Here is a 144179-nt window from a genome sequence, read left to right on the forward strand (position 1 = left end):
AATTCAGATCCTTTGACTTCAAGTTTGCGCTCTTTACGTTGTATCACACTGTCCCACTTGGTAAAGCAACTAACCTCTCTGCTGTATAACTTTCCATGCTCACCAGCGAGGCTTCATCAGTACTTCCATATTTCAATCAATACTTTCAGTTTAAGAAGAGGAAGTTCTGAGGATAGAGTTGGATGGCTTCCAGCATTTTGGGGTTGGTCTGTGGCCACCCTCAAAAACTTTTATTAATCCAGGTGATCATCACTTCTACAAAAACGACTCCCTCTGAGTGATATAGCAACTATTGGGAAGTTAATTGGGACCTAGAACATCTAAGAGCTCTTTTTTTGGCTCCAAGCTGCTGCTGAAAGTGCTGGTTGGAGGGGGATAAAAGCTTTAGCCAGGAGAAATTAAAGAATCACAGAATTACTGAGTTGAAAGAGATCCCTGGGGCCATTTAGTTCAGGCCAAACCTGAAAAAGAATTCCTACTACAATATATCTCAAATGTGGACATCTATTTAGTATTTGCAAAATGGGGAAATCCCCTTTCACTTCTGGGTATCTTTCATTATTAGGAAAATTTTCTTTATTTCAAATCTAAATTTGTCTCATTCAACTCATTATTGCTTTTCTTAAAAAAAAAAAAACAAAACACAAACCCAACACTTTGTTTTAGTTTTTAAAATTTCATTTTTTTTCAGTTATCAAATACCTATCTCCCCCTGCCCCCACTCCCCCAGGGACAGGGTGGGGGGAAGAAAAAAACAAAACCCTTATAACAAATGGTCAAGCAAAAAACCCCCCAAAACCCAACACATATTGGCCATGTCCAAAACTGTATGTCTCATTTTGAATCACTTTTTTGTCTGGAGATGAGTAGCATTCTTCATTAACAGTCCTCTGGAATCATGACTGATCATTGTGTTGATCAGAATTCTTAAATCTTTCAAAATTGTTTGTTTGTATAGTGTTGACGTTAATAGTATAGATTATTCTTCTGGTTCTATTTATTTCATTTTGCATCAGCCCATAAGAGTCTTCCCAGGTTTTTCTGAACATCTTTGTTCATACAATAGTATTTCATTACATTCATATACCATAATTTGCTCATTCTTTCCCCAATAGATGTATATATATCCTAATAGTTGCTACTTCTATGACACCACAAAAAGAACTGCTATAAATATTTTTGTACATATAGGACTATTTCTCTTGTTAGATCTTCTTATAAGTATAGTTCTAGTTTTACTGGATCTACTAGTATTTTGCTAGTATTTTTATGAAGAAAAATTTTATAAAGTAGGTTTACTGGATCAAGGATATGCACAGCTGAGTAATTTTTTGGGCAATATTCTAAATCCTTTTACACCGTGGTTGTACCAATTCATAATATCAGCTCCTCCAATTTCTTTTTTGGGTCAATGTTGCCATTATAATGGGTGTGAAGTGAAACTTCAAAATTGCTTTAATTTGCATACACACACACATATATATTTTCATATGGTTAAAGACATCCTGGATTTCTTCCACTGCAAAGTGTCTGTTCATCTTTTGATCATTTCTCAAGTAGGGAATGATGCTTATTCTAATAAATGTGAATCAATTCCTTAAATATCTCAGAAATGAGACCTATGTCAGAGAAACTTGCCTTCTAAGCTAAGCTGCACTGGATTTGTGTAAACATTTTATTTTACGTAATCAAGATTACCTGTTTTATCCTTCTGTGATCCTCTCTATCTCCTGTTTGGTCGTGAACTCCACCTCTGTTCTTAGACCTGAAAGAGCCTTCCTTGTTCTTCTCCATACATTGTTTCTAATTTTGTCTTCTGAGACCAAACAAAATAGGTTCCATGTGTTTCACATGACAGTCTTCCAAATACTTAAACACTATTACTTCTATTCCCAGGCTAAGCCTTCTTAGTCTTTTCAACAGATTCTCATATGGCATAATCTTGAGGTCTTTTACTCTCTTTGCCACCCTCCTAAAATGTGGCACCAAGTACAGAACACAATATTCTATATGTGATCTGAATGGGACGGAATGCAGCAAGACTATCATCTGTATTGTCTGGATGTAATGTGTTTTTTTTTTTTAATTAAAAGGAGTTTATTAAGCATCTCAAGGAAACATTTTGGCACTGAGAGCTGCCAAACACCAAATTCAAACCACTAACTGTTTTCATAGACAAATTTCATAATACGGGAAAGGCAATCCTGATTGGTGGAAATTTTTTTTTTAATTTATTAACTAATTTTTAAAATTTATTTATTTAACTTTTAACATTCATTTTCACAAAATTTTGGATTCCAAATTTTCTCCCCATTTGTCCCCTCCCCCCACCCCAAAACACTGAGCATTCTAATTGCCCCTATCACCAATCTGCCCTGTTTTCGATCATCCCTCCCTTCCCTTGTCCCCATCTTCTCTTTTGTCCTGTAGGGCCAGATAATTTTCTATACCCTTTTACCTGTATTTCTTATTTCCTAGTAGCAAGAACAGTACTTGACAGTTGTTCCTAAAACTTTGAGTTCCACCTTCTCTTCATCCCTCCCTCCCCACCCATTCCCTTTGGGAAGGCAAGCAATTCAATACAGGCCATATCTGTGTAGTTTTGCAAATGACTTCCATAATAGTCGTGTTGTGTTAGACTAACTATATTTCCCTCCATCCTATCTTGCCCCCCATTGCTTCTTTTCTCTCTTTTGATCCTGTCCCTCCCCAAGAGTGTTAACTTCAAATTGCTCCCTCCTCCCATTGCCCTCCCTTCCATCATCCCCCCCACCCTGCTTATCCCCTTTTCCCCCACTTTCCTGTATTGTAAGATAGGCTTTATTACCAAAATGAGTGTGCATTTTATTCCTTCCTTTAGTCGAATGTGATGAGTAAACTTCATGTTTTTCTCTCACCTCCCCTCTTTTTCCCTCCACTAAAAAGTCTTGTGCTTGCCTCTTTTATGATAATTTGTCCCATTCCATTTCTCCCTTTCTCCTCCCAATATATTTCTCTCTCACCCCTTAATTTCATTTTTTTAAGATGTGATCCCATCCTATTCAATTCACTCTGTGCTCTCTGTCTCTGTATATGTGCATGTGTGTGTGCGTGTGTAATCCCACCAACTACCCAGATACTGAAAAGTTTCAAGAGTTACAAATATTGTCTTTCCATGTAGGAATGTAAACAGTTCAACTCTAGTAAGTCCCTTATGACTTCTCTTTGCTGTTTACCTTTTCATGCTTCTCTTCATTCTTGCGTTTGAAAGTCAAATTTTCTTTTCAGCTCTGGTCTTTTCATCAAGAATGCTTGAAAGTCCTCGATTTCATTGAAAGACCATTTTTTCCCCTGAAGTATTATACTCAGTTTTGCTGGGTAGGTGATTCTTGGTTTTAGTCCTAGTTCCTTTGACTTCAGGAATATCATATTCCATGCCCTTCTATCCCATAATGTAGAAGCTGCTAGATCTTGTGTTATCCTGATTGTATTTCCACAATACTTGAATTGTTTCTTTCTAGCTGCTTACAATATTTTCTCCTTGATCAGGGGACTCTGGAATTTGGCCACAACGTTCCTAGGAATTTCTCTTTTTGGATCTCTTTCAGGAGGTGATCAGTGGATTCCTTGAATACTTATTTTGCCCTCTGGTTCTAGAATATCAGGGCAGTTTTCCTTGATAATTTCATGAAAGATGATGTCTAAGGTCTTTTTTGATCATGGCTTTCAGCTAGTCCCATAATTTTTAAATTGTTTCACCTGGATCTATTTTTCAGGTCAGTTATTTTTCCAATGAGATATTTGACATTATCTTCCATTTTTTCATTCTTTTGGTTTTGTTTTGTGATTTCTTGGTTTCTCATAAAGTCATTAGCCTCCATCTGTTCCATTCTAATTTTGAAAGAACTATTTTCTTCAGTGAGCTTTTGAACCTCCTTTTCCATTTGGCTAATTCTTCTTTTGAAAACATTCTTCTCCTCATTGGCTTTTTGAACCTCTTTTGCCAATTGAGTTAGCCTATTTTTCAAGGTGTTATTTTCTTCAGCATTTTTTTGGGTCTCCTTTAGCAAGGTGTTGACCTGCTTTTCATGCTTTTTTTGCATCTCTCTCATTTCTCTTCCTAGTTTTCCTCCACCTCTCTCACTTGATTTTCAAAATCCTTTTTGAGCTCTTCCATGTCCTGAGCCCATTGAATATTTATTTTGGATGTTTGGGATACAGAATCCTTGACTTCTATGACTTTCCCTGATGGTAAGCATTGTTCTTCCTCATCTGAAAGGATGGGAGGAGATAGCTGTTCACCAAGAAAGTAACCTTCTATGGTCTTATTTTTTTTTTCCCTTTTCTGGGCATTTTTCCAGTCAGTTACTTGACTTCTGAGTTTCCTCTCCACACCCACCTAGCCTTCAGTTTTGCCCAGCCAGCGCTTGGGGTCTGAGATTCAAATGCTGCTTCCCAGTCTCAGGGCTTTGGTGGGACGGGGCTGCTATTCAGTGTGAGATTAAGTTCAGGTGCTCAGGTGGGGGCAGGGCAGCCACATGGGACTCACTTCCCTCAGGGTGTTTACAAGGAGACCTTCAACAATGGATCCAAGCTCTTGCCTGCTTTGGGAGCCCCTGTCTGCTGCTGCCTCCCGAGGGGGCCTGAGTTATGGGAACATCCCACTCCCCTCTTGGCCAGCTGAAAAGACCCTCTCACTGACCTTTGGTGCCTGTGGGTGGAGGGACCTGCGCTGCTGCTGGAGATTGTGTCCCTGAAGTCTGCTTGGATCTCCTCCTCTCGGTGCTGCACAGCCAAGGCAGGGCTGGGGTTTGCCCCGGGTCTGGTGTGTGATGGACATTTCGTGTCAGTTTTTCAGGTCTTTCTGGAACAGAAATCTCCACTCCATTGTTCTGTGGCTTCTGCTGCTCCAGAATTTGTTGGGAGTTCTTCTTTACAGGTATTTTATGGGCTGTGGGTTAGGAGCTAGCATATGTGTATCTTTCTACTCTGCCATCTTGGCTCCTCCCCCCTGGAAATGTAATGTGTCTCTTAATGCAACCTAAGACTACTAGCTTTTTGTTGTTATTGTTGTTTTGTTTCTTTCTTTGCGTCCTTTTTTTTTTTTTTTTTTTTGGTACAATATCAAATTTGCCCATGCAGTTCACTAAATAACTCAGGTCTTTTTTTCCAGGAGAACTGCTGTTTGTTCTTGAATGCCTTTTTCATCTTATGCTTGTGAAGTAGACTTAACAACATATTTTATTTAAATCAGCAAAAATATGCTTTCTCACTCTCCTAACTTCATCCCTCTCCCCCACTGAAAACAAAAGAAAAATAAAACCCATTACAAAGAGACATACTTAATCAAAACAAATACTTGCCATGTCCAAAACAAATTTGTCTCCCGCTACACTCTGAATCCTGTGTTTCTCTATCCAGAGGTTAAGAAGCATGTTTCATCACTAGTCCTTTGGGATCGTAATTGACTATTATCGTGATGCGAGGTCCTAATTCTTTTGAGTTGTTTGTCTTTACCACAGTGCTGTCATTGCATGAATTGTTCTCACTTTGTCCATTTGATTCTGCATCAGTTCATGCAAGTCTTCCTAGGTTTCTCTGAAACTCTTTTCTTTATAACTACTACAACAACTACCACTACCTCTACTACTGCTCCTCTTTCTCTTCCTCCTCCTCCTCTTCCTCCATATTACAAATTTATTTTCAATTCATGGAACAAAACAAGCATTTCCGTAACACAGTACAATAAAAAAATGATTATACATGAAACTGCAAATCTGCCATATACAACTTACTATTCCCTACAAATATACAACAAAGTTAGCACATAAATTTCTTTTTTTTCCCGTTTTTCTCTTTCCCTCTACCCTAGAGATGGCTACCATTAGACATAAATAGATACAGATGTAAAATTATTCTCTATAATACTTCTATTGATCAGTTCTTTTTCCGGATGCAGACTGCATCTTTCTTCACATGTACTTTATTTTTAATGTGTATTGATAGTGGCCAAAATGACTTAGTCGCTCAAAGTCATTCTTAAAACAATAATGTTGTTACCGTATACAGTGTTCTCTTGGTTTGACTCACTTTGCCCTTTCTCATTTCATGCAAGTCTTTCCATGCCCTTATAAGATCACTGAATTCATCATTTCTTATAGCACAATAACACTCCATCACAACCATACACCACACTTACTCAGTCATTCCCCACCTGATCAGGATCCCTATAATTTCTAGTTATTTGCTACCACAGAGAGCTGCCATTCACATTCAAAGTTGTAATAACTTTTTGTGAATTTCCCTCTTATTTTCACTACCTTTTTTCTCAGCTTTTTTTTCACCATTATCTTCTCCCCCCGACCCTTGCATCCCCCACTTCACCCACTCTTCCAAGAATCTCCCCCATCCTCTCCTTTCAACTCCCCCAGTCTTAATCCATACCCCTCCCATAACTTCCTACAGAACAATAATAATGCATCACATTTGTATATCACAATTTGTTCATCAATTTACAGGTACCCTTTCTGATTCCCATTCTTTGCCACATCAAAAAAAGCTATAAACATTTTTGTATATCCATAGAGTTTGTTTTTCTTAGAATTAATTCTTCCTTTAATCTTTCTTGAATTTTGCAGTAAGAAGTTCATCACTGAAGTCAGTTCCAGGTCTTGTTTTAACTGAGTATACAGTGCTTCCTCACTTTTGATGTGAAGTATATATAATCAATCTGATTTTTATATCGACCATCAGGTGATATCCATGTGTAGAGTTACCTTTTGGATTGCTGAGAAAGAGTGCTATGATCATGGAGTTATCTTGACAAAACTCTATTAGCCTCTACCCTACTTCATTTTGTAGTCCAAGGCCAAACTCTTCTGTTATTCTAATCATGTTTTGATTTTCCACTTCAGCATTCCAAGCCACTATGATGAATGTGACATTTTTTTTTAATGTAATTTCTAGATGTTGTAGGTTTTCATAAGACTGATCACCTTAGGCCTCTTCAGCATCATTGGTTAGACTTGCATTACTGTTATGTCAAATGGTTTGCCTTGAATTCAAATAGATGTCATTCTTCATTTTTGAGATTATATCCCAGTATTGCTTTTCTCATCCTTTTATTTACTATGAGGGCTATTTCATTTCTTTTAAGAGATTCTTGCCTATAGTAGTATATGTAGTGACCACCTAAATTAAATTCACCCATTCCTGCCCACCTAAGTTCACTGACATCCAAGATGTCGAGGTTCAATCTTTCCCTCTCCTGTCTGACCATAGATATTGCATTCCAGGTTCCTATACCACATGGATTATTACAGCATTGGACTTTCCTTTCCTCACCAGACACATCCAGGACTGAGCTTCCTTTCGCTTTGGTGCAGCTCCTTTATTAGTACTGGAGTTACTTGTGGTCATTTTCTGCTCTTCCCCAGTAGTGTACTGGATATCTTCTGACCTGTGGGGCTCATCTTCTGATGTCATCTTTTTTTTTTCATTTTAGTACTGTCCAAGGGATTTCTTGGCAAAGACACTGGAATGGTTTGCCATTTCCTTCTCCACTGGATCATCTTTTGTTAGAACTTTCCTCCATGACCTGTCCAGCATAGCTCATAGTTTCATGGAGCTATGCAAACCCCTCTACCACAACAAGGAAGTCAAGCTATGGTGAATATGGACAGCATAATAAAAAGCAGAGATATCACCTTGTTGATAAGGATCCCTATAGTCAAAACTATGGTTTTTCCAGGAGCAATATATGACTGTGAGAGTTGGACTGCAAGGAAAGCTGAGTGCTACAGAGTTGACACTTCCAAATTGTGGTCCTGGAGAAGTCTTTTTTTCATTTATCACCCAATACTACCCCCATGACTAACAGTTTCCTACTACCTGTTTCTCTTTCTTTCTTTGTATTAATCAGTTCTGAGCTGCGCAGAAGAAAACTATTCCCAGCCCCCACAGTATGTTCTCTCATCTCCATATTTCTCTGTCCTACCCTATCCATGTCCCACTCCTATCTACCCCTTCCATTACAAGTGAACAAACTTCCCTTTATCTAAGACACTTTCTTATATTTTCGTCAAGTCCTCACTGAGACTGGATCTCCACTCCTCCCCTTCCCCTTCTATAACACCACATAACTACATCCCTGTCTCTCTTCCCTATCACTGGCTCTATCTTCACATCTTACCCTTACTTCTCTCCTTTTTCTTCTCACCCCACTGATCCTGACAGGGAAATCAGAATTCTTCTTGTTCCTCATTCCTACTAGGAGACAACCCCATTTATCACTAGAACTCAACAACCTCTTCTCCTTTGAAATTCACAGTATAAACATTTTCTACCCAGTCCAGATTATGGTGGCTATTACATGATGTTCGTCAGTTCATTCACTCTTCTTTCTCAAAGAATTTAGTTCCTGGCTCATCATCTTATGCTCTTCCTCAAATCATGCCTTCTATTAAAGGACTTCAACATCCCTGTTGAGGTTTCCCTAATTTCTCAATTTTCTTAAATTTCATAATCTATCCAGCAGAGCAGTTTTTGAACATCAAATGAGATAATGTTCTCCTAAAATCTAGTTCCTTCTGTTCCACAAATACACACAGGCAGACGTAAGAAATATGTGTGACAAAGCTTTAACTCACAACACCTGTCCTGGAAGTCCTTCTCTCTGTGTGGAGACCTTATGTGGAATCCTTTGTCATTGTGGTTCATAGTTCATCTGGAAAAAGACCAATGACATCATGAGAGTTATGTCTTGACCTCTGAGTGAATTGGATGTAAGTGACATAGAGCTGCACAAAGTCATCGGCTTCACTTTCTCCTCCAGAATCATCAAAGTTCAGTGGCAAGATAAAAATCAAGACAACTTGAAATAGCAGTTGCCAAGACGCAGTAGGTGAACTTGGCATCTTCTATGTCTGACTGAGCTCTAAGCAGTGTGCGCTCCTGAGAAGCAACTTTGGTTTGAGGAAAGTGTTTTGTAAACTTTATTGAAGTTGAATTATTCTTAGAAACTAGAGAGATGAGAAAAATGACTTGAAAGGTGCCAGAAAATGGATATAATATTAGAGACCTACAGTTGGATTGAATCTTTGATATTGAGTCAAATTCCCAAATTTTACAGAGGAAGGAACTTGAAGACCCAAGAATTTAAGTGATTTTTTTACCAGTGATTTTTTTGTAGTGAGACACAATTTGAATTCTCATTCTCAGACTCCAAATCACCCTTTCCTCCTGCTATGCTGTTTCTCAAATGAGATTTTTTTTAATTTTAAGCATGGGGCTATACTGCTAGTAGGTCAGGCAGCAGCAACATGATGGACAGGAGAGCAGTGCACAGAAAGATGGAAATAGTGTTGCTGCTGACTGGAGGCCCTTTATAGTCCTCTTTCCTTAGATATAGCAGTGGTAGTAAATGTTAGGGGCACAGGCCCAAGTTGTTAGTAGGAGGATCCTGAGAAGTAGGCCTGCGACACCAGTAACATTAGATGGCTCTGCAAACAAAGAGTAGATCTGGGTAACACTATTGGTCAGTCAGCCACAAAATATGGCAGCTATCATGGGGAAAGTAAATATGTTTTCTAGTAGCCACACAGAACAAAGAAACTAAAGTTGGCCATGTTTGGAGACTTAGGGCTCCTACTACAAAGGCAGCACCAGTACCAGCAGGGCAAACAAATGGACCCCTGATAGAAAGAAGTAGGCTAATGCCAGGGGGAATGTTGTCCTTTGACTGACATCTTTGAGTTGGTGGTGTTGGGAGAGAGAAGGTCACCAAAAGGAAGCTACTTCTGTGGTCTTTTCCAGTTTATTACTGGAAAAATATTATTATTACAGTTTATCTTTAATAAAAGTGTTCTTTGCTCAATGTTTTTGTCAGCCATAGATCAAATGGAAAGTAAGAAGACTAGGTTAAATAATCTCCAAAGCTCCTTCTCATTCTAACATTCTGATTGATCAAGTCCAAGGAGTTACCTACTGCTGTTGGCTTAATGGAGGTTTATCAGTCAGTTAAGTAATACCAAATTGACTGAAAGTACAGGGAAGATGAGAGATAAATGAAAAGGAAAGGGTCAAAGAGGGAGAAGGGAGTGAGAACAGGGTTGCCAGGTGGCTGGAATTTGACCAAAGAAATTGCTTGTGTTGTACTTATGCTGGTGCCATGGCTTTTTTTTGTTTTGTTTTGATTAAAAAACAAGCAAACAAAAACTCTAGAAGAAGCATGATTGGTCACTCAGTTTTATGATCCCCTCCTTCAAGCCCCCAGTTCCTGATGTGAACAATCCTTAACTCTTCATACTGTTATGTAAAAGGATATTCTGTTAGATGAAAAGTATTATCAATGAAAGAACTGAGGTAAAGAAAAAAGAATAGACGTGGGGTTTGAGGGTGGGACTGCTATTACAGCAAGGTAGAACTACTCATTTACTTCTATTTTCTAATGGTTTCTGCATTATTACTTGTAGACAGACCTCAGAGTATATAATACCTTGCCGCTCCTTCCTTAGTCAGGAGACCTGGGGAACCTTGGGGAAATCCCTTCATCTTTCTGGGTCATTTCCTCACTGGTACCCTGAAAAAGCTATAACAGATTTGAATTAAGTTTTTCTCAGACCTCTAAAATTCTCTGATTATGGATCACTTGACCTCTAAGCTGTGAAACGGAGAGCTAGAAGTCATTTAGCCCAATCTCCTTTAAGTGAAAGTTTCTAATTTTCATAAAAAAACACGAAGTACAAACACAGATGGTAAGGAACAGGGACCATGATTTTAAACCAGATCTTCTGACTCCAAATCTATACCACAGCAAGTGATCTTAAAATCCACACTCCCACTCAACCCACAAAAGTTCAACAACAGAAACCTAGCATCAAAACAGTTTGAGGGATAATAAAGCATTCTAAAAAATACTTTAAAATTCAGTGTGATTTTGACATTTGAAAAATTCATTATAGCTTCAAAACAATAGTTGATTTGATTCCACAAAGAAAATATATTTTTGTTTCCTTTATGACCAATAGAAAAATAAAACACAATCTCAATGTTAATTTAAGATCTATACACTAAAAAAATAAAAGTAAAAATAACATTTTAACTCTAATATTCTTATTTTAAAATTTAAAATCTTAGGTACAACAGTATTTATTTTGTACAAGCAAATTAACAGATATATCTTATCAATTTACAATATTCAATTTACACTGTAAAAATAAAGAACTTTCTTTTAAAACCAATTTTGTCATTTAGAGTTCTCAGGCATTTCATATGTCTTCTTTCAGGCTTTTTCTTATTATTAAATTTTAACTCTTTGCAGATGGGCATCCGGACCTTATTTCCTGTTCCTTATAGGAAGGATATCTGTAATCCAGTAATGAAAAAGAGTTGCGATTTCTTTTGCATGGTCTGAAAAGAAAAAAAAAATTATACATTATGAATTATAATTCTAGTGTTTTGCCATACATGAACTCTTGAAAACCAAGTAAATTGTGAAGAATCTGCCAGAATGTAAACTTGACATTTAGGAATAGCAAGAAATTTGGTATAGTAGCATCTCATTTAAATTACACATAAATGTAACACATGTGACTTAGAGATGAGAAACTTCTAACAATGTACACGTTACCTTAGCTCTGACCCTTGTAGATTTACAGTTTTTAGAAAAGAATGTTGAAAAGCACAGTAAGCCAAATAATATTTAATTTATCCCTATAGAGATGTCCATTATGATCTCAAAATTTATCACCAGATGGTCAACTCTTTAGTGCTGGGCCTCTCTGAATTTTGCTAGACTGGGTAAAATAAAGACCCTGGGACATAGCTGGTTAAAAATCAAAGCTTTTCTAACTTAATGGAATTCTTTTGGAAGTCAGGTTTGCTTGGTGATAGCCTTTTTTTTTTTTTTTAAGGGCATGCAGCAAGCATTTATTAAGCTACTGTGTGCCAAGCACTGTGCTAAGTGCAGAGACTACAAATACAAACAGAAAGAAACAGTTCCTGCCCTTAAGGAGCTTACATTCTTTTTTTAAAAAAGTTTTTATCAATTTTTTTCTTATATCACCATAGTTATCCCAAGTATCTGTCCCTATTTCCTTCCTAGAAAGATATCCCATATAAAAATATTACTTTTTTAGAGTGTGTGTGGGGGAAATCAGCAGAACTGTTTTATATACAGTTATCCCTTCCACATCCTGACTTGCCCCATTGTGTTTTCGATATATCCTGAGTCAGCATAAGAAATTAAATGGAAATTTTTGGGAAGTTTTGCAGAAGTTATAGATGACACACAAAGGTCAGCAGATGACATAGAGCCTATGACCAAATACTTAACCCAAACTTTGCAATAAAGTACCGAAAAGAAAAAAAAATCATTTTTCTTCTCCAGTATAAAGGGAGGCCCAAAAACTTTTACATGGATTTTCCAGATCAAGGGGGCACTGCGCCTCTACCCCCCATGATATGGAAGGGATAACTGTTTTGAAAAAGTCTGAAAATATATGCAATGTGTAATGCCTATGGACCTCCCACTTCCATGAAAAGGGTGATTTGGGAGAATCTTCTCATCTCTCTTCACTTGGGTCCCATTTGATCTTTATAATTTGCTGTGTGTATTTTCTTGTCTCTGCTTACTTTACTCCGTACCAGATAATATAGATCTTTCCATGCTTCTCTGTATTCATCATACTTATTATTTCTTACAGCCCAGAAATATTCTATTATATTAACAATTTATTTAGTCATTCCCCAATTGATGGGCAGCTAGGTAGTGTAGTGCTGGGCCTGGAATAAGAAAGATTCACCTTCAGGAGTTCAAATCTAGTCAATATCTGTGAGAACCTGACCAGTCACTTAACTGTTTATTTCAGTTTCCTGTAAAATGAATTGGAGAGGGAAAGCAAACCATGCCGGTATCTTTGCCAAGAAAACTCCAAATTGGGTCATGAAGAGTTGGACACAACTGAAAAATGACTGAACAAACAGTAATTGATGGGTCTCTATTTTGTTTCCAGTTCTTTGCTATCACAAAAAGTGCTGCTATAAATATTATGGAGCATATGGGGAATTTCTTCTTATTGATGGCTTCCTTGGGTTATAAGCCCCATAAGGAAATCTTTGGCTCAAACAGTATGAGCATTTTTGCCACTTTATTTGTATAATTCTAAATTATTTTTCAAAAAGTTCATACCATTTCACAGACCCACCAACAATACACTACTGTGTCTCTCCTTCCACACCACCCCCAACATTGACTATTCCTATTTCTTGTCATTTTTTTCCAATTTGCAGGGTATGAAGTGAAATCTCAGGGTTATTTTTATTTGCATTTCTCTAATCATTGGTGATTTTGGGGCACTGTTATTTTTAAAAAATACATTCTTGGTTCATTACTGCTTTCTTTCTACTGTTAATATGGTTAAAGAACTGGCCTTGGTAGTAGGAAGACCTAAGTTCAAGTCCCTCCTCTAAGACATATACCGATTGTATAACACTGGGTAAGTCACTTAATGTTTCAATGCTCTAGGAATTTTGCAGAGACAGTGCTGACCTGCATTGGTAAAAGGGGTTTCCTCATATAGGAGTTTCTTATATCAATGATGTCACAAGTTTGCTCCCTAGCTCCACTATTTCTTATTAAAATGCTTTTAAAGATACTCATTGTTTCTATGTTATTCTTTGATCCACTTGTTATTTAGAAAAAGTGTTACTTAGTTTCTATTTAGGTTTGTTTCTTTTGCTTCTATCACCTTTATTGGTTGATATTTTTATTGCAGGATGTTCTGTAATGGATATCTTAATTTTCACATTTACTTATGATATCTTTGTGCTCTAGTACTTGATCATTTTGGGGGGAATGATCCCTATGATGGTCATAAATATGTATATTCTATAATCTCATTTAGAAATTACCAAAGGTCTTCCAATTCTAATACTTCTAACACTTTTTGGATCTACATGTAAATTCATTCATCTTTCTCTTAGATTTAGAAGATTATTAAAGCATATAGTTGTTATTTTGTTACTTTATGCAATATGTCTTAGTGTTTCCTTTAGGAACTTGGATGCTATCTCATTTAAAAATGCATACACACATATCTACATCTAATAAAACCATTTTACCTTCTTTGGTGCTTTTATTCATAATGCAATTTTTGTGTTTACCTCTCTCTTGACATGATCAATTTTATCTTTGCCTGAAGTGAAATCATGATTGCAATTCCTACCTTTTGAGGGTAATGAACTCAAACATAACACATTTTATTCTAGCTCCTAATTCTCAATCTATGGGGGCTGGTCTTAGAATCAAGGCATCTTTGGTTCAAATCCCACCTCTGACATATACTGCTATTGTGACTGTGGGCAAGTCATTTAACTTTTTAAACCCTGAGGAAACTCTATAAAACTATCACCAGTTGTTGATTTGGAGCTCTAGAAGGTGTTTCATACTTTACTGATGAAATCACATACCTACACCCCCCCAAAAAAGTATTTGTATCTTTTATTTTATTAACTGGCAAAAAATATTTCATTGATGACTTTTATCCTTATATCACAATCATCTGTGGAGGAAAAAACCCCTATCTTCATTCCAGATTGAATCTTCCCTTAAGTCAAAGAAAACTAAGTAGAAAACTAAGTACAACTAAGTACAAATATCTGATATAGTAACTATATCTGACAACATAAAGACCATTCTTCCCCAACATGACCCTGCATCTCAGGAGGGAGGGAGGTTTCATTATCTGTACCTTCATTAGTTTAAAAATTACTCAGAGTATAGCTTCAGTGATCTTTTTCATTTGCACTGCTGTAGTCACTGTATTTATGATTGATTCTCATAATTTCAACCTATATCAGTTCTTAGCCATTCCTGAACTGTTGGGCATACTCTCTGTTTCCAACCCTTTGCAATCACAAAGTATGCAGCTATAAATATTTAAATATGCTTTACAATTTGAGATAAGTATTTTGCAATAAGTAATTCAGTATTCCTTATAATTTGCAATAAATATTCCAAATGCAGCAAATTGTTGTGTTGGCTTTCTTACTCAGTCTTCTATTCCCTTTCATTTTACTGATGAGTTTAATACATTTATATTTAGAGTTATTATTAAGTTTATGTTTTGTTCAATTTACTTTTATTATTTTTCCTCCTAATTTAAATCTGCACTTAGTCCTTGAAATGTATTTTGACTTCCCTAGTCTGATCCATCTTCTCCTACAGCCTCTTTCTTATTCCCTTCCATTTTCCTGATCTTATTCCCTGAGTTCATATTCTCTCTCACTCCTTTTATGAAACTATAAAAAGAGTATAGTGCAGAAGACTACTTCTCTCACCTCCTTCCCCCTCTAATTTGAATAACATTTCATCTATAGTACTTCTATAGAAAAAAAAACAAAACCCTCCCCTTCTGTTACACTCCCAATATCTATCATCTCATTTGTGGGCTTTTTCTTTTTACATGTTCCTTCTGTTTTGTGTCCATAATTCAAGGTGGAGCATCTGGAAAACAAGGACAACATTCCTTTCTCTATCCAGCTTATCTGTTAGTTAGGGAATAACCATTCCCTCCTTATGGAGGAAATACGCATTTATATAGCAAGTACTATGTGCTAGGCACTGTGTAAAGTGTTTTTAAAATACTTCATTTGATCTCCACAATAATGCTATGAAATAGATGCTGTTATCATTCTCATCTTATAGTGAGGGAAGTGACGCAAGCAGAAGTGAGATGACTTGCCCAAGGCCACCCAGCTAGTATTTAAGCTACATCTGAACTCAGATCTTCCTAACTCCATGGTCTATCCACTGTGCCTCCTGTCTCAACAACTTAAATTCTTTCATTGTTCTTTTGACCTATTCTGGAGGTTTTTGTAGTTGTTCCAATGTCATATCTTAGGGCTCTGTAGAGTTTATAATAATCCTTTCCATTTCTTCAGGGATTTCTTTACCTGTGAATATGTTCCTTGTGTTGGAATATTTTCACATGTGTTTGATAATCTTTTCCCTTTCTTTATTAGTGTCTGTTTGCTTGTCTGTGACATACTTCCCATCATGAGTTCTTTCCTCTCCCCCTCCATGCCTTTTGTTATTTATTCCTTTACTCTAAATGGCATGTTACCTTCCCCCATATAATGAGGAAACTTAATGACTTTCTCATCTCAGCAATTTTGCTAGAGGTCATCTTCCTTTACTTCTTATAGCTGGGATATTTTCTTTCCTTTAGTTTTTTGCCTTTCAAGTTATTTTGGGGTTGTTGAGTGGGGGGAAGGTTTATATCCCATATATCATTTGACTTTTCACCAAAAAGTCACTTTTTGAGGGGTTCTAGATAACACTATGATCTGTCCTACACTGCTGACACTGTTTTTACTCTTTGGCAGCTTGTTCTCTCTAAATTACTGGGACAGGTCTCCAGGACAAAGGTAATATGGGAAAAGAGGAAAGTAATTTAGCTGAATCACTGCTAAGGGGAGACAACAAAAGGCTGTACTTGACAGACTATCTGATACCATTCAGCCATGCCATGCTCTCAGTGAGATTTAGAACCTGGGCCCAGTTTGTATAGGTAATGATGGGCACAATGTGGTGAGCTATATTATGGTCCTCTGTTATTTTTTTTTCTAGAGGACTTACCTTGAGGGGAATTGTTTCCTCTTTCCTTTTAGTGTTGTTTTCACTATTTATATGGCACATTTCTTGGGGCTTTGAGGAGGCCATAATGAGAGCAATATAATTCAGTCATCTTCCTGGCAGTTTTAATTGAAGTCTTTAGTCAGGTCAGAGCTATCAGAGTTTATGCTCTTAGGGTTACCACTATCATAAGATGAGTGGACTGGGAATTTAACAGGAGGTGCTTACTTCATTTCTTTTTCCTAACATTGGTATTACAAGAGAATCCTTTAAGTAGTGAGTTTCCATGCCTATTAAGAGAAGAACACACAAAGGCACTAATCTGCATACAATTGGTCAGGACACCCCTTCATTAAGGTTCTCCTCCAATGCCCCACTGGGGGTAGAGGTAACCCTAACTTCCTAAATCCTGCTAGGCCAAAAGCTCTAGCAGATCCTCCATGTTCAGGGTCAGCAATGGAATGTACGGTATAACTCTAGTACCATACAGCTCATGAAGATGGCCAGCCGTGGTGCTGGGGAAGGGAAAAACCATAATGAAAATACAGATCATTTTCAGTATTCTAGTACAATCATTTGATTGATATGAAGGTACTGAGAAATATATCTACTACATTAAGTGAGGCATAACTGTGGAAGCCATCTGAGAATTCAATATGCAAAGTCGGGTAAGGCACTTCTGCTCTACGGCAAATAAAACACCTGAATAAGCAAAACAAAACAAAACAAAACAAAACAGCCCTACAAAGTAAAAAATATCATCAAAGACTAAGTTTGTGTAAATATATAGCTACAGATACATACATGTGATAATATGATTAAAAAGTGATTCTTTTTCATCATTTAAAAAATCCATGCTATTTTATATCCAAAGTTTTCCTCAATTTGTACTTTGAAATATATACATATATATCACAAATTAACTTTCTGTATGATGCTTAAGATTAACCTGTATTCTTCTATTTCTACCTATTCTTCTTTTGCTGTGTACTTAAAATAGCAGGACAGGCAAAAGAAAAAAAAAGGGATTACGAATGGGATCGTAGATCTGAAGCTGAAAGACAGCTCAGGGGCCATGGAGTCCATCTCTTTATTTTATGGATGATGAAACTGAAGTCTTGGGAAGTTAAGTGACTTGCCCAAGGTTCTGTAAGTAGTTAAGTATCAGGTGTGGGATCCGAATCTAGGTTCAGTGACTAAAGAACCAATAATCTTTCCATTAGAGTGTTATTAGGTATTAGTCTTTATGTGTCTGATATTAATCCTAAAGTAAATGTACACTGACCTTAAATTTAATAGAAAGACTTTTTTTTTCTGAATTAGAATAAGAAAAGGACACAGGAAAATTAATTAAAAAAACTATCAGTTTCAAAAGTAGTATACAGTTATGTATGGGTTAAATCTGCTATAGATTCTCTCTTCTTTCAAAAAAATAAGAAAATCCTTTCTTTTTATAAATCTCACACCATATGTCAAACTCTGGCTCAACTGCCATTCTCTCCATGAAGTCATCCCTGATCAGTCGAAACCAGTGATCTCTCAATTCCTTAATTTCACAACACATATCACTTGTATCACTCATTTGATACTCAACTACATGGAAGTTTATGACATTGCTTGTATTGTTATATTGTCATTTATGTCTAGCATTACTAGTTTTAAAAATATTTTATTTTTATTTTCAGTTCCAAATTCTCTACTTCTTTTTACTCCTTCCCTATCCATTGAGGCAAGAAAGAAATGATACTCATTATGCATGTGAAATTATGAAAACATATTTCCATGTTAGCCATGTTCCAAAAAAAAGGAAAAAGGCAAGGAAAATCAAGAAAAGCAATAGAAATATGTTTCATTCTGTACGCAGACCATCAGCTGGAGGTGGATAGCATTTTACATGCTGAGTCCTTTGGATCAGAGTTACCAAGTCTTTCACAGTTGATTATCTTTACATCACTGATGCTAATGTGTAGATTATACTCTGGGTTCTGCCTGCCTCACTTTGCATCAGCTCATGTAAGCTTTCCTATGTCTTTCTAAACCTATGCCCCTCCATCATTTTTTACAGTATTTCATCATATTCATATACCATAACCTGTTCAGCCATTCCCTAATTGATGGGCATTCTTTCAATTTCCGACTCTTTGCCACCACAAAAAGAGCTAGCATTAGTATTGACCCTCTCCAACTAGACTTTATACTTCTCGAGGGCAGACTCTATGATGCACACTTCTTTGCTTCTTCCCTTGGGTGTTTACAATAATGCTGACATAGTAGGTACTTAATATCCTGGATGAAAGTTAAATACTGATTATCTTAATTTCCTCTTTTTGGCTTCCAGAATTGAAGGGTGTAGGAAATATACTAATTACTCCAGCAGAGAAGATAAAGGAAGAGGAAGAAGAGAGAAGTTCTACTCCAAATAAAACTATAGACTTCCCTTTGGGATTTAACAATTCTCTAAACTAACCATACGATGAAAAACTGGAGTGGTTGTAGTGGTCCCATAAACAAATCAAAGAAGCAATGAAAGTGTTTCTCTTTGAGACTATGTTATTCAACCAAACCACATGTATATCATTGCAGATGCTGCTTCATTATTATTTTCTTAAGTTTCTTTTTTAGTCAAACCTTGAAAAGATAATAAACACTATGATTAATAAATTGCAATACATACCAGGAGGCATCAGGCATTGTTCTTGAAACTGCTCCAAAGCACTTTTTAATCTCTCAGTATCTTGTAAAAGTACCAGAGTTTTCATCTGGTCCAAAAGCATAATATCTGAGGACGCTATGCGACGAAATTCAAGATGTTTAAAAACCTCCTGGATAGTTTCCAAACAGGCAGTTGAACCAGATTTAAAATTACCTAAAGAAAACAAGGTAAGACCACTTAACATTCTAATAAATGATAATTCAATTTTTATGGCATTTTTAAATTTATGATAATTTTAATATCACTCAAGAATAACTTTATACAGAAATACTATTGGTCAATGTTACAAAAGGAATGGTCACAACACTACCTGATATTATATATTATTTTATAGTGGTACTTTTATGTATATCATTTCATTTTCACAATAATTCTCTAAGACAGACAAAGTAAAGTAAGAACCTGTAATCTAGGGTTTGATCCAAAATCCACTAACTCTAACACTCTGTGTTACCTCCCGGAAGTATAGTCTGACAAATGATTTGGAGGACAGGGAATACATACTTGCATGCAAACACACATATACACTAACAGAAAAAGAACAAAAATCTAAATTGACTTTCATTACATAGGCATGTCTATCATGCTAAATGGAGTTATTAATGAGTATGTGCAAGTGTCTTCCCAACAGCAGTACATTGTATTTGAAAAACATGTGCAAAGACAAATCAAAGATAAAAGGTATTTCCATGTTTGTGAAATGTGTCAAAAACAAAGAACAAGTTAGTAGTTAAAAATAAAGCAACAACTACAGATAGTGAAGTTACTATAAAAATTTTTTGTATGCTTTTAATTGTAAATTATTTAAAAGTGGTTCCATAACAAATGATTATTTTTTTAAAAATCAGCACTCAAAAAAAATTTATATAGGGATAGTTCAACCTCATTTTATTAAAAAAAGGTTGGTTCACAAAATAAAATAATCGTCTCCCAAAGAGAAAGACTTTCCTCGTTTCTTTGATTTGTTTATGGGGCTGCTACAAATAATCATTTGTACTGGCTTTTAAAATGTGGCATCCTAGGAGCTATGCAACCAGTGACATAAAGAAAAGGTACAGCAAGTCTTTTGGGTAGAATCAAAAAAGCTATGAACTCACCTAACTATACTGTCATCTGGCCCACATTTTTCCATCTTGTCTACAAGACTCTTATGAATTTTAATATCAAATACTTAGATAAAATCAAGATGTACTGTCTATGGGATTTCTCTGATTTGCTAGTAAATAATCCTAACTAGAAAGGAAATTAGGTTAATTTAACATTAATTGTTCCTTGTGAATCTATATGGCTTGGTCTAGATTTCTGTTAAGATTCTTTCCTGCTCTAGACCTATGATCTTATGAAGAAGTGAGTCAAGATGGCAGAGATGGGAAGAAGGAATGCCAGGCGATTCTGGTGCTCAGGTGAGAGCTTGGGATTGGCCGTGTATACAGATCAGAACCAACTACATAGATGTGATAATGGAAGCCATAATAGTGAATGAGACTAGAGAGAAAAAAACACAGAGGAAGAGAGGAGAGAGACCAGGACACAGCTAATCTTGGGAGCAAGAGGAAGAAGAATCAGTGAAGGAATTTAAGCAGCACTTAGAGAGAAGAAACACAAGACAGCATGTCATGGAAATTAAGGAAAGAGTCTATTAAGAGGGAATGGACAGTGGATGGTAGCAAATGCTACAGAAAGATGAGGGAAGGGAAACACTGAGAAAAGGCTTTAGGGTTTAGTAAGGAAGAGTTATTTGCTAAATTCAACTCAAGAGACCTGAATATATTTGTTGTCAGAGTAAGGAAAGGAAATGGAGGTTATAAATAGTTATAACAATAACTATCTTTCCACAATCAAAATATCCTTTTTTTATGCAAACAACATATTCTTTACTTCATACATCTAAATACTACACTCCCCCAGTAATCACGAGGTAGGTGACTAGGAATGGCTTGCTTCAGTGGTAATCTATATAATAAAGATTCCTGGTTCATTCAGTCTTTTTTTATCCTATAAATCTACAATAACTCCCATCTGTCACTGGTCACCACACAGTCCTAAGATTCATTCCTTAGTTTCTTAGCCTTCTTCATTCCTGATTTGATTGACAGATAAGAAAGTCTACTATCAGAGTTGTCTTTAATTACTAACATGGAAGTTTCTGTAGTACATTTCATCATCCTATAAGATCCCATCAGCCTTGGTATTCCACCTAATCACTACCCTCTGTTAATGGAGACATGAATTTCAAAACCTCTAAGTAGGTAACCAATTCATCTCATTTCTTACTTGATTGTACTACTCTAGGATAACTCTGGGATATCTCTGATTTCACCATGTCCCTCTGCTTTTCAGCTTCATTTTGTGTATCCTCATCCCCTGGTAGATTGTAAACTCTTAGAAGGCTGGGACTGTCACACTTTCCCTGTATCTTCAGAGTTTAGCACAGGACTTGGCCACATGGTAGCTGCTTAATAAATGTTTACTGACTGCCTAAGTTGACTAGGAAAGGTGTGACAGGAATAGTGAATGTGGGAATATGTGAGAAACCATGAACCTATGCTGGTGAGAATATTTCAGTGTTGGTACACCACTAAATCAAAGTCTGTCTCTAAGAGGACAATTTAGGAAGGATCTTTGTATCCAGTTCCTGGATCCTAGAAACATCTCCTCTGAGATGCAAAGGACAGTATAGTTGGCATCACCCTGTTTCTTTATCACATCACAAGATGTTTTCCCCAAGAATTACTGAGCTCTATATAGTCTTGCATTCTAGTTCATGATTTTTGATGCTTTTCCTCATTTCTTCCATTCCCTGTCCTATCTATTTTGATCTGATTTTCTGGGCATCTCATTCAATGTTGGCTTTAATCAGTTAGTCTCGACTTTTGTTTGATCCCTCACCTTTGGAATTTCTTGAATATCAGTCAGTCACTGGGGTATCTTTTCATTAATGGTGCAGCTGAGCATTTGCTCTACCTTCTGGCCCTTAATTCTTCTCCAATCAAAAATAGAGAGTATTTGACAAAAAATTCCATCCAATTCTATGAATCTATGGTAGAGGGGGTAAGTTTATTCTGTGTTGTTTCAAAAGATAGAAATTAAAGGGAGATAAATTTTTACTACAGTTTAAGGAAGAGTTTTCTAATAATTAAGGTACTCAAAAACGGGCTCTGCTAGGTAATCAATGATTGCCAAAGTAACACTTAAACTCACTGTGCTAAAGTATTTAATGGTATTGTTTTATTTAAAAAAAGTTTTTTGCTGAATTGAGAACTAGAGAATTCTTTTTTGCAATGCGAATAGTTACCCTATATCTAATTTATAAGTTTTTATTTTCATATATTCACAGTTTTTAAAGCATGTTAAATTTGAAAAACAAGAATTGACACAGCCTATATACTATAGTTTGTTGAGGTAAACTACAAAAAAAGGATCTATGAACTGTTCTGATGTTAAGGGGAAGGAGACTTATGCCTCTGGAAACTAAACTCTCATCAGTAACTAAAGAATCTGAGAAATGTGTATGTATATCATTTCTCAGCAGAGCCAGAACTACTCACCTAAGAATAGATGAAATTCCCTCTGTTCCAGGTTGCTGCCTCAGAAAGGAGCTTGGCTATTCCCAGGCATGTGAGTCTAGCCATGGACTGAGAAAAAGACGCAGAACTTCAGGCACATGTGCCTTTTAGAACTGGCATGTGGTGGAAAGTTGGTTTTTCAAGCACATAGCTGGACCACCATGGACAAGCCATATCCCAAAGCTGAGATTTTCTCCTTTTTTTGGTGGTTTGCCAGCGGAATGCAACCATTACAGACAACTACATCTCACTAGGAAATGAGGAGAAAGTGTGCAGCTGCTAGGAATGTGGAGGAGGGTAGAAGTGAAAAGGCAAGGACATTTTATTTCAAAGCTTATTTTAAGATTTTTTTTATAGTTCAATCTAACAAACATTCTCTTATCAATTCTTGTAACATTTCTGGAAAGAAAAGAGGACAGTGTTGAAGCAGTTACCTTCATTTACAATGAAAGAATGTTGGCATTAGAGACTTAGGTTTCAATGCCAGCTCTGTGCTATCTGTGTTAGCTTAGGCATGACACTTGACCTTTCTTGGCTTCAAGTTTCCACATCATGTGATGTCTATCATAAGCTTCTTTACAGTTACTACATGTTTTGATAGCATAAAGCCACTGTAGGATGGGGAAGCTAAATTAATTTTTAAATGAATACTAAAAAAAAAAAAAAAATTAAAAAAAAATCTCCAAGTGTAACTTGAGTATTCTATCACAGTTTGTCTATGAGTTAGAGTATGAGGCTACCTTTCAGGTCGTCTAATTCAACTTTGATACCAATCCAGGATGCACGTCTGTTTCTTTTACAGATGACTCTCCAGATCTCAATTCAATACCTGTACTTCTGGGGTGCCCGTGATGAAGTAAATTTCTCCATCTTCCTTCTACTTCATCTGGTATGCCTTGTTCCTCTTCCATTTTTGTTTTAGTTGATCTTCACCAAATATTCTTCATATATGTCTTCTTAATATATAGTGTCACCAATACTTCTCCCTCACCTACTTTTATTTCTGTTCCTTCTGAATAAGATTTATTCTTCCAGATACGTGGTAACAGAATATACTGCTTTAAGAACAGATGAACTAAGACCATGAACATAAGACCATTCATGTTGTACATAGAAGACATACAACAGAGTCCATAACTAAGGTCTATTACTACCACTCTGCTTAACCAATAGTTTCAACACACCCCATACCAAGGACAGTACAATAAGATCGTATCTCTACTGTTCTGTGTTGCTATTCTAGAGACATGTTCCTTAAACACTGTAGTTTCAACTTCTGTTTTGCTATTCACATTTGTGCACGTACATGAATCTCATCTCATTTGCTATTCACTTCCCTTCTTTGAGTACATTCTTTGCTTGGTTATGTTTTCAGAAGTTGATTTAACAACGAAAACTTTTAAGAATACCTTTTGAAAAGCAGTTATCTGAATTAATTCTCATTTTTAACAAACAATGATTTGTATATTTGTCTCTCAGTTTTGTTTCCCAGATGTGATCATTTACATTTTAATTTTGCTCAATTAATAAATTTAGACTCCGATTTTCAAAGAAGTACCCATGTGAGTTGTTGGGTAAAATATGCCAAGTCACACTAGTGCCAAAACCAAAAAAAATTCAGTTCATGAGACTCCCAGAGCATGTGTACATGGAAAGCACAAATCCATTTATCAATTAACCTTAGGCACTATTCTCAGTTTTCTGGGATATACAAACTTGATAAACATGTATTCTATGTCAAGAAGACTAATACTGATAAAAATACTTATTCAAGATACTGATAAAAATGCTGAATCAGGATGAGTCACAGAATAGAATTTCTCCAGAATAGCAATTATTCATTGAAACACATTGAGTACATTGTTTAAATAGCTAAATCCATCTAATGACTATCATTTAGTCTCTGAATTTCCATTTTGTCCACAATGATATAATGAGACTAGTAAGACTGATCCTTGTCAATACAGCACACCCTCAGTCTCATGACTATCAAAAGAAGAAATGTAATTGATCTGGTATATCTTTCTAGCAAACCCATATGGGCTCATACAGATCACTTTTTTTTTTTAAAATCACCAAGGGCAGGGATTTAAATACCTATACAAATGTAAGGCATTATCATTAGTATTGATAAACAGTAATGATTTCACTAGCATATATTAGATACTCTTCTGCACACGGCAAGTGCTCAATAAAGGCATGCTAAAAGTAGGTAAGATGTAATATCAATAGAATAGGAAGATCTTCCCTGCCCATTGATAGGCCTAACACATAGAGCCTGTGATCACATGGAGCCTGTGGTCACATGAAGCCTGGATCACATGGAGCTCAGACTGGGAGGAACTTGCCCAAGGAGGAGAGAGAAAGTGAGAGCACTAGCAGAGGGTGAGAGCAGGTGGAGTAGAGAGAGAGGGAAGCAAACTGTGAGTGGGAGCAGTTGTCTCAAGGAGCAGAGAGAGAGAAGCAAGCTATGAGTGGGCAGAGGGAAGAATTTGTCCAGGGGAACTTGATTTTCTGGGGAGACCTGACAGAAAGAACGTTTAAGGTATCGGTGCTCTCTGTATTATTGAGAAGTACTCTGTTCAATCTTACCTCCTGGTATTCTAATGATGTCCCAAATAAATACTTTGGTTTTGCCTTTGAGGAAGGTAGTTTATTATATTTTGTGAATTTACCCTGGAAGCATGCATGCATATTCATAGTGGCTGCTATGGGTATCACATTGGCGTTACAGAAGAAAAGAGAGAAGAATAAATGATTAATACTTTTACTTCCAATGAACTTAGGAAAATAAAGTTGCAGAATTTTCCAAATTCTCATATTTGTATTTATTTTATATAGAAGCAGAGTTAATGCTGACCACCTATCTTAAAGTGGAACTATTCATTTGTTGTTTTTTGAACATCATCCTTCTTAAGAACTTTACTGAGACTCACTGCAATTTGCTCCATTAGGTATATCCTGAGCCAGCAACCAAGGCACAGATACATTTGTTTGGAAGAGTTAAAACATCCTAAATTTTTCTCTTCACTATTTATTTATTTTGAATATTCTATGGAGAAACATATGAATGACGCTGCCTATTTTCTGAATTTAAAACTAGTACCATTATTCTAAAGATGAAATAGGAGAGAACATACCGTCAGAGAAATAAATTTCTTGTGTCGCCTGCAAGAAGTCTAGGATGCCATCTGCCTTTTCATTGGTATCTTTAAAATCTTCAGCCTCACTGTTGCTCTCAGGCTGGTACGTAAAACTGATGCCAGTGGCTTTTGTTAGTAGGCCAGCTGCTCTCTTCCTTTCCTTTTGCTGTTTCTTTTTCAGTTTCCTTTTTTTATTTTTGCTTATTTGTGGACCATCTGTATGCTGTGGCTGTAATTTTTCTTGTAAATGGCTCTCATTCTTCTCAAATTCTGTTTGTTCTACATGGACATTATGGGGATTTTGCAACATATTCTTTGGTTTCCGCTTTCTTCTTCTTCTTCTCTTTGGTGGCTCTTGAGGATTCTCTTCTGTAAAAGTATTAAAATGAAACAGTAATCAGTATAACAAAACTGTAGCAAACATCTTGGCCCACATTAATTTAAATAATCTAATTTAGTTTCATAGCCAATACCTGGAGGCAGTACAGCATAATAGATAAACATTCAAAGAGTTAGTCTAAGAGTCAAGAAGACCTGGCTTCAAATCTTGCTTCTGACCCAAACTAGCTGCATGATTCTTAATTGTAGTGCCTTCTCTTTTTAAATTATTTCCTGTTTATCCTATTTATAGCCTGCTTGTTTGTTTGTTATCTCCAACATTAGATCATGAACTCCTTTAGGGAAGGGGATTTTTTTTTCCTCTTTGTGTTGCACTTACCACAGACTCTGGTACATAGTAAGTGCTTAATAATGTTTATCGCCTGAATGACTCTGGGCAAGTCACAATTAGTGTCCTAGGCAACTCTCTAAGACTCTTAAGCTGTAGAGCAAGTGCCAGTCTCCATTACTAGAGAGAATTTTCTCACCTGTCACTCCCTATACCAATGTAATTACAGGTCTGACCAAGAACAACAATGAATCAAATAATAAACTGTAGCTTGAAAATAACAAAGAAGCTTAAAATACTGGAGGAAAAAAGCATTTCATCACTACTGTGTTAAATAGAAGTTCTCACTTTCTCTAGCTATCCCTGATATCCCTTTGTATCAAATCACCTTATGATCTTTTGGGTCCAAAAACTCCCAAGGCCGTTTCATAAAAATATCTTGTAATACATAATTTATTTCAGAATAAGTATTTTATGTATTTGGTTCTTCGGAGGACGTTTCCATACTTCACTCTCAAATGTGGTGACTCAGGGATTCTCAAAGTCTAGCTTAGAATTTACTGATGGTCTACACAGGGGTCTCTCACTGGTTCATGGACTAATCTCCTCAAGTAGTAACACCATAAACATGATGGTGTCTATGCTTTCTTTTTCCTCCCAGCACAAGTGATTTACTTTAGGATAATTAGCTTAATAAACAACAACCAAAAAATGCATATACCGACAACTATCTCACTGGCAACTGTTTAAAAGGCCACTGTTCTCGCATTTTGGTGCTAAATAGGAATATAATGCTCAAATGGATCTCATTACTATGGGAATTCCAATTTTGCATGCAACTTGTCTATGCTTGCCTAGCCTGTAAGATGCTTTTCTACACATTTCTCTAAGTTTTCAACAGATAATTCATCCGCAATGTTCCAGCCCTCATTTATCTTGGCATCATAAAAATATCAATGATAGATATAAACAATTAGTTATCCTTCAGTCTCTTTTTTCCCAAATATTTCATCAATGACATTCTTTATTATTCGGCTTCTCTTTTGTAATCCCAAGTTTGTAATATGATACAGTTTGTACATGTCTACCACTCACTTCTCCATTGCAGGGTGGATAGTAATCAATTTCAGTTCTTTGAGGATTGTACTATTTCATGATTTGCAGTCACACAACCACACCAGAAGAATTCTGGCATTAAAAAGGTGCTCCTTTTGCTTCAGAGAAAAGCCAGGGGCTTTAAATGAACTTTACACTTTCTACAAATTATTTTTACAAACTTTTTTTTTTTTTTTTACAAACTATTCAATTCTGGATCCTATTCCATGATCGTTTTCAGTATCTGTCCAAAATATGGTTGTCCATCTAAAAGAAGACTTTTAAAAAAATCTACTTGGTGACAGAATCCTAACAGGCTGCAAACAAAGGGAGATTAATTCAAGGAAATAAGAGGCTTAGCTTGGAGAAGAGTGACATGATAGCTTTATTTAATTTAGCATAATATTCATAAAGTGCCTGGCACATAATAGGTTAGTAGGTGCTATATAAATCTTTGCTATCATTATTATTATTATTATTAGTGTTAGAATATGACATGGAAAAAGGACTTGCCCTGTTAGACTCTGAAGGAAAAACTAGGAGCAAGTGGTGGAATGTGTAAAGAGGCAAATTTTGGCTTGCTGTCAAGAAAAGCTTCCTAACAATTAGATTTATCTCAAAGAGGAATGGGCTGACTTGGCAGTTTGAAAGTTCTTTTCATTTGATGTCTTCAAGGAAGGACTGGATGACCACTTGTTTGGGTATGCCATAATGGGAATTCTTTATTGGTTATAGACTGGACCATATAGTTACCAAGTTCCCTTCAAACCTTAAATTTCTAAGATTCTGTGATACTGAGACTAGAGCTAAAAAGAAGAAAAGAAAAAGATTGGGCTGGATTGCATTGCAGAAACTGCACAGTGTTTTCAGTGATTCTGAACAATTCCGACACAAAACCCTGTATTTTGATGTATGCTTTTGATGATGCTAATATGACTGCAAAACATAGAATGTTATTATCTCTGGAGAATCAAATTTATATGATACACAAAGAGCTATGGAGATATGCATGCTAGGAATAAATAGACTGCAATATTATTTTCAATGGTAGTTTATATGTAAGAAATAGTTTAAAAGACATTGAAGGAAATGTATGATTGGGAAAGGAGATGGACTGGTCACATAGGAATATTAAGGTGGACAAATGGAGAAATGGACAGCAGCAATACTAAAAGATACTGAAAGTATCAGTACCCACAGTATACTAAAAGATTTCGTGAATGGTCTCCAGTGAATTAATTAGACATGCTGTACAAACTTTGATGGCAAGGCACATACGGGAATTAAACAGGTGGGGAAGGTGTGACTGAACTGTATTCTGCACCAGAGGGAAAATTCATATCAATGGATCAAGAATTTACTAGCAATGAAATATAGTAAAAAATAAACTTTTAAGAGAAAAAAAGGCAAGGATTAGATTAATAGGAAGAAGGATTGAAATGCTCTTCTAAACCTGGCATTTTCTTACTAAATTTAGGTATGGGGCAATCAACTAACTCTTCAGCTTCAGGTAAATTCTATTATAAACTGCTAAGGCCATATTTTATATAATTACAAAGAAATCTCTTTAGTCAGATATTTCAATTTCTCTTTATTGGCATTTTCATTACACTGTTCAGATTTTTATCAACTTAGAAAATATTTACTCAGTAATGATCATCACTGAAATTGGAGTAGTACCAAAAAGGTAGTTATCTTCCACTCAGTTACATTAAAAACTAAGAAAGGGTTGCTTGTGCACATTTGTACAATGGCAGTCTTCTTTTTTTAAATTAGTATTTAAACTAATATTTGTTTTTTTCCATTTTTTTAATTTTATTTTTTATCAATTACATGTAAATTTTTAAAATATTCTTTTTTTTAAATTTTGAGTTCCAGATTCTCTCCCTTCACACTTCTTAGGAAGGCAAACAATTTGATATAGTCTATACATGTGCAGACATGCAAAACATTTCCATATTAGCCATGCTGGAAAAGAAAATGCAGAGAAAAAAAAGAAAAATGAAGAAGTTTAAAAACTATGTTTCAATTTGCATTCAGACTCCACCAATTCTTCCATTGGAAATAGATAGCATTTTTCATCATAAGTCCTTGAGAAATGTTTTCCATCACTGTCTTGCTGAGAATAGCTAAGTCATCATTCACTGTTAATCATCCTACAATACTGCTGTTACTATGTACAATGTTCTGGTTCCATTCACTTCACTTCACATAAGTTCATGTAAGTCTTTCTAGGTTTTTCTGACAGCATCTCGCTCATCATTTCTTATAGCACAATACTATTCCATCAAAATCATATACCACAACTTGTTCTGCCATTCCCCAACTGATGGGCATCCCTTGAATTTCTGATTCTTTGCCATCACAAAAGGATTTGCTATAAATATTTTTGTACAAATAGGATCTTTTCCCTCTTCTTTGATCTCCATAGGTCTAGATCTACAGACCTAGTAGTGGTATTGCTGGGTCAAAGGGTATACACAGTTTTGTACTCTGGGAATAGTTCCAAATTGCTCTCCAGAATGTTAGATCAGTTCAAAATTTTTCCACATCACCTCTAACATTTGTCATTTTTCTTTTCTGTCATATTAGCCAATCTGATAGGTATGAGATAGTACCCTGAAGTTGTTTTAATTTACATTTCTCTAATTGACAGTGATTTAGAACATTTTTTCATATGACTATAGATAGCTTTGATTTGTTCATCTGAAAACTGACTGCTCACATTCTTTGATCATTTATCACCTGGGGAATAACTGATATTCTTATAAATTTGACCAAGTTCTCTACATATTTGAGAAATGAGACCTTATCAGAGAAACTTGCTGTAATCCTGCCTCCCCCTGCCCAGTTTCCTGCTTTCCTTCTAATCTTGGTTGCATTGGTATCTGTTTTATATCTTGGAATGCTTTCTTTCTCATTTGGTCATAACTTCTTCCCTTGTTCCCCCAACTTGCTTATGGTCTCAACCTTTATGTTTAAATTACGAACCTATTTTGATTGCATCTCAGTATATGGTGTGAGATGTTGGTGTATACCTAGTTTCTGCCAAAATGCTTTCTAGTTTTCCGAGCAATTTTTCTCAAAGAATGAATTCTTGTCCCAAAAGCTTGGACCTTCGGGTTTGTCAAACGCTAGATTACTATGGTTGTTTACTACTGTGTATCTAATCGATTCCACTGATCCATCATTCTATTTCTAAGCCTGTACCAGATGGTTTCATAATTATCATTTTGTAATAATAGTTTGAGATTTGGTACTGGTAGGCCACCTTCCTTCACATTCATTGATGTTGACCTTTTCTTTTTCTAGATGAATTCTGTTATTTTTTCTAACTCTGTAAAATAAATTTGGCATGGCACTGAGTAAATAAACTAATTTAGGTGGAATTGTCATTTTTATTATATTGGTTCAGTCTAACCACAAGTAATTAATATTTCTCCAATTGTTTAGATCTGACTTTTATTAGTATGAAAAGCAATTTGTAATTGTGTGTATGTATTCCTGATTTGTCTTGGCAGATATACTCCCAACTATTTTATATAGTCTACAGTTATTTTAAATGGAATTTCTCTTTTTTATCTCTTCCTATTCGTAACATAGAAAAATGTTGATGTTTTGTGTGTTTATTTTATATCCTGTAACTTTGCTGAAGTTGTTAATTGTTTCGACTAGTTTTTTAGTTGATTTTCTAAGTAGGCCATCACATCATCTACAAAGAATGACAGTTTGGTTTCCTCATTGCCTATTCAAATTCCTTCAATTGCTTTTTCTTTTATTACTATAGCTAGCATTTCTAATACAATACTGAATAAAAGTGGAGATACTAGGCATCCTAGCTTCACCCCGATCTTACTGGGAGTCGTCTTGCTTATCCCCATTACAGATAATGCTTGCTGATGGTTTTAGATAGATACTACTTATCATTTTAAGGAAGGTTCCATTTATCCCTATGCTCTCTAGTGTTTTTAATAGGAATGAAAGTATTGTATTCTGTCAAAGCTGCATCTACTTGAGATAATCATACAACCTTTGTTGTCTTTATTATAGATATGGTCAATCAGGATGAGAGTTTTCCTAATACTGAGCCAGCCCTGCATTCCTGATGAAAATCCCACCAGGTCAAAGTGTATAATCTTTGTGATACACTGTTGTAATATCCTTGCTAATAATTTATCTAAAATAACTGCATCAATACTTTTTAGGAAAATTGGCATATAGTTTTCTTTCTGTTTTTGTTCTTTCTGGTTTAAACGTTAGTACCATATTTGTGTCATAAAAGGAATTAGGCAGAACTCCTTTGTCTATTTGTCCCAATAGTTTATATAGTATTGGAATTACTTGTTCTTTAAATCTTTGATAGAATTGACTTGTGAATCCATCTGGTTCTGGGGATTTTTTTCAATGACAGCCCTTTTTGATGCTTACTGCCAGGACTGGGTTGTTGGTGTCTTCTGGTTACCAAAGGATTCCTAGAAAATCAGAAGCAAGAATTTGTACATAAGGAAATAGAGATTTGTCAAGTCTGAGAGTCACTTTTTCTGTCATAGACTCTCAATGCTTTAAAGGAAAAGTCTTACCCACCTATATTCTTCATGGCCATTGAAAATTAGTGATAGGATCAAACTTTAATTTGCTACATAAATGTGCTTGATCTTAAGAAGGAATACTTTTACCCTTTCCTTCTATTTTAATATTTTAACATCAATCTTTACATTCCTCATTTTGTAACTTTAGGTATTTAAAGTGCTTTACACTAACCTTTACCTGAGTTGTTTAGCTTGATTTCCCTAAACCATGATGGTATTAAAAACATGGATTTACTTGTTTTAATGTAGGTTAATTAGATCCATACAGAGAAAATAACAATAACAATATTCTAAAGCCACAAATTACAATCCCATATGTGTCATCCAGTTCTTTTCAGTCATGTCCAACTCCAAGACCCTATTTAAGGCTTTCTTGGCAAAGATTTTGAAGTGATTTGCCATCTTCTTCTCCAGTTCATTTTACAGATGAGGTAACTGAGACAGATAGGGGTAAGTAACTTGTCCAGGGTCACACAGCTACTAAGTATCTGAGGCCATAAACATAAGAAGATGAATCTTCCTGACTCCAGGACTGCATTCTATCCACTGTGCCACAATTCTATACAAAAGTTAGCTATTTCACAAATGTATGTCATTAGTCACATTGAGAACCAGGTCAAAGAATGAAGATAGCTCAACAAAAACTGCTTTCTGCTACTGGAAAAAACAACTCAAAGCACAATCTGTAACCAGTAACATGCTCTTTTAGATAATGTATTACAGTCAAAATTAGGTGTTCAATTCCTGAAAGGGCCAAACAGTTTTGTGCTGTTCAATGGTTATAGAACCCTAATTTTAGTGAGTCAATAAATGAAAAAATGTTCATGGTCATAAGTGGACCTGTTTAAAAGATGGATTGGTTACATATTTAAATGCAAGAGAAAGGATAATAATAATTTCAATTAATTATTTTCATCAGTGTCCTTTAGGTTGAATCATATAGTGTTGTACTTTTTTTTTAAAAAAAGGAATTTCAAAATGTAAATACTGACAATCTTTCCATTCTAATACATATTGCTGACACATGCTCAGCTAGTAGCTAAAGAGTAGTGATCAAATCTTGCTCTTTTGTATTTCCTAATATGCTTAGTAAAGTCCCCTGTAAGTATTTAACAAACTTTGGTGGCTAGTTCTACTGTAAATACAATCTATTTTAATATCACTATCAAGAATTATAAATTCTCAGGAGTTGGAAAAGACCTAAGTGGCTATTTCAAGTTCAACTGTATCCTGAAAACAATGAATCCTCCTGACAACACAAGCAAAAGTCTGGAAGAGCAAAGGCCTAAGTAAGGGCAGACCACCTAGCACCTGGGGCAGTCTAGTCTACTTCAGTATAGCTCTCATTGTTAACAGATTTTTCCTTATATCAATTCCAAATCTGAATCTTTCTGACTTCTTCCATTGCTCATTCTACGTTGTTTCTGAGGCCAAATTTAATTCCTCTTTCACATTAGCCTTTCAAATACTTGGACACAGCTCTAATGCCCTCTTCCATGTCCCCTTCCTCTAGGTCTTGTGAGCAGGGACCTGTCACATCTTAAGCTCAACATTATGAAAGCTGAACATATCACCCTTCCCCCAAAGTGCTCTTCTTCCTCATTATGCTATTTCTATTACTGGCACCATCATTTTTCCAGGTGCCCAGGCTCAAATGCGAAGTATAATCTTTGCCTTTACTCTCTACATGGGTCCTCACATGCCCTAATTTCCATAGGCTCCAATTTTACATTCATACTTTTAATTGCCAACATATTAGCACCATTGTTATGTCTCACCTGAACAAGTACACAGCAACTGTTCTTTCTGCTCCCTACAATCTGTTCTATACTGCTATCAGATTAACTTTTCTAAACGCCTTCAATAATTCCCAATCAAATATCAAACTATCATTCATCTCCTTACCCTGACATTCAAGGCCTTCTCCATAGCCTTTAAGTTACTTTTCCAGTCTTAGACAATTTTTCTCTCAGTCTTAAACTTCTCGTCTTTCTTTCCTCTTCTCTCTTTCATACTCTTCGTCTGATGGAACCCAACCAATCCTGAGAAGTTCAATTCAAATACTACTTCCTCCATCGTGCCCCTCTGACTCACTTTTATATATCACTTTAGTAGCTGACAAAGTGCCTTCCTCAAAACAACCTTGTTAGATGGGTAGTGTAAATATTATTACTGCCATTGTAACAGGTGAATAAACTGAGGCTCAGAGAAGTAAAGTGATCAAAATTGAAGCAGAGATACTCAGTTAATAAAGAAATAGTTACTAACCATTGTCTGTGAACATTATATTAGGTGCTAAGGGCATACAATAAACTCTGATGCTGCAACCTTGGCTATTAGATGGTTAATCTAGTCGAAAATCAGTTCTTTGCCTAGTAAATATTTATGAAGCTCTACCATGTGCCAAGCATGGAAATTAGAAAGAAAAAAATAAAATTGTCCCTCCCTTCAAAGAACTTGGATTCTATCACAGGATGTAATATGTACATACTTAAGTACACAGAAAATATATAAATACAAGTAAAAGTTTTAGGGGGGTGGGGACTTGCAGCTGGGGGGATTAGAAAAGTAAAATTTTTAGGGAGATAAGACAAACTAGACCTGAGCTTTGAAAGAAACATGAGGATGAAAAAAAACCTAACAAAACAGGGTAAGTAAATAAATACCACATGTAAATTACAGATAATAAATGACATAGAAGTTTAGACTTGACTTTTTACTGGATCTTAAAAAGATGGCTAGGGTTTTGATTAAATAAATACTTTTTACAGAATATTTTTCTTTAATGGGATCATGTTTGTATTTCATCTTTATGACTATATTTTTCCAATGCTTGCTAAAGATAAATTTTTATTTAAGAGATGTTGTAGCTAGGTTACTCATAAGTAGCTGTATGTCTATTTAACTTAAAAACTGAGACAGTGTGTTTTCTTTTAAACTTCATGTCAGCATAAAGAAAAATCTATGTAAAAATCTTTGCTATATTTAAAGGAAAGTGGGGTTTACAGATTTATCACAGATTTTCATATTTGACAATTGTCACAGTTTTGGTTGTAGATATTTTGTTTTTACTCTCTCTAGTTTAATCTAATTGTTTTGTAATTATAGTATGCATATGTTCATACTCAAGCCACAAGTTACATAATAACACTTTAGTTAAAAAAGATTTTCTCACAGAAATGCTCAACTTGCACACATAAAAACAGAAGCTAGTCTGTACTATTACATGGCAATTCAGTTGTCATTAACAAGTAATATCACTTTTCTTACAGGTAACGAAGTATATTTTACTTCTTTAAAGGCACAGTGATCAAAGCACATGCTTTGTACAAAAAGTGAGCAAGTGAATGAGAATGAATGGGAATGGGATTAAAGTATTTAATCAAATAAGTAAAGCCACATACAAAATGTTGAATAACAATAATAAATTTACAACAGTAAAATAAAGAATATAACTGGGTTTATCATATTGCTATTTTCAATTTTGATTTGTAAATTGGTAATGAAATTTCTGCTTAAAAGTGTTCTTAAGTGTTCTTTTCTTAAAAGTGTTTCTTAAGTGTTCATTCAGACTTCCTATTTATTAAATACTTACCCAACTCAGATTATGGGAAGAAGGACAAAAAGACAAAGTTACTTATAACATCACATTTTTACCCTTATAACAGTGGATTAAAAAGATGGTCTTAGTGGGTTAAAGATCTTTTAAGTGCCAACTTATTTTTCTAATTTAACCATCTGTTACAGTACTCTGGATATAGAAAAAAAGTAGAAGGATGGGAAAAAAGTCCTTGGAAGTGATAACTGAGAAAGGAGGAGGGAGGCAGTGAAGAGATCTTGTCTATCATATGCTGTTAAATCACTATGACCTGCTCTCCCCACTATTATTTTAAATAGTTCTGGAAATGCTAGTAATAGCAATAAGGCAGGAGAAAGGAATTAAAGGAATAAAGATAAGCAAGAAGAAGATAAAACTATCCCTGTTTGTTTATATGACTATTTACTTGGAAAAGCCCAGTGAATCAGTAAAGATACTGAGACAATTAATAACTTCATCAAAGTTGAAGGATACAAAATAAATCCTCAGAAATCAACAGCATTTCTTTAAAATAATAATAACAAAACACAAGAAGCAATAGTAAAAAGGGAAATACTATTCCAAATACCTACAAAATGCATAAAATATCTGGGGATCAATTTCCTTAAGCACACAAAAGACTTCTTAAAGAATTTAGAAACAACCTAATTAGCGGGAGAAACATTCAGTGCTCATGGTGAGGCTATGCCAATATTAAAAAGTGACAATACTATAAAAATTAATTTATACTTTTGATGCTGTACCAATCAAGTTACCAAGAGGATACTTTACAGAGCTTGATAAAATGATAACAGAATTTATTCAGAAGAACAAAAGGCCTAGAATTTCAAGGGAAATTATGAAAAACAGTAAAGATGAAGAGGGACTTGCACTTTCAGAACCTGGACTACATTATAAAGTAGCAGTGATAAAAAAAATCTGGTAATTCATATTGACTAAAAACTAGAGAGATAGTTTGATAGAACAGACTAGACATGGGAGTTTCAGAAAGAGCAGAACTCAATAACCCAGTGTTACCAAGTTATCTAGGGAAAAACTTTCTCACTTGGCAAGAGAGAAGTGAGCACGACTGCAACAATTTACACAATGACAACAACATTTCATATATACATGTATATGTATAACATGTACATATAGGAAAGACTTTAGATTTTTAATCAACACAATGATAAATGAGCCCAAAAGGATGAAAAAGAAACACTCACCTCCTGACAGAGAAAATATGAACTTCAAATACATACATACATAAATACATACATACACATATACATGTGTACACACACATGCACATAAATATGATAAGGTTGATGTGGGATTTGTTTCATCAAACTATGCAGCTATGAAGAAAACTTTATTTTATTTTTTAATTTGTTCAGGACAGGGAGTAGCAGGCCAGATTAATTAAAAAATACTTATTAATAGATAAAATTGAAATAAAAATGATCAAATTTTTTAAAAAGGACTAAGGCAGAACAAGGCAAGTAGAACAAGAAGAACAAGATACATAATTACTTAAGTAATGTAAATGAAAGCATTATAAACAGTAGAACTGATTAATTATAATGACCAATTTTGATCCTATTGAAATCATGATAAAAACTACTGATGATGACTTTAGACATATGACAGGCTGGTGATTTTGCTCAGTACTTATAGTCTGAGGCCTAGGGCTTTAGAGGAACTCTTCCTATAACTCAAAAAATGTTTGAGCCCTTCTATTGTCAACCTTGTTGGTGACACCTCAAATTTGGTACTATTCATTGTATGAACCCAAAGATTTATTAAAATGCAACTGGGTTTGTCACTCTTTTGCCTCTTTGATTAATAATTAGGCATAATTGGGATGAATCTGAATTACCATCTCACTATCAGATGCCAGACTGTCTAATTATACTATTGCAGTAGGTTGCTCCTGAGAATAGATTTCTGATGAAACTAATTAATTTTAAGAACATTTCATTACCTGAAGCACTTTTAAAAGACACTTGCTCTTTGACTCTCCACCACATTTCTTACTTTTCTTATTGTTGGGCAACTTAAGGTGTCACTTACTTCAACACACAACTAATTGTTTCAAGAATATTTAACTATGATAGATTTCTGCCACCCAAACTATCTTTTTTACATACATTACATTAGCTAGGTGTTTAGAGATTATTTCTTTGAAGGAAATTCAAAATTTGTTCTTGTATGAATTTCTTGTATGACTTTTCTCTTAGAAATGTAAAGTGTTATTTGTCTCTAATAAATGGATAATACTTTCTATACAAGTTTGTAGATTAAGTTTAAGAAACTAGAAGCCTCATAGTATCTATAAATCAATATAATTTATCTACATCTGTGGATTACTGTCAGGCTCCTGGACTCAAGGAGATGTTAATAGGCAAGGATAACACTTGAAAGTAAGAACATCTCCCTGTTTTTACCTGCCTGTGAGTCATTTTGACACGACACCAGAAGTCTTGTTCTTCTAATATCCTTTGATTTTACTCTCTGACTCCCTGAGTCCCACTTTAACTGTTTTCCCCACTTCTAGACTCCTGTTTTTTGGACTCATGTTCTTCAGATATTTCTATGCTGAGCTTGGGTCTAGGATCCCATCCCACTTCCTGTTGCAGCAAGACAAAAATCCCAAGTATGATATAGTCCCTAGAAAGACCTCCCCCCCCCCCCCCAAATCTGATGGAATGTGGATTCAGTAACTTTAAAAGCAATAAGTAAAGCACACGAACCAAGTCGAGAGAAATGGTACATCTGTCCTCTTGTTCTCAAACAAAAAATTACAGTATTGGTTTGTTCATTTTATGATGCTATGAAAGTAGGAGGTTCTACAATTTTTCAGGCAGGTTTTAAAAACCACTATCAATGTTCCCCAAATCAAAAGGCAGAATTGCTTTGCTTTTTCATGTTAAATTAAGTATATCTGATCCATTTTATATCTACTAATTATCATCACTGTTTTCCTGATGTCATTGAAAAGCTTGGAGGTAGAGCAAAGATGGCACAGAAAAGGTCCAAATTTCCCTCCAAAGAATTTTAAATCAAGCCTCACAAAGAATTCTGAAGTGGCAGAACCCACAAAAGGATAGGGTAAAACAATCTTCCAGTCCAAAATAACTTAGGAGTATAGTAAAGATCTCTCTCACTTGGGAGTGTAGTCCAGATAGACAATATCTGGGCAAGCCAATGGGAGGCCCCTAACCTCAGTTCAGTTCAGCAATCAAGGAGGCCTTAGCACCGTGGCACAGTGCGTGAGCTGTGAGGCTTTCAGTCCCCAGCACAATAGGTGAGCCGCCAGGCCCACAGACCCCAGTGTAGCAGTAGTAAGAAGCATGGGACAGTGCTCCCTGTACTCCAGGAGCAGAGGTCAATTTTAAAAGTCACAAAATAGCCTGAAAAATGAGCAAAAAAGAAAACAATTACAACAACAACAAAAAAACCCTGATCAGAGAAAGTTGCTATAGTGACAAGGAAGATCAAAATATAAACTTAGCAGTGGACAAAAATGTCAAAATGTCTACATGTGAAGCCTCAAAGAAAAATATGAGCTGGTCTCAGTGAGGGCCAAAAAGAACTCCTGGAAGAGCTCAAAAAGGATTTTAAAAATCAAATAGAAGATGTAAAAGAAAAATTGGGAAAAGAAATCAAAGTTATGCAAAAGAATCATGAAAAAAGAGTCAACAGCCTGGTAAAGGAACCACAAAAAAGGAAAGAGATGTACAAAAATTCACCAAAGAAAGCAACTCTTTAGAAAGTACAATTGGACAAATGGAAAAGGAGGTGCAAAAGCTAACTGAAGGAAATAATTCCTCAAAAATTAGAACTGGTAAAATGAAAGCTAATGACTCCATGAAACACCAAAAATCAATCAAAAAGGTGAAAAAAATAGAAGAAAATGTGAAATGTTTTATTGGAAAAACAACTGACATGGAAAACTGATCCAAGAGAGATAATTTAGGAATTACTGGACTACCTGAAAGCCATGATCAGTAAAAGGATCCTGGACAGTATCTTTCAAGAAATTAGCAAGGAAAACTGCCCTGATATCCGAGAACCAGAGGGTAAAATAGTAATTGAAAGAATCCATCAATCACTACCTGAAAGAGACCCCAAAATGAAATCTCCCAGGGTTAATATAGCCAAATTCCAGAACATTCAGGTCAAGGATATATGTGGGGTAGGAAATACAGAGAGAGAGAGACAGACACACAGAACAAGAGAGAGGACTATAAATAGGGGGGAAATAGGAACTAAGACTTAGTAATCATAACTGTGAATGTGAATGGGATGAACTCACCCATAAAATGGAAGTGAATAGGTGAATTAAAAACCTGAATCCTATAATATGTTGCTTACAAGAAACACATCTGAAGCAGAGTGACACACGCAAAGCAAAGGTAAAAGGCTAGAGCAGAATCTATAATGCTTCAGCTGAAGTAAAAAAAGCAGTAGTAGTAATCATGATCTCAGACAAAGCAAAAATAGATCTAATTAATTTAAAATAAAGAAGGAAACTACATCTTGCTATAAGGTTCCATGGACGATGTAATATCAATACTAAACTTATATGTACTAAATGGTATAGCATCCAAATTTCTAAAGAAATTAAATGAGTAACAAAAAGAAACAGACAATGAAACTATACTGGGGAGGGTACTTCAACTTTCCCTTCTCAGAACTAGATAAATCAAACTACAAAATAAGTAACAAAAAAATTAAGGATATAAATAGAATTTTAGAAAAGTTAAATATGCTAAATCTCTGAGGAAAACTCAATAAGGATAAAAAAGCAATGTACTTTTTTCTCAGTTGTACGTCACCTATACAAAAATGGATTATTTATTAGAATATAAAAGCCTCACAATTAAATGCAGAAAGATTAAATTAATCCTTTTCAGATCATAATGCAATAAAATTACATTTAATAAAGAACCATGGAAAGATAGATGAAAAATTAATTGGAAACTAAGCAATCTAAACCTAAAGAATGAATGAGTCAAAGAACAAATAATAGAAACAATCCATCATTTCATTTAAGAGAATGACAACAATGAGACAAAATACTAAAATTTCTGAGATGCAGCCAAAGCAACATTTAGGGGAAATTCGTATCTTTAAACACTTACATTAATAAAACAAAGAGAGCAGATCAATGAATTGGACTTGCAACTAAAAAGTCTAGGAAAAGAACAAATTAAGTATTCCCAATTAAATACCAAATTGTAAATCCTGAAAAATAACATGAGATTAATAAAATTGAAAGAAAACCATTGAATTAATAAATAAAACTAGGAACTAGTTTTATGAAAAAACCAATAAGCTATATAAACCACTGGTTAGTTTGATTTAAAAAAAAAAAAAAAAGAAAATCAAAATACCAGTATCAAAAATGAAAAGGGTAAATTCATCACTAATGAAGAGAAAATGAAAGCAATAATTAGGAGCTATTTTGCCCAGTTGCATGCCAATAAATTTAACAATCTAAGTGAAATGGATGAATATTTACAAAAATATAAATTGCCCAGAAAAACAGAAGGGGAAATAGAATACTAAATTCCATTTTTAGGTTAAAAAAAAAAGGAAATATGTTTCACTGTCAAGAGCCTATTTTTCCTACTCAATTTCTCATAAAAATTATAGCATATGTAATATACATCTCCTTGGATGTTAAAAAAAGGAATCTATTGGGACATCAATGAATTTACTGAAGCTATTCACTCAACAATTTACACTGTCTACTGGGTTTATTCAGTCCAATAAAATATACAAAACAATAGTCCTAAGAAACAGGATATGAAAGATGGTATTCTACAGGATAGAGGGGGGAAAGAATCCCCACTGAACTTTGGGACCTGGGTTTGATTCTCAGCTTAGTCACTTACTACTGGTATGATCTTGGGCAAGTCACCATGATTTTCTGAAACTTAGTTTACTCATTTGTGAATTGAGATTAGAGTAGATGGTCTTTAAGGTCCTTTCCAGCTTTACCATTCTATGATCGTAGTCCTTTTCTGAAATAGAAGCAGCCGGAATTGCCCTTGATGGAACCAAGCTAAAAGATGAGAGCCCTCTGGTGGAAAAAGTTCAGAAACTCACTACTACAGAGTAGCCAACTAGTTGGAAGTTAAAGAAATACTGAACAGTTGCAAATGATCACTTTTATCAAATTTTGGTTCACAATGACAGGTTTTGGAAAAATCAAGCTGCTTTTTATGTTATTGATTATAATTCAGAGCAAGAGCTTTACATGAAAAGGAACATTAGTTCTTTGTGCTGTAGTTTTTTAGTCACAGATAGATGATGTGGTGCATATAGTTCATCACCTAAGTTTGAAGCCTGACTTAGACCCATTTGCTATGTGGTCCTTAATTTTCCTGTGCCTCAATTTCCTTACCTATAAAATGGGGATAATAATTGCACCTACCTCACAAGGTTATTGTAAGGATTAAATGAAATGAAATTAGATAAATTTGTAAATCTTAAAGCACTATACAAATTTTAACTATGCATAGTAATAGATAAATTCTATATTCCTGATATCTTACATTCTATCTTTAATCAAATCCTATTTGAAATTGTGTCTCAAAACTTATGTTCTATGAAATGTTTTGAAGAGTTGACAGATACACTGTGACTTCAATGAATGAAGAAACATTCTTAAATGAGACAGCACACAGAATTTTTGGCAATGTCATAGAAGCCAGAGGACTCCAGACTTGTACCACTTACTGTCCTCCATTCTAACATCTGCTTAAGGGGGTAAAATTTTAAGAGATTTAGATGTTAAAAGTTTTATGTTACTAAAAGTCTTCCACAAAAAATATTAATAATTGTTAACACTGTAGGGCTAGCCTGTTTTTTCATTTTTCAAGAGTATCAAAAACATAGGAATAAGTGTAAAACCTTATAAATGATGTTATATGTGCCTAGCCATTACTGATTAGAGGCTGATGAACATCTGCTAAAACTCCAGGAATACTCTCAGACTTCATTTTTGTTTTTTTAAGTAATTGTAACTTATTAATCAAACTGGCTAGGATACCAACCAATGCTTTACAATGACACTTCAAGCTACCGCAAGAAAGACCTAGATTAGAAAGGGGGAAAATGCTGAAAGGTGTCAATATCACTTGAAACTTCTCTGTATACTTCTCTGTCAAGATGGATATAATTCAACAGCTATATGTTATAATGTAAATTGGATCTAGTCTAATTAAAATATTCAGTTCTTGCCACAAATGTACAAACTCCTTTCATATGTGATTTTTTATTTTTATTTCCACTTTTGGAATGATTTGATTTTAATATATTTACAGAATAAAATTTACACTTGCCTAGGTATTGAGAAGCTCCTTTGTGAAACTTGATGTTGAGAAATAAGACTAATATTTTTCTTATATGTACTTTTCCCCAATTGTGCTGTATGTTATTATAAATTGACCTAGGGTTATATGTTAATTTGTGAAAATAATGACCTGCTATAATGGTTCTAACATAAATCATATAGTTATGTGGATGCACTGATAAATCTGAAATTAACAACAAGCATTTCTAAAACCTCAAAATACAGTGTAAGAAATTATATAGTATAGTATAATTACTACAAATATCAGATGACCTGAATTATTAAATATCTGTTCAACCAAAGCCACCTAGTTCTCAAATAATCAAACCATTTCCACAATGACAATTATTCATTTATGTTTATATTAGTATGTAATCATATATATTTATATAAATATAATATATTTATTACTTATATATATTTATATCAGCATATAATGGTCACTTCACATCAATAAACAATGTAAGTGATTCCCAGCACAGATATCTAGGGATTTTTGGTTTGCTTGGTACTATAACTGGAATCTTAAACAATATGAGTTGAACTGTGTTCTACAGTCTTTTTTTACTTTAGTAGAGTTTTTTCCTTCTAAATTCTAAAAGTCAGACATTTGTCACTAGATTCCTTCACAGGAGTTCAGTTTTTTATAAACAAAATTTAAAAGACTGGGTATAGCACAATAAAGTAAATCAATTACAGGGCTTTTAAAATTCAAAAAGGTGAAAATTTGGCATTTATATAAACATTTTTATAAAAGAAAGCTATTCATGGAAACACATGAATATTTGACATGGCAACAAGAAGTTTACTTTAAGATAGCTTGATCTCCAAGGTGATGCTTAGTATTTTTCAAAGACTGACAAATACATAAATAATATGTGAAAAGGTTTTTAACTTTTCAAATTTCATATCTGTTCTCATTTTTATCTTTTAACTTATCTATGAAGTAATTAAGGGAGATATTAATATATTCATTTTAAAGAGGAGGCAAGTAAGATCTAGATAAACTGAGTGACTTATCCAAAACAAAAATAAAAATAGGGGTAAATGAGAAAGGCAATTGCCTGGCGGAGCACCATGTGGTTGGGAGTGTAGAATGAGGGATACTTTTATAAGCACATATGTTTGCATAATGCCAGAAAATTCTTTTCTTAATAGAATGTATTTATTTTATGATATTAACAAGAATGAGTTATAGTGGAAACTTTGAGTCTCTTGCAGAAAGGAGAAAAATTTCAAACAGTGTACAGCAATGTTCAAATCCTGTTCAAGCCATACATTCTTTCCTGGTTCTGCTTGAAGCCACATGGTTGGTTAATAGCACTGCCGGCACTAAGTCGTGTTCTTTTTTCACCAGATCAGATTGTTATTATCAATAAAAGAAATAAGTATCCAAGAGAAACTAGACTTCAACTAATTTCAGATAAGTTGAGGAACTGGATCTGGGGAAGGGGGAGAGATGGACAACAAAGGTAGCCACTGGAGTGTTGTTTCAAAAATGAAGAAATCCACAGTAACATTCTTCTAAAAGCACAGGTGATTTTTTTTTGACTTTCCTATCATCAGCGTGGTATGGCAAAAACAACATTGAACTCGGGAGTAAAATGACCTAGATTTGATTCTAAGTTCTACCAGTGACTTACTATGTAACAAAAAACAATTTATTTCACCTCCCTGAACCTCAGTTCCCTCATATGTAAAAGAGGACAACACTACTCTCCACTGATTTCCTGACAGTTTCTAAAAGCATTTTACAAGGTATTATATAAATGAAAGCTATTTTTATATTTTTAAAATGCTAGAAATTGTTTCATAATCCAGTTTGTCTACCACATCTGGCTTTATGGAGCCAGCTTGATTAGAGGCTTTGTCCTGAGTGGAATGGAGAGCCATGGTTACCAAGCTATTCATACTTATATTACTTCTAACCTGGTTCCAAGGGCAGCTAAGTTTTGATTTGTAGAGGAGGGTGACATGTGAAAGGGATATGAGAGTACTTTGAAGGAGGGAAGGGAACACGTATTTATTAAATGCCTACTACGTGTCAGGCATTGTACTAAACACTTTACAAGTATTTCATCTGATCCTCATAACAACCCTGGAAAGTGAGTGCTGTTATTATTTCCATTTTGTATTTGAGGAAACTGAGGAAGACACAGATTGACTTCCTCAGGGTCACAGCTAATAGGTATGGGAGACCAAATTTGACCTCAGGTGTTTTTGAGTTTAGGCTCAGTGCTCTATGCTCTGTGCCACAGAGCTGCCTTTGATTAAGCATTTAAATCAATCAGTCATTCACAAAAAGCAGTTCTTAAACTCAGGAACTATGGTAGGTGCTGGGAATACAAAGGAAAAAAATAGTCCCTATTCTTAAAGAGTATGTGTACATAATACACACAAAATGAATACAAAGTAGTTTTGGGAGAATAATCAGCAAACACCTATTAAGTACCTACCAGAGCTCAGGCACCTCTAAGCACCAGAGAAACACAAAGACATAAAAAACAGTGCCTCCCTTCAAGGAGCTCAGATAATCTAATGGGGGAGATAGCATACAAGTAAATATATACAAAGCAAGCTATATACATGATAAATAGAAAGTAATTAACAAAAGGAAGGCATTAGAACGAAGAGGGCTTGGGTAATATTTCTAGGAGAAGGGATTTCGGTTGAGATTCAAAGAAAGCTATTGAGGTCAGCAGGAGAAGCAAAGGATGGAGAGAGAGTACTGCAGGCATGGAGGATAGCCAGAAGAAACGGCCAGAGCCAAGAGATAGAGAGTCTTGTTAATGGAGTGGCCAGGAGATCAGAAAGGAAAGGACCGGAACAAGCATTTATTAAATGTCTATGTGCCAGGTACCATGCTAAATGCTTTATAAATATTATCTCACTCAATTCTCATCACAACCTTGTGAGGAAGGTGCCAATATTAGCTGCATTTTACATTTGAGGAACCCGAGGAAGACAGAGGTTAGAGGTTAAGTCACTTTCCCAAGGTTACAGTCAAATTTGAACTCAGGTCTTCCTGCTCAAGAAGCTACAGTGGCTCCCTATTGCATTTAGGATGAAATACTAACTCCTCTGGAATTAAAAGCCCTCTACTTTCTAGTTCCAATTTATCTCCACACTCCATGTTCCAATGGTCAAGGTGGTCCTTCCTGACACTTTTGCACTGGATCACTGAATTTGATAATTATTTGTCACTGATGGGCAGGTATTTACCTTCATAAAAAACTGGGAAGCTGCTTTTTACACACCTGAGATTATTGGCATGAATGGGTAGGATGAAAAATGTCATTTTCCTAAATAAGTAAGCTTACCATGGACCGTAATTGAGCTAAATTTTCAATCTAGAGCTGATAAATATGACTCAGTTCACTTTTCCTCAATGACAGGTGAACAAAAAATAAAAGGCAAGGAGGAACATGAAGAAAAGAGGTTGAGTAGCACAGGCAAGAACATCCATTTTAACAAAGGCAGGACGGATGGAATCACAAAGAAGGAAGTTGAAGATGAATTAGAGAAAATTACTTGTGGAAAAATCTACTTAAAAATTCCTGGAAAAATAAAGAAGACTATAAGGTGAATAAATATAAGCAATCCCTGCAGTTGCCTGGGATAAAGCACTGAAGCTGAGGGCATGTATATGGTGCTTTGATATAGGGGGTTGGGAAATTCTGCTTTCGAAAGTGCCTGTAATGGAGGGAAATCCTGCCTGATTCAGAGCAGGTAGGTGATGCTTCTTGGCCTCTTAGGACATGGTGAAGAAAAGTTATAGCTACTGATTGGCCACTGAGTCTGAAGGCAAGAGTGCACATAAAGGCTCCAAAAGGGTAACTCCATTTCTGTCTCCCTGGCACATGTGGAATGAAAAGTGAAGAAACGCAGAGTTGCCTTTGGGTGATACGGCTCTCCCCAACCTGGTTGCCCTGTGGCTTAAAACACATGATATCTCTGGTTTTCCTGTTTCTATTGTTTTTTGGTTTTTGGTTTTTTTTGCTGATTCCAGGTGAGCAAGCATCAGAGAAGGAATGATTCTACAAGCTCTGAAAAGTCAGAAGAATGACAGGAAGTCCAGTGAGAAAAGTCTATAGCAGTGTATGCTGTAGCAGCAAACAAGTGTAGTGAGCCAACATAGCCCTGAGGAGTGCACTGACGGCTGAAAAATCAAGTCCTCTGAGGAATGATGTGTGCCTCAGTTATCTCACTTAGCAGTGCACTGCTCTGGAATTGAAAAGCTGTTGTATGACCAAATTTAAGGTACTAAATGTATAAAACAGGTTTCAGAAATTGGAAAGATACTTATTTCCTTTTCCACAAAGGAAGTTCTTAAGATTCTAAAGACTTATAAGCACACATTAATGAAGACTTAAAATATCCCCATTATTATAATGTCTCCAAAAGGTAAAGGCACTTTGTTGGACTGCTGAAGAGATATTTCATTTTTCACTTCAGACGTGCTATTTAAAAAACATAAATTTTAATCAGACCTGCTGGTTAAGCAGGCATGGGTCTTTAGACCTTAAAGGCTCAGGATGACCCTATGTGTAGTCCATCTCTTTCTTAAAGAAGCAGTGTAGCTGCAGGAAGCACCTCCCCATAGGGTTGTTGGCACTGACTCACAAACCCAGAATTCTCAAACTTATGAAACAGATGTTAAGGCCATGACACGTAGGTGGAAATGTTCATTTTTCAAGATTATTGGTTTCTGATCACAAATGTGTACTCTGGAAGAAACACAGAGGCAGTCATAACTGCTACTCAGGGAAAGGGGAAAGGAGAGAGTGGAGAAAAATCCTTTCCATCTTCCTTACTACAAGTCCAAGGGAGAGTTGATAATTCCAAATAGATGTGCTCAAAAGATCAATGAAGCCTTATTTAGAGCTATCCCTATAACCTATTGAGATGGAATGTTCCTCCTGATTCTGAGGTCCACCATCTTTGGACTTTAGTCATTGGGACCATGGACCCAATCAGAAGTTGCTAGGTTACACGTGCCCTTTAGCAAGGTGTTAAAGGGCATGCTCATATCCACAAGAAGTACACCAGTCCACCCCTGCTACATGTGATTCAGACTTGCCTTACATGTTGGATGATTCAAACACCTCTCCTGAAAAATTCCTTGAAGGTCATCATATGTATAAGAAATTTTCCTTCTCAAATCTACAGTGTTAGAGTAAACTGTCTTTCTTAGTCCTCAGTTTCTCTTATTTTGGCTTTTTTCTGCTTTCTTGTCTATATGTATAATGTTAATAGAATAGGAAGCTCTTCCCCATGCAATAGTAGGTCTGTGTGACCTGCTTTGAACTCTGGCCTAGCTTGCAGCTGTGATACAGCCTGAGTCACATGGAGCTCACTGTGGGAGGAGCCTGCCCAATGGAAAAGAGTGAACGGAGGAACCTGCTTATAGGGAGGCCTAATAGAAAGAATGCTTAAGATGCTGGCACTCTCTGGATTGATGATGAGTACCTTGCTAAATCTTACCTCTTGGTATCCTAATAGTGATGTTCTAAATAAATATTTTGGTTTTGCTTTTGAGAAAGAGTTTATTATATTTTGCAAATCCACCCTGGAAATACGTATGTATATCCCTAGCAGTTCCTCTGGGTATCGCACTGGTGTTACAATATGCTGCCAGGCTTTTTGTCTGCTTGCTCTCATTCCTAGGGTAGTAAGCAGTCACAGGCAAAGGAAGGATCATTTCATGGCTCAACTCTGCAGCTAAAGGCAAAAATAGATAAATAGACAGACAGACAGACAGATAGACAGACTGACAGAAAGAAATCTTAAGGAAGCCCTATATCTTTTACAATTGCAAATATATAACACTGCAATACTAATACCTACTTCAATACTTATACTAAAGAACCTTCATTATTAAATGAAAAGATAATTACAGGTAACTATAGAGGGAGTATGGCTGAACAAAGCAATTATTTGGGGAATATCCTCTATTCTCCAAAAGCTCCTGATCTTTCCCTAGAAAAATGATACTTTACCATCAGAATTATAGTTTTAGAAGAGTATCTTACTTATGAAAAACTGCTAATGCTGTGTATATATCCTATTAAATATATACTTTCTAAATGTTAGTTCCAATCTTAACTATACTCCTCAAACCACACTTTAATCCCAAAGCTCTCTTTGTAAAATAAATTGTCATAATATCACTTGGACTCCATAACGTCCAGAGTACACTGAAATTCATGCCAGTTTCTGTCCCATTTAAAATTCAGAGAATAACTCCTACGGAAAAGCAAATTTCACAATGCGTGAGAAAAATACTTTCAATCAAAAAACTTTTTGAAGTTCATGATGTATCTAGCGATCAATCTCATCCTAGACTAATTATATAAGAAATCTTCAATTTTAACTGTATATGGTTATTTAAATTTTGAGATGGAAAATTATGGTACAGAATGATTCATCTTGAGTTTTTGCTTTACCTTGGATTTTACATGGAATACTGAGAGAAACTTTATTATTTTAATTCTGAACCAAAACAGCTAGTTGCTGAAGATTTCTCCCAGACAAGCATAACACAACTGTTATACTTTTGGTCATTTTTTTCTCCTTTCTTGTTGACCTATTTCCCTATCCAAGAAGCCCTGGGGTTCATGGATTTATAACTGAACTCATGTCAAATTAGAAAATGAAGAATAAAATATGTATGTAAATATATCTTGGAAAAGTAAAAATTATATATGACATAAGAGATATATGGATAAGGGGGGAAAATAGAAAAGACAACGCCCTTCATAACCTAGTCCACTCCTACCTTTTCAGTGTTCTGAAATCTTACTATTCACCATGTACTCTTTGATCTAATGCCACTAATCTCCTAGCTGTTTAATGAATAAGACATTCCATCTCTTGGCTCTAGGCATCTTCCATGCTGTTCCCCACTCCTGGAATGCCTTTCCTCCTCAACTCTGTCTGCTGGCTTCCCTTGCTTCCTTTAAGTCTCAACTAACATTGCACCTTCTGAAGGAAACCTTTCCCAAACTCTCCTGATTCTAGTATCTTCTCTCTGTTAATCATTTCCCACTAGAAATTAGTGAGCTCCTTGATGGCAGGAGCTATCTTTTGCCTCTTTATGTATCCTCAGCTTTTAGTACAGTTCCAGGCACATAGTAGATGCTTAATAAATGTTATAAATAAATAATTTTTATATAAACATCCTAGCCTGTCTTTCATATCTTGCATTATTACTTGTCCCACTATAAATGCAAATGGACCTTGTTAAGATCTGTCAAATTATGTTAGTATACTCACTTCACAACTTAAGCTGATGCCCAAGGGAAGAGAAAATTAAAAGATGAAAAAGTTACCATCTATAACTTTTTTACTTCCTTCCCTTGAAAATATTTTGGGGGAAATATGTACCAAGAAACACACAAAGGAACTATATATGACAAAGTGCTAGATCTTGCTTGAGTAATTAGTAACTCATTAAGTCATAATCCTATTGCAAATCTTTTCTTTGAAATTTGCATACAGTGTTCCAATGTCATCAAATTCAATGGGAAAAAAAAGTTGAAAGAAGTTCACTCCAACAAACAACTTTTATATGTTTATATAAAAATTATTTATTTATAACATTTGCTAGCTCTCTGAAAACAAGAGCCACTATCATATGTAACGGAGAAATAGCAGAAGGCCTTTCCAGAAGGATAAGGGGTAAAGAAAGGATTTCAATTATCACCATTATTATGTGATGTAGTTTCAGAAAAGCTAATTATAGTACTAAAAGGAGAAAAGAAATGGAAGGAATAAGCATAAACAAAGAGTAAATAAAACTGTTACTTTTTTGGAAATGATATGATGCTCTACTTAGAGAACCTGAGATATATGACTAAAACATTTATAACTTCTCCAAAGCATTAAGGAGGTGCTAGAGCTAACAGAGCTGAGAACCAAAATAAAAGTTCCAAGTCAGAAGTCAAAGTCAGTGTCAAATGCTAACATAAGTAGTAGCAAGACCAGACTGGAATCAAAGGGGAAGGTTTCCTTATATTGCAATAATCTAATCACAACTTTTTTTCCTCTTCAGAGACTAGTTTGGCTCTTTCCTTCCAAATGCCACCCTGCATTTCTTTTAAACAGATTTTTCTCTCCATTCTGACCCACTGAAGAAAAGAATAGTTTCTTAAGTTCTTTCCTATTTTCTTATCCCCAAACCAAGCACAGGACCTTTTTTACAGTTTTTAGTGTTTTTACTGCTAGGAACTACAGATAAACTGATCGGAGAAAAAATAACAAGCAAAGAGAAAGATTTGAAGCTTTAAAAACTCTTAAGAAAAAGTCCCACAATAACTTATCTTCAGTATTCAAAGGAATGAAAATAAGGCAAGTCTGTTCTCTTTGAGTCTTCATTAATTCGCCCTTTTTGGATATCATAAAATACTACATAAATATGAGCCATTCTTACTAATGAAAATGGGAAGGGGGAGAAAAAATGGAGAGATAAAAAAAAAGAATGAATATTCAGGAACACTGTCAATGTCACGATCAGAGCTAATCAATCTGTCCTCTCAACCCCACTAGACGATTTTATTTATGTGACAAGTGTATGGGTTCCCTCATCTCTTTTGCACAGAAATTCTTTAGTGTAAGGAGCTGATTAACAGGGAGTAATGACTTAAAAGGAGAAAATGATTTTCCATTAATCAGCTCGCAGTATCAGAACCCAGTCTACATGAGCTCAGCATTTGGGGTAGGAGGAGGGAGAATAGGGGGTAGTCTATAAATATACGTATATATACATACATATATATATCTACATGTACATAAATACATACATATATATCATATGATGTAAAGGGTTAACTACCAATCAACATCAAATTCCTGATCCCTTTGCTAGAATCTATTTTTGGAGACACATTCATGTTTTATTTCATTTTTTTGGAACATCTAGCTCATATAACCTCTCTTGGCATGTGTTCGAACAATTTGTCTAGGGTCCTTATGGACTTCAATTCCATTGTTTGGGGGCTGTCTTAAGATGTGGTAACTCAGGGCACTCTCTCTCTTTTCAGAGAGGAAGCTACATTGGTTGATTTTCACCTGGGGGTGATTTTCATCTTTCACCTGAATTCTCCTGGAATTCAAATTTTTGTTGGGAGAGCCTCAAAAGTTTTGGGAGCTCATGTTGGAATTACATTTCCTTGCTGAGGAGAATTTTTCTTTTTTTTTCTATCTTTTTCTTCTATCTAATTCTGTTATTATTAAATGTTCATTTGACTTTTATTCATTTTTTTCCCTTTCCTAATTGTTTTTGGGGTTGGTTTCAGACTGAGCTAACAGATCAGCTTAAGTTCTTTTGTAGTTTCTTTTCCCCTTTCCCACTGAGTCTTTCCTTCAAAAAAAAATCAAAAACTGCAAAGGTTAGTGGAAAGAGGAAGATTTTTTTATCACTGTCCATTTCTCCAGGAACTGGAATTGGTTGTCTTGGGCAAAGAACATGGGAGTTGCATGCAGATTTGCTAAGCTTGAGAGAAGAGATGTTGATGAGAGTGGGTTTTCCCAAATCAAGAGATGGTGCAGCTGGCCAGAATATTGGGGCACATCTGCAAAAGTACATATTAGAAACAGACACTGTTCTGGCCTGATTGGGGAGTCCCAGACCTTATGGTCTCCATAGCAAAAGAATTACCAATTTTTAAAATACTGGCAACCAGCTTTCTAGAAGGAGGTTTTCTCAACACTATACTTCCTGAAAAAGGAAGAGGATTCCAAACAAGCTCCCCGTAGCTGAATATTTAAAGCCCTACCTCGAGGTCAGGGGTGCTCTAGTACTTAGCACATTGTCTGGCACATAGATGGCCCTTAATAAATACTTATTAACTGACTGACAGCAAGAAAGCTGGACCATGGCACATTATCCTCCCCAATACGTAGTCACATGGCTAGTGTCTCAGGCAAGATTTGAACTCAGATCTTTATCAGATCTCTATCTATTCAGAGTTCTATCCATTGAGCCACTAAGCAGAGAATGATGCAAATGTTGGGTGGGTCTCTGATTATATTGTGGACTCAAGTAAAATTCATTTATTAGCTTAAAGGAAAATTCAAACGTCTCATCTCAAACACCTTTCTATTTTATATAGGAAGAATATTCTGAATAATTCCCTGACACAATTCTGTTAGTGCAATCTAGACTGCTATTGCTGAAATGACAATTTATTTTTTCTCTTCAACAGGTATTTATACTAAGGGGCTGACCTGGAATACAGACAAAACTAGCCTGGAAGAGAGGGGTAGACTAAGCTAGAAATTTTCAAGTAACATCAAGGTCCAGGAATAAGGGTAAGAGACTAGAGGAAACTCTCACATTTAAATATATGTGCTGCAGTAAGAGGAAGAACAAATCTATATTTTTAATAGTTTCTTTTTATTAAGTATCCTTTAAAAATAAAATAGACAAGGCAATACATCTAATGAAATCTATTATGAAAGGGAATATTTAACTGATTTAATTTTAGAATATCACCTTTCACATATAACTAATATTCACAAGTATATATAAAACAAAACCATTACTAGACTGCTCAAAGAAACATATTCTTACTGACATGAGAGAAATTATAACGTATTTTTCATGAATTAGGAAAATTAAGTAAAACTATATATGTTTATATACATTCTTTGAAGTATTATTGCTAGATGCCAAAATTATAAGGCTATTTCTTTGTACTTTTCATAGCCAGTATTATCCTCATAAAGATAGTGGTACTATACCAACATTAATAAGGTATTAAGTAATTAATTAATCAATCATTTTTCTCTTCCAAATAGGCTTACCTATTCTAAACATATTCTCTTGAAAACTGACCAATAATTATAATTGTGGTATAAAGGAGTGCTTAACTTTTAATATTTTGTAAAAAAAAAAATAATAACCTTTAAAAATGTGTATGTTCTCAACAATCAGTTCTTAAAACTCTTTACCTTCTGTGTCATCAGTGCTATCAGATCTTTCTGATTTTTTGCTATCAGTGAATTCTGGCGAACATGGAGCATATCCATCAGGAGGTGGGCTTACTGTGTACATTTTTTTCCTAGGTTGGCTCTTATTTTCATCATCTGTAAGAGAGAAAGATGATTATCTTCATTTTGTGTTATAAATTTAATTGGTTGCTTATTTCTTCTGACAGTTATTACAGGGCAAAGTATACTCTGTCCGCACTAGGGTTATTTTTATAATTAAAGTCACTGAAAGCACTGATTTAACAATTAACAAGTATTATATAATTAAGGAATTTCATGATCCAAACATTTTGCTGTAAGATCAAGTTGCTATTTATATACCCCAAAAAGTAGACTGATCAATAACTATATATACTAAATAATAATTAATAATAATATTAATATATAACTATGTATTAAATAAATATTAAATATATATTATATATATTAAATATATATCTTGCCTAGGATACAAAGAAAATTATAACAATATATGACATTCTCACATGCAATTCAATACTGAATTTCAGTGCATACTCATTTCAATATTTTAGAAAATCAATGGCATATAAATACATATACGTTCTATATGCATATTTGTACATATATATCTTTGTGTATATCTACCTACAGATCTATTTACTGAAGCAATATTAACTAAGACATTTTCTACTCCTCCATTATAGTATGACTGTCATACTTTATGGGGGTGTAGAGTGTGTACAGGCAAAGACTAGTACTTCTGGTGTAAGGGCTATAGAGCCCGTTTCAGGGCTGCTTTCCACTTTTGGCACCGTTTTGGTAGACAGGCTAAACCAGGTGGAGGGTAATTGAGGGGTCTCAAAGTTATGGAAGTATCTTCCCCTGGCATGGGAAGACTTCTCTTGGTGGAACGAGTAAATGAAAACAATTTGTTCCAACAGCCATGAAGGCAGTTAAAGCAGGTGCTGTGGAATGCTTAGAGGTTGGTTAGACTTCAAAGAGGTCAACGATATCCACGGCATCTTGAGCCTTGACTCAGACCTGTCACTGGACTGTGATGACTATGGAAGAGAGAGTGAGCCTGACAACTCTGTGCAACTCTGCCACACTTAAATTCAATTTATGCACAAATCAAAAGAAATCATCAAGAACATTTTACCATTTTTACCCATCTCAAAGTCCTGTAGTGACAAGCAAGTGATGAAGCAACAGGTGCAGATACAGTGGGAGCTGTAGTCACAACCCTGTAAACATGCAGTCCAACCTATAGCATTATTTTCTCATTGGAAGCAGGAGTGGGATTTGGCAGTCCCCTGTGTGTCTGAGCAGCCTTTTAAGGACCACACTGCTCACTTACTGGTGTGAGGAAGGGGCAAGAAAAGGTGCCCTAAAAAGTGTCTGTTTACCCAACCCTGAACTGATTACTGTGGCATGTGGAGATTCCATTCTGTGGTAGAAACACAAAAAAATGTATAAAAACTTCTGTACAGATTATTCCATTTACCATCTGTACATAGGATATGTATACACTTAGAGACAACACAAAATTTAGTAGACTTGAAAGACGAACAGCTCTTGCTGCAAGAGAGGTCAGCAGGTATCACATCCAAATAGCAGCCCTGAGTGAAACAAGGCTGACAAATGAACGCCAGCTTACTGAATTTGGTTTTGCAATCAAAACTAATCTAGTCAACAAGTTTGTAAGCCTGTCAAAAGGAGAAAACAAGAGGCTAATGACAATGCAATTGCCAACCATAGGAAAACATCATGCCACCATCATCAGTGCCTATGCTGCCTCCACGACAAATCCTGAAGAGGTCAAGGAAAAGTTTTATGAAGATCTGGAGACCCTTGTTCATCAACATGCCAAAAGAGGAAATGCTTATAATTCTGAGTGACTTTAATGCTGGAGTAGGTTCAGGCTACCAGTCATGGCAGGGAGTCCTTAGAAGGAATGGAGTTGGAAACAGCAACAGCAATGGTCCTTTACTACTGAAGATTTGGGCTTCTCATGACCTCATCACCAACACTGTTTGAATGTACACTAAATACAATAAATCTCTGTAGATGCACCCTTGCAGTGAACATTAGCATTTAATAAATTATGTATGGAGAAGAGACAGAAATGATGTGACAGTGATGAAGGCAATGTGTGGTGCAGAATGATGGACTGATCATAGACTTATCCTCTCCAAGCTGTGTATCCAAGGATACTCACATTCAACAAAAGTGGCAACATCAAGGCAAAATGACTACCAGAAAACCTAATGTCAACAGATAATAGTACAATGGCAACGGTTTGCTGCTAACTTGGAGGGAAAGTTGAGTCAACACACAGTTGGTAACAATGGAGCAGAAAAGGAGTGGCCAGCTTTCAGAGATTTGGTGCATAGCACTGCATTTGCTCATCTGGGCCAGAATACTCACAAACATCAAGACTGGTTTGATGAAAATGATGGAGAAATTTAGAAGCTGCTAAATGAAAAACAAGAATTCCACAGGGTTTACCAGCAGGATAGTTCATCCATCCCTAAGAAGGCAGCATTTAATTCCACCAAAAGTAAAGTACAAGCAAAGCTTAGAGAGATGCAAGATTCCTGGCTCAGTAAGAAGGCAGATGAAATTCAGTTTTATGTGGATAGTAACATTCTAAAGAGCTTTTATGATTCCCTGAAAGCTATTTATGGACCAAAAACCTATGGTGCATCACAACTACTCAGTGCTGATGGAGCCACATTGATAAGTGATAAGGATATGATCCTAGAGATGGGCTGAACACTTCCCTAGTGTTCTCAACAGACCATTGTCAATCAATGCTCAAGCCATTGATCATTGACCTCAGGTTGATGTTAATTCCTCCCTAGCTGAAGTTCTAACTGAAGAAGAGGTTTTGAGGACCATTAGGCTCCTTTTGTGTGGCAAAGCACCTGGTGCTAATTCTATTCCAGCTGACATTTACAAGGTAGGGGGACCATTGCTCATACGAAAGTTGACTGAAATTTTCCAGGTTATATGTCAAGAGACAGTTATCCCCAAGGACTTCAAGGATGCCTCCACTATCCATCTTTATAAATGTACAGGGAATAGATTGTCCTGCAACAATCATGAAGGTCTCTCTGTCAGTTATTGCTAGCAAGTTTCTTGCCAGATTCCTCCAGACTGTTCTTTTACCTGGGAGATAGTCATCTACTTGAGAGCCCATGTGGCTTCAGAAAGGGCTGAAGAATATTCGATATGGTGTTTGCTGCCTGACTTGAGGCAAAATGCCAGGAGCAGAACAGAGGTCCATACACAATATTTGTAGATCTGACCAAGGCCTTTAACACTGTTAGGCGTGAGGGCTTATTGAAAATCATGTTAAAATTTGGTTGCCTGAAAAGTTAATTGTCATCGTATGTCCATTTCATGACAGCATGCTTGCCTGGGTTCTGGATAGTGGATGATGCTCTTGTGTTTTCCCAGTCATCAGTGGAGTGAAACAAGGCTGTGTGCTAGCTCCCATGCTTTTTAGCATGATGTTTTTTATCCATGTTGTCAAGTGTCTTCAATGAGGAAGAATATGGCATCAAGGTCAGCTACTGCAATGATGGTAAATTCTTCAACTTGAAAAGGCTACAAGCCAAGATCAAAGAGGAGGGAGTGTTGGTGTATGATTTTCTGTTTGCAGATAATTGTGCACTTAGTGTAGCCTCTGAAGCAGAGATACAACAAATATGGATCCACTCTCTGCTGCCTATGCTAATTTGGGCTCAACAATTAACATCAAGAAAACACAGGTGCTCAATCATCCACCTACCACACCATCCACCCATGGAACCATCAGTTATAGTCGGTGGAAGAGTTTTGAATACCGTGGATAAATTCACTTACCTTGGCAGTATATTTTCCATGGATGTATACAATGATAATGTGGTTGGCATATGCATTGCCAGAGCTAGCTCAGTGTTGGGAAGGCTTTGAAGGAAAGTGTGAGAAAGAAGAGGTATTGGACTATCTACTGAACTAAAGGTCTACAGAGCCATTGGGTTGACCTCCTTGTTGTATGCCTGTGAAACCTGGACAGTATATCAATGCCATGCCTGGAAATGGAATCACTTCCATTTTAATTGTCTTAAGAAGATTCTGAAATTCACCTGCAGGATAAGATACCAGATCCTAAGGTCCTTTCTTGAACTAAACTGCCAAGCATTCAAACTCTACTGCAGAGAGCACAATTCCAATGGGTTGGCCACATTGTTTGAATGCCAAATGTATGCTTATCAAAAAGATATTTCATGGAGAACTCACACAGGGCAAGTACTCACATAGTGGTCAGAAAAAGCAATACAAGGACACTCTCAAAGTCTCTCTTAAGAACTTTGGAATTGATTGTGTGACATGTAAGACACTGGCACAGGACCACCCAGCATGGTATGCCCTCATCAGAGAAGATGCTGTGCTTTATGAGCAAAGCAGAACTGAAGTAGCTCAAAAGAAATGCAAGATGTACAAATTTAGAGAATCCACTCCAAATTTTCACATGGACTATTTGTGCCTGACCTGAGCTCATATTTGTCAGATTAGCCACAGTCAGACACACTGTAACTTGACTCCTAACACAGTGATGTTGTTTTGGTCCTCTTCAAGAAAGAAGGACAACCACTGTCATATTTCATATATATGCAGCTCTGTAGCCATGAAAAGAGTATATATTTAGTATGTATATCTCACTGGTGGCTCCAGAAGGAACCATCACATTCTGGTAAAAGTGTCTTAACAGATGGGCTAAACTAGGTTGAAGATAACTGACAAGGCTTAAACTCTTTGGTGAGTGTACTGATAATGTATTTTTGCTGACTGTTAATGTAATTATAATTCTTAATAGGAAGATCTTTTTCATCCATTGATAGGTTCATGTGACCTGCTGAAGTCACATGGAAGCCTGAGTCATATGAGTTAAGTCACATGGAACAGGAAGGGGTGGAGCAGGAAAAGGTGAAGCTAGAGCAGAGCTGAGAGAAAATTGGTCAGAGCAGTCAGAACTGAAGGGGAGAGAAAGCAGGCAGCTGGCTAGAATGAGTGGAAGAGGATGTTTGTGATTTGTTTAATGGAGCTGGTTTGTGGGAAGCTTAACAGAGGGAAGGCTTGGGGCTGGTGGTGTCCCTGCTTTGTTACTATGAATAGATTTTTTTACTATGATGGATTTGGCTTTCTGGTGTCTGAATAAATGTTTTGGTTCTGTCTTCCATGGCGAGTCTGTAGTATTTCACGACTCAGAATTGCGGTGCACATTCATGGCCACCATAGGCGCTGTGAATATTGCATTAGCACTACAGTGAGTTAGAGAGATGTCTACTCCAAGTATGTGAAGACTTCCCCAGTTGGAATGGGTGGATGGAACAATTTGTTCCAATTGCCATGAAGGCAGGTAAAGCAGGTGCTGTAGAGTGCTGAGAGCTTGGTCAAACATCAAAGACACCAAAGTCATCTGCTGCATTCCAGGACATTACCATTCATGTTGATTCTTGTCTTGCCACTGGACTTTGATGACTCTGGAGGAGAGAGTGAGGCTGACAACCCTGCGCAACACTGTCTCACTTAAATCCAATTCATGCACAAGTGAAGATATCATCCATACTCCAACATCATGATGTCACTGGTCCTCTTAAAAAACAAAGGATGAATAATAATGTATTTAGAACATAAGTTCTGACAAATTCTATTAAGCTGCGAAGTCTTTAGGTAAAGGCATGATTATGAAATGCATGTCCCCAGCAGCTCTGCTTGGTTTCAACTCCAGAGAACATCATCTCCCTTCCAGGATAAAACTGATCACTTGAAATCTCATGCTGATGACTTAGTTTTTGATATTCAGTATTCTCAAATTATGAGTGACATAGTTTTAGATTAATTATATTTCTGTGTTCTAAATTTTTATAAAATGGTAAACTATATATGACATAAATGACAATGAACTATTCTGGTTACCAAATGTTGTTTTATATGCCTAAGAAATGATTCTCAAATTTGGGTTATTTGGTATTTTTATATTCCCTAGAAATGAACTTTAAAAGATTATTTAGCATTGTTTCACACAATAATTTTAGAAAACATTTTACTTTAAAAACTACAAATAAACATAAAAATTTCTTTAAACAATGACTTGTAATTACTACTCAGTTCTGAAGAGTTGAGCTTTTCCTATATTGCAAGAAAAATATGCTTCTATGAAGCCAATAGAAAACTCAGTCATACTTGATACTGCTTTTAGAAGGGAAAACCAAAACAGAATCAAAACATTTTTTATATCTACTTACATGCACACATGCATGTGTGCACACACACATATCCCACACCCCATTTAAATATGCAAAGAAAATTCATGTAAGGATATTCTTTAAAAATGACAAGAGTCTCCAGAGAAATCTGTGCAGAGTAGGACAGCAACACATTAAATATGGTTGTTCAGTTTCTCCCTTTTGTATAGGAAAAGTTTCTCTCTGATATGTGTTAATCAGGTTTTTTAAAATTTTACAAGGATTCTAGAATAGTGACTGGTAAGGAAGTAAGGGGTTTTCTATTACCTCAAACACAACATATCCAAGCCAAAACTCATCATTTCTCCCTGCTCCAAACCTCTCCTATTCCTAATTTTCCTATTATTGTCAAAAGTACAGTCAATCTCCAAGTTACCCAGATTCACAACCCTGGTGTCATCCTATCCTATTCACACAAAACTCACATAACTCAGCTCTTATCATCCTGTCAATTCTACCTTTACAATATCTCTTCTATATAACCCCTTCTGCTACTCACGCAGCCACTACTCTGGCAATGATACAGGCCCTCACTGATTTACAGCTGGACTACTTCCATGGCCCACTGATTAGTTTCCCTGACTTATGTCTCTCCCTACTTTTCAATCCATCTTCTACTTACCTAACAAAAAAGTTTTCCTAAAGCACAGGCCCAACCATGTGATATCACTTCCCTCAACACTCATTTCCACCGCAAACTCTAATGGTTCCCCATTACCTCCAGAATCAAATACAAAGTGCTCTTTGACATTCAGAGTCCTTTACAACTTGGTCCCTTCCAACTTTTCCATTCTTCTTATACTCTACAATCCAACATGTAAGGACACCTCCTGACTCCATTCCTTTCCACTGGCTATCTCCCATTACTGGAATGATTTTCTTTCTCACTTTCTCCTGGCTTCCCTGACCTCCTTCAAGAAGACTCAGCTCAAATCTTACATTGTACAACAAGCCTTTACCACTGTGTATTCCTCTCCCTTCTCTCCCCCACTAATTCCTTCTCCTAGAGATAATTTTCTTTTTGTGCTGTATTGTTCCAATTAAAATTAAAGTAAACTGAGGCACAGAGCTCTGAGCACAATCAATTTATTAGCAAAGTTCAAATCTGACAATAGAGTCTCAGCCTCCTTAGCAAGTTCAGACTCCAATAAGCTGACAGATCATTTTTATAGACAAAAGGAGGAACGTACAAAAAACAGAAGTTAGCATCATAAAAGGGGAAAACAATATACTTGGTCACAAAGTCTGAAGCATCATAGGCATAAGGAACAATATGACTGGCTGGAGTTGGGAAATGTGGGGCCAGGAACAGCCTTTTGCTAGTACTTTCTGATTGATTCAGTTCACCTGTAAGGCCAGTTAGCATAGCAATAACAGACCAGACTTCCTTGAATCGATTAGCAGAAAAACTGAACTTTTAAATTCAGCCCAGAGACAATGAAAATAAACATAAGCAGTCAGACATGATGTCAGAGGTTGGTACAGAATGAAATCAATTACAAAATGGAATCAATTTGATTTTCTCAGTTTATAGTTTGTATGTACACAGTTATTTCCATGTAGACTCTTGCAAAAGAGTATGAGCTCCCAAAGGGTGAGGACTGTTTTTTGCCTTTTTTTTTTGTATCCCTAGCATTTAGCACAGAGCCTAACACATAGCAGGCAATTACCGAATAGACTGACTGGTTACTATCTCTGCTCCCAGATTTACTTCTGAGATCTTTGAACCTTTGCACTTCAATTAAGGGTCAAAGGGAGAACTGTAAATGAGGGAGAGAATCTGATTCATCCCATAACTGCTCTTTATGGTTTTGCCTAGCTAGATTCTGGGAAATTATGCCCCACACAGGTGGTCAAAAGCTTATATAAGGAACAAAGATGACAAAGCTTATGGCCTGAAATTTTAATTTGACATCTCATTATATAGGGTTAGACTCTAAACCTTAAAAGCATGCTTATAGATACAATGAAGAGATTATTATTAACTCAGGGCCTTTTGTTCAGTATTTCATAAACTGAAATGTCATATCTATAAGAAGGGTAGGCAAGTAATTCCCTAAGGCTAGAATGGGTCCTAAAACAAATATTTTCTCATTCAATCAATTATACTTTTGGTGTATTAAAAATATAACTATTTGTTAAAACACAGAGGTATAAGCATTGTTTAATGTTGACATCAATATCAAAATGAGATAAGTTTAAGGATTTAAATTTTAAAATATAATTTTTCTTCACTTACTCTAAAACAATTATAAATCACTACTTATCATAATCCTTACTAGAGTAGAATTAATGTACCTTCAATCTTCTAATTGTCAAAAGCTTATTTCCAGGATGTAGACCTCATATACACATAGGGGCTTGAGATCAATATAGTATCAAAAGCCCTTAAAGATAGTCTCCCCTCTATTTTCACCTTTGATCTTTTTTATTAAAATGGCAAATGGTTTATTCATTCTGCTTTGGTTGTTAAAGAAAGCTAAGTATAGGGTTTTCCTTTTCTCATCAACTCCAATGTTCTGCTGTGTTTCCTTTCTCCCTTGCCTCACAGTAAAGCAGAATGAAAACCGAAAGCGAACACAATACTGTTGGTTTGAGTAAAAACCCTATAATTTTCTGTTCCCACATCAATAGTCTTCATGGTCAGCTTACTAGCAAGTTTCATGAAATATTTAGCTCTTCTTCCTATCAAATATTTAGGTGCTAGTCCTTTTTTACTAATTAATTTGTGCTGACTGGTCCCTTAGGAACCATCACTCACAGGATCAAATACTTAGGGTCTTTGAGAAAGACGCCTTTCCTTAAAGGGTTGGGTAAAAAGGGCATACATAACTTCTAAAGTTTCTAAGAAAACATTGCAATTTAAGAAGGCAAAATGGGTTACATGCTGAACTAGAACCTGGAAGATTTGGGTTTGAATTTCTTGAGGACATTTATAAAAGTGACCCAACAAGTTATTTAACATCTCTAGTCTCATTTTCCTCATACATAAAATAAGAATAATAACAGTAGCTACCTCACTGAGTAGAAAAGGAATGTAACTAGTGAGATAATGTACATAAAATACTTTACCACCATCAAAGCGCTACATAAATATTTGAATGAGAATCATCGTATTGTTATTTTTCTCAACATAGTTCAGTGGAGTTTAGATATGTGTTCCTGAGACAAGTTACTACCCTTCTATTATTCTTTGTGTTTGATGTTCTGCAGACTAGACCTGCTGTGCAGGTGGATAAAATGATCTGTTTCTGTAAAGGAATAAATGTATTGGATATAATCTAATCTGTGGTAGACTCATTGAAAGAATCTTTGAAACAGCTCCATAAGCAGACATGATGATGGGCAGATAGGAACTCATCTTGTTCCCACATGGCATGCATTTCTTCCACTAGGTCTTTATATTTTAAAAGCTTTTCATTCCATATACTATGCAGATTATAAGTATTTGGCATGGCATCATCTATTAAAATATTGTTCTCAAATTTTTACAAATCAATGTTATATCCAGGTGACTGAGGCAAAACTTTTTCTTCTGTTATAATGTTCTAGTTCCATTACCATTTATCTGTTAATCTCTCCAGGATACTTCAATGTATACATTTGTGGTATGGGGATTATTCCTTTGTTATTTTAAGAAGGAGAGTAAAGATATCATTATTATTATTATAATCACCACTGATAAATGAATTTCAGTGATATTTATAGAGCAGAAAATACTTAAATAGATATTAAAATAGTTCCGTTTACAGAAAAAAAAAATTCAAGAACAGGTAATTATTACTATGAAGTTTCTTCTTTTGTCCAAAGCCTAGAAAGAAGCCTCTTTCTTTCTAAATACATACACATACATGTATATGAATATGATATACACATTACATATATTACATAATACATTTAAATACAATAGATAAGTAAACAAAATATAAATATATATAAATAGAAAATTAATAAACTGATTGTTTCAATTAAACTCTTAATCAGTAATCACTTAATTCAAATAAGAGATCCTTATTTATGGTATAGCTAGGTGCCACAGTGGATAGAGTGCTAGGCATGGAGTCAAGACGACTCCTCTTCCTAAGTTCAAATCTGGCCTCGGATATTTGCCATCTATGTGACTCTGGACAAGTCACTTAACTCTGTTAGCCTGTTTCATCATCTGTAAAATTAACTGGAGGAGAAAATGGCAAACCACTCCAGTATCTTTTGCCAAGAAACCTCAAATGGGTCACAAAGAGTCAGAAACTGAAAAACCTGAACAACAATAAACCCTTCCTCATTCTTCATTTTCCACCCAGCTATACTCCTCTGGATGCCTCCATCATGACCTAGGAACCTCTTTATCCTAGTAAATCACTTCAGTCATGGAACCCACACATAATTAGTGCCCTCTCCCCTGGGAATGCCCCTACTGATTGGAGATACCTACTGAGTACCTTTCTTCCTTTCTTGCCCCCTTTTCAGTTTCATTTTGTGTGTTATCTTCCCATTAGAATTGAGCTCCTTGCTTTTCTTTGTATTGAATGCCTGGAATGTAGTAGGTGCTTAATAAATCTTTATTGACTAGACTGAAAGCCTTACCATAGTATGAAACAAATTTCTATTTAGTTATATACCAGGCTAAGGACTATATACTTTATCCTGTAAATAATATGGAATCATTCAAGGTAAAAAAATCTACTTAATCAAGATTTATATTTACCAGCAAAATAACAAAAATAGATTATCATGGGGATAACTGGAAAGTGCTTGTTAAAATAATCAGTATTAGATAATCAATGACAGACACATGGATGTGACGTTGACATTATAGTACTTAGCTAGGAGAGGGGCAGAGGGAGGAAAGGGAATGAAAGAGAGAGAAAGATAAAAGAAAAAGACAGAGACAGAGAGACAGAGACATGCAGGGGAGGGCAAGTTAATGAAATTCTATCTTTCTTCTTTTACTGAAGCTAACTTTGATTTTTAAAAAAGAGAACTAACATAATGGGGCAGCTAGGTGGCGCAGTCAATAGAGCCTTGGAGTCAGGGGGACCTAAGTTCAAAACTGGTCTTGACACTTGACACTAGTTATATGACCTTGGGAAAGTCACTTAACCCCAACTACCCTGTCTTCTCTCCTCCAAAAAAATCACACGCACATAAAACTAACATTAAGTTTTTATATTCTTTACTGTTGTGTTCTTCTAAAATAGGTTCTTACTGAAATCTTTGTTTTAACATGGTCTACATTTCCTCATCCCATCTCTTATAACAAAGACATTTTTAAAAGAGGAATAGAAATATAAAACAACCAACACACTCAAAAAAATTTAACAGTGTAAGTGGTATCTCACATCTACAGATCCTTACTTCTTATGAGAAGGTATCTTCTATCTCTTCGTTGGGGCCAAACTTGACATTATAATAATTTTTTTTAAACAGTAAATTTTTTCATGTTTCTCCATATTCATCACATTCATAATTTCTTATACCACAATAATATTTAATTAATTCATGTACCATGATTTGTTTAACCATTCTCCAATCAATGGGGGTTTACTTTGTTTCCAATTCTTTGCCACCAAAAAAGGTAAATGTGCCTTTCTTCTTACCAATCAATCCTTCTTTGAGGGATATTTCTGGGAAGTAATTCCTTAAGTGTAATCTCTAAGTCAATGGATATGGACATTTTAGTTACTTTGCTTAATTCCAAATTATTTTCCAAAATGGTTGTGCCAATTCACAGTTCTACCAACAGTATAATAGTGTGCCAGTCTTCTCACAACTACTCAAACCTGACTATTTCTATCTTTTGTCATCTTTGGAAATTTCCTGGTTGTGAGGTGAAAGAACCAGGGTTATTTTGATCTTTATTTCTCTTACTGTTAGTGATTTAGACCATCCTTTCACATTATTGTTAATAAATTTTTTTCATTCCAAAATGAGTGTGCATTTTATTCCTTCCTTTAGTCGAATGTGATGAGAGTAAACTTCATGTTTTTCTCTCACATCCCCTCTTTTTCCCTCCACTAAAAAGTCTTTTGCCTGCCTCTTTTATGAGAGATAATTTGACCCATTCCATGTCTCCCTTTCTCCTCCCAATATATTTCTCTCTCATAGCTTAATTTCATTTTTTTAAGATATGATCCCATCCTATTCAATTCACTCTGTGCTCTCTGTCTCTGTGTATGTGCATGTGTGTGTGTGCGTGTGTAATCCCACCAACTACCCAGATACTGAAAAGTTTCAAGAGTTACAAATATTGTCTTTCCATGTAGGAATGTAAACAGTTCAACTTTAGTAAGTCCCTTATGACTTCTCTTTGCTGTTTACCTTTTCATGCTTCTTTTCATTCTTGTGTTTGAAAGTCAAATTTTCTTTTCAGCTCTGGTCTTTTCATCAAGAATGCTTGAAAGTCCTCTATATCATTGAATGACCATTTTTTCCCCTGAAGTATTATACTCAGTTTTGCTGGGTAGGTGATTCTTGATTTTAGTCCTAGTTCCTTTGACTTCTGGAATATCCTATTCCATGCCCTTCGATCCCTTAATGTAGAGGCTGCTAGATCTTGTGTTATCCTGATTGTATTCTCACAATACTTGAATTGTTTCTTTCTAACTGCTTGCAATATTTTCTCCTTGACCAGGGAACTCTGGAATTTGGCCACAATGTTCCTCAGTTTCTCTTTTTGGATCTCTTTCAGGAGGTGATCAGTGGATTCCTTGAATACTTATTTTGCCCTCTGGTTCTAGAATATCAGGGCAGTTTTCCTTGACAATTTCATGAAAGATGATGTCTAGGCTCTTTCTTTGATCAAGGCTTTCAGGTAGTCCCATAATTTTTGAATTGTCTCTTCTGGATCTATTTTCTAGGTCAGTTGTTTTTCCAATGAGATATTTGACATTATCTTCCATTTTTCATTCTTTTGGTTTTGTTTTGTGATTTTTTGGTTTCTCATAAAGTCATTAGCCTCCATCTGTTCCATTCTAATTTTGAAAGAACTATTTTCTTCAGTGAGCTTTTGAATCTCCTTTTCCATTTGGCTAATTCTTCTCCTCATTGGCTTTTTGAACCTCTTTTGCCAATTGAGTTAGCCTATTTTTCAAGGTGTTATTTTCTTCAGCATTGGTCTCCTTTAGCAAGGTGTTGACCTGCTTTTCATGCTTTTCTTGCATCTCTCTCATTTCTCTTCCTAGTTTTTCCTCCACCTCTCTAACTTGATTTACAAAATTCTTTTTGAGCTCTTCCATGGCCTGAGCCCACTGAATATTTATTTTGGATGTTTGAGATACAGAAGCCTTGACTCCTATGTCTTTCATTGATGGTAAGCATTGTTCTTCCTCATCTGAAAGGATGGGAGGAGATATCTGTTCACCAAGAAAGTAACCTTCTATGGTCTTATTTTTTTTTTCCCTTTTCTGGGCATTTTCCCAGTCAGTTACTTGACTTCTGAGTTTCCTCTCCACACCCACCTTGCCTTCAGTTTTGCCCAGCTAGTGCTTGGGGGCTGAGATTCAAATGCTGCTTCCCAGCCTCAGGGATTTCAGTGGGGGTGGGGGGCTGCTATTCAGTGTGAGATTAAGTTCAGGTGCTCAGGTAGGGGCAGGGCGGCCACAGGAGGCTCAGTTCCCTCAGGGGGTTTATGTGGAGACCTTCAACAATGGACCCGAGCTCTTGCCTGCTTTGGGAGCCCCTGTCTGCTGCTGCTTCTGCTGCTGCCTCCTGATGGGGCCTGAGTTATGGAGACACCCTGCTCCCCTCTTGGCAAGCTGAAAAGACCCTCTCACTGACCTTTGGCACCTGTGGGTGGAGGGACCTGTGCTGCTGCTGGAGATTCTGTCCCTGAAGCCTGCTCAGATCTGCTCCTCTTGGTGCCAGGCAGCCAAGGCAGGGCTGGCCTCTGCTCTGGATCTGGTGCACGACGGACCTTTCGTGTCAGTTTTTCAGGTCTCTCTGGAACAGAAACCTCCTCCACTCCATTGTTCTGTGACTTCTGCTGCTCCAGAATTTTTTGGGAGTTCTTCTTTACAGGTATTTTATGGGCTGTGGGTTAGCATATGTGTATCCTTCTACTCCGCCATCTTGGCTCCTCCTATTGTTAATAATCTGCAAATTTTTTGAGTACTATTTGTGCCCATCCTGTTATATGAACCTACTGGGGAACGGCTTCTGGTCTTATATATTAGTTGTCTATATAAGTACCTTGTACACCAAACTTTTATCTCAGAAATCTATATAAAGACTATTATCTCATTTGAGCAATTCCCCTTAAACTTATTGAATTGGTTTTGTTTGAGAGGAAGCCTTTCAGTTTTACATAATGAAAGTTACATATATTTTTTTTGGTCTGTGGTTTCAAAATGTATACAATCTATTTCCCTTCTAATTTTTTGTGGTATGATTTTTAATATAAAAGTCACATATCTACTTTGAACTTATTCTAGAATATGGCATTGTTTTATTCCAAGCTGAATTTCTTCCAGACTGCTTTCAAGTTTCTGTTAATTGAGCACTAGGTTACTGAGTTCCACTGTGTCTAATTCTCCCTTGTCAAGTCTATTCCAAGTCTATTTCCTGGGGTTCATCTTTGTTCTTAACTTCTGTGGGACTCAGTTTCTTCCTCATATGGAATGAGTGAGTTGGATTAGATCACCTCAGCTCTAAATATATGCTGCTATCATCTTATTGGCGCTCTTAAGGACTAGGATGCACATCACTCAGTTTGAGAAGACCATCTCTGACTTCAAGAAGCTTAAATTCTAATGCGCGAAGAGAACACATAAAAAAGGAGTTGAAAAGTAGAAGGTGGGGGTAGGATATCTCTGTACAAGATACATGTACTGATGGACTAACTCAAAGGGGCTATTGATCTGTACCGTTTAGGCTAGAAACAGAAATTCTTTACCACCTTGTTTTTTTCCTACATGGACTGTTATGCTGAACTCTTTTAGGAAGCTCCACAGAATTCTGGAGGCTGATGTAATCAAGTCATGTGTAAACAGAAATGAAGACCTAAAGAAATTCAACATCTACAGGAATTCTTCTTTCATTAAAATTCTCAATACAAACTATTACATATGCATTTAAATGAACAACAAATATCATGGTAGATTTCAAATGAAAGTTAAAAGATTAAAAAAAAATCCACATCAGAATGAATAGGTCATTTTCACATGTAAAAATGTCCTAGAGCAAATGTGAAGTGACTGATCATACCTGGAAAAACAATTTAGATTTTATTGATCTAAATATATATATATATATATATATATATATATATATATATATATATATGCTGATCTTAAAATACCACATCACTTAAGTTATTTTCTTACAAAGTCAATTGCTTCAGTTAAGAAAATATTCATAAAATAAGTACAAATCAAGAAAGATCAAACAGATGGCTATTAATAATTAAGTGGTAAAAGGAAAAAAAATCTGAAGCTAAAACTATTTCTGCATATAACATTACCTGCTGAAGGCTGGATTTTTCTTGGTTCTAGTTTAGGTTTTGAAGAAGTCTCTGTTGTAGACTGAAGTTGTTGATTTGGAACAGAAGGATAGAGTCTCTTCAGCACTTTTTCAATGAACACTAGAAAGGATAATTGATTTAAAAAATTAAATAGTTTTATCCAGATCATATGTTCTTTTAAAAATAATAATTTACATTCTAAAGAATTACAGGTAAAATATTTTCCATATGTAGGTTTCTTTCTGCCCTTTTTTATCTTAATATTTAATCAGCTTCTTTCCCTTAATGATCCTGTTTCTTAATGATTCTTTTAGATGAGATGTAGCCCAGCCAACTATTAATTTAGGCATTTTTGAATTAATGGATTTGGTGCTAACTAAATGCTACTTCTGGAAAGCACATGTCTGAGCATTAGCTCATAAAGACAATAATTTTTCTAGATTAAGTCAAAGATTAGTGCTTTTTCTAGCATTCAAGACTTTAAAGACAAATTTGCATACACATTTTTACTCAGAGAGCAGGAGAAAATAAAAATCAGGATGATAAGAGTAGTACATCCAATTCCTAAAAAAACTAGCCAAGTTTATCCTCAAACAACTTCCTAATGTAACACAAATTAACTTAATAAAACTATACATAATTAAGGAAGAATCCTAGTAGCAGTAAAATAGTCTTAACAAATATGTTGAGATCTTTCAAAAACTGTTTTATTTTACTTTCTCAACCAGATAGGAGAAAACACTGCTAAAATGAACAGACCTTTCCATGCTGATTTAAGTGTGATTAATGGTCACGTACTAATTTAAATACTTTTTGAAGATTACATTAAAGAATTTGTAAGATTACATTAAAGAATTAAGAGCAGTCCTGCCCCGGATAAACTTAAAATCTAGTTAGAAATATAGGATATACACACAAATACTGTAAACCCACTTTAAAAGCAACAACAGAATGATTGCATGATAGTTGTACTAATTGGAACTTACTAGTGCTTTTATTAAATACATGAACTCAATTCAATTCAATAAACATTTATTAAGCACCTACTATGCGCCAGGTACTGTTAAAAATAAGAAAAAAGTCTATGCCCTATTTGTTCTGAATCTTTGCAGAAGAATGAGGATATTCAGGTATTTCATGCTAGAGATGGTAGTCTTTGATAAAGCAGTATCTCAGTGAAACTTTGAATCTAATATCTCTTTGTCAGTTGGTAGGTCCTTTGGAGACTTGGATAGGCATTGGATTAATCAGAAATTTTCAATGTTATTTTTCTTTACAATGTTACTGATTTGAAATAAATTCTTTTCCTGGTTCTATTCACATCATTTCATTAATTAAGACTACCAAGAAATAGTCTCTTTCATAATTTCTAATGGTGAAATAACATCCCATTACATTCATATACACCAATCTGTTCAGCCATGAACAACTGTGAAAATACAACAAAGTAAACATGAGGATGTTTCTCCATGAAAGTAGAATTAAGATTCAAAATCAGAACTCATACTAATGGCTTTATAGAACCAAGTCAGATACTGCCTCCTCATCTCTGCCCCCCACATCCCCAGGAGGAAGCGACAGACAGGATTTCCAGAATACATGTACATAATTGCAAATTCTCAAGCTAGAGCTTGGCATTTTATAACAAATTCTAACCCATTTTTATTATCCAAAAGACTTACTTTCCCTCAGATACCACTATCACCATTAGTATACTATATTAGTGAGCTACTATGTTTACGGTAGTTTCAATGTGAAATGAATTTATTATATCCTATTTCTATGAAAATTTAGCCTGATTAACCATGATTAACCAAAACAACCTAACAATGGATAACAGATTAAACTATATGAAAAAGTACAGTTAAAACTAAATACAATGAAAGGCTACAGGGACATGTAATAAAGAAAAAAGAGCATGTATTTTAAAAGAATTTTTTTTTTTGTTTGGGGGAAGAAAAGATGAAACAAGGAAAAGAAGAATGGGGAAATTTTTTCAACAGGCAAACTTGAAGAGGCATGGTATCCTTATGTTTTTCCAAAAACACCGAATGTCTTCTTCCGTCTTCTACCCCTCTTCTTTTTCATTTTAGGTACTCATAAAGGATATTCTCTTCAGGATTCCTTAGGTTTTGGTCAAGGATTTTGAGAACAGATGGTAAAACACAACTATTTTGGTTAAATCAATGAAGAACCTTTGCTGACCTTCAGGGAATTTACCCATTTGAGAGTTTCTTATCTCAATGAAATCACAAGTCCAGTTCCCTATTCTTATACAATAGTTCATCAACATAGTCATTAAATATTTTTATGTACATATCACTGTCTTACACTGTTAAATTCAGTACTAAAGATATTTTTATGTCAGCAATCATTTTTTAAACCCATAAACTTTTCAATGTAGAAAATTTGAAGACAAAGGAAGTATTTTTTTTTAGATAAAAAAGGCTTGTGAATGCAGAAAACTCCACATACTAATGTAGACCTTCTTCCTTAGAAAGTTATCAGCTTAAAATGAAATGCAATTCTATTGGGACATGTCTTAACAGTAAATATGTAGAATGCTTCAGTAACTAAAAAGCTATATAAAACATATGAAACTATATGAAGCATCAATTCAAAAGTTTTCCATAATGACTATAAACTTGACAATTTTATATAAAGATTTTCCCACAAGTCTAGTCAAGATCTATTTATTATATTTAAACCACACTGACACACAACAATTACATGACTTATCCAGAAGGTCCTATTTATTCAGCAAATCTCTTCTGAATTTCTGATTATTAAACATCAATATTTTAAAAATACCGATCAATATAATCATGCTAATAGTATAATAATAGCCTAATAATTGTATTTTATCATAATTCTTAAGATATTGGATAGTCTTTCAGAAGACCTAAAATACAAATCCTTGGGTCCCATATAATCTAAAATTATGGAACTGTCTCTACATTTATATTATATTCTATTATACCATTATATACAACAAAAAAGCAAAGAAATTATATTTAAACAGTAAATCAAATTGATGTTATTATACTGCACAATTCATAATACCCTAAGGAATAGGGAGAGACCATAAAAAAACAAAAAGATTCTCACAAGAATCTACCTAGTATATATGAATAATATTTAAAAATAAGAATGTCTTTGATTAGTAGGCAAATTTAATTTAAACAAACTGGCTTAAAATCATGACTTAAATTACTAGTTTGAGAAAATCTTTTCCTACAAATCACATTCTTCACAGTTCGGAGACTGATTTTTTTCATATGTGGAAAGTACAGACTATGGAAGTTTCAAAGCAGAAATTTAATTTGATGCATTTCTAGATTAATTTCATGACTATAATTATGTAGATATTTGTGAAATCACTTGGAAGTGAAACCTTCTTAAACCAACAGATTAATTATGGAAATTTCTGAGACCTCATATTAAGAAAACAACCACTCAAATCAGCAAACACTTAAATAGCTTAATTTACACCTAAAACAATTTTGCATTCGCTATATATTTTCTCCAACAATCTGTAAAGGGACTTCAAATGTACACACATATATGTATATATACATGTACCAGCTTTGGGAAGAAGTATTTCAGGAATTGTTAAGTTATTCAAATGAATTTGAAACATGTTTTTATGAACTAAAATTAGCCTATTTCATCAGGTCCAAAAAGAGAAATAAATTAATTACCATTAGTTCCCATAATAGCTATCAGACACTAGCCTCCTGAAACCCACAAACATCTGGAACAGCTTCAAAAATCAGAAGTAGACCATAAAAAATCTTGGTCAGGAAGGCCCTGAGAAGCAAACAACAAAAACAACTAAAAGGCAATGACCTCAACATTATAACTGCTACATTGTGTGAGTAGTTAGTTCACTGACTAGAGAAAGAACAATTGAAATAACTGACCTTAACACATCTCTTTAAATTTTACAAAGTCCATTACAATCATTATCTCATTCAAATTTCAAAACAAGCCTTTGATAAGTATCATTCCCATTTTACACATGTGAAAACTGGGTCTGATAGCTGCTTTGAGGTAAAATGTGAACCCAGGTCTTCCTGACTCAATTTACATCATGAAACAACTCATAAAAAGTAACTTAGCTGGCTGCCATGTATTAAAAAGTCCTATTATTTGTGTGAAACACAGGAAAATCAATAGGAGAAAAGATACATCAAAAAATAAAGTGAAAATCAGTGGGAAGAAGACAGTAGTGATTACTCATCTTTACGTCATCATGGCTGTTAGTATAGTGGGCACTCATAATAAATATTTGTTGAGTGAATAAATGAAGCAGTGACAATAGCAGATATTAAGAGACAAGCAACAGATGCTCTAATTGCAAAGAAGGAAGTCAACAACAGAAAAGGAAGACAAAATAGCTATGTAGACTGGGAAAGCAAACAACTAACTATACCTCAATAGTTCCTAAAAGCACAGCCATAACAGGTATCTATATTCATGCGGCAGGTATGGATGTGTAGGAGTACAAATTGTCATCCATACCTCAGAATCCCTGAAGGCATATAACACTCTGCAAGTGTGGGAAAATAGGCAGAAGATCTATGTCACATAATAGCTACTTCTGCATAGTCACGTCAGTCAATAAGTATTTATTAAGTATTAAGTATTATGTTCCAGAGGGCGCGCTATGCACTGGGGATACAAAGAAAGACAAACGACAGTCCCTGCTTTTGAGCTCACAGTCTCATGGGTGAGACAACATGTAAACAACCATGTATAAACAAGCTATACATAGGATAAATAGGAAATATTAAAGGGAAGGTCCTAGAATTAAGGCTTCTTATAGAAACTGGGACTTGAAGGAAGACTGGGAAGCCAGGAGGTGGGATAAGGAGAGAAAGCATTCTAGATATGAGAGAATTACAGTGAAAATGTCCAAAGCTAAGAGATGGTATATCTTGTTCAAGGCCAGTGACACTGGAATGAAGAATATGTGTGTGTGGCGGGAGGGTGGAGAAGGGGAGACACGTCAAGTGTAAGGTCTAAGACTGGAAAAATATGTGGAGGTGGTAGGTTATGAAGGACTTTGAATGTTAGAGAATGTTGTATTTGATCGTGGTGGTGACAGAGAGCCACTGGAGTTTATTGAGTAAGGGATGGGAGTGGGGAAGGAGTGACATGTAGACTTGAGCTTTAGAAACGTCACTTTAGTGGTTGAGTGGACTGGAGTAGGGAGAGGGAGATTTGTGGTAGGCAGACCTACCAGCAGGCTATTGCAATAGTCCAGATGTGAGTGAAAAGGGTTTGCATGAGAGTGGTGGTAACATTAGAGGCAAGAAAGGGATGTTGCAAAGATGAAACTGACAGGCCTCGTGTAATGTTAATGTAAGGTTAATGGTAGGTGGGGGGAAGAGTTAAAGATCTTCCCCGCCCACTTAATAGGCCTCAGTACCTTTTGTGAATTTCTACTGAGGCACTGGGTCAGAGGGTCTGGCTCTGAAAAGTGTATAAATACTCTAAGATGAAGTTTTACTTTGGGGCTTATTCATTAGAAGTGTTTGACCAGATGAGATTCTGGGTAGCTGCTAAGGAGCCCCTCCCAGATGTTGGTGTTTCTTTCTCTGGCAACTATATGTATGTATGGTCAGATAATTGGATCTGTCTGTTAATCTGTGATGCATGTATGGCTTATGATCAGACATTCGGAAGCCCAGTTGGTCTTTATTTTTCTGCTTGTACTTTCTCTGTTGGTGAATGTAATTAAAGAAGATTGTTCCCCCCCCCCCCCAAAAGTTGCTTTCCTTTTAAAAAAGCAGATCTAAGAACCTGTACAGCAGGCCCTCCTGTGTATGTTGGGGTCCTTGCTGTTATACTCTGACAACAGGACAGATATGGGGGGGGGGGGGAGTGAGAAAAAGTGAGGAGTTGAAGATGCCAACCTAGGTTGCAAGCCTGGGGGACTAGAAGCAAGGTGGTGAGAAAGCAGTTTTTTGGGGGGGAAAAAGACAGTACATTCAGTTTTTTGCATGATGAGTTTAAGATATCTATAGGACTTTCAGTTCAAGATGTCAATCAGGAAATTGGAGATGTGAAACTGGATGTCAGCAAACAGATTAAGTAGATATGAAAATCATCAGCATAGAAATGATAACTGAATCCATGGGAGCCGATGAGATCACTAAGTGAAACAGTATAGAGAGAAGAGAACCCAGGATAGAAGTCTGTGGGATACCCAGGGTTCATGAGTGTAATCTGCATGAAGATGCAGCAAATGAATAAATACTGACTGAGGAACAGTCAGATAAGTAGGAGGAGAACCAAGAACACAGTGTCACAAAAACTTTGAGAGAGGAGAGTATCAGCTATAAGAGAGAGATTGACAGTGTCAAGAGCTGCAGAGAAGTCCAGAAGGATGAGGCAGATATACGCTGTACAGTATAACATGATAATCTGTAATATCATATTCATAAGGAATGATCCTCAGTTTCTAATAAAAGGTTACATTATGTTTATTATATTCTGCTTAAAGAAGCCATGAAAATTTAAGAGTCTATTTTGGAAAAGTTTCTCTCTGACAATAGTTAAAAGTGATGTTCTAGTGCTTTTAGGATTACACCTACAGCTACTTGGATAAACCTATGCTTATAAAGCTCAATTAATTCCCAGAAGATGTCAGGTAGCTGAGATTTTGCTCGTTATACTAAAAATAAAATAAAATACAATACAAACTTTCTTGCTTTTTCCCATACGCGTTTCCCATATAGGTTCTTACTTTAAAACAAATTAGTCCAAAGGAATTAAGTTTTCCATGAGCACATTATCATCATGACAAGCAGCTAGGGTACAGTGGAAAGAAAATGGTTCTAGAGTCAAAGGAATTAAGTTCAAATCCTGCTGCTGATGCTTATTAGCCATGTGACATTACATAAGTCATATAACCTCTTTGGGGATCAGTTTTTTCATCTAGTAAAAATGAAGAGACTGGACTAGACGGTTTTTGATGTCCCTTCAAGTTTTAAATCTATGATCCTATGATGAATTTATATGTTTTATAACTACTGGGGCTTAAATGACTTCAACTGGTTTACTGCTATGACATTTTAAAAACTTAACTGGAAAACATATTTTATCCCTTCAGCTTTCCCCTGCAAATTTTTAATAATTGGTATTACGGAAAAAGCATTATTATTGGATATTCAAGTCCATGGATATTTTGTAGGATATGTAATCAATGTTTAAATTTAGATCCAATATTCATGCATACTTGCTGTTATTCAGTTGTTTAATTTGTGCCTGGCTCTTTGTAATCCCATCTGGCATTTTCTTGGCAAAGAAACTGGAATAATTTTCCATTTCCTTCTTCAGGTCATTTTACAGATGAGGAAACTGAGGCAAGCCTTGTGCTTAGCATCATACAGCTAGTGAATGTCAAAGGCTGGATTTGAACTTAGGTCCTCCTGATTCCAGGTCACCTAGCTAACCACTGATATTTAGTCTATGCCTAAATTACTGGATATCTTAATCTAACCTGCTAATAGTTCAGGCCGAAATTTGGTATCACATATTGAAACGAACTAGAGACAGAAAGAGATAAGCCATGAAGACCACGTATTATTTATAAAATTGTTCTAAAGAGGTTGTCCAAATATAAATAACATATATATATGTATAGCAATTATGTTTATTCCAGGATATTTGCAATCTAATAACTTAGTGAAAATTCTCCTTATGCATATGTTGTTTATTTTTTTATTTTATTTGCTTTCAGTGTTCTATAATCACTTCCATAATATCTTAGATTTTCCCCCTCCCTCCCCGAGACAGCACATAGTTTTATATACGTTCTATACATACATTCCTATTAAATAAATTTTCACCTTAATCATGTTGCACAGAAGAATTAAAATGAATGGGAGAAATTACAAAAGAAACCAAAACATAATACAAAAGAAAATGATCTGCTTCATTCTGTGATCAAATTCCATAGTTCTTTCTCTGGATGTGGATGGCATTTTGCCTTAAGAGATCACTGGGAATTACTAAGTCCTTGCATTGCAAAGAAGGACTAAGTCTACCAGAAAAATTCCTCGCACACTGGGGTTGTTGATGTGTACAAAGTTCTCCTGGTTCTGCTCCTTTCACTCAGTATCAGTTCATATACATCTTTCCAGGTCTCTCTGAAGTCTTCCTGTTCATCATTTCTTATAGCACAATAGTATTCCATTACACTCATATACCACAATTTATTCAGCCATTCCCCAATTGATGGGCATCCCCCCTGGTTTCCAGTTTTTGACCACCACAAAGAGAGCTGCTATAAATATTTTTGTACATGTGGGACCCTTTCCCATTTTTATGATCTCTTGGGGATACAGTCCTATAAGTGGTATTGCTGGGTCAAAGGGTATGCACATTTTTGTAGCCCTTTGGGCATAGTTCCAAATTGCTCTCCAGAATGGTTGGATCAGCTCACCATCAATGAATTAGTGTTCCAACTCTCCCACATCTTCTCCAACATTTATCATCTTCCTGTTCTGTCATGTTAGCTAATCTGATAGGTGTGATGTGGTATCTCAGAGTTGCTTTGATTTGCATCTCTCTATTCAATAGAGATTTAGAGCATTTTTTCATATGACTATAGATAGCTTTAATTTCTTCTTCTGAAAAACTGCCTGTTCATATTCTTTGACCATTTATCAATTGGGGAATGACTTGTATTCTTGTACATTTGACTCAATTCTCTATACATTTTAGAAATGAGGCCTTTATCACAGACACTAGTTGCAAAAATTCTTTCCTAGTTTTCTGCTTCCCTCCTAATCTTGGTTGCATTGGGTTTGGTTGTGCAAAAACTTTTCAGTTTAATGTAATCAAAATAATCCATTTTGCACTTCATAATGTTTTCTATCTCTTGTTCAGTTAAAAATTCTTCCCTTCTTCATAAATCTAATACACTATTCCTTGCTCCACTAATCCAATCAGAGATGGGTAGGGGTCCCAGAGACAGGGGTTGCTGAGGAGGTGGGAGTTTCCAAGTTCATTTCATCTCGCAAAATGATGACTTTTTAGAGGATGAAGCCCAGAAAAGCTGCCAAGTGGGAAATGGTGAGCAAAATTCCCTGGTACTATCCTTAAGCTGTGGAGAATCTCTATAATGTCCATCCTTCACCTTCTCCAATCAGAGAGAGGGAAAGTTCCTAAAAGCAGGGAGCCTAAGACTCCCAATACTAGTGTATCTTATTTTTGGATCTATATTCTCCCTGCAACACTGAGTTCTGGTCACCTCTTTGGAGACATGTGCCTAGGGTTCTAGGAAGAACAATACTTGGTGAGCAAATGTAGTTTCTGGTTGGGTCTTGACCCCCCAGGAAAAATGAAAAACATTGAAAGTCTATGTTTCTCACTAAATACATAAAACTTCCTTCTCTTACCCCTATAACACCGAAATTCTTTAATTAAGCCTTTAAATTTTACCTTTTAACTAAGACACACCATCCTTCCCCTTTCTTCCACCACCATCTCAATCCCTTCCCTCTACTGCTCTTACCCTACTCTCTCAGAGGTCTCCACTGACTGAGAAAAGGAACACTGTCACTTCTCTACTCTCCTCTATTTCTTGCCTGCCCTCAACACTCAAAGGATTTCTCATTGCGCTATATATACTTCTTATGATGGATGTCAATTTACTTTAAGGGGAACATAGGATTTTATAACTCCTCTTTTTTCCTCTCCTGACTCCTTATATCCTTTGTACCTTAACAATCCTTCTTTGGAGGGCTGATTAGGAAAACCAAAACCAGCTAATATTACAAGCAGTAGAAATAGTAAGACCAAGTAACGTGAAACCATAAACAGTCATGCAAGATTATGCAGAAATTATTATAGATAAATGGAAAGCTTGGACTTGGATATACCAAAAGGCAAAAGAAAAGACCTTGGAAATAATTTATATAACATTGGACTTAATCATTCTCAAAAAAATAAACATGTTATTTTACCCTGTATTATTACATTCAGTTTTATAGGATAAATTAACTGATCTCTTTAGTGAATATTTATGCAAATATATCAAATTACCAAAGAAGCTATAACAAACGATTCAAAGATTAACAATGACTAGGTTCGATTTATACCAAAAACATTTATGGCAAAAGATTAATGGTGACTAGGTTGGATGTATCCCAAAAAATACAGCATCAGTTTAACATTAGTAAAGTTATGAACATAATAGAGCATATCAATAATAAAAAAAATAATAAAAATCTCATGAGCACATCATAAACATTTCTATAAAAAGCTTTTAGCATCATTTTTATTAAAAACAAAAGGCATGGGAATTAATGGATCTTTCCTTATTATGGTATCAACCATATAACTAAGGTCAAGAGCTGGAATTATCTGTAAGAAGAAAACACTAGGGGCTTTTCCAGAAAGATGCAATAGTAAAGTGAGGAGGTTCATTCTTATCCAATTATTTAACATAGTTCTGGAAATTCAATCTATAACAATAAGACATACACAAATACAAACAAGAATAGTCAAAGAAAAAGAAAATCAATATTTGCATATGACATGATGATTTAGGGAACCCTAGAGATTTAGTCAAAATTAATTTAAACAATAACTTTAGTAAAGTCAGTCAGTAAACAATTGGGAAATAAAAAAAGTGGCAAGAGATTGTCCCTGGCCTCAAGGAGCCTACAATCTAGTAGAGGAGGCAACAAGCAAACAAACATACACAAATAAGCTATATACAGGATAGATAGGAAATAATTATGAGAAGGGAGACACTGGAATTGGAATGAGAAAAGTTTCCTGCAGAGGAGTTTTTAGCTGGGACTTAAAGAAAGCCAGGGAATGCAGTAGGCAGGGATAAAGAAGGAAAGCATTTTAGGTATCGGAAACAGCCAGAGAAAATGGTCCAAAAGGAGAAATGGAATGTCTTACTCATGGAATAGCAAGGAGGCAAGTGTCACTGGATCAAAGATTACGTGGCAAAGAGTAAACTATAAGAGAACTGGAGTGGTAAAAGGGGCCTAGGTTAAGAAGAGCTTTGAATGCCAAACAGAGGATTTATATTTGATTCTGGAGGTGATAGGTGATAGGTGTAGACTATACATGAATCCACAAAAATCATCACTCTTTCCTTTAATTACTAGCAAAACCCATCCAGCAGCGAAAGAGAAAGAAGCTTCACTGGAAAGAATTATACAAGTTGTCCCAAAAGACTTAGGATAGACTCAAGCTGTTAATATTTAAATCTGCACTAACACTTTTGAGACATCCTGTATTATAAAACAGTAATCATTTGAGGAGACAACTCTAAAGCTCAAAATGATGATTTTATAAAAGTGATATCAGAACGAACAGACAGAAGGTGTTAGATGTAAGAGATGTTGTGGAGGTAGAAAACAGAAAGCTTTGGCAACTGATTGGATATATGGGATCAGGGAGAGTGAGAAGTCAAGCATAATACCTCAGCTATGAACAATGTGAACCTAGAAAAATGGTGGAAATGCCAGAAGGTTAGTTTAAGGGGGAAGTGTTTGAGAAGAAAGACAATGAGTTCACTTTTGGACATGCTTAGTTTGAGAAGTCCCTGAAATACTAGTCTGAAATGTCTATAAACAATTGATAACATGGGAATGAATCTAAGGGGAGATTCTGCGGCTGGATATGGGAGTTGATGTGGTTACCAAGAGAGTGAAGAGAGAGGCCTGAATAGGGTCTGAAATGGAACCTTTGGGGAATACAGTTAAGGAGGATGATAATGAATGCTGAGTCATCAAAATACCAAAAGTATTTGGTAAAGAATACCAAAATAATATCATGTTTAATAATCCCAAAGACACTAGCTACAAAGCTATATAGTGCCTATTTGATAAACACTTTTCTGAAAACCAGAAAGCATTTTGTCAGAAGTTTCTAGACCAACGTCTAACACAATTTACCACAATCAGTTCCAAATAGGTAGATGATTGAAATGTAAGTCTTATGAAGCCATAGAAGGGAAGGAGATATATTTCACAACTACAACCAGGGGCAGAATTCTTAAAAGGGATAGAACTGATTATAAAGGAATAATTTTGATTGCATAAAACTAATAGGCTTTTTTGCAAGTGCAAAAAGTCCTCGCAGTCAATTTCTCTGATAAAGGTCTGATATCCAAGATAAATATATCACTACAAATATTACTATAAAAAAGAGCCATTCCTCAGAAAATTAGTGTTCAAAGCTTATAATATGAAGAGTTTACTAATTTTAAAAATATAAGCTATAAACTACAGAAATGTCATTAAAACAACTTAGTCCACTTGATGTCTATCACATTGGTAAAGATAACAAAAGATAAAAATGGGGCAGTTGTTGGAGAATATATAATCATAGTTCTTGAGCTGGATAAAACTATGGAGACCAGCTAGTCTAATACTCTAAATTTACAGATGAGTAAACCCAAATTCAGGAAGGGTGACTGTCCTACTCCCTCTGTTACTCAGTTCTCTGGTTTGGTACTAGCAGTCCAAAGTCTGTTTCCCCAGCAGTGGAAAATCACAACTTTGTAGCTTCTGGGCTATAAGCCCTGTCTTTTGCTATGGCAAAACTGGATGTTGAGTCTCAAGCAATTTCCATAGCCTGGAGCTGGAGTCGCCATGACACTGGAAAAAGGGAGGGGGAGACTAGAGTGTAAGGGTGGATTCTGATGTAAGCCTGTGTGTGTCCTTAGGTCTGCTAGGCTGAATGAGCTCAGGGCTAGTAAGAACCCAATTCTGGGGTTCTACATAACCCAACATCAAGTTTAGTGGGTCTTGCATCTGTCCAGAGCCCTGGGCACTTCCAAAGAATTGTCCATAAGCAGGCCCCATAGGACTCTATGGGTCTGCTCTTCAATATAAACCTCTAATATATATCATCTCCCTTAATTTGAAAGAATGGAACTCCTTGAGAACAGGAACTTCCTCAGTTTTATATCTGCATCCCCAGTACTTAGCAAAGTGCTTGTCATGATTATACAAGACAGAAAAATCCTTTAACAAAACACTGTACTAATTAATGTTTTATAACCCTCCTAAAAACACAGTAATAGAAGCACCTTTCCTAAAGATGATCTAAAGTTTACATTTTTTAAAAAGCTTACATTACTTGAGAAAAAAACAGTAAATAAAAATAAGCACACACACGATAAGTTTTTCTGATAAGATCACAGGAAAGCAAAGATGCCCACTGTTTTAGAGGATGTTCAAAAATGCTGAATATAAAACAAACTGAGGAAATATACATAGGAAAAAAGCAGAGAACAGTAATCCGCATTTGCAGGATTTGGTATTTTGCTTAGAAAATCTAAGGATGGAAGAATCAATTGAAATAATTAATAATTTAGTAGAGTAGCAAAATGTGAAATAAATTCAGAAAAATCAATTGTACTAAATATTTCTCAGAAAATTCAGCAGAAATAACTACAAAGAAAAATTCAATTAGAAATATCTACAATATATATAAAATATTTTGAATGTCAAGCTAGCAAGACACAATCAGTAGCTGTACAATTTCAATTACAAAACACTACAGAAATAAAGGAAGACCCAAATTAAGTAGAGAGACATTCATGTTCATGGCTGGGCCAATAGAAGGGAAATGATGATACCACCACAATTAATTTACAGATTTAGCTCCACAGATAATTGCCATAGGGTTACTTTATAAAACTAAATGAAACAATAACAAAATTCATTTTGAGGAGCAAAAGGTCAAGAGAAAGAATGGGGAAAAAAAGAGATCACAGGAGGCTAAAATTACAGGCCACTAGATGGCCCAGTGTGTAAGAATGAGCTGAGTTCAAAACCCAGTTAAGATACACCAGTGTATCCTGAGTCATCTCTAGTCATCCTGATGAATATCTGGTCACTGGATTCAGATGACTCTGAAGGAGAAGTGAGGCTGGTGACCTTGCACAGCCCTCCCTCACTCAAAACAAAGTTAAATAAAAGTCATGTCATCATTTCTCTAATGGCATGGTTTTCTTTGGCAACGAAGGATGAACACAAAACAATAGTTGTGTGACCATGGGCAGATATTTCCTAATCTCTTTCAGCTTCAGTTTTCCCAATTGTAAAATGGAGATAATAATAGTACCCATTTCATAGAGCTGAGATGATAAAATGAGATTTTATTTACATAGTGCTTTGTGAACCTCAAAGCGCCATATAAATGCTAGTTATTACCATTAAAATTATGAGATCTAAAATTATGTAATAAAGCAGTAATCCTTAATGCTATCTTCAACTGGCTAAAAACAAAAACAAGAAAGTGGAACAGAGTAGGTAAACAACATTCTAAAATGATTGGCTCAGAAGCTATCCACTATTCAATAAACCAAAGATCATAAGGTACTAGGGAAAGTACTTCCTAATTAATAAGACTGCCTGGAAAAATTGGGGGAGCAATTTTAACAAACTGTAATCTTATACCATATGCCACAATGAACTCATAAGGAAAAATGACCTAAATAGAAAAGGTCATATCATTTGTTCAGTCATTACCCAACTTAAGACCCACTTCCTAAGTTTCCAATTCTTTTCTTTTTTAATTGTGGTGGGGAATTTTTAAATAACTCTGACAATAAAAATAAAAAAAAACACTTTTACATAACAAAGCTAATAAAAGCTGTTTATGGAGAATATCAATTGTGTTTGATAAAAGTCTGCAAACCCAGATATATGTGTGTGTACATGTGTATGGCCTACTCTAATCCTCAATCTCCCTGGGATTTAACTCCCTAATCCTTAAATTGGAAATATTTCATAGCTTATTCACAAGGTGATTATTAGAAATAAAAAGAACAATAATCTTACTTCATGATATAATACTACAACAAAAACATATTATTTGACTACTTTGAACCGAGATGTGTAGTAGGTACTGAGAGAGACAGAATGTTTAAGTTACGTTAAGTATACCAAAGTGAAAATGTCCTATATGGAGCAAGAGATCAGAGGCTAGAAGTCAAAAGAAACATTAGAGTTGGAGATAAAAGATTTGGGAGTTATATGTATAGAGGTGGTAGTTAAAGTTTTATGAGAGACATCTGATTTGTTCAAAGGAGGGAACAATAATCTTAAGTAGATAAGCCTAACTAGCTCTATAGGTAGTAGGAGGGGAAGGGGGAAGAAAGGGGAGGGAGGCTAAAAGGGAGGAAAGAAGCAATAAGAGTAAAGGGGACTAAAAGGGAGGGGGGTCAAAAGAAGGAGGGGAAGGCTGCAGGAGGAGGGGGAGAAAAGTGAATACTATTGAGGAGGGGAAGGGAGACGGGAGAGCTAAAAGCACAAATGGTGGGAAAGAGGTTGGAGGGAAATACACAGATTGTAATCATAACTGTGAATGTGAATGGAATGAATTCTCCCATAAAACGGAGACGGATAGCAGAATGGATTAAAAGCCATAATCCAACAATATGCTGCTTACAAGAAACACATTTGAAACGGGGGGATACACATAGGATAAAGGTCAAAGGATGGAGCAGAATATATTGTGCTTCAGCTCATGTAAGAAAGGCAGGAGTAGCAACCCTAATCTCAGACAAAGCAAAAGCAGAAATAGATCTAATCAAAAGGGATAAGGATGGAAACTATATCCTGCTAAAAGGCACCATAGACAATGAAGCAATATCATTACTAAACATGTATGCTCCAAGTGGTATAGCATCCAGATTCTTAGAGGAGAGGTTGGGGGAGTTGAAGGAAGAAATTGATAGCAAAACTATACTAGTGGGGGACCTCAACCTCCCCCTCTCTGAACTCGATAAATCCAACCTCAAAATAAACAAGAAAGAGGTTAAGGAGGTAAAACTCTGGAAAAAAGTTTTATGAGAGAAATATGGTCATACTGTCTAAACAAGGGAAAGATAAAAAACAAAAAGAAAACTACAGTTAGTATCAGTGATGAACATTAACTAAAAAATTTTAAACAAAATCCTATCAAACAGATTACAGAAATTTATCTAAGAAATCATTCTTTATGATTAAGTAGGATTTATACTAGAGATGTAAGAATAGTTCAACATTAACAAATCAATATACTTAGTCATATCAAAAATCAAAACATCCCAAACCCACATGATCATTTCAGTAGATATAAAAAAAGGTTTTGACAAAGTATGACACTCTTTTATGCTAAAAATTCTAGAAGGTATAGGTAAAAAGGGACCTTTTATTAATATAACGCAAGTACCTATCTAAAACCAAAAGCAAGCGTCATATGCAATGGGAATACAGTAGAAAATTCCCCAGTAAATACAAGATAAAGCAAAGATACCATATCTCCCCACAGGATAAAGTTCTGGAAATGCTAGCAAAAGCAATAAGATAAGAGAAAGGAATTAAATTAATAAATATAGATAAGGAGGAGATAAAACTATCCCTGTTTGCTTAAGTCATAATAGTCTACAGGGTAAATCCCAGGGAATCAGCAAAGATTTTGAGATAATAGCTTCAGCAAAGTTGCTGACTACAAAACAAATTCTTCAAAATCAATAGCATTTCTATATAATAATAAAACACAGGAAGCAACAATAGGAAAAAATCCACTCTAAATAACTATTAAATGCATAAAATACCTGCAGATCAATCTCCCACAGCACGCAAAAGACTTGTATCAATTCAATTACAAAGTGCTCCTTAAAGAATTAAAGAACAACCCTAAATAGCTGAGAGAATATTTAGTGCTCATGGCTAGGTCATACTATCAAAACTAATGTATACTCTTAATTTTATACCAACTTGTTAAATAATAAAATTTATTTGGAAAAACAAAAGATCCAGAATATCAAAGGAAATGATGAAAAGCAATAAGGACAAAGGGGAAATAGTACTTCCAGTCCTCAAACTATTGTAGCAGTCATCAAAATCATCTGCTATTGGTTAAAGAGTAGAGAGGACAATAGATATACAGAATCAAAAGAATTCAACAACCCAGTACCTGACAAAGTGAAAAATATAAGTTACATAGCTAAGAAACTCTGCATTTGAGAAAAAACTGCTGAGAAAACTAGAAAGCAATATTACAGGAGTTAGGCTTAGATCAACACCTCATACCATAATGCGCAATCCACTCTAAATGGATATATGACTATAACACAAAAGATGATACTATAAAAAAAATTAAAACAGAAACAGATCATGTACCTCTCAAAGTTAGGGATAAGAGATGTATTTTTTTTCTCTTCTAATTTTTATTTAGTATAATCTTTATTTTTTAAAACTATATTATATTGTCAAGGCAATACCCACAACAGTTGCTATGAGTAAGCCAGCATATTTCCAGGTTTGAATCACAAGATATAACAGACTCTCTTCATTGAAGACAGAACCAAGACATTTACTCAAGCACCAAAAAGCCAAATCCATTATAGTAACAAAGAAATCCATCATAGTAACCAAGAAGTCTACACACATTATCAGACGTTCCCACAAACCACCTCCTTTAAGCAAAATTACTCCATCTCTGACTCACAGGTAGCTGCTTGCTTCCTCTCTCTTTCCTAGCTCTGATCACTCTGACTTACTTCCTCTCAGCTCTGCTCCATCCTTCCTGCTCCATGTGACTTAGACTCATGTGACTGAGGCTTCTGGGTGATCTAAGCAGGTCACACAGGCTTATTAATGGATGGGAAAGATCTTCCCATTCCATTAACAATACAGATATTTATTTACTTAGGTTTTAAATAGCATTTTATTTTCCCCAATTACATAAAGAAAATTTTTAGCATTCATTTTTACAAGATTTTGAGTTCCAAATTTTTCTCCCTCCCCTCCTCTGAAAAAAAGGAAATTTGACACAGTTTAGACATTTGCTATCATGTAAAACATATTTCTATATTTGTCAAGTTGTGGAAGAAGAAACACAAAAACCATGAGAAAAATAATGTAAGTAAAAAAATTATGTTTCAATGTGCATTTAGATTCCATCATTTCTTTATCTGGATATAGACAGCATTTTCCTTTGTGAGTCCTTTGTACTTCTCTTAGATAACTGTCCTGGAGAAGAGCTGAGTTATTCATAGTTGACTGTCACATGATGTTGCAGATACTGTGTACAGTGTTTTCCTGGTTCTGCTCATTTCACTTTGCATCAATTTATATGTCTTTCTAGATTTTTCTGAAATCTGCCTATTCATTATTTCTTATTGTATAACAGAGTTCCATTGCCTTCGTATACCATAGCTTGTCATTGATGGGCATCCTCTTAATTTTCAATATTTTGCCACCACAAACAGGGTTGTTATAAATACTTTTGCACATGTAGGTCCTTTTCCCTTTTTTATGATCTCTTTGGGATACAGACCTAGTAGTGGTATTGCTGGAAAAAAGGGTATGCGCACTTTGGTTGCCCTTTGGGCATAGTGCCAAATTTCTCTCCTAATGGTTGAGTTCACAACTCCACCAACAATGCATTAGTGTCCCAATTTCCCCACATCCTCTCCAATATTTATTATCTTCCTTTTTTGTCATATTAGCCAATCTGATTGGTGTGGGGTGGTATTTCAGTGTTGCTTTAATTTGCATTTCTAAAAGTTGTATTCTTAATCAAATAAGAGATAGTGGCAATTACAAAAGATAAAAGACTTCTTTGATGACTTGAAAATGAAAAGCCTTGCAGGGACAACATTAATGCATCTAGGATATAAAGGGAAGTGGTCATATGGGGAAAAAGTCTTCATATCAAATTTCTCTGATAAGGGTTTGGTATTCAAGATATATAAACAATTAATAAATATACATACCTAATAGCCATTCCCTTGATAAATGGTCAAAGGATATAAACAGTTCCCAAAAGAACTACTAAGTACTCAAAATCACATGAGAAAATGCTCCAAATTACTAATAGCAAGAGAAATGCAAATCAAAACAACCTAGAAATTTTATCTCACTTTCTGCAAATTGGTAAAAATGACCAAAAATAGCAACAGTCCATGTTGGAATGGGTGTGGTATAAAAGGTACACTCACATATTGTTGGTGGAGCTAGGAAATGGTACAACCATTTTGGAAAGCAATTTGGAATCATGTAAATAAAATGACTAAAATGTCCATATTCTTTGAACCCAAGACTCCATTGCTGGGCTTATATCCCAAGGAAGCCATCAATAAGAAAAAAGTCCTCACACAGCAGCACTTTTTGTGATATCTAAAAATTGGAAACAAAGTAGAGAGCCAACATTTAGGAAATGACTAAACAAATTTTAGTATATGTGTGTAATGAAATAGTACTGTGTTGTAAGAAATGATGTGCATCATGAATACAGAGAATCATGGAAAGATCCATATGAACTGATGCAAATTGAAATAAGCAGAGCCAAGAAAAGAACAGGCATCATAACTACAACAATTTAAATGGAAAGAATGAAACACCAAAAAAATTAAAAAATAAATGTAATACAATTATAATGACCTAGAGGGACTCAAAGAGGAACAAGAAGGTAACATCAACCTACTCCTTCATGGAGATGGGAGGTCCACAAATGTTACACTCTGCTCATGTTTTTTAACTTTCTCAATGTATTGATCAGTTATAGTGACTTTATTTTTCTTTTTCCTCTTTAAAAAAATATTATTTGTCATAAGGGATGACTCATGGGGACAGGCAGGGCAAGGGATACACGGGGTAGCATGGTGATGAAGCAGAAAACATTAACAAAAAGAAAAATACGAAAAGTGAATGAGATTGTCAGAGCAGAGAGATAAAAAGAGGACTAAGAACTGATTCTTGGAACAACAGCCATATTAAAAAGTTAAGAGCATGAGAAGCAAGAAAAAGAGCTAAGAGTAGCGTCTTTGATTCTCAACCGCCAAACTAAAGGTCTTTAAAGTGACCAGAGTCAAAATTGGAAGCCATGATGCTCATAATAAGTTTGACTTGGTTCTATACTTTTTTTTGTCCCTATTTTGTCTACCATGCTCTGCAATAGCCTTGAATCCTCAGTCCCAGATCATTTTTATTTATTTTGTTAAATATTTCCCAACTACATTTTTTATCTGGTTCAGTGACCTCAATGCTACCAGGGTGAATGTTTGATACATCTGGTGGAAGCCTACTTAATCAGGGATCATTTCCTGTTCATCTGTAGCCTTCACAGGAGGTGCTTGAAAAATGTTTTTGAAATAAATTAAGCTCCAGAAAGAAAATCTGGGCATTGGAACAAGTGACAATATATTCTTTAGGTCATATGTTTTATCCCACAGATTCTCTTTGTGAAATTCAATTTTTTAACAGATCTTCAAACAGATAACCATTCATAGAAATGAGCTGAATTCCAGAGAGAGAGCCTGGGAGCTAAAATGTGGCAGCTGCTAAATCATGTATGGTCCTAATTGTGGCCCCACAGTATTTGAATAGTTTCTTTCTGGCTGATTAAAGTATTTTCTCTATGAGCTGAGAGTTCTGGAATTTGGCTATAATATTCCTGGGAGTTTTCATTTTGAGGTCTCTTTCAAGTCGTGATCAGTGGAATCTCTCAATTTCTATTTTACCCTCTGATTCTAGGATACTGGGGAAGTTTTCCTTTATAATTTCTTGAAAAATGTCTAGATTTTTTTTTGATCATAGCTTTCAGATGGTCCACTAATTCTTAAATTATCTCTCCTTAATTCATTTTGCAGGGGGTTTTTTTCAGGTCAGTTGTTTTTCCAATGAGATATTTCACATTTTCTTCTATTTTTTCATCCTTTTAACTTCATTTTATTGTTTCTTCATATTTCATTAGGTCATTAGCTCCCACTTGCCCAATTCTAATTTATAAGGAATAATTTTCTTAAGTGAGCCTTTGTATCAGTTTTTCCATTTGGCCAATTGTACTTTTTAAGCATTATTTTCATCAGTGAAGTCTTATACCTCTTTTTCCACTGGGCTAAGTATGATTTTTAAGGTGTTATTTTCTTCAAGTGTTTTTATGCCTCTTTTACCAAGCTGTTAACTGTCTTGTCATCATTTTTTTGTATTGCTCTCATTTGTTTTCCTGACTTTTCCTCTACCACTCTTATTTGACTTTGAAAATCACTTTTAGCTCCTCTAGAAATTCTTGCTGGGCTTGCGTCCAATTCACATTATCTTTTTCTTCTTCTGAGGCTTTGCTTATAGTTGTTTTGACATTGTTGTCTTCTGAGTTTGTGTCTTATCTTCCCTGTCTTAACAGTAGCTTTTTATGGTCAGGTTCTTTTTGTTTTGTTGCTAATTTTTCTAGCCCATTTCTTAACTTTGAACTTTATGTTCAAGTTGGGCTCTGTTTACCTGGGGGAAATGGGGGAGAGGAGCAGGGACTCTCCCAGGTTTCAGGTTTTTTCACACTGTGGTTTTCAGAGTTAATTCTTAGGGTTTGGAAGTTTTCAATGTTTCCAAAGTGGTATCATCTAGGGAAAGGGTATGGTAACTGCTCTCCTGGTCTGTGCTCTGGTCTCTACCCAGGAAGAATCCCTGCTGCAAGCATTATTGCTTTTCAGCACCCCTGCTCAGTCGTGAAGGAAAGTACTCCTCTCCTCCCTTGAACTATAACCTGAGTGGGTAATAGGAAATAGAGTTGCCAGACAGAGTCTGGTCCTGGGTCCAGTGCTAGCATAGGGTTTCTGACCAGTTGCCAGATCCTCTTACCATCTCCTGCTTGAGAGCTCCCAATGCTGCTGCTACTTCTGTCACTACCACCAAGTCCCATCACTGGTGCTGCATCCACATAGGCTCTGGGCTAGCTTCTATCCTGTCATGGCTCTCTCATTTCAACCTCCTAAGTTGTCTTGGGCTGGAAGGATGTCTCACCCTGACCTTTGATTGGTCCTGCCACAGAATTTAATTTAAGGCATTGCTTTAAAGTTGTTTGAAATGGAATGTTAGGAGAGCTAGGCTGAGTACTTCCTCCACCCTGTCATTTTAGTTCCATCACCAGAAGTCCATAGCATATTCTTTAGATTCTGCATGGAAACTACACTGTATTTAGAGCAATAATCTCAAATCAAAGGATCCCAAGTATAAAAAAATATCCTCTGACATTATCTGAGATAACCTGGGGATGCTACAACATCAACATAGTGGCCAGTTCTGTTGAACCACTTTACCAAGCAACTTTTCAAGCCCCAAAATTGTCAAATCAGCTTCCAAAAATACTTCACCTTCAGAGCCAATGACTTCTGGCATTCTTGGAGCCAGCTCTTTGTTCCCAGTCCAGTTGCTGAAATGCTGCCCTCTCAAGAGAAGGAATGACCGACTGATCCACAGTTTCCCCTGCCCCTCCAGGGCACACTCCTGCAGCCCTACTCTCTGAGCTCAGTCCAATTTCCTGCTTCTCTTCCAGTTTTAGTTGCATTGGTTTTGTTTATATAAAAACTTTTTTTAAAAAAAATTTCATGTCATCAAAATTGTCCATTTTACTGGGTGTGAACCTCTCTATCTCTTGTTTGGTCATGAACTCTTCCCCTAACCTAACAAGCAGTTTCTTCTCTACTCCTTGAATCTAGTTATGATGTCTCTCTATTACACGCTCCGGAGACACTCTCCCAACTCCCACTGAGCTAGGCAGGCTGGGTCTCCAGAAGGCAGGTGTTGTTTCTCCTTTCTAAGGGAACCTAGGGTCCAGGGGACATGTCTAATGCCTACAGACCCCTGCAATTATCAGTTGATATTAAATAAAACAAGTGTAGGTACAAAACATCTGCCTAAACTAGAGGCACTCTTTCACAAGTACATAGTCCAAGGGAAACTGGGCTCAAGCTTACTATACATGATTTGGCAAAGAGGGTAAATATACTCCTAGAAAACCTTTTCTCCCTTCCAAGGAACCCCCATGAAGTGACCCTTACATATGGTATAGCTTTCTGCTGGGCTCACTGTAGATTCCAGAAGCTGCCTTTCCTCAGTGTGTCAAGTTTATCTTCAGCTCCTACTGTAGACACTGCCACCAGTCTTTACAGTTCCAGGAACACTGGTAGGACACCTATAAGAAGATCAAATTTTCCACCTCACCAAAGTTCAAAACATTCTCCTATGGTCAAGATGAGGCTGAGGGTGTGGAAGGTGAGAAATGGTGAGGACTGAGGCTCTTCTCCACCAAGTGATTCCTTCTGAGGGATTTGGCTAGAACTCATCTAAACTAATGTCATCTAAATTGTCAGATTCTGAAATATTTGGCTGCCAAACTGCCTTGTTACTTTGTAGAAGGCTCATAGCAGCAAATTAGTCACATTCTTGCACTGTTGGTGGAACTGTGAATTTGTCCTGTTATTCTGGAAAGCAATTTGGAACTATGCCTAGAAAATTACCAAACTGTATGTACCCTCTGAACCACTATTCCACCACTATTCTGCTACTAGGTCTACACTCCAAATAAGTCAAAGAAAGAGGAAAAGGATCTTTATATACACAAAAGTATTTATAATAGGTCTTTTCATAATAGCTAAATTTAGAGATGAAGGGGACATCCTCCTAATTGGGAACGGTTTCAATTTTAGAGAAAATCGGGAAGACCTTTATAAATTTAATAAACTGACCCAGAGATAATATTTGTAAAAGCTCCCAGAACAGTGCCTGGCACATAGGAGGTGCTATGTAAATGCTTGTGTCCTTCTCCTTCCTCCTCTCCCTCCAATCAAAGGGGAGAGCCAACTAAATATAGGGAGAGAGTGCTGAAAGCTGAAGCAATATTCATGATGATATTTCTTATAATGAGTCCACCCTTGAAGGAAGCATGATATTTGAGGGGTCAAAAGAAAGCAGTTAGTGAGAAATGAAGAAAAAACCTACAATATATTATTAAAATGCTGCTTAGTGAAAATCTAGAAAAGGAAAGTAGTCATCACAAGGGTCAGCATGGTTTCATTATAGACTAACCTTGTTTTCTTTTTTTAGAGTATTACAAGGCTGGTATATCAGGAGAATGCCCTAGGCATAGTTTATTTATAATTCAGTAGAGCATCTGATAAAGCTTATTAGGTGGTCATTGTCACATAGATAAGAGCATGGTTGGATAAATTTTGAAGTGATCAAATAAAGAAAGTGATATACTGATGTCAACTTGGAGAAAAACATCAAATGAAGATCCCTAAGAACCTGTTCTTGGGTCTATACTATTAAAACTGACTTACATAAAGGCACTGATGCCATGCTTATCAAATTTGCTGATGACAAAAGCTAGGACAAATAGTTAATGTGTTGAAAGTACAGTCAGACTAAAATGATGGGTAAATAAACTAAAAAGATAGATCTGAAATAGTGAAGATGAAGTTTAATATAAATAAATGTAAAGTCCAATTCTGGGCTCAAAGGATAAAATTCATAGGTTTAATATGCATTTCAGATCATATTACTGGGATTCTTTGGTGACATGCAGGTGAAGTGCACACCATGAGTCAAGTGCAACATGATAGCCAAAAGGGCTAATGCAATTTTACATTTCATTAAAAGAGTCAATGTCTGGAACACAGGGAATGAGAGTCCTGATGAAATTTGCTCTGGTCAGATCAGAGGTGGAGTACTGTATTCTGTCTGGGCATTTCATTTTAGGAAGGATATAGATAAGAGGGAAAGCATTCAGAGGAAAGAGACTAAGATGGTGAAAGGCTTGAAATTACTATGCCATATAAGAATTAGCTGAAGAAACTGTCATTGCTTAGTCTGGAAAAGAGAAGAAACATGGTAAGAGGAACAAAACAGAAATCTTCAAATATCTGAATGGTCATCATATATAAGAGAGATTACTTAATTGGCTGGGTCCCAGAAGACAGAACTAGGGGCAATTAATAAAAGCTACGGACAGAAAAATTTAATTTCAATGTAAGTTCAATACAATTAAGCAAATATTAAATAAGTTCCTACTATACAGCAAGCATTGTACTAAATTCTAGAGATATAAAGACAAAAATGAAACATACTGTGTGTATGTATGTTTGTGTATGTATGAGTGTGTTTGTGTATGTGATAGAGAGAGAGAGGGGATATATATATATATATATATATATATATACATATATACAGAATCAATACAATGTAATTTCAAGAAGGGAAGAACACTAATACCTTGCAGTTTGTCCTTCCTTCTCGAAGAGGATCATGACATCAGGAAGATGATGACATGATTTGCAATCAAATTGGATTTGAGTGAAAGAGAGCTGTTCAGAGTCACCAGCCTCACTCTCCTCCAGAGTCATCTGGGTACAGTAGCTAGATGTAGATCAGGATGACTGCAGATGGTCCAGGATGCAGTAGGAGACCTTGGCCTTTTTAAGCTAAGGTCTAATACCTAAAGAGATCGGGAAAGGTATCCTATAGAAGACTACCTGAGCTGTGCTTTAAAGGAAGCTAGAGGTTCTAAAAGGTAGAAGTAAGTAAGAGGGAAATCATTCCAGGCACAGGGGTCAATCTGCATAAAAAGCATAGAAATAAAAGATGGAATGTCATGGACAGGGAACAGCAAGTAAGAGAGTCTGAATGAGGGGGAGTAACATGGCATTTGTCTGAAAAAAATAGATTGGTACAAGGCTGTAGAGGGTTTTTAATATCAGACATAGGATCTGTATTTGATCCTAGATGTATTAGAGATCCACTAAAGTTTCCTGAGCAAAGGAATGACATGGTCAGAACTTGGTTCAGGAATACCAATTTGGTAGCTCTGTGGAGTATGGATACTAGAAAGAAAAGACTAGAGGAAGGGTTAAAAATTAGAATACTATTACAGTAATAAAGGTAAGGGGCACTGAGGCCCAAAACTACAAATGGTGATTGTGTTAATGGAGAGAAAAAGATGAAGAGAAACAAGATTTTATGATCAACAGAATCTGCAAAGTAACTGAGAGAGTGAAGAGTCCCTGAGTCTCTGACACAGCTACTAAGAACCTGAGTGAGTAGAAAGAACTCTTGACAGAAAGAGGCAAATTATTATTGGGGAAAAGCATTGGGGGTGGGGGAGGAATAGGTGCTCGGGGAGATGAAGAGTTGCTTTTGGGACATACTAAGTCTGAGATGCCTATGGGGCACCAAGGCAGGTGGTCATGAGGGATTACAACTTCTGAGGAAAATGAAGGCTAGATATAGATTTGGGTGCATTATTTGTATACAGATGATAACTAAACTGAGGGGGGGAGGGGATGAAATCATCAAGAAACTGTGTATAAAAAGAGAAGAGAGTCTAGGTTTGCCATGGAATATGGTGTACCACTGTGCTGAGGAGGTGAGGTGTGGATGATGGTCCAACAAAGAAGACTAAGTAGTAATGGGTAGGTAGATGGGATTAGAACCTGGAGAATGAGTTGTCTCAAAAACCCACCTATCTGAAAAACCATCCCAAAATGGAATGGGCAGCTGGGAAAAGACTGAGTTGTCCCTCACTTGAGATCTTCAGATGAAGATTGGATGATCATTTGTTGTGGATGTTGTACTGGAAATTTTTGTTCTGGTACAAACTGTATGCATCTGAGATTCCTTCTAGCTCAAATTTTCTATTTCTGTGGACTACTGCAATAGGGAGTCCCCTGTAGCAAAGCTATGTAACCTTAAATCACTTAACTAACTTCTTCAAATTTCTTTATTTGTTTCTTTATTTGTTAAATAAAGGGACAGGATTAAATGACCACTGAGATCCATTCCTTCCAGTTCTGACATATTATGATTCTATTAAGAACTTGCCCCCCAAACCCCTCCAAATACCTGTAAAAAATTACTCTAAACAAATTCTAGAGCTGCAGAATCCACAAAATGACAGAGTGAAACAAATCTCTAGCCCAAGACTGCCTGACAGGTTGACAGGAAGCGTCTATCACACTGAGCTGGTAGCAGAGCAGAGTGCAGTCCAGCATGGGTTACATCAGCACAGAGAGAGTCAGACCAGGCCTCAGAGGACTGAATGTCTGGCAGCTGTAGTGGTTTCCAGACTTCTCAACCCACAAACGCCAGAGAGCATAGAAGGTCAGTGGGAAAACTCTGTGGGACCTGGTCTGGCCGCAGCTCCAGGGAGGAGGAGAAAGTACTGGCTGGTGGAAGCAGTGGCAGTAGCTGCTCCCAGAGCTCTGGGCCCACAGACAGTAGGGGACTGAGCGACTGAAACAAAACCCTTGAAGCCTGGGACAGTACACCCATCCCCAACAGAAGCAGAATCCTACCTTGACAAAGAGGTCTGTATCTGGCTGGGAATATGAGCTAACAGCGTCAAAAAACTCAGACTATAGAATCTTACTTTGGTAACAAAGAAGATCATAACATATCACCAGAAGAAAAAAACAACAAAGTCAAAGCATCAACATCCAAAGCCTCCAAGAAAAATATGAATTGGTCACAGATTATGGAAGAGCTCAAAAAGAATTTTGAAAATCAAGTAAGAGAAGTAAAGGAAAAATTGGGAAGAAAAATGAGAGTGATGCAAGAAAATCATGAAAAATGAGTCAACAGCTTGCTAAAGGAAACTCCTCAAAATACTGAAGAAAATAACACCTTAAAAATAGACTAATGCAGATGGTAAAAGAGGTCCAGGAAAAAGCTAATGAGAAGAATGCCTTAAAAAGCATGATTGGCCAAATGGAAAAGGAGGCCCAAAATCTCACTGAAGAAAATAATTCCTTCAAAATTAGAATGGAGCAAATGGAAGGTAATGACTCTATGAAGAATCTAGAAATTATAAAACAGAACTAAAAAAATGAAAAAATAGAAGACAATGTGAAATATCTCACTAGAAAAACCACTGACCTGGAAATAGATCCAAGAGAGATAATTTTAAAATTATTGGACTTACTGAAAGCCATGATCAAAAAAAGAACCTAGACAGGAAAACTAACCTGATATTCTAGAACCAGCAGTAAAATAGAAATTGAAAGAATTCACCAATCATCTTTTGAAAGAGATCCTAAAAGGAAAACTCCTAGGAATATTGTAGCCAAATTCCAGAGTTTCCAGGTCAAAGAGAAAATATTGCAAGCAATCAGAAAAAAAAACAATTCAGGTATTGTGGAAATACAATCAGGATAACATAAGATCTAGCAACTTCTACATTAAGAGACTGAAGGGCTTAGAATATGATATTCCAGACATCTGAAGAGCTAGAATTAAAACCAAGAATCACCTACCCAGCAAAACTAAGTATAATCCTTCAGGGAAAAAAAACTGGATATTCAATGAAATAGAGGACTTTCAAGCATTCTTGATGAAAAGACCAGAGCTAAATAGAAAATCTGACTTTTAGATACAAGAATCAAGAGAAGCATGAAAAGGAAACAGAAAAGAGAAATTATAAGGGATTATTAAAGTTGAACTGTTTATATTTCTACATGGAAAGATGATATTTGTAATTCATGAGAGCTTGCTTAGTACTAGGGGAGTTGAAGGAAATATAGATAGATAACAGCTAGATACATAGATACCTAGATAGACAGACAGATAGACAGATATAGGTAGATAGAGGGTACAAGGTGAGTTGAATATGAAGGGATATCCAAAAAATAAAATTAAGGGATGAGAGAGGAATATGCTGGGAGAAGGAGAAAGGGAGAGACAGAATGGGGTAAATTATCTCATATAAAAGAGGCAGGAAAAAGGTTTCACAATGGAGGGGAAGAGGGGGGAGATGAGAGGAAATGAGTGAACCTTGCTCTCATTGGATTTGGCTTAAGAAGGAAATAACATATTCATTTAGGTATCTTACCCTACAGGAAAGTAAGGGGAAAGAGGATTACGAGGGGGGATGACAGAAGGGAGGGTAAATTGGGGGAGGGGGTAGTTAGAAGCAAACATTTTTGAAAAGGGACAGTGTCAAAGTTGAAAATAGAATAAGTAGGGGCAGGATAAGATGGAGGGAAATACAGTTAGTCTTTCACAACATGACGATTATGGAAGTGTTTTGCATAAGTACACATGTATAACCTATATTGAATGGCTTGCCTTCTCAATGAGAGTGGGTGGAGAAGGAAGAAAGAATTTGGAAGTCAAAGTTTTAAAAATAAACGGTAAAAATTGTTTTTATATGCAATGCGAAATTACACTGGCAATGGGGCACAGAAATCTATATTATCCTACAAGAAAGTAAGCGGGAAGGAGATAAGGTGGCGGGTGACAAAAGGGAGACTGGGGGAAGGGATAATTAGAATGCATGGCATCTGGGGTGGGGGGGAGGGAGGAGATGGGGAGAAAATCTGTTATTCAAAACCTTGTGTAAATGAATGTTGAAAACTAAAAATAAATAAACTGAAGAATGAAAAATAAAAAAACACATTTCATTGGATTAAAAACAAAAACACAAACTAAAAAAGAACTTGTTAATCAGAAAGACAAAGAAAAATTACCATCGGCTCCAGTAAATAACGTTCAAAGGCTCTTTATAAGATAACCAAATAAATTAACAATCATCTTCTTATCAGTAAAAGCTTTATAACAAATACAATGATATTTGATGACTATTTTTTTGTATTTTTCCTAACACTCACATAAAAATAAAATTTTTATCAGACTCCCACAAACAGGCCCTTCTTGGGAAAAGTATAAAGATCAAAAGAAAAACATTTATATTCATTGTTAATTTGAGTTTTTTTAGGAGGAATTCTTATTTAGTTAGAAAAGATTTATATTAAAAAATCTGGACTATGAAGATTCAATTCAAGAACATGTATTAACTACTTTCTGTGTGCATTATCCTAGATTTCAGAGATACAATGACATAAAAATTACAATCTTCCTTAAAGAGATTACATTCTCTTTAGAATGGTTAAAACATACACATAGACTAGAAAAAAAACAAGTAATTTGAGAAACTAACAATTTGGAGAGTATCTAGAAAAGCTGTGCGTAGAGAGCTGAGACTGAGAAGATGGGCATTTTAGGAGGCAGAGACGAAAATTTGTTCCTGGAATGAAAAACAGATTGTACAAAGGTATGGAGATGGGAAACAGAACATTAACTTCAAGGTTAGCTCCTGATCTTCTTGTTGCTCCTTATATACTTTCCACTAGTGTCCTGTTCATTTTCACTACCTGTCCCCCATGCTTGGTATGTTCTTCCTAATTTCTGCTTCTTGGTTTTCTCCAAGTCCCACCTAAAATCTACTTCCTATAAGAAAACCTCCTCAATTCATACTGTACATAACTTGTTTGGACTTAATTGTTTGCATGCTGTATCCCATATTAGACTGTCTTTTGCATTTCTTCATAAATATTCTGCTTGGCGCAATGCCCAGCATATAGGAAGCATTTAATAAGTGCTTGCAGAGTGACAAGTTGTACAATTTCTACCATTTCCCCACATAACCAGGAATAACTTATCTGTAATTTCTGGTATCAATGGCCTGGTCTTGCATTGCTATCACAAGCCATTTGATAGTTCTTTGTGGATATAGGGATGACTGAGTTCATGTGAAAGAAGACCATGAAGGGGCCTTTTGATTCCACTCTTAGACCTTAGATTCCTATTACAAGTTAAATTTAAAAAATCCATTGGTATACAATTATTGTCAGCTTTTACTATCATTCCATGAAGAGAAATTTTTCAGTTGTAGAAGTATTTCTCTAAGTGTTTAACCTATCATTGTTATTATTGTTACTATAATTTCTAGATTGAGATATTCCTCACTACAAGCTCAGCTTTTATTTACTATTTTATGCTGCCTTTCAGAAAGCAACAGATCTTTGTCATTACTACGGATAATATCATACCAGTTTTTGATGTGCCTACTTGATAACTACTTGATATTACCAAGGCTCTGGTTTCAGGGTCTTGGGCTTTTTCCATCAGAGTCTGAGTGAAGAGAGAGGATGGTAAAGTGGTGATGATGGTGTGACTTGCAGCTGAAATCTTCCATGTGTGTTGTCTCCCCCATTAGAATGTGAGCTCCTTGTTTTCAATCATTCATTCATACACACTCAGCCTATTTACTACACTGTGCTGCCAGAGGTACAATGAGGGGAAGAGGGAAAGAACAAGAATTTATTAAGAACCTACTATATGCTTAGCCTTATTTGTCAATCCATAGAAGATAAGCGGGGAGGGGTGTCTAAAGTGGTACTGCAAAAACCTAGGACTTGGGCATACCCAGGGGATGCTGGGGTCTTAAAACAATTCTTATTTCAATGGGTAGGACATCTAGGTTTTTTGTTCTGAACACCAGGGCAGCTCAATGATGCAAAGAAGAGTTTAGGTTTTACAGGTAGGTGAAGGTTCACACTCAGGTGTGTCTGATTAGTTTCTCATCACATCAGAACATTAGTGTGCCTTGTAGTACAAAGTAGTCATTTAATAAATGTTTGTTGAATCAATGCCATTTTTGCCATCAATTTTGATTAGTTTTATTTGCACACTACAACAGATGGGGTTGTTGACAGTCAGATTTTACTTTATTCAAAAGAGCTATAAATTGAAAAAGTCTGAGAAACAATGATTTTGACTTGTAACCAATATGTATGTCAAATTTTCTTTTTCCTGATAAAAATCTGCTTTGTAATTTTCTTTATACAAGCTGTTCAGTGTGCCTAGAATACAGTCTTCCTTTACCACTGCTTCATGGAATCACTAGTTTCCTTCAAAGCTTAGTTTGAGAGATATTTCTTGAGCTCTTCACTGATAAATGTTCTTTCTCTCCTGAAATATTTTATATTTCGATGGAGTGTTTGGCCTGGAATCAGGAAGACCCAATTTCAAATTCTGTCTCAGATATTTACTAGCTGTATGAACCTGGGTGAATCACTTAATCTCTATTTTGCCTTAGCTTCCTCATTTGCAAAATGGGGGTGATGATAATAGCACCTACCTCACAGGATTGTTGAGAGGATCAAATGGGAAAATATTTGTAAAAAGGGCTTGGCACTTGATAGGCACTACATAAATGCTTATTTCCTTCCCTCTGTTGTATTTCCCCTTTAATACCTTTGAGGTAAGCACAGTTTCTTTCATGTCTTTGTATCTCTAGTGCCTAATAGTGTTGTATATAATAGGGAAGTAATAAAAGTTTGATGAATTGAACCAAATTCTAATGTAATTATACAGATAGGAGACTAGGTTTTTCACATGAGGATAGGTGGTTCAAACTCTTTTGAGTGATTATAGACCTTCCTGAAGAGACTCTGCAAAATTCTATGGCTTGTTACTATCAAAACAATATCATTTATAAAGAACTCCGTATCTGTAGAGAGAACAGGTCATCTTCCATGACAGCACCAAAAAATTTCAGTTAAGCACCACATGTATGTTCTCATTTGATTCCTCACTTAATAATTGATAACCAAAAGGTAGACCAAATTTATTGTTGTCGTAAGATGTTTCAGGAATCATAATTTTTGACAATCACAGGGGATACTTTATTGAAGAAGAGCTTTTAAAAATGGCTTTTGCTCTACTGAAACCAATGATTTTGGTTAAACAATAAGCACTGTGGGAATTTATTCTCACTGAACAATTCAGTGATTGCAAAAGCAGTTTTGTGATTATAAAGATGTTATTTTTTCTACTGTCCACACTATAATACGCAGTTTTATGAACTAACTCTAGGAATGATCCATTGGTATACCAGTATTAGACAGAGTATGTGGATGAAGTGATTCCACTCTTGGATCTTAGATACTTCTTAGGTTTCACTTTTGGACCAGAATTGAGTAAGAAAAAGGCAGTAGGCAAGGTTGCTTTTGAGATGGTGTATTATTCCTTTAATGAATATAAGCTTCTCCTTGAAACAAAGAACTATCACTTTTGGCAGGAGGTTGAGGGGAGGAAGGAATGTGAGTGTCATTTAATGAAGACAGTTCATACAATTTGTTCTCTCTCTCATGGCTACTCCTCTCTAATATAAGCCACAAAAGCTGTCTAGAAGGGCACTATCTCTGAACAGAAGAGCCTCGCTCAATCATTCAGGACTCATGGAACACTGGAGAGTAGCTTATTCAATCAGTGCTGAATTCAATGTCTCAGATTCAGCTCTCTCCTGAGCATTTTGAAAGGGGCTAGGGATGAGGGGGAAGCTTCCAGGTGGATCCCCATCTTATTCTAGGACCCTCCTTCAAAAAAACCATTCCATCCTTATAACCCCAGCAGGGCCAGTTCTCTCAGTCAATACCAATCATGTACACATTTGCTTCCACTAGTTCCATAGTCAAAGCTCAACCCCATAGCAACAGAAGTACCATTTCCTTCCTCACCCTACACAGCACCTCCTTTAAGTTGTGTTTATAAACAAAATGCTGTAATGAAGGAAGGGCTACTTTCTAATGACAGCCAATACATAACTAAGGCTTTCAGTGCCATCCTCTCCTCATCTTCTCTGGTCAAATAGCACAAAGTTCCAGGCTACATCAGTTCATTAACAGCACCAATCTTCATGTCTCTCTCTACCTTTCTTCCCTTGATCTTTCCCCACTCCCAGCAGCACCTAGTTTGTAGTTCTCCAGAGAGTTGAAAGTAGTGTTACAGGACCATCATTTTAAAATCAAAATTCTTCAGGTGATGCTAACTCCCTGTGAGTAATAGAATACCACAGTCTCAAAAGGACTTATAAGTCACTTAAAGATCAATGGAAAAGTGTATAGTGCATAAATAGGATATGAAGACATTATCAGTAAGTGTCTGTTCACTGAATAAAAACCTGAGCAGAAGAAATGCAGTTTTTCATCAAAGAGATGTATCACCAGGGAAGGGGTCAAGTAGTAATAACAAGGGATAAATTATAGCCATGCTCCCCTGGTATTCAAGCAATATCGGGTAATGCATGGAAAGGCCTCAAGTATGTTGGGTGGAGCTGTGATGGACTATGGGAGGACATAGGAGTCCCATGGATTGTGATCTGCATTGTTGAAAGGAATAGTCACATCAATGAGATCAAAGATCCATTGAAGTATTACAATAGATGACTACCAGTATCCCTCTATTTAGATACTGCTGCATTTATATAAGGAAACTCTCCTTTCATTTATTGTATGTAAAATACATATTTTATATAACATGCATATTAGATGAGATTTCTGCATCTGAGTTTCTTTTATATGTGACTGGTACACTTTCCCCTTGGACCTTTTCCCTTTGTTCCCTTTGGAAATACAATGATGGCCTAGAAGCCTCTACACTGCAGCTTTTGTCGTGGTTTTGAAGAATATTCATGGACCCTTAGTATGGGAAGGGATCTCATTCAGTTCAATCCATCCTGAACAGGAACCATCTCCCCTTTCCCCCTAAATACATACTAAATTTCTGACAAAGAGCTATCAGGTATTGAAAACATCCAGTTATGAGTAATCTAAGCCAAGCCATTCTACTTTTGAACAGCTGTTATTGTTAGAAATTTTTCCTTATATTGAGCCAAACTCTCTCTCTCTCTCCCATAGTCCCTAGTTTGCCCTCAAGTGCTAAGCCAAGCAATCTCTTTTCTGTAACCACAGCCCTTCAAATGCTTAAAGACCTAAATTTACAGATGACAATAGAGCAGTAATCAAAAGAACTCTTTACTGTTTCCATTGAGGGCACCATCATCATCCTCCACCAGTCACCCAATTCCTAAACCTGGAATCAGTCTTGCCTATTTCTTTCTCCTTCACACTTCCAAATCAGTTACAAAGTCTGTTCTACCTCCACAACATATCTCATACTTGTCCTCTCTACTCATATGGTGACCATCCTAGTTCAGACTCTTATTCCCTTTTGTCTACCTTATTATAGCAATTTCCAAATAGGATTCTGTATTTGTAGTCTCTCTTTTTAGGATAAAACATAACTCCTGTGCCTGGCATTTAAAGCAATTTGTAATCTTGCTCCAGCCTACCTTTCTGGATTTATTTCACATAATTCCTTTTCAGGTACTCTACCTTTTAGATGAAATGACTTGCTTTCTATTTCCTGAATTCAATGGATGGCCCCTAAGTCTAGAATACACTTTACTGTCCTTACACTCATCTCTACCTTTCAGAAACCTTATTTTCCTTTAAGGATCAGCATAAGCAGGGGTAGGGAACCTGGGGCCTCAAGGCCCCAAGTGGCCTTCTAAGTCCTTGGGTGTGGTCTTTTGAGCGAGTCTAAATTTTACATAACAAATCCTTTTGTTAAGGGGATTTGTTCTGTGAAGTTTGCATTCAGTCCAAGGACCAAGAGGGCCATAGGTGGCCTCAAGGCACCCCTGGATAGGACAGAGGTGTCATCTCTTACCTGAGAAATTTTTTCAGTTTCCCCTATCCATTAATGATCTCTCTTCAATTATTTTGTATTTACTTTTCTGTTTATTAGTTGTATCTCCTCCAACCTCCCCATTTCAATATCCCTCATCCTCCCTTCTCCTATTTGAAAATAATTTTGACCAAAGAAACCATTTTATACCTTTTAATTACTGGAAATTAATGTTTGTTGAATGAATGAGCCCTTTTCTGAATAATCACTGTTGGTATGACTAAATTATCCTTTGCTTACCTGTAATATTCTTCATGATAGGGAAGTAGTGGAGTGAAAAGGGTCAAAAAGGGAGATTTAATTTATTGGGGATGACTCCATCCCCAATGACGGTCTCATATTTAACGTACTATCTCTATGGCACTTCAATCTCAAAAGACCAGAGTAAATTCACTGATTTATTTCTGTTTCTCAAACAGGATTTCACAGCCATATTTTTAAAGGTCAGAAAGAAAAGGTAATTTTTAGATAAAAGCATACTACTACATCTTGTATTTAAACTTTGTTAGTTTCCTGTTATAACCTCCAACCTGTAGCTGCTCCTCAAAATATTGATCAAGGCAGAAATTTTCTATCTCAAAAGATGATCACATAACCAAAATATTTAGACCTCAGAGTTTGAGTGTTTAGGTAGTTTCAGAAAACTTTTTAAAGAGGAAAAAGAGAGACCCTTTACTCTATTGGCGATAAAAAGCAAGATTACATTTTGTTTCTCAAAACCTCCCTGAAGTTTCCAGGAGCTCTGCAGCTATCTTCAGAAAAGTCCCCTGATGGCCTGAGACCCAGAATCTTGAGGCTAGGAAAGAATTTCAATACAGCTGGCGCTGGTGGACCTATGAACAAGAATCTCCTCTACAACGTCTCTGACCAGTGGTCCTTCTGGCAATGAGGAAGTCAATACCTAGGAATTTGGCCCATTCCACTTTGGCACTAATAAACTGATTTCACAAACGTTTATTAACCAAGCATTTAACGCGTAAAGAATCTTGGCCTAAGCATCAGAGGGATGGAGGAGGAGTGTGAAGAGATCCAAGCTTAGAACAGAAGCTGTTCCGGCCCACGTGGAGTTTATAATCTGGTGATTTATAGGGCGGAGATAGCTCCTTTAATGCCCAATACTATCAGCATCTAAATTACCCAAACTCCCACCATTCCTTTTGTTTTTATAATTCACATAAGCGGGGAGAGGAAGGGTGGTCCTGGCAGTGGAAAATGGGATAGAAATGTAAGTAGAACGGGTGCCTACGGGTGGGGTTCGGAAAAAGATGAAGAGCACAATTGGAATCCACAGAGGGGTCTCGGAGGGGGGAGAGGGTAACAGTGGGGGGGCAGGGGCAGGGTCAGAGATGAGGAAGATGACCAGACCAGACATGGGATAAAGCACAGGGATGGAGAGAAAAAGACGAGAAATAAGGAGCTGGACCCCTGTTGTGGGGGGGTAGGGAAAGGTCCAGGGCGTGAGGACGGGAATGAGGGGCGGAGACAGAGTGAGAGGTGGAGTTTGGGGAGGGGCTGGGTGCTGGGACTCAGCGGGGGACCGGGGGGCAGTCGTACCTCCCGCCGGTCCCGGCCCGTCCCGGTGACATCTCCTAGCCCTGCCCAAGGGGCGGGAAAGCTGCCCGCCCAGCCCCAAGGGCCTCCCGGGGAACCCAGCCGAGGCCCGGGCGGGGAGCCGCGGGCGGGTCCGGCCTCCAACAGCCCGGGCCAGGGTCCTCCTACGGGACTCACGGACGCCTGGATCACCGGAAGGAAGTCCTGGAGACGCGCCCTCTCCTCACCTTGCCGCTTGGCGCCGGACATGGCTCCGGGAGAGGCAGGAGGAGCTCCAGCCGCGGGAACCAGCACCACCACTACATTCCGCACCTTTCTGGAGGCCTGCCCCCCTAAGCCCCTCCCATGAAGTGCGTTTGGCCAATCCGAATCCGCTTGGCGTTTATTTTGCTGTCAATCACTATCACTCTGACTTTTTATTGGCTATCTTGAAGCGAAGGGCCAATTTATGCTAATCAACTGAAGCTTTCCTGCTAGAAGTTGGCTATTGAGCATGCGTGCTTTCCACTGCTGAATCTTAGGTTAACCGGCACCCTCTAGTTAGCAGAGGCTGGTAATCAATCAGGCTCTCCTGCAGACCAGTTAGAGTAGACTATATATATTATATTATATTATGGAAAATGACCTGGAGAAGGAAATGGCAAAGCCCCTCTAGTGTCTTTACCAAGAAAACCCCCAATGGGGTCGTAAAGAGTCAGAAACTACTGAAACAACTAAGCAATGAGGTGGTAAAATGGATGGAGGGCCAATCTTCCCGACCCGAGTCCAAATTTGACCTGACTGTCACTAGCTGTGTGACCTCTGGGCAAGTGACTTAACCTCTTTTTTGCCTCAGTTTCTTCATTTATAAAATGGGGATAACAATAGCACCTATCTCCCCGGGTTGTTGTGAGGATCGAAAGAGGGAATAATTGTAAAGTGCCTTAATACCTAATAAGAGCTATATAAATGCTAGTAATTATTATCAGTAACATTATTAACTAGCATTTCTATGGGGCTTTAAGATATGTAACGTATTTTACATATATTTTCTCATTTGATCTTCACAACAACCCCATTTTACAGACAGATAAACTGTGGTTGAGAGAAATTGAGTGACTTGCCCAGGGTCACAATGCTAGTAAGTTTCTGAGATAGGATTTGAATTTAAGTCTTCCTTACTTTAAGTCTAGCACTCTACCCACTGTACCACCTAACTCCTAAGATAGAATATTTATTAACTGATTTTTATATACTAGACACTATACCACATATTAAGCATCTAAGAATGAAAACAGAGCATTAAGAACCTCAGGGGAAAAGCAGGGTGTTTGGAGGCCTGAAAAAAAAAGGGGGATATAGTGTCAAGAAGAAGCAAGGGGAAAAGTACTAGTTAAGCAAAGGATTTGAGGAAGGAATGAAATAAGGAAGTAGAAGGGAAAAGTGTTAGAGAAATTGGGCAGTGTAATGAAGTCAAATTGACATTCAAGGTAATTACTTGCATGTTAACATGATGTAGTAGAAAGAGGACAGGATTTGGAATCCAAATATTTGTAACTGAAACCTGACTGCCATTTATTCCTCTCCCTGGTGGCTCATTTTCCTCATCTGTAAAGTACAGCAATTGAACTGGATGATCTTTAAAGTCCCATATGTCTCTAAAGTCCAAGGGAGTCCTCTTGCCCTTTGAACTTGGCTGCAAGTCCTAGATAATGGTAGCAGATGAGACTAGTTCCTTCTAGCTGTGTTAACATAAAACCCAATGGAAGCAGACTTTGCTTTATTTTTTAAAATAACCTTAAGACAGCTTCTTGTTTTGACAGGTTTGGGATAATTGATGTATATATGTATTAAAATGTTTCTGGCTATTAGATTTATTTTTCCTATTTTAACCAGTATGCATTTTTCTATAAATATCCCATGAATATTCAAATTTCAGGTTCTGCCCATTCCACCTCTGAAAAAACACCTCTTGAATTTGTTCTCTCCTCTCTATTCCTACTTTCAACCATGTGGGTACACATTTCTACCTATCTTGGAATACTGTCAGTATCTCCTCCTAATAGATTTTCCAGCCTCCACTCTCTTCCTCTCCAGTCCATTTTACCTACTCAGTACTCTGCCACAGTAGTGTTGCTTGCTTAGTTGACCATGTTACTTCTGTGCTCAGAAATCTTTTCTCAGAGGTTCTAGCCTACAGAGTAGTTAAATAACTTTGCCAGTCATTTAAGGTCCTCTGAAATCGGGCACCAATCTACTTTCTGGATGCTTTCATGTTATTTCCTGTACCTAGACAATTAAGTGGTACAGTGGATAGAGTGCTGGCCCTGGAATTGGAAAGATCTGAATTTAAATCCAACCTCACACATCTGTTAACTGTTTGACTAGTTATGTGACTTGAACAAGTTACTTAACATCTGTGTACTTATTTCCTCAACTATAAAATAAGGATTATAATAGCATTTACCTGTAGTGCCAATGCGACATTCATAGCACCTAAGGCCGTCATGAATATCCCAGCACAATTCTGAAAGGAGAAATACCTCAGACTCTCCACATGGCAGACAGAACCAAAACACTTATTCATACACCAGAAAGCCAAATTCATCATAGTAACAAAAATCTATACACAATAACAATGAAGAGGACAACACCATCCCCAAGCCTTCCCCATGCTAGGCTTCCCACAAACCAGCTTCATTAAACAAATCACCAGCCGACTCCCTTAAACAAAATGCCTTTCTCACACTTACAGCCAGCTGTGGGTTTGCCTAAATCCTTCAGTTCTGACTGCTCTCTCACTGCTTCCTCTCAGCTCTGCTCTAGCTCAGCCTCTTTCTGTTCCACCCATTCAGCAAACTCCTCCCACCACAGGCTAGACTCCAATTCATGTAACTCAGGCTTCCATGTCACCCAGGCAGGTCACATGGGCCTATTAATGAATGAGAAAGATCTTCCCATTTTAAATTACCATTATACTACCTCACAAGATTGTTGTGAAGACCAAAGTAGATAATATTTGTAAATATTGCTAAATTTTAGCCAAACTAGGCTAAGTTCTGGTTTCCCACCTGCTACCCCAAGTCACTCACTGAAATACTTTTGCTGAAGAAACAGTGTGGTTCAGTGGAAAGATTGATGGATTTGAAATCAGAAGACCCAAATTAAAATCCTGGTCATTTACCAACTGTGTGACCTTAGGCTGATTAAATAACTTCTCTGAATCTCAATCACCCCATATGGAAAATGAGAGAATGGAACTAGATAACCTCAAAAGTCCTTTTAGCTCAGAGACAGTATAGTGGAGTTGGAAGAGAAATAAACTTGAAATGCTGAATTTGGAGAAACCAGACCTGGGTTCACATCCCAACTGGTCTACTTACCATCTGTGCAACTTTGGTCAAGTTACTTGACCTTTCTGAATATCCTTGTAAAATGAGGGTATTGGATTAATGACTTCTAATGTCCCTTCCAACTTTAAATCCTTAGAAAACTTTTTCCTATTCCTGCAAGGTCCTCACTTTTGAATCTCTTACTTCCTCTCTAAATGCCAACTCAAATGCCACCTCTTTCATGAAACCTTCCCGATCTTCTCTGTTAGAAATGATCTTTCCCTTTGGGGACTTTGTTCTGTAACTCTCTAATACACTTATCATATATAATTTTGAATTCTAGCATGTTCTTGCAAGAGTGTTAGCCCCAAGAAGGTGGAACGGTGTTTTAACTAAATTTTGTATTTTCCCTAGTGCTCTGCAAACTGTACGTGGGGAAATGTTTGCTAAATTAATAAACCTTTCTTCTTTTTTCTAACTGCTCTTGCACTTAACATCCTTTTATCCTAGTCAAGACAACCCCTTAGATAAGTTGAGCAGTCACTCTTTTATTCCATCTTATAACAGAAGTTGTGATTTACCCCCAATTAAAAAAACAACAACTACTAAGTGGCAGACTAGAATTTACATCTTTTGACTGCTAACACAAAGTGCCTTTGTTACCCTTTCCTCTGATTCCCTTTCAGAATTTCTGTCTTGGAAACCCTCGGAGGGTAGACAGGCTTCATAATACTAAATCTTCAAGATCACCACATCTCGACATCACTTACCTTCTTTCGAGTGAATGTCCTCATCTTTTTTCTTGGTTTGTGTTAGTTTGCCTTAGACTTCCAACCCACTGAGCCAACTCCATTTAATCCTACAGTATGCATTTTCTCTCCATGTAGGCCTTTTTATGAACAAGTGTGAACAGCAGCCTAGGGACAGAGCTGTGGGATTTTATTCTTCCCAGGGATGATACCCTAGGAAAATTTCACTTATCGGGAAGCAGGCAGTTTAGACGCAGTGGGATGCTCAATGCTCTACACTCTTAATAAAGGAATGTTATATAACAGAGTAAAACCACCACAATAAATTTCTAATACTGCTGTGCTACTTACTGGCTCTGTGGCCTAGGGCAAGTAAGTCACTTTCCCTCTCTGGGCCTCATTCTCCTCTATGTAAAATGAGGTAATTGGAATAGACTATCTCTAAGATTCTTTCCAGCATCCAATCTATGATTGTATGACCTTTGCAAATAAATATAAACCCATCATCTATTTGTTCATTTATTCATTCATTCAATCATTAGAATCACAGTGTGCCAGAATTGGAAGGGACATTGTTTATTCTAAACCATCTCATAAAAAATTCCTTCTACCACTTATCTAGCAAGTAGTCATTCAGCCTTTGCTTTAAGACCTCTCATGATGGAGAATCCATTAACTAGGGGAATAGACTGATACTCTTTTAGATGACTCTGTTAGGATAATTTTTTTCTCATTGAAAATCTGCTTCTCTGTCAACTTCCTTCTGGATCCAAGCAAGGTGTGTAATCCTCCTTCTTTCCTTCAAGTATTTGTAGCCTGTTATCATATCTCCTCCCTCAAAGTCTTTCCTTCTCCAGGCTAAATATACTCATTTCCTTATGTTCTTAAGGCCCTTCACTATCCTGATCATGGTCATGTCATAATCTCCTCAGTTTATCAATGTTGTCTTCAAAATGTGGCACTCGGAAATGAGCACAGTACTTTGGATAAGATCTAACCAGAGCAACATGTAGCAGAACTATCACCTGCCTGGTCCTGGATATCATGCCTTTCACTACTATTTTAAGATTGCAAATAGCTTTTTTAGATTCAATTAATTTGTATTGACTTTGTAGTCCACTGAAACTTCAATATGTTTTTCAGACAAACTGTCCTCTTTCTATTTCACCATTCTTATACTTGTGAAGTTGATTTTTGAACTCAAGTATAAGTCTTTATACTTATCCTGATGATATTTAATCTTATTGAATTTGGCCCAATATTCTAGCCTCTTGAGATATTTTTTGAATTCTGATTCTGTTATCCAGTATGTCAGCTATGTAAAAGATAATAAAGAATTGTCATTGCAATGTGATAAGCATGACATCGATGCCTTTTCCCCAAAATTTCTCCAGGAATCCCTAAAATAGGGAATCCAACCAGAAGATCAAACCCATCCCCCACAAAGATAAGCATACTAACTTAAAAAGAAAATATACACAGAAAAGTCCCTAAGAAGCATGAAGCTCTCAGAAGGGATTAAGCACTTGGGATTGATTATCTAAGGCAAGGCAAACCTCATCCCAGGGATCTGAAGTTCATAAGGATCTCAGGCAAGCTGTCTGGACTCATATTACAACAAAACAAGTAGCCTAAATCTGCTTAAAAATAACAAAACAAAAAATATGAACTATCATAGTGTGTTCTAGGAGAACTGTAATTTTTGCATTTTGGGATGCAAAATTCATATTGCTTATATTAGTTTTTATGCTCATAATAAGCAGTACAACAGATATCATTACTTAAGCATTCGAAAAAACTAGTATGACTTTTAAGGAAATATACTGGAAACAGACTATCCATTTAGAGTCTACAACAAATGACAGGGGATGCTAATTTTCCTCAGTTGATACCTGAGATTTAAGGTATCCAACAGGAGTCCCATATGGAGATTCACTCCAGTGGGTTCTTGAGAATGTGAAGGGCCCCCAAACTGTATTGTTCTGTAATAAACAAACTGTATTGTTCTGTAATAAACAAACTGTATTGTTCTGTAATAAATGTACTCATTGGACAATCCTTAAGCATACAGAAATATTCTCCAACCACTTTCAACCCAACCATGTAAAGACTTTGGGCCACCATGTTTCCTATATGTCATGTATGACTCATCCATGTGAGTCCCTTCATTAATTGCTGAGTCACATAATAGAGGTGCCACACCTGATGGAAGAGGCAGCTGACAGAACTTGAGATGCAGCTCATGAGATGAAAAGACATGACTCTAGTCAGTAGGGAAAAGTAGAGGAAGGAGAGGCTCTTTTTTAATCCATTATAATAGAGAAGGCTCTGTACCCCTCCCTCCCAATATAGACCCAACTAGCCAAGCTTATACCAGAGGCTGGCTGCTTTGCCTTTACTTTTATGCTGCTTCTTTTTCTTTAGTAACTGACTTTGTGAAACTGGAAAGGTCCTGGAAGGTCCTCAAATATTGGGGACAAGGGTATTGTCTACCAGAACAATTGCTGTGGCACCATCAGTAGCAAGGTCAGGTTTAGGAAAAGGAAAGCATTGAAGTGGAAGGGGAGGTTTCGAGACCAAGTTTGGCAGTTTGATGTACCAAATACTCGTTGCAGTGGTGGTTGTGAAATGTATAATGAATAGCCCCTGGCAGGCAGTAGTAATCAGAAGCCACTACATTTTTATTTTAATTATTCTATAATGCATGCTATTATTCTTTTATACTTCTCATTCCTTTTTCTAGATTGACTTAACTACTTGATTCCAAACCCAGTTGATGTTTGTACTTTGGGTACCTTTTAAAAAACTGATTTCTCTTTTGGGGAAACTTCAGAGCCTCAAATTGAGTTGTCCCCTGTGGAGTTTCAGTGAGGGTGGTGAACACATGGATATGAGAATTAGGGAACCCACTTCCCTTATTGAGAAGTAAGGCTTTTCTAGCAATGAACTCTATAAAAGGTGGCAAGGAAGGGAGTAAGAATACCTTGAGCCTCTGTGAGGGAAATGTTGCCTCTGCCTTACATGTTAGAATATTTAATACATTATCTGATAGCTGCACAAGAGAGATAAAGAATGCTGGGAGAAGAGGGAGAACACATCGGTGGAACAATAACGAACCTTCAAAACAGCATGCAATCTGATATAGGCTATACATGTACAATCATATTAAACCAGTTTCCACATTAGTCATGTTGTGAAAGAAGAATCAGAAAAAAAGGGGAAAACCACGAGAAAGAAAAAAAAGAAGGAAGAAGGGGAGGGAAGGGAGAGAGAAAAAATTTGGAACTCCAAATCTTATAAAAGTGAAAGTTGAAAACTAAAATTTAATTAATAGTTAATTTAAAAAAAGAAAATAAGGAACATTCATAAAGAAGTTATTTCAGCTCACTGCAGAGTACGGATTTTAGGCGGTCAGGGGTATTTGAAAGCCTTTGTAATTCCTTGTCTCCAGGGATGTCAATCAATTTTCTTGTCTTGGGCTAGAGCATCAAGATCCCTTATGTTTTTCTATAATACTATTTTAGTAACACAGGATTTAGAGTCTGATTGCAAGCCATTCATTTTTACAGATGAAGAAACCGAGGAGAGAGAGGTTAGGTAGTTCGATCAGGTCCACACAATAACGCAGACAGAATTTAAACCTGTCTCCGAGAACTACGGATTTTGTGTTCTTTCCCCTCCCGGGCTTGACTTTTTAAGGGGGATTTAACTTTCTAACTGCCCTTAAACCCATTCGCTACAGACAGAGATCAGTCTGACCAGTATCGCAGACAGCTTCTCTGGGGAGTTTCCCTGTCTCTCTGCGTCCCTGCATGGCCCCATATCCTTTCCTCATTCAACAGTTGGCTCAAACTGCAAGCTGTGCTTCTCAGTCTTTCCAGTTCTCAGCACCTCCTGGAAAGAGCAGGGCACTGAAGGTTTCTCCGGGGCAAAATGTCTTTCTGCACTAGGACCGGGCATGCTCAGTAGCCAAGGCTGCCTTGGGTTGCAAAGAGGCATCTTTGGCGCTTCTCTATTTCAAAGCACCAAGAAAGGGAAGCGCCTCGGACCTTCTCTAGATGGAGCCTGGGGCGGGACAGCCCCCCAAGTGCGCCGGTGCCTCCCAATCTTGGGGACTGCGCAGGTGCAGACTGTGAGAACCAGTTCGAGAGACTGGAGAGAGTGCGCGCGTGTGTATGTGTGTGTGTGTATGTGTGAGTGTGTGTGCGCGCGCGGGGCGGGGGTGTGTGTGTGTGGAGGGGGGGAGGGAGGGAGGGAGGGAGGGGAGGGGGGGTTCACAGAAGCAGCCTCGGCTGTAGCCAGAAGCAGGAGCCTTAGCGCATGGAATGTCCAGTACAACCTTAGCCACGGAGCCTGATGTTCTGAGCACTATTCCCTACCCACTTTCTCTCTGAACCTGACCTAGGGGGAGTTGGCCACCTCATCATGTCACCCCGAACCTGCTGAAATAGTAATGCATGAGAATGTCAGCGCTGAAAAAGGTAAGAAATTCACCCCCCACCCCCGAATTGCACAGAACCAGAGTGGGGGGGACGCAGAGAACCGGGCAGAGGGTGCAACGGTGAGAAGTAGTAAGAAAGGGGTCTGTCTGTCTGTGTCCCGGGGGGTGGGGGTGGTAGGCTCCACAAACGTCCAGTTAGCACCCAGGGGACTGGTTTCGGTCCGTCTGGGGAGTTGGCAACCAGTGTGGCTTTGGTACTGCAAAGTCTGGAACGACTGACCCTGTTAGAATCTAAGCCATGGACAGAGAAGGTTGGTTGTTAACAGAGTGGAGCTGGGGAGAGGAGGGGATGATAGCAGGGCAACAACACCCAACAACCACACTTAAGGGGAACGATGGTGGGGTGCAGCAGCTGCCATTCGGACCTGCTCCTTGCTTTTAACAGATGCACAAAACCACTGGGGTGATGGAGTTTGGCCGGGGGGCTGGCGGTGGACCGGCAGCGTGTACTGTGTGTAAACTGGCAGCATCTGCCTTGGATTTTCGATATGTCTTGCTTTCTCTTTTCTACATGGGGTCCCAGCAGCCGAGGGTTATTAGGAAGAGATGGGAGAAACCAAAGGCTGGGGATGGAGGGAATGCAATGATACTGGAGGACACTTGATTTCAGAGGCTGTTTCTTCACCACAAACTAGCCATTTGTACAGATTTTGAAATTTGGGGGTCAGTAGGGGCGAGCTTCTCTTCCGCAATAGGGTCGCAGCAGGTGCAGCCCCGGAGAGGATCGCAGAGTCGAATTTAGTATCTGGTTGCGGAGGCGGGCTGGGGAGGGATGCTTTCCGACTACGCTGGGGTCTCCGGAGGTCCCGAGCCCCTAGTGTGTGGGGCAACCCGAAATGTGAAATTGCCAGTTGCGGTTCTCCGCCAGCTGGAGGATAGAGGTGGTGAGTGTTGGATACTTGCTTCCATGAAGCTTGAGAGTGGAGTGAGGGGGCAGCCTGCGATTCTTTTGGGTAGGGGGACAGGTTAGAGAACACTTTCCCAGACCGAGCTTTTGAGGGACCTCACAGCAGGAGCCCAAAGAGTGGCAGAAAGACGCCAACGTGGATTTGGAATGCCTGGTGTTAAATGTATCAAGAGTGCCCAAGCTGTGGAGAGAGACGAGGTTCTGGGAGAAAAGAGGCTTCCCACACTACAGGGTTGGGAATGGATGTCTGAGAAGAAGTGGGAAGCTCTCTTGACAAACGGGGGGATGGGGGTGGAGAAGGAGGTTGCTAGCAGAAGGGGTGAGTGTCCCCCGCTTTCCAAATGTGAGTGGGGTGCACTGGGGCTTTTTAAAGGGTGGTTGCTATGCGAGGCAGAACCCAGCGCAGGATTTTGTAACTAAGCCTCCCCCGGTGGCGGCTGTTGCTGTTCTCTGGATTTGTTCTCCAACGATTACAGGCGATATAATGATGATGATAATTATTACAGTCCTGGCATACTGAGGGGGTGGTGCGTGTATGTACGTGGGTGTGAGCGTGTGTGCTCCAGGAGAGGGAGAGGTGGGAATACTGTCCTGACTGAGCGCATCCCAGGTGTGGTCCAGTGCTCAGCCTGGGTAGGGGGAAGGGGGAAGTGGTGGTGGCGGGGGATAGAGATAGAATCTCTAGGCTACTGCTCCTGGATGGGGTGCTATGAGTAGAGTAGATGGGCTCCTTTGAAAACCGGAGCTCTCCCATCGAGGGAGAGAGCAGGGGAAGTCAGAGTGGGGAGGGAATTCACCAGGAGATTAAAGAGTTTGAAGAGAGGTGGAAAAAGGGGAAGAAATCGAGCTTTAGAGAAGGTTTGGAGGTGGAGAAGAAAAGCAAACTTCAAGCATAAAAATGAAAGAGCGGGTTTTTTTTTTTTACTTAATTTAATTTGATTAAAAAAACATTTGTTTCTAAAAAATCATCTTCTGTTCCTTTTGGCTTTTCCTACACTCCTTAGGTCATTGTAGCCCAGCTCCCGTATGTTTGTGGCTTCTCTGAGGTGAGGTGGTGGTGACTTCCCGGAAGGGCTTCGAATTTGGATTCTGTGACTTATCCGTGGAGGCTGCCTCTTGTATTGATTAAAAATAAAGCGTTTGGCAGTGAATTTATTTTCCGTGTTTATTACCTCTGCAAGCATTTACTGTGGGTGGTTTTGAAAGCTGGAAAAGATGGGGTGGGGGGGAGCGTGGGGCGCACCAGAGCTTTCTTTCCCTGTCATCTCAAGACTTATGGTAGGGGAGGAGAGCTCTTTGATTAGGTACAGGGGCACTCAAGTAATTGGCTTCCCTTAGGAAATACATCTTGGTGGCTTTGAATATGTGCTAGCACTAACCCGCTCTGTTGGAATTATTGCTTCTTTGTGTATCAAACACAGCAGGGTTAATTGTGACTCCCACAATTCTAGAAGTGATATGTGATCTTCTGAGTGCCCTTATTTGTAGATAGGGATTAATCACAATTGAAATTAGAGAATAACTTGAAATCCTTAGTGTACTCTGAGTGAGTCCTATCTCCATCAGAAGCGTTTTCTCCCCCCACTCATCTTGCCGCTGACTTAAAGGAAGCTATCTTCATTTTTATGAAGACTACTTAGATGTGAGGTTAATAAAGGATTATGAAGCATTTTTTTTTCTTTTAACTTCTCTCCAGGTGCTCCTGGAAAGAGTAATAGGTAATGCAAGCAGAAATGGGTGAGATGAAAAGATGGGAGTTTGGGCAGGTCAGGTTGTTACTCTGCTTAAAGGAAAATGTCATTAATCAGGATTTTCCAGTAGCCAAATTGTCTTGTGCAGGCGGCTGTGGTGAGTCACAGCTTTGGCTCTAAGAGTAATTGTAGAGTGTGTATATACCATTTCCTTTTTTGATGGTGTGACTTCTTCATTGCTTGGTAGAGAACAAATTAGAATACTTCATACTCCACATCTGGGGACATGACTAGCAGGCTAAAGGGAATTCTATCTGCTCAAGTACATCTGGGCTGTGGAAATTGTGTAAAGGAGAGAAAATGGCTGTCAAATGCCTCTATCCTTTAACACATATTATCACTTTGTTTCACTTTATCTTTTCAAGAGTATACAATGCTAAGAATTAAATAGTTATATATTACAAAGTTGAAACTACCAAGTAGGTCCTTTTTTGTCTTTGTAAACAACTTCTGCCCTTTCATTTCCTTTCCTTCATCTTTCTCTGTCTCTGAACATGAAGTTAATATGCTTTAGATGTCTTAATTTACCATTTCACAAATTCACATTTTGTTCTAAAATGAAAGGCAAACTCAAGAAGCAAATGGATTAATGCATCAAATATTTGAAAGTAAATAAGGGTTTGAAATTCAAATTCTTATATTACCAAGTAATTTTCCCAGATTAGCCTTAAAAGTCAGTTTTTAAAATGGTGGAAAATTTTTCTTCCAGGATTCTTTTATATATGTTATGCAATTATTATTGCAATACTGCTAGAAATAGCCCCAAATGTATGCTACTATCAAGCATGGGTGGATCCTCAGCTTCAGAGTCATGCAGACCAGGGTTCAAGTTTTACCTCTAACACATATTGCCTTTGTGACCCCTATGCAAGTCACCAAACCTCTCACTACCTCTGGAAAACTCTTTAAGATTAAATTTTGGAATTGTAACCTACATTGGTAGAGGGGGTTACCTCACTGGAAATTCTCTCTTTTGGTGAATTTACAGAATGAGTCCAAAAACATTTTTTCTTTTATTTCTTATAGTGTATACCCTCTATGGATACATTATTTATAATATAGTTTTTACTTTTATAAAATTTGGATTTTAATGTATTTCCCCATTGTCATAAGTGTATGTTTTTGTGTTATTTTATTGCTTCAAGTTTTTTTTTCCCCTTCCATCTTAGGTCTGAACTGATTTAAAGTATAGGAGAGAAAGAAGAATATCACATTTTCACATTAAAATATTTTAAACCAAAACAAGTGCTTTGCAAAGCCAGTCTGTCAACCAGTCAACTCTCAAACTAGAGTTATTTTTTCAATTTTAAAAATTGTTAGAGTATTTGCTACTTTTGTATACAGTGAAATATTTTCTGTAGGTGAACACAGTAACATCAAAGAAATATCTTTCTTCTTAGCACATAGTAGGTACTCAATACACACTTGTTAAGCTAACTTGAATTGAATTGAGTTATTCTATTTTATTTTATGTCCTTTAAACCATCCATTTATTTGACTGGCGAGTATTCTGATTTTAGGTTTTTGAATCCCATATTTCATTATTTAAGGTTTGCTGAATATCAGGAATGGATATACCATAGTGCTTCATTGGCTGCAGTTGAAAAAAAAAACCAGGTACAATTCATCATTTTGGACACTGGGAATAATATTTTACCGTGTTGCCAGCATGTTGGCTATTAAAGAATGAGAGGCTACTGAACAGGTCAAAGCACTGGGCAGTGAACAGTTTACTCTTACTCAGTCATAGTTATACCTTAGAGACATTTGTCATTGAGTAAGCACGTTCATTTAGCCATATCCTGAGCTTCTTAAATAAAAGTTTATTGTTTTCCAGCCTGTGGTTATGGAACAAAAGCTTTACTTATGAATTTTCCAAGTGGGTATTAACGATGAAAATCTCAAGTCAAATCTTTGATGTATATTTTCAAACCAAATTTATCATTCATTTATTCATTCATTCATTGAACAAGCATTTGTGAAATGACTTCTTTGTGCTAGACCTAAATGATGACAGACAGATACTTCTAATTTTACATTTGAAAGAAATAAAGGGTATAGACTTAGACAGTTTTTAAAACAATGTATCAAGATTTAATCAATCAAATACTTTCAGAGAAATTTCTGGTATGAAGTCCTTTAGACATGATTGAGTGATGATACAAGATCTGAAGAATTCAGCACTGTACCATGTGCCTAATAATCCATCAATTTGTTCATTCCATATGTTGTTACATATCCATTTATGGAATTCATAAAGTAGTACATGTTAAAAAGACAAATATTGGAGAAACCATTTTTTGAAGATGTTTTTAAGGAACTGCCTGGATACAAAAAAAAAATGAAGTCAATATGATAGAAAAGCCTGATGGTGGAAGAGATGTCATTTTTGGATTTTGAAGATTTAAACTTTAGGTAAGTTGAAAGATAGGATGTATGTACTAAAGATGCTACTAAATAAATCACCGCATTTATAACTAGAAGACTGAATACCTTCTATATCTGGCTCCTATGCTTCTATTTCTTGCTGGAGAATCCATATTTTGATTACAAAATAAAAAGTTCTGTTCTTTTAAAGATTTCTTTCACCTTTCCCAACTTTGTACATGTTTTGATTGCTTCTAAAATAATATGGACATATTAATATGCTGCTTGTTTCCAGATGCTCTGAAAATGGCATATGTGATTTAGTACTTCTAAAACAATGAGTGAATATGTGGTTTTAAATTTATAGATGTAACTATTTGGTATCAAAACCAAAATCATCTTATAGGAAACAGGGATACAAATAAGGATTGGATGTGTGATTTAGTTGATACAGGGAACTCCTGAAAAAGGAGGCTCTCCTACAATATTCTATATTCAAACTTTTCATAAATGTTGAGGGGCGAGGCTGATCCCTTTTGACAATTCTTAAGTACTTTGTTCATAGCTACCTCTTTCCCCTACTACTGAATTTCTCTAAAGAGAGACTCTGCACTCTGCCCTGTGTGCTAATGGTTACCTTCTCAAATCATTCTTAAAGTAAAATTTAATTTGTTTAAAAGCCTGACTAGTAAAGTAGTTATCTCTTCTAACATATATGTAACATTTATTAAATACAGTTTCAAAACATTTGTATGCTACATACATTAGTCAGATGATTGGCTTCAGTAAGGTATCCTGTAGAGTAAAAAATGTAATCACATAATCTGTGATATGTCATAAGTTAAGATGTTTTTATGTTTACCTTTGTGATAGCCTTAAGAGTTTTTGAAAATTCCACCATATTTTTTCCCTTTGTTTTAAACACTTGTTCCTTAAATCTTTAATGTTTCTTTTTTATTCATGTCAGTTCTATCCCTTAAACTTTTCCATGTTCTTCATTTTCATGATCTTTATTCTAGCTTCAATCTGATTGTGAAATAGGAAGCTGGCATCCTCACTGTATATTTTCAACATATGATATTTAAAACACTAGGAGTGGAAGTCATTTTGATATCTGTATGCTTCCAGTCTATTCAACTTGAAATAAATATATTGTATCTTCTCCATGTGCCAAGAACACTATTTCTCAAAGGGTTTCTTTTTGTGACTTGGAGTAGGACAGAGAGTATTGTATCTTATCTTTAAAATAAACCATTTTAAAAGGTTTGATAGAATGATACTTTAAAAAGAAAATCAAAGTACTTAAATTTAGTCTCTGAAAAGTGTTGTTCAAAAATAACTCAATCCAAAAATATCTGTCCCAGCGTTCCTAGAATTTTCATTTGATTATGAATTGGATCATTTTTGAACTCTTTGTTCTTGCTTTGTGTTTCAGATATCAATAGATTCTTAAAACTAGCTTCCTTTCTTTGAAAGATCCATTTTCATTGTATTGCTTCCTGTTGAAGGTTGACTTCATAATTTCAATATATATATTTGCAAGAAATGTTCAGTCTTCCTTTCGCAACTGATCTTTCCTTCCTTCTTCATCCCAGTCCTTTTTCTTTATCTTTAATTTCAGAGAAAGATGGTCTTTTAGGGTTCTTAACCTTTTTCATGTGTGTGTGTGTGTGTGTGTGTGTGTGATGGACTCCTTTGGAAATCTATAGAGCCGTTCTTAGAATATTTTTTTTAATTTATAAAATACATAAGATTACAAAGGAAGCTAATTATATTGACATACAATTTGTCTATCTGTCTATCTATCTATCTATCTATCTGTCATCTATCTATCTATCATCTATCTAAGTAACTTCATGGATTAAGAATCCCTGATCTAAAGCTTTTTTTAAAAAAATTATTCCCTTTCCCATTCTTTGCTGTTAGTGTTTATTCCTCTGGTATGCCTTTAAAAAAAAATAAAACCCTCGACATTGTAAAAATAAAAGATTCTTCTTTTGCAGCTATCCCAAACAAACCATCCACAGTTGTGTACCTACCCTATTTACCTTTCTTCCTGTCTACTTATTTCTTTTAATGGTTTGACTGTAGAGTCACCTGTCTTCACTTTTTTTTTGCTGTTTGGTTCATTTGCTCCTTTGTTCAACAATAATCTACTAATCACAGCAACCAGCTTATTACTTCACTCACTGTTTTTCCATTTCTTTCTTTTTTGGGTTGCATTAGATCCCTATTTCCAGTACTACTATGCCTACGTCAGGTACTTGTTGAAGGCTAAGAGGGATTTGGTCTTATACAGTACTGGAGAGAGTTATAGACATGGGGAATTAATGTAGGGACCCAGCACATGATACAAAACACTGTGCTAGACACTGGGGAGGTATAAGAAAAATGAAAATAGTGTGCTGATGGAGTTTGTAATCCAGTATAATCTAGAATCTAATTTCGGAACCCAAGGCTCACTAATCTTTGAGCTTCAGGCTTCTTTTATACCTATGCAAAACAGGTGAAGAGCTAACACATTTCACAAATTCTTATCCTCCTGGAAATGAAACTGAGGCATCTGTGGAGTTGTGTGCCCTAGCTCTGTGTTGTGCTTCATTGCAACAAATTGAGTTAATAAGCACAGTTTGGTGCCAGACTTTTCCCAATTGGAAAATCACAGATAGTTTATGGGCCTGAATTGTGGAAGTAATCTGATACAATAGAAGAAATGTTATGGGGTCAGTTATTATCATGTCTTTGCTCCTCCCTAACTATGTGACACAGGGAAGGTGTTTCACTTTTCTGAGTCTCAGTTTCCAGATCTCTACAATATAGATAACAATGCATGTAGCAAGGCAATTAAATGACACACTTTGTTATTCAGTTGTGATTGACTCTTCATGACCCCATTTGGGGTTTTCTTGGCAAAGATACTGGAGTGAAGAGGAGAGGAAACCAAAACTGAGAAGTTAAATGACTTACCCAAGCTCACACAACTAGTAAGTGGATTTGAACTCAGGTCTTCCCTACTCCAGGTCTGGTAATTTATCCACTGTACTACCTAGATGCCCTAAGTGACAAGGTGGATAGTGATAGGCTTGGGAGTCAAGAAGACATGAGTTCAAATTCTGCTCTGAAAATTTAGTAGTTGTATGATCCAGGGCAAGTCACTTAACCTCTTTTAAGTTTCAGTTTCCTCAGATCTGTAAAATTAAATTGTTAGTAGTATTTACCTCACAGGGATTTTGCAAGGATCACATGAGATTGATAAAAAGAGTTTGACCTGAGTGTTCACATAAGAAAAAAACCCAAGTGAACAAAGAATGTCTATTGCCTAAATTATGATATGCAATTAGATTTTTAAGCCTTAAAATACTACATAAATACCAGTTGTGATTATTGATCATGCTTGATTACATTTGATTTGTACAAAACAAGGCAGTTGTAGGAGTTAACAGTATCTAGTTTTTACCTCCACTTAAGTCTGCACTAGTGACCCATTACGACATGGAGGTGGCAGTAAGTTGACAAAAGCTTTGCCAGCAGAGCACAAGCTCTAAAACATACTACCAAGATAGAAACTTTATGCACTGAGTGGTGAGTGTCCTGGGTATCTGTGAAGCTAGTTAAATCCTGAGAAAATCATCATCAGAAGATTGTCCAAAAAAATGACTCTGTGTGTGTATGTGTGTGTGTGTGTGTGTGTGTGTGTGTGTGTGTGACCATAGTAACCAGTGAAATTGGACTATTAAGAAATAGAAGGTCTGTAATCAGCGTAATTGGGGCAAGTGCCAATATGAATGAAATAATATTCATACAATATAAGAACTGGAAAAGACCTTAGAGACCATGTCTAATGGTTGCCTATTCTAGAATCCCTTAAACAGCATTTCCAACAAATGGTTATCTAGTCTTTGTTTGAAGACCTTCAATAGTATTTGGGAAGGAACTTTCTTACTCTTAGGTCAGCACATTCCACTTTTGAGTAGCTCTTATTAGTAGAAAATTTATGCTTGTAACTTCTACCAATTTTTATTAGTTTTTCCCTTTGAGATCAAATCTAATTATTCTTTGAAGTGACAGTTCTTCATTAATTTGATGACATTGTCATGTCTTCTGTATGTCTCTTCTTTGAGCTAACTATAGGTAGCTCTACTGAATGATCTCCCATGCAGCATGTTCTCTATTCTTCTCAGCATTCTATTTTTTTAAAAATTCTTTTCAATATTCTTGTTGTTCTCTTCTGAACATGCTTCATCCTTTCTACATCATTCTTAAGACATGGTACCAACAACTGAACACACTACTTTGTATGTGAACTGGCTAGGGCAGAGTACAACAGAACTACCACTTCTTTGTTTTTCTGTATACTATTTCTCTTAATTCAGCTTAGGCAGGCTTTATACCCTATTTTTTTTTTGTTTTCTATCACATAGTTGACTTCCAGTCGAATATGGGCTCCTGGTCATGGATCTTGGAAGTAATCCTAATAATTAATCCTAATAATTATAATATTATCTTTAAAAATTGAAGTATGATTTTAAAGGACTGTTTAATGATGTTGATTTCCATATTTCTTTATGAGGTTTTGTTTTAACTTCCATCAATCAAATTAGTCAATACTTATTTAATGCTTATTGTTCACAATGTAATATATTTTGCATTGTGGGGGATAAAAAGAAATATAGAAATACAAAATAATCTAACTGGGAGATTCGATAGAGATCATATCTTCTAGTCTGTTCATCGTATAGATGAAGTGGAAATTCAAAGAATTAAAGTAGTCAACTGAAGATTACACAGAAAATCAATGACTCTCTTATGGTATGGTTCCTGCCTTCTAGGAGATAATGTTTTAGGTGAGGATATGTTGAATAAATATTTTTGAATGAAAAGTCAAATTATAGCACAAGAGCAGAATGAAGAATATATTTGAGCCTGGAAAATCAGTTAAATAACGGCAGTAATACTACCAGAAGACAAAGAGTTAACATGATATAATGAAAAGAGCAATGTACTTAAAGCTGAGAAGCAGCTTTATAATTTATTTATTAATAAACAATAAATATATAATTTATTTATTTATTCTGGCATTCTCACTGTCTCTCTGTCCTTAAGAAAGCCATTTCACCACTCTAGACCTTAGTCAGTCAATAAACATTTATTTAGATTAAGTACCTACTATGTGCCAGACATTGTGCTAAGGTTTGGAAATACAAAGAAAGGCAAAGACAGTTGTTGCTTTCAAGGAACCCACAATCTAACAGGGGTGGAAAACCACAAATATCCATGCACAAGTGAGTTATATACTGGATAAATTGGAGGTAATCAACAGACGGAAGGGCCAACATTAAGGGCTATCAGAAAAAGCTTCTTGGAGAAGGTGGAGTTTTATCTGGAATTTAAAGAAAGCTAGACGATGAGGGAATCCAATACAGGTATAGGGAAAGAGTAAAAATGTATGAAGTCCCAAGATGCGATGTCTTATGTGAAGAACAATGAGAAGGCCTGTATTACTGAATCATGGAGTATGTGAAAGAAGACTGAAAAAGTAAGACAGTTTTATAGTTGATTTTCGAGGCGATAGGGAGCCCACTGGGATTGATTAAATAGAAGGCATGAGATGTTCAGATCTGAACTTTAGGAAGTTCTGTTTGATAGCTGAATAGAGGATGGATTGGACTTGAGGTAGAGAGATCAGCAGGCTATTGTCCAGAATGAGGTGATGAGGGCCTAAACCAGTGTGATGGCAGTGTCAGAGGAGAGAAGTGGACATATGGGAGAGATATTAGTAAGGTAAAATCATAGGACTTGGCAATCAATTTTTTTAAAAATGGAGGTGATGAGAAAGAAAAAGGAGTAAGCATATTACATCCATTAGGATATGAGCCAGGGTGACTGAACAGATGGTGTTGCCCTTAATAGGAAAGTGTGGAGTTTGGAAGGGTTTTGGGGAAAAGATAAGTTCAGTTTTAGACATTTTTAGTTTCAGATGTCTATGTGACATCAGGTTTGAGATGTCCAAGTGGTAGTGGGAGATAGTTGTCTGGAGGTTAGGAGAGAAATTTGTAGTGTATAAGTAAATCTGAGGATCATCAGTATAGAGATAATAATTGAATCCATGCAAACTGACAAAATCCTGTGGTGAGGGAGATAGCCCAGGACAGTCCTTGGGGACAACCATCATTAGCAGACATGACCTGGATGAAGATCCAACAAAGGGGACTGAGGAGAGTTCAGATAGGTGGAAGGACAACCAGAATTAGTATCACAAAAACCTAGAGAGAAGAGATTATCAAGGAGAAAAGGGTGATTGACAGTGTGAAAGATTGCAGAGAAGTCAAGGAAGATGAGGACTGAGAAAAGACCATTGGGTTTTACAGTTAAGATCATTGGTACCTTTGGGACAGAGCAGTTTTAGTTGAATGATGAAATTGGAAGATAGGCTGTACAATTAAGTAGAGATAAAGAAAAAAGGAAGCAAAAACATTGATTGGAGGTAGTCTTCTCTAGGAATTTAGTGACAAAAAGGAAGAGAGAGAAGGAACATGCTAGCAGGCATGAAGAGACCAAGTGTGGATTTTTTTTGAGGACATGGGATCTATGGACATGTTTGTAGGTTGCTGTGAAGTAGCCAGTAGACAGGGAGAGACTGATGACAAATGAAAGAGTGGAAATGACAGAGGGGACAATCTGCTATATGGAATGGCATTACCTGGGCATAGAGAAGGATTTGCCTTCACTAGGAAAAGAACCAAGTCATTAAATGAGACAGGAGTAAAGGAGGACATAGTGGCAGAAGGTATCTGAATGTGAGATGATGTGAAATGAGTAGGAGGTAAGAGGGATCTCTCAGCAAATGGCCTCATTTCTTTTTCACTGAAATATGAGGCAAGATTTTAAAGCTGAGATGGTAGGGGGATGGGGAGCCATGAGAGTTTTGAAGAGGCATGAAAAGGTTTGGAAGAGCCACTGTAGTTGAGTTGTATTGACACACAGTCAATATAGGTGGGTGGGGGGAGGTATAAAAGGATTGCCTTGCCACAGTTGGCCCTGTTGAGATTATGTAATGTAAATTTGGAGCGAATACAGGCAGCATGATGATTTTTTCAAACTTTGTTGAGCAGTTATGGTTTTGAGAACTAGATGATCTCTAAGATCTCTAAAATTGGATTTTACTAATGCCTGAAATATAATACTAGCAGTGAATTCAAATAAGACAGAGTGGCAGAAAGATAGAGCTCTACCTCCTACATAGGCCTTTCCTGATTCCCAGTGGGTACTAATGCCCCTTTCCCAATGACATTGTATTTATTTCATACTTATATTTTTTATATACTTATTGTGCATATCCTATATCCTCTGATAGAATGTAAGGTCCTTGAGGGGAGGAGTTGTTTTCTTTTAGGCTTTGTAGGCTTTGCACAGTGCTGACAAATAGTAGGCACTTAAATGTTTATCACTTTTAGGATATAATTTTTTGGGAGTAAGAGTGGTAGGAATAGAAACACCATCACCTTAGTGTCATTATTATTTTTACTCACAACTATTTTTAAAAAGACAGATGTATGTTACTTAAGGGCAGAGACCAAGTTTTTTAACCTGATTCATTTGGGACAAGCATGAACATCCCCATTTTGCAAGTGGGAAAACAGAAGCATTGCAAAATGAAAGGTCTTTTCTGCTGTAAGACACAAACATGAGTGAGAAATAAAACATAAACCCCTGGTGTATTGTTTTAGCTGTTGAACCATGCTACTTCTGCTCATTGGGGAAAAACACAGCATTTGGTTTGCACTGAATTGTTCCTTTAGACCCAGGCACAAACTTTAAAACTGTGTATTTGGAGAGAATATAGTAATGAGGTTAAGTCAAAGACCCAATCAGGAATACCCTGTTTTTAGTATCTTGACCTTGATTCTCTTGCCTTTTCATGCCAGCCCCATATACAGATCTTTCCAATTCACTTGCAAATCATGGCATCACCTTCTTGATATCATCCTTTTCGAGAATGAAGGACAAACAACAACCTGTGAGTCCTAGGAGTTGCTCTACCAGGGACCCAACTGGCCAATTCCAGTTCACCAATGTGGCTCCTTCCTTCCTTCCTTCCTTCCTTCCTTCCTTCCTTCCTTCCTTCCTTCCTTCCTTCCTTCCTTCCTTCCTTCCTTCCTTCCTTCCTTCCTTCTTTCCTTGCTGAAACCTCCAAAGATATCTTGGGGTTTATGGGCTAGATGTCTTTCTTAAGGACATACTTTAAAACCAAACCACTCTGGCTCTCGTTGGCCTTGCTTGGTTACTGTTTGGACTTGGATGGCTCATGGTGAGTGTAAATAGCAATTGTTTCTGTTTTGGCAATAAACCCTGAGGGTCTTCCCCTCCCAGATTGTTTTTCCTTTTTTAAAAGAGGCCAGTCTTTGCTGCATCTCTTCCCTAGCCTTAAACACGGAATCTGTGTTACCTTAGTCAAATTGAGAACTGGAAAAGACCTTAAGTTAAAAAAGCCAAGGTCTCCCACTGCATCTGGGGCCATTTCCAGTTGTCCTGATCTATATCTTGCCACTGGATCCAGATGGCGTTGGAGAAGAGAGTGAGGCTGGCTTCTTTGAACAACTCACCCTCACTTAAATCCAATTCACTTTCAAGTCATGTCATCACCTTGCTGATGTCATGGTCCTCTTCCTCTTCCAGAGTGAAGGACAAACAACAAGGACAACAATGTACAGATAGGTAAATTAGTTGGCCCATTTATACTTTAGCTTTATTGTTGGTAAAAGGGGAATGGAAAATTAATTAAAACAGACTGATAGGACTAAATTAAATTTTAGTTATAGTTATTCCTGTTTGGAATTCATCAAATATTCATCAAAGAAGAAAACAAAAAAAAGGTTCTTCCTACACTGGAAGTCTCCATGAAAAGATCTTTTGTGTATGGAGTGGGCAGTTGATCAAGGAATCAACTCTGAGGAGGAGTCTCTCCTCAGATTACTTGGTTAATTCTGCAATCAACTTGATGAGATTACAGGGCACAGACCTTTGTCTGGAGCAACCTGTACAGTCTATCTCACTGAGGAAGACTTCTTCTTGAGAAGACACATAGAAGTCCTCTAACTGGTTCCCAGTGACTGAGACTACCTCCAAGATTATTGGTCATTGAGAGTTGGAGTTCAGAAGTAGGAGAAGTTAGAATACATTCTTACTGGAAGAGCCCTCCCTCCACTACAGGCTATAAAAATGAGTTGGTTATGGTTTTTTGTTTTTGTTTTTCCTCTCTCTCCCTTGAACTTCTAGTCCAGAGCATAGTAGAGGGGACCTTCATAAGGGCTGTGATATAGGAAGGTAGGGAAATCCTGGAACAGTTAATGGAGACTTCAAGAGAAGCATATAGTGAACTGAAGGTGCTTGCCCAGGTAACCTAAGGCTTCTGGACCTCAAATTCCTGGTGCTTCCTTCCTTTTCTAATCACAGGGTTAGGCACTAGAATTCCTGAAGATAGACTTTCCCTGCCCAAATAGCCGGGGCATGGATAAGGGTTCCTGTAGAAGCAAGTGGCAGAAGAAGATGTGATTGCACAGTATTTGAGAGGAGATGCCATAAGAATGGACTTTATCAGTCTTGGAGATTGTCTTGTGGGTAAACCCAAGCTCAGGAGTTCTAAAGTTCAAGCACTTGTACACTGACCTGTTAGAGAGAGATGTATGTTCATTGGAGAAGGAAGAACATCCCCAGATGGCCCCTGAAGCAGGAAGACTGGAGCCTTGCCACCTCTCTTGGCTATTTCTCTGAATTGCTCAGATAGTATGGGTCCAGTGGAAAGGGAATTGGTTTTCCTGCAGCCTCATAGAGTATATTTATTTCTTGAGGAAAGAGTCTAATGTGTTGAATGCTTTATGTGTTTCTATATCTGTTCCTGGGCTCTTGTCATTCTTTTACATCTGAATTTTCTCTAGTAAGGTAAAATAAAGACCATTCCATAATCAATAACTTGAATGCCTGTGTTGGGGTTTGGGAGCCCTGTTACCCATTTTTGTGAAAAATCTAGATGTGAACTAGGTTTGTTTCCCAAAGAAACTTTGGTAGAGGCAATGCTCCAATGAGAGAAAATGACCCTTTGAGGCTCCAATTTCCCTAGATGTCTTTGTTTTCTCTACTCTAGTCATTGTATTTATTGTATATCACCTCTGGAAACATGTTGTATACCCCTATTAGAATATAAGCTCCTAGAGAGCAGGGACTGTATAATTTATTTATTTGTATCACAAGAACTTGGATCAGTGCCTACACAAAGTAAGAGCTTAATAAATGTTTATCAATCAATCAATTGATTAAGATTATGCTCCAGCATTGAACCCAGAACCTTTGGTTGGCCCTGGGCCACAGGTTATATATGCACTTGCACCCTGAGCTCTGAATCACCTTGTGCTTACTCTCATTCTTAGGCATTGTATTTTCCTGTAAAAAAGATTACAGTGCCAATTTAAATTAAAATGCCAATTTAGAGAAATGTTATAAGACTAAACCTAATTAATAATTGCTAACTTAGTTTATGTTGGAGAGAGTACTAGCTTGGAGTTAGAAAGATCTGGGTCAAAATTCCACCTTAGACCTAGCTATATGACTCGGGGTATATTATAATCTCCCCATGCCTCAGTTTCTTCATCTGTAGAACGAGGGGGTTGAACTTGATGGCCTCTAAAGTCCCTTCCAGCTCTAAATATAATATCATATGATCCTATAATATTACATTATGGCCATATTTAATCTCTCAATGCCTAGTGTACAGACAGAATGGGCTAGGTTTCCTACCCGCTGGAGAATTCATTTCTTCCGTATTCTTTCAGATCAGTCTTCTGTCCTGTACCCAGGTTCACTTAACTCTACTTCAGAATCACAAGCAAGCAAATGGGATTCCCATGCTTCTGACACACCCTCAGGTGTACCACACTCAATCCCTCCATCTGTACCGACTTACCAACTACTCTATGCAGTAACTACACACATTTAAGAATGAGTTTCTCCCACTACCTTCATTAACAACAACAAGTGCACATATTGGAGGTCTTAAATAAACTTGGCATCTTATTAGCAGCATCAGGAAGTTAGCCTTGCTTGTTCTTAGCAGTTACTCACATGGGGTTTACATTTCAGAAGTTTCTGCTTTCCATGACTGAAACCTGGCCATTTTTCTACTGTTGGCAGAGCATTTTGGGTTCTAGGTAAAGTTTGAAAATTGTTTCCTCCTTTTTCCCCTACACAAAAATTTGAATGTCCTGCACGTTGCTTCCTGTTGAGGGTATTAGAGCCTTCTTTGTAAGACCTGATCTATCACAAAATAAATACCTATGTGCCATAGCTGGTGGAATTTTCTGGCATTAAATCTATGTGCATTTATAAAAAGTTGCACTGAAAATTATTCCTCATTTTGGCTTCCTGTGCACGGTGCTCTAAATAGATGCTTAACTTGTCTAGCCCTTCTACTGATTCTTACCGCCATGTTGCATGGCAAGTGGTAAACCCTGGCATTCTGTACTCTTTTCAGGTTGTGATAATTTGTGTCAGGTCTACATTCTTGTGACTAGCATTCAAGGCTCTTCAAGAGTTGTTATTGTTTAATTGTTTCTTTAGGTCCAACTCTATTTTCTTGGCAAAGACACTGGAGTGGTTTGCCATTTCCTTCTCCAGCTCATTTTACAGATGAGGAAACTGAAGCAAACAGAGTTAAGTGATTTGCCCAGGGTAACATAGCTAATGTGTCTGAGGCTGGATTTGAGCTCAGGTCTTCCTGAATCCAGGCCTGGTGCTTTATCCACTGTGCAGTCTAGCTCCCAGGTGTTATCTTTTGCCTTTCTTTGAATCTCCAGCCCTTAGCCCAGTACTTGTAATATTGCAGTCATCTAATAAATGCTTGTTGACTGGTTTACTGAAAATCTACCTCTTTTTTCCTAATCTTCTCTGATGTCTTCCAAGCTTATTCAAAGCATTTGTTCTAATCAACAATAATTATTCCTGACATTTATGTAAGATTTTAAAGCTTGCAAAATATTTTACATATATTATCTTGTGTAATCCTCCCCATAATCCTATAAAATAAATAGTACAGGCATCATTATTTTCATTTTATAGATGAGGAAACTGAGGATCATAGAGGTTAAGTGACTTTCACATAATCATATAACTGGTAAGTGGGGATGACAGAGATTAGACTCAGAATTTCCAGACTCCAAATCTATCTAATCTTTCTCTTAGTCTCTGAGCAAGGATTCTTCATTATTGCTTTTATAAGGCATATAATTCACATCCCATAAGGTCTCATGATTCATTAACTCATCCACCTTATCTCCTTCAAATTCAGCTCTAAACGTTTTCCTCTAAAAATTTTTTTTGTAAATTTAAAAAAAAATTAAACTTAAGTACAAAATAAGGAAATAAAAATATTGCCATGTACACAGCAAGCTGTAAGAGAAGATTCAATGCAAAACAATAAACATCAATTTCATGAAAACCTAAATACACATTGTTTTCAAAGTTTCCCAGTTTTTCTTTGCTTCCTTGATGATTTTCTTTTGCTCTCTGCTGTGGATATTTTACTGTATATTTTCCTCCTCTTTCCCCTGTTACTCTAAAGAAGGTTACAATTAAGCATATATATATGCACACATACACACATACATATATACGTATGCATATATTTATAAACATATACATATATAAATGTAGACACACATACACATATGTGTAATACAATACTATGCTTATTTTCTCCTAGCATCTGTTTCTCTGAAGGTAGATAGCATCTTCCTTCATAAGCCCAAGTCTTCCCATGTTTTTTCTAAATCAACGAGCTCCTTTCCTACACCACATTAATATTCCAACCCAATCATGCCTTATCTGAAAGACTGTCTATGAAAGTTTTTCCCTTTAGTTTTCTGCATTCCTTCTGTCCTTGGCTATATAGGTTTTATCTATATGAGAAAATTTTAATTTAAAATTTAATTTAAATTTATTTAATTTATATAGAATATAAAACATATATATAATATATCTTATTTAATTTATTATTAAATTAATTTAAAAAATTTTTTACACTTCAACAATGCTCTCATATTATAATATAGTTTAATAGATACTGCTGAATCTACTTTATTTACATCTTCCCTCCCCCCCCCCGATTTCTCTGAAGTTCCTGACCTTTTGTTTTTCCAAATGAACTTTGTTACTGTTTTTTCTAACTCAGTGAAATTTATTTTTAGTAATTTAATTGGGATGACATTGAATAAATAGATTAGTTAGGTGAAATTGTCATTTTAAAATTATATTGGCTTTCTCTATCCTTGAATAATAGGTATTACTTCAGTTATTTAGATCTATTTATTTGTATAAAAAGTGTTTTATGTTTATGTTCATATAGTTCCTGTGTCTGCTTTGGCAGGTGTATTATCAGGTATTTTGTACTATCTAGGTATTTTAAATGGCCTAAAACCATATTGAATAATATTGCTGATACATAATGTACTTTCTCTGTTTTTCATGTTTGGTTAAATCTATTTAACTTTATCTGAGATCATGATTACTATCCCTGCTTTTTTTACATACTAAATTCTACTCCTCTCTTTTATTTTATCTTTGTATATATCTCTCAGTTTTATAATGTTTCCTGAAAGCAACATACTGTTGAATTGAAATTTTTAAATTGCTCTCTGTTTCCATTTTATGGGTAAATTCATCCCATTCATATTCTAAACTACAATTACTTGTATATTTTTCTTCTTCCCATTTTTCCTCTCTATCCTTCTCACCCTATTTACCCTATCCTTCTTCAGTCCTCTGCTTTACTTCTACCTCCTTCCTTGTCCTCCTATTCCTTAACCTACCCACTCCTCTAAGAGTCCCTCCTTTATCTTCTCCCTTCAACCCTATCCCCTTATCCTCTTATTTCTTCCTGAATTTAGAAGACTTTTATACCCTTCTAGATATATATGTTGTTTCCTCTTTTATCCATTTCCAATGATAGTAAGGTTCCAACACTACCTGCCTTCTCCCTACTAGCTTCTTCAGTATCAATTTTTCCTTTTATGCCTCATTTGTATGACATAATTACTCATTTATATCTCTCTACACAGTTTTATTTTTTTTAGAATTACCCCATAATGCTCAGCTCAGACCATGCCTTTCTTTCAAACTACTCAAATAATGATGACAGTCATAAGAGTACTGTATATTTTCACATATATAAAGTAAACAATTTTACCCTTATGATTGGTCTTCAATGTTTACCTTATATTTCTCCTGGATGTTGCATGTCAAATTTTCCCTTAAGTTCTAATGTTTTGGTCACAAAACTTAAAAGTATTTGAATTTATTAAATGTCCATTTTTTATTCCATTCAGGATTATACTTAACTTTGCTGGCTAAGTTACCCTTGGTCATAACCCCAGCTCTTTTTGCTCTGTGGAATTCCAAGATCCATAGCCCTTCAACACAATAACTGCTAGGTCTTCTGTAATTTTTATTATAGCTCTATGATTTTTAAATTTTTTTCTCTTGTTGCTTCCAATATTTTCTCCTCAACCTGGGAACTTTGAAATTTGACTATGACATTCCTATAAATTTTCCTCTTGGGATCTTTTTCAGGTGGTGACCAGTGGATTTTTTCTATTTCTACTTTGCTTCTTGTTCTAGAATTTCAGGGCAATTTTCCTTGATAATTTCTTATTATATTGTATCATTCTTTTTTAAAAATCTTAACTTTAAGGTTGTCTGATTGTTCTTATATTATTCCTCCTTGATGTTTTTTCTAGATTGGTTACCTTTCTGATGAGATGTTTCACTTTCTCTTCTATTTTTTCATTCTTTTGATTTTGTTTTTATAATCTCTTGGTGTCTTAGAATGTCATTAGCTTCCACTTGCCCAATTCTAGTTTTCAGCAATTATTTTCTTCCTTAAGTTTTTGATTCTGTATTTCCAGTTGGTTGACTTTCTTTTCATAATTTTCATGGTTTGCTTTTATTTTTTTCTAATTTTTCCTCAGTTTCTCTTATTTGATTTTAAAAGTCCTTTTTAAGTTCTTTTAAGAACTCTTCTTGTGGTTGGGACCATTTGACATTTCTTATTGAAAAAAAGGAATGGCTTTTTAAAAGTTCCATTATTCATATTCCTCTGAATATGAACCCAAATTTTCTCTGTCCCCATCGTAACTATCTATGGTTGGGTTCTTTCTCCTTTGCTTACTCATTTTTATTTGTTTATACATTGTTTTATTTTGATTTTAGCAGCTATTAGTGTAATCAAGTTGTAGTCCTGAGGTATGGGAAATGATGCTCCAAGTTTCAGGTCCTTTTTACTGTTATTTTCTGAGGTATTTGTTGTGGCCCAACCTTGGGCTCTCCTCTCCACTTCAAAGCTACAGATTGGGCCCCCAGCCACACTGTCCTATAAATCATCTTGCTACCTGTCATCCCTCTGGTGGCTGCCAACTACAGCTGTCTTCTGTCCTGGAACTGAAACCAGGGACTCTACTATACTGCAGGCACCCACAGATAGCAGCTACTGCTACCTGGTGTGTTCTAACTCCATCTCCCCTACAGCCATAGCCTAGGACTCTTCTGGTCAGCACAGCTGTTATTTGCATCCCTTGGCAGAGGAAGGTTCTTCAATCTTCTCCTACTCAGCAGTTAGACCCCCACACTGTCTGTGAGATGAAAATTTCTAGGACTGGGGCTGCCATTCAACCCAGCTGTTGATTGTACTTCCCTTGGAGTAAATCTCTGCCTCTGGTGGTCAGGTCTTTCCTGGGGTCTTCTCAAATTGTCTTAGGAGGAAAACTGCTTTACCCTATGTTTATTCTGCTACTATGAAGTGATGTTCTGTCTTTTTTTTTTTTTTTTGTGGAAGAAATTTAGAGAGCCAAAAGTTTTCTGATCTACTCCATCATCTTCCTGGAATCCTCTCTAGGAAATCTTTTTCAATGAACTCTACCTGCCATTTATTATTTTTTTATGCTTCATTCTCTCTGGACATATGTGCTGACATGCCTAGAATACTACTCCCCTTCTCCACATGGCTCCACTCGCCATGAAGTTTCGTAGTAACATCATTAATACATTCTAACTGAAGTCCTGCTTTAACATTCAGAAATACTGTTGTGAAATTAGTGTCTTGGTCAGTTACTGAGAGCAACTCAGATTTTCCCTACTTTTGTCCTTAACTTGCTTCCCTCACCCTAACCTTTCCCATATCCTAGCTTCTCTACTCAATTCAATCTCTGTTCCTACTTTCTGGGTGCTGTATAGAATCAGCATAATTCCAAGTTGCATTGACTTTGCAATCAGATGAACTAGGTTTGAAGCCTAGTTCCAACATTTCTAAGCTTTGTGACTTTGTTCAAAGATCTTTCACACCCCAGGTCTCAGCTTCTTCAGCTGTCAAATAAGGGGGTCAGGTCAGGTGATCGCTAAAGTTTTGAATAGTTCTTAGTTTTATAATCATTTTCTTTGAATTTGTTATTTCATTAAGCATTCAGTATGTAAGCCCTAAAAATTCTATAGATTTTCATTTTTTCAGTTGCCAAATGTTGTTCCTTGCATAGATTTATTAATTTTACATGTCCCTTAGTCATGCACCATTGTCCTCTGGATTTTTCCCTCTGCATAAAAAGTCATCTAATTTATTTATCCCTAGTGGTTTTAGAATTTTATCACCTTTAACTTATTCCCATTTTCTGTAACCAAATGGCCTTAGTTGCTTTAGTTCCTATCTAAAAATCTGTCAGTACAGATTTTTCTTGAAATAGTAGTAACTAAAGAATAAGTTAATCAACTGAGAAACTTCTAAGCATCCATTGTGTGTTTTGTACTTTCCTAAAGTCACATCCTCCTATATTCAATTAATCAATCAACAAGCATTTAGTAAGCACCCACTATGTGCCAGGTGTTGGGCATACAGTTATAAAAATGAAACAGGTCTTTCAATCAATCTCCTCTTACATTGTCAGATGTGACAGCATATAAGTATATAATTAACATTTTTCTTTACTATAAAACATATATGTACATGTGCATATATGGTTTTCTGTATGTATGTGTATCTATAAATGTCCATACATACATACATATGTATGTGTATATCTATGTATATATATATATACATATATGTATGTACATATATATTCCCCCCCATCCATACTTGAGATGGAAAACTCCCTCTACCAATGCAGATTAGCACCTTTCCTTCCCTGCAATTTATGCTTTAAAAAGTTGCCTGGGATAATGAGCAGTGAAGGGCTTGGCAAGGGGTCACATAGATAGTATCTGTCAGAAAGATAAGCTGAATCAAGCTCTTCTTTTCTCTGAGGTGAGCACTGGGTCTACTTTACCATGCTGCCTTTCATATAAAATACAAATATGAAGTAAATACACATGCAAAGGATATACTGACAGCTTGGGGAGAGGAGAGGATCATGTGAAAGAGGCACTTGAGTTCAGCTAGGAAGGAGAATAGGAATTCTAAGATGTGAAAATGAGAAGGAAAATCATTCCAGGCATGGGTGAGAGTTCTTGCACAGGGAACAGAGGTGGAGTGTCACGTGGAGGACAGCAAGAAGGCCATTTATCTAGACCACAGAATATGTGAAGGTGAGCAATGTAACCTGGAAAAATATGTTTCTCAGTTTTTCTCAAGTTTTATGATCCTAGTTGTTTCACATTTTCAAAACTTTTTTTCATATGATTACTAAATTTTCACTTAATTTAATTGTTTAATTTAATTTGTTTAGACAGGCAATATATTTTAGCTGGTTTAATCTTTTAGTTAATCTCTTTCTTTACACCTGCTACCAACCTTTTCCATTTTTTCCTCCTCCCATTGGCATTAAACAGAATACAGACTCCTCAGTGCAGTCTCAGCTAAATCTTGGCCAGGAGGTCTTACTTTATTTTACAGCATTATTACTGTCTGTCTCTGCAGATTTAACCCTTTCGTCCAATATGCTTCTACATAGCAATAACTGTTCAAGTATCCATATCTGTATATCTTATACATATTCTTCCTTTCATTCACAGAGAGTAGTTTTGTTTTTCTACCTGCTGCTCTTAATACTTTGCTTTTTTTCTTCTTCTAGTTAACATTGTGTGTGTGACATAAATTCATGTTTCAAATTTAATGTGTCTATTGTAGTTCCACTAATGTATATAACTACTCTATATCTTAATCTGAAAATCATTGTCTATTCTGATGCTGGCCATGCCACTAATTGTATTACCTTGGGTGTTTTCTTTCTTCTCATGAAGTCTCAGTTTTTTCCTCTGTAAAACGAAGGAGTCGGACTAGAAATTCTGAGGGCCCTTCTAGTTTTAACATGACACATTTTCTGGATGACTTTTGTGACTAAATCTACAGCATAATAGAAGCAATGATGAATGACACATTTAAATGGAGGCAAGCTTTGGCTGTCAACATTCCAAAACCTCTCATCAGCACATGATGGTAACAAAGTATTTCATAAACATCACTTTATTTGGCAAAGTGATGATAGATATAGGTACTTGCAGAATTTTAGAACCGGAACAGATCTTAGATATCATTAAGGCTCATTCCATCATTTTATAAAGAAATATTAATATTTCCTTCAAACCTAAGTATAATAGTTTCTACCTTACAATTTGCTGGTCCTACATACAATGTATAATCCTGGAAGCCATACAGAAAGAATTTTTTCAAAAGGAGAATGGGAAATATTTATCTTATGATTTTTCTGTCACTGTATTTCAGGTCTCATGGATTTGAAAATTTAAACACACATATGCTGTGGAACAGTTTTTTGTTGTTATTTGTACTTAGCCTGGAATTAGGAAGACCAGAGTTCAAATGTGACTTCAGACACTTAGTAATTGAACAAGTCATTTAACCTTGTTTGCCTCAGTTTCCTCATTTGTCAAATGAACTGGAGAAGGAAATGGCAAACCACTCCTGTGTCTTTGCCAAGAAAACCTCAAAAGGGGTCACAAAGAATCAGATACAACTAAAATGATTGAATAACCACAATTTCTAGTAACTGCAGGGGAAAAAAATACTGTAGTTGTGAGTACACATATCTGTATAATTCTTCACATTCATAGACGTAAAATATGGTTGGGGGTATGAATGAACAGATGAACAGAATGCTATAAAGAATTTCATAATGATCACCCTTTGCATACTGGCTCCAGCAAGATGTTTCTTGCATTTGTTGTGGCAAAGAGAGTAACTAGTCTAAGAGTTCTTAATTGGTCTGGTGAAACCTAGGGACCTCTTCTCAGAATAATGTTTTTAAATGCATAAAATAAAATCTATGGAATTATAAAGGAATCCATCTGTATTGAAATATAGTTATAAAAAATTAAAAATAAACACCTGCAGGTCCTAAAGGAAGAACTCCTGGGTTAATCCAACTTAAATAAGAGAATGGGGGCTTCTTTTTGCCTTATGTATCTTGACAAGGTCAAGATGTCAAAAGTGCCAAAAAAAATAGAAGTGATCTTCAATAATGGTATAATACATTTATTCCCCTAATGAAAGTATCTCTAATCTTCTTTATATTCATCCTCTCTCCATTGATATTGAGCAACACCACTCTTTACCTTAGTAGATCTTCAAGACCTCAGTAGATCTTCAAGAGCTGCTGTGACCAAACTATTCATTATTTAGCTGCCAACCTGATGATAAGCTTCTCCAGACACAGTGATGCTGAGCCTCAGATGACATATATACAGTCTATCACTGGGCTGGGACTTGAAGTTTTTCCAGCTTGGCAGGACCTGCCAGAGTTTGTACTCTGTTGGCACAGCCTTTACCAACTCAGGGTCACCTCCACATCATCATGAGGTATGGGGGTAGTACATTAGTAGAAGTTATAATAAATCTCATTTAATGTTGACCCAGTTATTTAAATCTCAAAATTCCCAAACAATGAAACAATTTGGATAGTTCCCTGAAATTGACTTCTCTTTGGCCAGACTTTTAAAGCTTTACGTAGAAATTTCCATTACTTAGAGCTTAATTTCCTCCAATTGAATCTTTTCTCATACGTATGTATATATGCATATATATGCACATATGTATATATGTCTATTTGTATAAATGTGTATTATATATATTATATATAATATATATTCCTAATTCATTCACAAAATCACAAAATATCAGAGTTAGAATGATCACAGAGGTTCAACCCATATCTAAATAAAGATTTATTCTATGCCATCCTTGACCAATTGTCCTTTCCTCTTTTGACCTTATTTCTGCTTTCTGGGCCAAAACAGAAACATTCTTATCTATTCTATACATGATAGTCCTTCACATGCTTGGAGATATCTATTACATCTCCTTTAAGTTTTTTTTCCCTACAGTTCCTTCAACTTACTTTTGTACGGCAAATTCTAGAGTCCTTTCATCTTCCTTATTATCCCCTTTTGGACCCACAGCAATTTGTCAACGTTCATCCTAAAATCCAGTGCCCAAAAATGAAGGTAATACCCTATCATAGGTGCCCAAAGTAGGCAATATCAGGGCACTGGAATGATCCAGGTTGGTGGTAGTAGCCTCCTGTGCAATTGGGGGGTATTAGATAAAAAAAGAGTTAACCTTAACCTAACCCCAGGGGTGGTGCTGAGTAAATTTTCTTTTGAAAAGGGGATGGTAGGCCAAATAAGTCTGGGAATCTCTGTGTAAGCTGGTTTGACTTTTGCAGAGTACAATGCAATTATTACCTTCACATTGTGAACACTACACGTCTTCTAATACAGTCTAAAATTGTATTAGATTTTTTTGGCTGCCATTTTGGGCTTCATTCATATTGACCTTTTAATTCACTAAAATCCCTAGTTCTTTTCCATTATTGCTGCCTAACCACTCTCCCTCCCCATTCTGCTAATTCATGTCTCCTAAATTTCTTTAGATTTATTCTATCGTTCTAGATATTCTAGAACCTTTTGGATCCTGATAGCATATTACTTGTCCCTCAGAGTTTTTGTGTCATTTGCAAATTTGATAAGTATGCCATCTATAATTTTATCCAATTCATTGATGCAAACATTGAAAAACCCAGGTTCAAAGACATATAACAGAGACCTCAGCCTAGGTAGACTTAAATACATTAAAGACCATTCATCAGGTCTAGTCATCCAACCAGTTTTAAAAACACTTACTTGATACTCTCATTGCTAGGCATCATATTATTATTTTTTCTATTAAAAAGAAACATGAGAAATTTTTACCAAATCTCTGCTAAAATACAAGTATGAAAAGTACAGCATTATCCTGATCTCACAGTGTACTAATTTTGTTTAAAAAAAAAAGAAAAGAGGATTTTTGGTATAGTCTGTTCTCAGTGATGCTATCTTAGTTCTTTGTGATTATTGATTCTATTTCTGAATCATTTCAACAAATTGATTGAGTGACTGTTATGGGGTATATGAGAATCACCAGTGAGAAAACTTCCTCTACTAATATAGTTTGGAGTGTTCTCTGCAATTTATACCTTTAGAGACTTGCCTGGTAAACTGAACAGGTAAGAGACTTACCCAGCATCACCTGAAAAGCTAGAACCAGTATATGTCAGAGATAATAATTGAACCCAAGATTTTTTTTAACTCAACAAACATTTATTGACAAAATCAAAATAATTCTTGCTCTCAAAATTTTTTTTGTTCATTCATGTTTTAGTTGCGTCTGACTCTGTGACCCCACTTGAACTTTTCTTGGCAAAGAAACTGCAATAGTTTCCATTTCCTTCTGCAGCTCATTTTACAGATAAGGAAACTGAGGGAAACAGTTAAGTAAAGAATTACATAGCTAGTAAGTGTCTGAAGTCAGATTTGAACTCTGGAAGACGAATCTTCCTGACTCCAGGCCCAGCATACTAATCACTCAAAGAATTTACTATCCTTTCAATAATTCATTGAAATTTTTTCCTAGAAATTGAATTCAGACTTATTAGTCTAGAGTATAAAAATGCATATTCTTCTACTCCTACCTCCATCATCCCCCAATTTAGAGAAATTTTATTAATGAAAGTTATTTAATTATCATTGTCACATGTCAGAGTATACCAAAACTTAGTAACTGGGGGATCAAGTAGTAGAAGTTGGGAGAGGGGCATATCACAGACACAAATATGGAATAATAAACACCATAAATTTTCCCTGAACCCCTGTATAACAATCTTTTTCTTTGTATCTATATAGCAATTTGTTTTGAAATTCTCAAAATAAATATATTCTAAAACTGTTATACTGGTATCTTATTCCCCTACTAGACTATAAGTTTCATTAAGACAGGGACTAAGTTTTATGTATACTTTGTGTTTTTCTTAGTGCCTAGCACAATGCTTTGTGTAAATTAGGCGCCCAAGTTTGTTTGTTGAGTGAATGAAGTATACAATGTCTATGATATTGGACAGAAATATGATGAACTAATAAAGGAATCATACAGTGTTAGTCTATAGTCAAGTACAATTTTTATAATTTAGGTAGATTGTTATATTCTGAGTCATGATTCATAACCTACATTGTATTTGACATTCTGTCTAAATAGAGCTCCCAGGTCTGATGGTGATGTGTGAATAGATGTCACTCTTGTGCCTCATTCCTACAAAGACTAGTCCCAGGTGTTGATGATTTAGATTGCAAAGTTGAGTGGCTTTCTCTATACAGGAAGAGGAGGAAATATAGATGACAACATTTTAATTGTGGACAATATTCTGAAAAGCACTTCCATTCCAAGCCCCTTGTGTTATAATTTTTTCACTTCCTGTGAATTTCTCTTTCTAAGAGAAATTAGGCTGGCTAACATATAAGGCATCTAGTCTATACTTTTGTCACCTCAATTTGGTAAACTGGCTATTTTTTTCCAAGAGCCCATTACCATAGTTTATAGAAGATTAATACCTAAGAAATAATATGTGTGTGTGTGTGTGTGTGTGTGTGTGTGTGTATGAAGTACCCATATATCCTCACTGATTTTATGATCTGGCCTTATTGAATGAATTTTATTCACCTGTTCTTGAATCTTTTTTATCATGAGACCACACAACTAGCCTGGCAATGTGGGTAGTGAAAAAGGACTGGATTTAAAGTTAGAGGACCTGGATTTATATCCCAATTTTGCTACTTCCTATCCTTTCCAATCCCTGAAATTCAGTTTCTTTATCTGTAAAATGAATGGTTTGGACTGGGTTATTTCTAATGTCTCTCCCAGGTCTAGACCTATGATCTTAAGATCTTTAAAAGAAAGGACTCTGTCTCATATATCATTTTTATCTACTACAGGACTTAGAATGGTGTCTTGCACATAGAAAGTGTCCAATTTATTGATCATTCCAATAATCACATGAAACATGTCTAACCTTAATTGCTGTATATATTTTCACTTACTTTAGTCATTACTGATGTTATTAACCCAAAAAGGAGATGCCCTAAATTTGAGATGCCACTTCCTAATGGTATCTCAGCTTTTTTAGAATGTGCTTACCTGAAGCATAGTTTTAAATTATTAAATAGTCTTTGAGCAGTCAAAATAGATGCCACAAATTCTACTTCAAAGCTCATGAAATTAGTTTGCATAAAAGGTTGTTACTCAGAGCCTATTTACAATTTTAATAAACCAATTCTATGTAGAAGATAAGAAGTAGAAGTCTAACAACAAAGGAAGAGATTTAAAATAATAAAAAAGCAGCCACAGGAAATAAAAAAGCTCATAAAATATAGAGGCAAACATACATGCCTACACAGAGATGCAATGTGGTCTAGTGAGAAAAGTATTGAATTTGTAGTCATATGGTTATAAATCTAGAGCTTGAAGGGGCCTCAAAGGCCATTTAATATAACCTCATTTAGATATGAAGACACTGAGGCTAACAGAATTTAAG

General features: G+C 36.4%; 1 protein-coding gene across 3 annotated transcripts; it reads right to left on the reverse strand.

Annotated features, from left to right (window-relative positions):
- Positions 1-10733: 10733 nt before the first annotated feature.
- On the reverse strand, positions 10734-107056 carry ERICH1 (glutamate rich 1). 3 transcript variants are annotated; one of them, XM_072634356.1, is made up of 7 exons: positions 106936-107049; positions 70038-70157; positions 59774-59927; positions 54285-54419; positions 26035-26406; positions 19290-19481; positions 10734-11388 (listed from the first exon to the last, which is right to left on the reverse strand). In XM_072634356.1, the coding sequence occupies exons 3-7, from the start codon at positions 59778-59780 to the stop codon at positions 11315-11317; spliced, it is 780 nt and encodes a 259-aa protein (XP_072490457.1). In that variant the 5' UTR covers positions 59781-59927; positions 70038-70157; positions 106936-107049; the 3' UTR covers positions 10734-11314. The 3 variants fall into 3 exon arrangements, with proteins under 3 accessions (XP_072490457.1, XP_072490458.1, XP_072490456.1); XM_072634357.1 differs by lacking the exon at positions 59774-59927 and adding an exon at positions 92854-92987; XM_072634355.1 differs by lacking the exon at positions 59774-59927 and having other exon boundaries at positions 106936-107056.
- Between the last annotated feature and the right edge of the window lie 37123 nt (positions 107057-144179).

This window comes from Notamacropus eugenii, chromosome 1 (genome assembly GCF_028372415.1).
Source record: "Notamacropus eugenii isolate mMacEug1 chromosome 1, mMacEug1.pri_v2, whole genome shotgun sequence".
Classification (NCBI taxonomy): Eukaryota; Metazoa; Chordata; class Mammalia; order Diprotodontia; family Macropodidae; genus Notamacropus; species Notamacropus eugenii.

Coding starts and splice junctions, on each gene's coding strand:
- ERICH1 (XM_072634355.1), bottom strand. CDS start 106,957: ATGTCCGGCGCCAAGCGGCAAG. Junction 70,158..106,935: donor GTCCGGCGCCAAGCGGCAAG/GTGAGGAGAGGG, acceptor TATCCTTTCTAG/TGTTCATTGAAAAAGTGCTG. Junction 11,389..19,289: donor ACAATGCCTGATGCCTCCTG/GTATGTATTGCA, acceptor TTTTCTTTTCAG/ACCATGCAAAAGAAATCGCA.